The sequence below is a fragment of the Neovison vison genome, chromosome 4 (assembly GCF_020171115.1).
Source record: "Neovison vison isolate M4711 chromosome 4, ASM_NN_V1, whole genome shotgun sequence".
Taxonomy (NCBI): Eukaryota; Metazoa; Chordata; class Mammalia; order Carnivora; family Mustelidae; genus Neogale; species Neogale vison.
Window position 1 is genome coordinate 71,504,710 of NC_058094.1, and position 144,179 is coordinate 71,648,888.

At 38.2% G+C, this 144,179-nt stretch overlaps 1 long non-coding RNA gene across 1 annotated transcript; it reads right to left on the bottom strand.

Moving 5' to 3' along the window:
* Positions 1–23,008: 23,008 nt before the first annotated feature.
* On the bottom strand, positions 23,009–110,235 carry LOC122904562. Its single transcript, XR_006384228.1, has 4 exons — positions 110,168–110,235; positions 32,633–32,851; positions 30,839–30,996; positions 23,009–23,097 (listed from the first exon to the last, which is right to left on the bottom strand). It is a non-coding gene; the product is annotated as an uncharacterized LOC122904562 (long non-coding RNA).
* Between the last annotated feature and the right edge of the window lie 33,944 nt (positions 110,236–144,179).

Here is a 144,179-nt window from a genome sequence, read left to right on the forward strand (position 1 = left end):
AGAGAGGCAGGGAAGGGGAAGCAGGCTCCCTGCTGAGCAGAGAGCCCGATGCAGGGCTCCATCCCAGGACCCTGGGATCATGAACTGAGCCGAAGGCAGAGGCTTTAACCCACTGAGCCACCCAGGCACCCCATGAACTACCCGTTTTTAAAGAGGAAAAAAAAAAAAGCCAAAAACATATCTTGAAATTATCTTAAATACTATCATTTCAACATGGAACTGATACACAATTTGTTAATATTTTATGTTTTTCATATTAAATCTTGAAATCCATCATGTCAGCTATACTTGAGGCATGAGATTTTGACTCGGCGCATTTCAGGTGCTCCCCAGTCGCACGTGGTTAGTGGCTACTCTATTGGACAGTGCAGCCCTGGAAAGTCATAGAAGAATTCATCGAGGTTGATGGAGACTTAAGAGAATTTCTGAGCATCTGCTTGGTGGCGGTAGCCATCGATTCATTAAAATGGTCTCTCTTCTGACCCCCAACCCTGCCTCAGCATATTATCAACACTGCTCTTGTCTTTTGCTAGCCCACTCCCCCTCATTACCATGTCCCCCATCACCACTGTCACCTCCTCATTCCCTGTCTCTCCATATTAGTCTTCTGTCCTGGGTTAGACAAAGGAGAAATACTACTCTTGCTTTTTTCAGGTTGTTATCATAGAAATCACTGCTCCTGGGGAAGGGGCTGGGAGAGATCTTGGTGAGAGAGGATTGCTAGAAGAATGTCCTAAGCGGGGTTAAGGTGCCGAAAAATAAAAATAAAGGAAAGGTAACCATGGGACCTGTATTAGCTGCTGTAAAGACAAACAATGCTTACCCCACAAAAAACCTTCTTACTTGACGATTGGGATAGAAAGAAAATGGGGTGGGAGGGTTGCTTTTTTATTTAAATCTATATGTCAGTTATATGATTACAGTAGGAAAAAACTGAAAGATAACAATTTATATTATTTTAAAGGGTAAAAAATTTTAAAAGCAAACAAACAAGTAGCTTGCTAGTCTAAAAAAAACCGTAAGTTTATCATCGTGTCTGGTTTTTATTTTGTTGAGGTATTTTTGTTCATGATCATTTGAAAGTTTAATCAGCTCTCTTGGGAAAATCTAATACAAGTCAGGCAATTTTAATGCCCAAATCTGCAAGGTCCACATAGCATTTCCCAACCTAGACACCATATGACAAACTAAGTTCTCCTAGACAATATTCCCTTGATTCCAAGCTCACTCATCCTTGATCTCTATTTTTAAGGTGTAAATCTGGCACCCAGGAAAGTGAGAAATATGTAGCTTTGTCCTGAGCCAGGAATCCTGTGAATATGTCTCAGGCAAGATAATCCACAAAGCTTAGCACACGCCCTGCGACCTGAGACATGCTCCTGTCTTCGCCATTTCCTATAAATAGTGGTTGCCTACCGAACTTCACAGAAAATGGCAGCTTCAGTAACATTTTACGGGACTGACAATTTTGGTCTACCTTAATTTCTTCTTGAAGTTTCATCAAAGATTACTTAAAACAAGATTGCGTATGGTAATGAACCCTCTAACTTTGGCTAGCGTATGGCAACAGGAAAAAAAAAATTCTTGTCAACATTGTTATTTTCAACCAAGTTATTCCTCATGGACACCTCTGGCAAAATTCCCTGAAAGGATAGAATGAACTTGTATTTTAAATGATCCTGAAAAACACACCTTGCTGCTTCTTGTAAAGTATTAGCTGAAGTGCTCGTTGGTGATAGGACAATGCGAAACAAAAAAACTGGTGCTCAGTTCTCAGTCTCTGTTGCTCAATAATATAGAAGGACGGGATGTTTCCAAAGATTTCTCTGAAATGCTGCACATCCATGATTTCAAATAAAATTGCTAATTTGTCTTCAAAACACCAGTTTGCACTGATGGAATAGCTCTGTCTGATAAAGGCCACAAGCCAGTACAAGGTAATCATTAGGGAGACATTATTATTATTTTGCTAATTAGTCAAAAATCATTGGCTTTCCCGTGGCTTCTTCCTGCTGAGCAATCATTTGATCTTGCTTATGTTGACAAACACACACGTCACCAATTCTGCCTCATTTATCCTTTGACAGGGACGGTGTTTGCTTCTTCGTGTGTAAAGAGAGGAAAACTAAGTGTAAGCAAATAGGCAACAGGAACCACGCAGTGTAACTCAGACTCATTTTCTGGCATACAAACAAAGAAACAAACAAACAGTGCAACACCTTGTTTTCTAACAAAATGGCTTTTGCATACTCCGGCAAGTGACAACATGGATTTTGTATCCTTTAAGAACAAACCAAATCAGGGAGTGAGGAAAATTGGTGTACCGAACACAAGAGAGGAAGCAATTGATAACCTAGCTAAAGACTGAAAAATCTTATTAAATAGTCAGAGATGTAGAATGATCTTTTCACTATTTGAATTAATAATATTGAACATACGTTTGGCTAGAAAAAGATAAAAAGGACTTTCTTGCCTCTATTTGGTTAAAATATAAGAAAAATGTTACATTCTGAGTAAGACAGACTTTCAAATTCAGTGAGACAATCATTTGAAATTCCAATCAGGCTGCTTAGATTCTGTTGCTAAAAAAAAAAAAAAAAAAAAAAGGCAGAATCTAAAATAAAGTATCTAATAAAATACTTGAGGAAAAATGTATTTGCTTCTACGGAAGAGTGCATCAGATAGAGCTTAGCAAAAATTGCGTGGTTTGGGCAACCCTGGCCAGTTAATAGGATCAAATGCTTGGTTGACTGATTGATTGTTTATGCAGAAATCATCATTATGATAAGAAAAAAGAAGTCAACTCAAAGTTTCCAAGTAAGAGGGGCATCTGTATGTGGCTAAGAGGGGAGGTCAAGACAAGAGTGGGGGAGTGGGGGTAACTGTGTATATTCGGGTTAAAATAAACTGGGGAGGTCAGCTGAATTTTTCAAGTGAAGAGCTACAGTGGGAGCCTAGTGTTCCCAAACAGCTTCTCAGTTCGATATCATCTATAATCTCAGGGGGATTAAAAATGATTTTCTTTCCATGCAAAATGAAGTAACATTGCCATCCACCCAGATACTGTGACTTAGCTTTACGCAGACCCAAAACTTCTTAAAAATGCCAGGGCAGTGGCTCCTATGTGAACACTGAAAAAAATCCTAGACTGAGTAGCTGCTGAGATGCGAGAAACAGAAGCCAAGGAAAAGTCCTTCTGTGTCTTATGTTTGTTTTTAAAGTTTATAAGTTCACTGATATGGATGCAATACCTTCATGAAATTCTCTGGTATTTTAATTAGCACTGAAAACTCTACTTAGGAAATTCTTTTTAATTTTTCCTGAATTTTGCTCGTGATTTTGATTTGTGAATATCATCTGTATTAAGGAAACAGTACCAAATTGCATTTTTAAAGCACTTTCCTCCTATTTAAAAATAGTATTTTACAACTCACTGTACTTGTTAAGTAAGAAACATTCAAAATTCAATAGCTTAGCCTCTTTTTTGACTAGCATCCCAACATATATTCGATTTTTCATCAAATAAGAAAAACATTATAGAAGAAGAAAACAATAAATAGCCCACAGATAAGTGGGTTGGCAACTTTCAAGAGGTTAAATATTCTGCTGTCTTTTTATACAGGAATTGTAAAAGGTGAGACCATTGTCTAATTCATATGATGTTGACATTTGTGAAATCAAGTTGGGCCTGGATGTCATATTTTAAGTCAGAGAACAGTTATTACCTAAAAAGAAGAAAAAAAATATGGTGCTATAGGAACTTTATCTCAAGTGCTTTTCTGAGGCATTTTCATAAACAAAAACAAAGTAAGATAAGATTAAGCAAAAAACAAAAAAAAATTCCTCCTTTTGTTCACACAATTATATCTCCAGAAGATACTAAGGATAAGTTGTTTAGGTTTCATTTAAGTGTTATCTCAAATGTTCTTGATTTTTGTTAAGTAATCAAGGTTGGCTTACTATACAGTTTGTGTATATGTATTCATTTCCACCCCAAAATTTTGCCAGAAAAACGAGGTACCAAGGCCCTTATATCTTTAACTGACTCTGTAAGAAACATCTTTTTTTTTTTTACCCATGCTTTTAGAGATAAAATTAACTCCTCAAAAATAAAACGCTTTCATCAGAATGTTTGACAACTTTACAAAGAGAAAAACCAGTATTTTATTCATTGTTTGCAAATAAAATATTACAATAAAATGCCTGTCCTCATTTTAAATGGATGCACTATATTAACAAACAGAATATTCAAGGCTTAACTCAAATGATTAAAAACTGTAGCTGTCTCATTAATATAGGATTTTAAGGTAATGGCATACGGCTCATTGGTTCTTTGTGTGAATAATGCGATCAAATGAAGGGGGGAGGGGAGGAAGGCTAAAAGAGTATGGAATCATAAAAGCTTATTTCCACTGCCCATGAGGAAAATATATAGAATAGAATCCCCTCTACCATTTTCCCCACAAAATGATTTTTAAATGTTGAAATATACCTTTTTGGGCTAGTGTTTTCAATACTGATGGCTAGAACATACCTGGAGAAAAAACAAAAACAAAAACAATGTGCTTATTGATTTGTATTATTAACAACTGACTGCCTAAATTTCTCTTCTGCTCGAATTATAAAAGTTCTATTTTTATTTTGATTATAACTCTTGTATGAGTTTCCAGGTATGATGAGACAGAGAGTACACACAAACACACACACACACACACACACACACACACACATCTCTGACCTACTACCTTTAGTCTGTTACCTATTATCAGCATATCACATGTTTGCCCATTTGAACAGCATTTTTGTTCCAGATCCATGAAATAATTTCAGAGTAAGTCCTGTAAGTCATTATTTTATTAGGATACAGTCCACTTTCCAGATCCAAAATTTAAACCACAACGAAAAATGAATATTCCAAGCAAGAACTAAAAGAGATTTTAAAAAAATCTAACTCCTATCTCAAATTACATTTTTCTCAAGTGTTTAGACCATTTCTTATCTCTCTCAAAGGGGCTGAAAATCTACTAAACCATGTTACCTAAACACTGAATCTACTCTGTGAAAAAAAAATAGAAATCTCACACCGCATTCATTTATAGTAATAATTTCATGCTTTGTCAGCATGTCATCTATTATCAAAGTTGTGGACAAATATCCAGATTAATTTGTTCAACAATAGGGCCCCACTGCATTACAATAGGAGTTTTTTCTTTTCTTTCTATGTATTCCAAACCCTACAAGATAGGGCAAAAATAGACAAAAGAAATACACGATATATATACACACAGTGTGCAATCTAGATCTTTCATCACATAAAGGTAGCCAGTGTTTTCCCAGAAAACTTGACTCAAAGAAAACCCAAATCAATGTTCAGTAGACAATGGAACAATTAAAAGGAGTCATTTCTGGACGAGTCTCTTGCATTGCAGCTTAGGATGTATTTTTAGGGTTAAGTGAGTAGCAGGGGAGCCTCCTCTAATCTCTGCATTCTGGAAGGCAGTTTGCTCCAGGGCCTCCACTGGGCTCTTCCCTACGCTTGTTCTCTGCCACTGCTTCGCCCTGCCTCCCTGTGTCCAACGTCAAAATCACACACATGCAGTAGGAAGAAAGCCCTCTGCTTCTGCAGTCGCCGTGAGTGCTGGCAACGCACCAGCACGGTGGCGAGAAAGTGCCCGAGCCACAGGGCTGCCTCCAATCACTGGCAATTATCGGAGGCTCCCTGAATTCTTCCATTCCTCCCTCTGTCCCAGGCCCTGGGAGGGAGCTGCGGTGGGAGGGAAACAGAGGCATCCTCAGGAAACCGTTTCATCTTCAGATTTCTATACCGTGCATTTTGAGCCTCTTTCTTCCCGAGGATTAGAAAAATACCACCTCACGTCTATTCCCAGTGAATGTCACAAATCTGTTCTCAGACTAAAGAATATCCTTTTCAAGAGAAGATGCCGAAAATCCCAAAGCTGACAGCTAATATTTTTGTTCCATTTTAATTAAATGCCTAAGACCCTAAAGGCATCCACAGTATTCATTCGAAGAGTTATTTATCTAGATAAACTGCGTATTAGTGTAGGTGAGAGATTATCATTTTATCACATTTTATAAATGACACGTGGCTGCATGCCTGCATAGCTCAGTTTCTGCTTCCAGCAGATACTGTATTTCCTCAAGAAACCACAAACAATGCTTGATTTTTTTTTTCTGCTACAATTTTTAGACGTTTTATTTACAATATAGGTTAGGTAGATAATTCTGCCACAGAGATGCATAGCCAGATAATCGGGCTCCGGCTAACCTACATAAACAGTCCTCAAATGGCAAAAAGATGGACTTAGGCTTAAAGTTCTCGGTAAGAAACTAAATATATTTTCACAGACTCCGCACATTCCTCAAGGCAGACCCTGCCGTGGCCCCCTCTCTAAGCAATGCAGCAGGTGTTTCCCTATCTGCATAAAACGCTGCGGTGCAGCGGAGAGTTGAATCCTTTCCAGAACGAGGGCACATTTATGATTGGTCGAATTGATCACTGCAGTCACTTGATATTACATAAAAGCTTGGTGTTGAAGCCTATGGATTGGATAATAATCAGAGTTGTTCTGACATGGTCTATTTAATAATTCAAAAAGGAAAATTTGAAAATGATTCTCCACAAAGCTGCAGTGCCGGGTTGACACTTTATTTATCTCCAGTGCTCTTTGTGTAGTTTGTGAGCTGTGCAGATTGCCTGTTCGATGTAGTTCTTTCTCTAAAGCATCAATATTCCAAATCACCGTCAGCAAACAATCGCGCACGTCACCTGTCACTGTGGAAGGCCTGAGGTGTTCAGTTTCTCTGCACACTGAGGTAGCAGAAACCAGCCCCAAAGGGGGGGGGGGACCATTTGTGAATGTACCCAAAATGCAACCTAGGACTGGCTTAAAGACTCAGCGAACTTGATTAGACAGCCCGGAGAGAAAATACTCATTGGTAACCATCCACGAGTGGTCAGAGTGTTTTTATTTCATATATTCTTTCTATCGATTCTCTTGAGAAATGGAAAGGAGGAATGCAGCTAGATTAGTGACGCTAACCTCCTCTCAGGTGAACATGGACTGGAGTGTTTCAGGAGGGTGGGGAAAAAGAGCCAGATGTTCACGGTTCCAGAGGCTAAGCTGAAACCTTTAAAAAGGCTCTGAGCACGATGGGGGATGGGCAGACAGATTTTCACACTCCGGAGGTGTGGCTTCCTCCACAATCTTTTAAGAGTCCCATTGGCCAGTGCCCTTGCTGGTCATTCTTTTGGCCCCCAGGGCATATCTGCTCCCTCAGCATCTGTGGACATCATCTCCCACACCTGTGACATGGGAAGAGCCCTGTGACGTCTCACCGGCTTTCCTTCTGATGACTCTAACCAAAGATGCTTCAGATAGCCCTGTGGAATTTTTAACAAATCTGCTTTGTAAATACTAAATGGTAACAATTTAAGTTATGAAAAGCAAAGCGCATCGTTACTGAAGTTCAGGAAATATATTCCTGTCTTACACTATACTTACATTTTTGGTCTCCAAAGCTAATCACAGCATATAGCCCCTTTACATATATACAAGGTCATGGTACACAACAGCAACCCTGGCAAAGGTTTTGACACCATAAACAAGTACGGGTCCCATGTTGCAATAATCGCATGCTATTTTAAATGCTAGACTTGCCTCCTAATGTTTTTTCTCATTAAAAAATTATCAGAAAGATTTTAATCTTGAAGAAAAGCTGCAGTCTTTAGTACATCTCCTAATCTTTTGTATTTCATCCTAGTAGGAATCGATGCATGAAATGCTGACATATATCCAGCCTCAGAATGAACTAATTTCAAAGCCACAGCTCGCACTTCTTAGCAGCAAATCAAAATGCACTCCTAAGACACCCGGCTGTCAAAGGTAATGTTTTTCGATGTATAAAATAATTTTACAAACATTTTCTCTTTTTGGTAAAGGAATCAAAAAAAGACAGATGACAATCAACACGTAAGAGACTTCTAAACTGAAAATAAAACAAATTAGCTGATATAAGAAGACAGCAAAGTGTGGTCACACACACTCACAAAGTCCACCTGTCCTTGATTTCAATCCCCAAACTTCTTATAACTCATCACCACGGCTGTCTGCTGCAGTTAATATCTAAGATGAGATAAGATGAAGTGGGGTGCCATTTAACTTTCCCCAAAGTTATCATCATTGGAAATGAGTAAGTCTATCTGTAGCTTCAAGTCATCCTTCCAGGGAGAGGAGGGGAAATCTGTGCTATTTTTTTTTTAAGATTTTATTTATTTATTTAACAGAGAGAGATCACAAGTAGGCAGAGAGAGAGAGGAGGAAGCAGGCTCCCCACTGAGCAGAGAGCCTGATGTGGGGCTCCATTCCAGGACCCTGAGATCATGACCGGAGCCAAAGGCAGAGGCTTAACCCACTGAACCACCCAGGCGCCCCAAATCTGTGCTATTTAATAAAAACCTCCACTTTTTCTTGCAAGTATCTCTTACCACGATGAAGCAGTTACATTGTGCTTACATGCAAAGCTGCATTCATGGACTCTGATTTTCTGAAGAACACTCTGGGTGAATTTAACGGACAAGAAGGTTAAGGACACATGGCAGTAAGATAAATTAAGAAGGCCTCAGGCCTAAAATCATAGGTTCAACCTTTCATTTCTGATCAAAACTTTTAACTCCTGCTAAAGAGAATGTAATCAAGTGGCAGTGTGGAAGGTCACAGACAAGGAGACCAGGACATTCGTGTGCATGTGACTGTTATCCTGGGATCTGAGTCCAAATATCTAGATGCTGACTGAAGGAACTGATAGCATTCTTCCTTGGTCTACCCTCATCCATATTATTCCTTGGTCACTGATATCACCTCTGATCATCTCCCCTATAAATAAAACAAAGAGGCAGAAAGAAAAAAAAATCTGCATTACTTTATTTCATATTTGCAACCTAATATCATCCTGAAAAGTATTTTATTACATCACTAATCCCATTTTATTGATGATGAAGCTGAAGCCTAGAAAGTTTAAGAAACTTAAGTGGTGTCAGGCCCCTGATAAAGTGGTGAAGCTGGCTTTTTAGCTTTGAGTTTAGAGTCCAAGTTCAGTGACCTGTGCCCTAACTAAACTACAAATAACCAATGACAATAAATGAGCAATGCACATGTCATGAACTTGGATAACCAGCATCCTCTACTTATATAAATGGCAGTCCTCCACTGGATTATTTGTTATCTAATAATTGATTTAAATAATGATTAATAAGTACAATCATATTGATTGTGATTCATAGAATTGAGCCCCTGTCATAAAATATTAATCACAGAAATATGACGGAAGAGACAGAGGATTAGTCTTGGGCTTTCTAAACCACCCTCCCCCAAGCAAGAGTCAACAACATGATTATTTAATGACACCGTAGTATTTCTCTGTAGCAGCTTATCTCTGGGGCAGACTGTTGTCACTTTCCTCCATAATGCTGCTACTATTTTTAGCCTGGCTTCTAGAGGTGAAAATTTAGAGATTCCCGTGCCAATAAAGACCCATCCCATCACTTGCTCCTTCCTAGCCTATAAGAGGCATATGGGACAGCCCATCTGAAACTGGTTGCCATTCTCTAGCAGCACAGGGACAGTCTCTAGAATTAAATTGTGACGTATGCAATATATACATTCTTAGAAATTTTTTTAAAAAGGGTTGATTTCATTTAAAAAAAATTGAACACTTTTGTACATATTGGGATCAATGACAATTTAAAGAAAAACCTCTGTTGAATGCTTTTACGACTTCAAAGACTATATTACAAAATTAATGGAACACAGAGTTTACAGAGATGCGGATTCGAGTTCCGCCTTTGCCACTTACTACTTTTGCTACTTACTGTACTTATTTAGTGAGTCACTGTCTGAATGTCAGTGGTCTCATCCCTCCTTTTCCACAGGATTGCTTTATAGGTTTATTGAAACACTTTAAACTATGAATTTGCTATGCAATCTAAATTATCAATATTTCCTAATTTAATATCTCTGTAAATTCAGATATTTTGGCAATTATTTTCTCACACAGATATCCAACTCTTTTTTTTTTTAAGATTTTATTTATTTATTCAACAGACAGAGATCACAAGTAGGCAGAGAGGCAGGCAGAGAGAGAGAGGGGGAAGCAGGTTCCCCGTTGAGCAGAGAGCCCGATGCAGGGCTCAACCCCAAGACCTTGAGATCATGACCTGAGCCAAAGGCAGAGGCTTAACCCACTGAGCCAACCAGGCGCTCCAATCCAACTCTTTCAAAATGAAATCAAGTGTCCCCAAGTTCTGAAAAAACCAAGAGGTCTTATTTGGTCATCCCTCTCTGCTCCCATCTAAACTAAAACCCCCGTTGTACTCATTCATACTCTCCGAAATTTATCTTCACAGCACTTACTGAGGATGGTTTTTTAAAAAGAAAGAAAATTATTGACTATTGGCTTGAACCTCCACATTCCTAGCATGTGGGAATGCAGAGTGTCCCCATACTTGCTGCAAATCCCAGAACATTTAATAAGCCCCAGCCTTTCTTTTCTCCTGGGCCACTTTGATTCAATCTCTCACTGATCCGGGCACAAAGGAAAGCTCTTTTATCGTTTTCACACAGATAACCCACTTTATCGAGTTTTTTTTGAGTTTAAAGGATCTCAGAACACCTCACAGATTTCCTTCCCTTTTCTGGTCCTACCCCCACTAAGTGTCTTCTTCCTCCTGTATAGGACAACTGGTCAGTCCCTCCCTTGGTGTCCAGGGAATGTTCCATCCATGCCTAGCGCCTTCAGTATCCTCACTCCTCCCCGCCAAGCTCCTTTCAGTATTTTTCCAAGTAATTGGATCCCAGTCATTGAATAATTTCTAATGTCAGCTATTAACATAAACTGTTCCCTTCTTTTTATATTCAGCATTATTTGTATTATTTGTTGACTGTCTCCATTCGAACTGTCAGCTCCGTGAGGCACCTTATCTGTTTTTCTCATCACTGAATTTCTAGCACCTATACGTAAGTTTTCAGTAAATATTTGTTGATCAGAATTAATACAGAAGAATAAATAGGAACTAAAGGAGAGATAGGAAAGCAGAACACACTGCAAGTAATTATAGATTTACATCAGTTTCTAATGAAGTTTTCTTTAGGTGTCTATGCTTCAGAAGTAATTTCCTCCCTATTTGCCACCCTACTTGAAGGAGGGAGACAAAAAGGAGGAGAAAGGGGAGGGGGGAAGGGGAGGAGAAATAAAATAATGTAATGGTCAATATTTAAATTGCATTGGATTTTTTTTTCTGCATTGGATTTTTTAATGAAATATCTATGATTTTCCTCAGAATATTATTAAATGGCATTTCTATTTCATATATTTAAGTAGATAGTCAATGAATAAGCTTCATTATGGGTGTATGTTAGTAATAAAACCCTGGGGAAAAAACAATAATTTTTTAAAGCGCTGGAATTGCTGAAATAATATTCAGATACTTTCAGCATTTTTGTGTTAAACCTTAACAAACAGGAATGTTATTTATTGATCTGAATGTGGAAATCAATAAAATCCCTTTGACTCCTGTTATGATTTAAAGAATTTCTCTATTTCTGGTTGGAATTAAATCAAAATCTGGATTAGGTGATGTATGCCCCTTTTCGGTATATGATTAAAAAAAAAAAAAACTACCAAATGGCACAATAGACTTTAATATTATGGGGAAACGCATCTGCCATTTGGGCTACTTTCACTCTGATGAAATGGTCTGGGGTCAGCTCACAGCCGCAGCCCCTAGATGCAAATCACTGCGTGATCCTAGCACATGGAATTACATCAGCGCTTTTGATGAGAGGACAGAATCAATACAGAGGTCAAAAGTGCACAATTGGAAGGAGAGTCGCAATCAGGCACCGGGATTCCCCAAGATTACAATTCCCCTGATGAGAGAGCGCAGTTGCAAGAGAATCCTTAATGTAAGGAGGCTACCTCCCGACCATGCAGAGGACTCACTCGTGGGGGTTTATCTCTGCCCGCATTCATCTCTGCACTCACTTGATTGGATTATGTTGCAAAGTTTGCCAACAAAATGCTGACATATAAGACCAAACTTTCAGAAAATCAATACCAAATAATTGCCAGGCCATGTTTAAGATAAACTTATCCTGCACGTTATGTACCTTCAGTTCTAGAGTGTGGTAAGCCACGGAGCCAAGGGAGCTAAGCTGTTCTTATTGTGCATAATATACCTTTATACATCAGCAGGAAGCACAAATCATTTCCTTCCCCGCTGCTCAATACCCAGTGATTCCATCTCTTCTATATTCATTTTTTGTACCAGACTGATGCCCTTAAATGCTATGCTGCTGTCAGTTCTTGGATAACCCTTACCTGGCAGCCAAAGGGAATGCTAGGAATGAATCTCTTGTCCCCACCGTAAATGGCTTTCGGTAGTGGACTAGTTTGATAAGTTTAAGAAACAGACCACAATATCAACCATATTGTATTTTCCATAAATTCTGTCCTACAGAATACACTTCTCAATTTATTTCTATACTGAATGGATAAGGGATGAGGTGAAACAGATATGGAAGGCCTTTGTTACTGCAATGTTTCAGGGAAATGATTTCGGTCTCAAACAATATTAAAACTCAAGATATCAAACCAATTATAAATATAGCGTATATATTTGTTTATGCTTCAGTGGCCAGAGCCTCTCTGTTACATAGATTAGAGCAAGAACTATACGATCCCTCTCATTCCTAAACTGAATTTTCCTTTCCCCCAGTAAAAAGGAACAAAAAAAAAAAAAAAAAGAAAGAAAAGAAAGATTTATCTTTTGGGTTATAGCTATGAGTATCCCATATTATTGGTTCTAAAATGTGATTTCAAGCTTAGACAACAAAGCAGTGACCTGGGAAAAAGCAGCTCAGTTGCCAAAATGTATGAACTGATAATTCCTACTCCAGACACTGTCTTTTTTATTATTGTGTTAAGAAAAATAGATAGCTGAAAATATTTCAATAAAAATAACAGACATGCCTATTCAAAACTCCTCGGATGCTAAAATCCTGCCAACCTTGTTCATCTCAAAGATATCATATTCCCATTTATAGAAAAATCTACCACATAATATAATTTGGAGATGCAGGCATAGAACAGGAAGAAAAGCCTGGAATAAAAAGAAACTATGTCAAGGTATTTTAGCATGAAATTGGCTTGAACAGGAGGGGGGAAAAAAGAGGAGGGAGTTTATAATCACTGACACTGGGATTCATAGTCACCTCCTTAGAAATATATTAATTTTACATGATTGTTCCTTTGCACTTTATGACAGAAAGAAAGACCCTGTTAACATTAGTCCAGCTTCATCTTTAATCACATTAATTCAGTAACATGTTATAATTGGAAGATGAAAGAGAGTGCTTTATTTACATAAATATAAACGATAAATGAGCAATTTCTGAATTGAAACAAATCAATACACACTGCATTGTCCTGTTGACCTCACCAGCATTGAGGTCAACAAATGTGTGAATCCTCAGAATAATATCCCATCAAAACCAGAGGCAAATCTCCAAGTCTCCAGGGATGTTTCCATCACTCCTTTATCCTCTAGTCTGAGGCTAGCTGATGAATACGTGACCATGTTTAGATGGATGGAATGCAATATTTGAAGTGGGGGGCGGGGAGACCAGGCTTGGTGATCCACTGGCTGATATTGAGCATATATTTTTGACTGCAGCTGGGAAGGGATTGTTATCACGCTCTTACTCACCGAATGAGTGAACCACAGATGGAAGCTCTCACACTGACGTTTCAGCTGAGCGTCTTGACTTGAGGACCAACAAAGCAACTTACTGACAATGGGAAACCTGGCACAAAGAGGCCGTTATCTACAGCAACTCACTAGAACTGACTCTTTTGCCGCCATATTGTGCCTTTCTGCCAGGATATTACAACCCTGAGAAGAATAAGTGTTTCTTGTCCCTATTAGCAACTCATAGCACAATCAATTGCTTAACATTATCTAGAACTGCTTTAAGAAATTAGACCAGCCTAAGGTTATAAAGAGAAAAAAAAATTATAACATTCAAGCAGCTTGTTGGAAAAGAAAGGCAAGATTACTCTTCGACAACTAAATCAAAATTTCTCTTGTAGAGCAACTCATAAATGGCTATTGAAACCATGCTATCCACAATCGCCAGATATCAGAATAAAACAAAATCAACAAATATTTATTGACTATCTATAAATTCAGACTACTCATTAGAACAGAGTTTCAGGATCATTTACTCTTTGAAGGCAATTTATCATCTGATGGCAGATTAACAAAATGAGAAGATGGAGAAGGATAACAAGATTCATGAGAACCCCCCACCACCACCCCCAAATGATAATGCATAAGAAAAAACTGGCAATTTTATCTCTGAGGCAACTTGAAAAAAAGTTTACTTTTGAAAGCTAAAAAATTATCCAAGGAGAGGGGGAAAAAAAAGTAGTCTCTATTTCTGACTACATGGAACTTAAGAATTAAAGGTTAATTTTTTAAAAAACTGGGATGTGGGAGAGTATTCAAGAACAAGTGTTTTCTTTTTTTTTTTTTTTTTTTTTTTAAAGAGAGATCACAAGTAGGCAGAGAGGCAGGCAGAGAGAGAGAGAGAGGAGAAAGCAGGCTCCCCGCCAAGCAGAGAGCCCGATGCGGGGCTCGATCCCAGGACCCTAAGATCATGACCTGAGCAAAGGCAGAGGCTTAACCCACTGAGCCACCCAGGCCCCTCAAGAACAAGTGTTTTCGATGAAAAAAATTTTTATATACATTTTTGAAAACACCAGATATTTAAAATGTGAAGGAATTATTATTATTGTTTAAGGATTTTATTTATTTATTTATTTGACAGAGAGAGAGAGATCACAAGCAGGAAGGAGGCAGGCAGAGAGAGGGGGGGAAGCAGGCTCCCTGATGAGCAGAGAGCCCAATGCAGTGTTTGATCCTAGGGTCCTGAGGCCATGACCTGAGCCAAAGGCAGAGAGAGGCTAACCCACTGAGCCACCCAGGCTCCCCGAAGGAATTATTGCTAATTTTTAGTGCAATAATGGAATTATGTTTTTTAAATTTTTTGAGTACTCATTGAAATTATAGAAAAAAAAATAATGTCTGGAATTTGCTTTGAAATGATCCAGACAGAGAGAAAATTGAGAGGTTCTGTTTACGAAACAAGATTAATCATGAGTTCATAACTGTTAAAGGTAGTTGATTGACCCATGGAAGAGATATATTACAGTCTTCTCTCTACTTTGAATAGGTTTGAAATTTTTATTTAATATGTATAATGTATATATGTATAAATATGTATAAATTATAAATGCATATGTACATGTATACATTTATAAATTTATAAGTATGTATATGTAGTTATATAAACATTTATGTTTAGATAATGCATTTAAATTATTAAGATCTTGAAGTTAAGTCTTCTTCACTTAACACTGAATACTGGTCCTTCAATTTTTTTGATCAAGGGCTTCATGTCTGTCAGCAACATTTCTTGCTGAAATGTTCATGAGTAATTCACTCTACATTCACTAAAGGTCAGGCCCTCTGCTAGGTCTTAAAGGTACAACAATCATGAACAAGTTTTCTGCCTTCATGGAGCTTACATTCTAGGGAAGCAGTCAGGCATTTACCACGTGCACACATGAATAAGAAAGAAAACAAGGGACTGTGATCAGTGCTCTGAAGGAAATAAACACAACCAAGAGAGGGAGGCACTGGGCAAAGACACTTGAAGGAGGGTGGTTAGAGAATTTCTCTTTATGAATGTGACATTGGAGCCAAGTCTTGAAAGATGAGAAGAATCCAGCCATGGAGACATTGGAAAACATTCAGGGCAGAGGATTTGATTGGAATGTAGAACTGACCACACCTGGTCTTAGATTGTATGTTGGGGTATGAAGGAAATAGAGGCTCTGTCTTTTTTGCATGTATATATTTTTATATGATTTTTATCACACACACACACACACACACATCCTTATATATATATAAATATTATATATATGTTATATTTATATACCTTATATATATTTATAAAGCCCCAATAGAAATATATATCTTTTCCATCTTAAATACAAAATACATATAGTTTTAAATTTGTATATTTATATATATAAAACCTCACAATAGAAATATATCTTTTCTATCTGAAATACTATATATATATAATTATATATATATATTTATATGTATATAAATAAGTATATATATATATAAAGATTCTATTTATTTATTTGACAGAGAGAGAGAAAGAGTGCAGCAGAGGCAGAGGGAGAAGCAGACTCCCCATTGAGCAGGTAGCTCGATGTGGGACTTGATCTTAGGACAATGGAATCATGACCTGAGCCAAAGGCAAACCCTTAACTGACTGAGCTACCCAGGCACCCAAAATATATATAATTTTAAATTTAAAACACATTTTTATTATGACAAAGACAACACAATTTCATGGAGAAAAAAATTAGAAAATAAGCAAAAAAGGAGAAAATTAAAATAAAAGACCTATAATTTCCACATCCAGAGTGAGCCGCAATTACCATATTATTCTTTCAATCCTTTCCTTCCATATTTTTGGATGAAATAATGCAAAAAATAAAATGCACACAAATTTTAATCTGATTTATTTCACTTAACAACATAGTGTGAATAGCTTCCCATCTCAACTGTTCATTACACATTACATTGTGTGAATGATTTGTTTAACCCATTCTCCAACATTTGGCATGTTTTCTATTTTTTTTTTCATTGTTATCAGTAACACTGAGATGAGCACTTGCTGAAAACTCTGTAAATCTTTAATGATTTCCTTGTATTGCAATTCTAAAAGTATAATGGCCTACCCCAAAATCATGCACACTGTTTAAGGCAAAATACTTACTTTTGCTGGAAGAAGTGTGCATTTTAAAAAAAGACGATTGTCTTCACAGTTCTCCAAACTCCTTCCTGTTCTATTCCAATTCTAGATCTTCAAACTTCCAGTGTCTGTTGGCTTTAATCTTCACATGCAAATGATTCCTGCAGGATAGCATTTAGGTACAAACTCATATAGACAGACCTTGATAGTTCTTTTAATAAGGTGTTATTGAATCCATCCTTCACACAAAGAGATATAGTGGGGTAGGGGGAAGAGGTCTTTGTTTTCTTCTCCTTTACCTAGGGACTATATTTAACATATATGATAAATCCTAAATTAACTTAGATTCCAACAGTTAGAATTGGAAGGAAATTTAGGTTTTCCTTATTCTTAGCCTTCTCTTCTATTCGGTGGAATTTGTCAATGTCCCAGTTAAAAAATGGTGTTCAGAAATGAAAATTACTTTATTTCCCATGACCTAAATATTGTATTTCGATTAATGCTGCCTACAATTGGAATCTTGGTCTTCATTCTGCCCTCAAAAAATGAAAAACGATTTTCTTCTTCTTCTTTTTTTTTTTTTTTTTTTTTTTGGTGGTTATTCTTCAGTTTTTTCCCTAACAATTTCATCTTCTTGTGATTTCTACCTCTGGGTCTATAGTGCACACACACTAAGCTTACTGCCTTTTAACTACTTTGAAACATTCTGGATCTTTTTCTACAGTTAATCTTTTGTTCCTGTCTCCTTTTTCTCTCTTTCTTTATTTTTCCTTTTCTGCAGCTACTGTCTTGTTTTACTTGTGTCAGACAGACTGAGGGCCATGCTCTTCTGGAAAGGCAGCATTGACATAATACTGGGCAGGAGGAGAGGGAGCAATCCATTCCCAAGGTTTGTTCAGCACTCTTCTCTAGGACTTGTCCAGAGAAACTTGACCTTGTTCACCATGTGTGAAGTAGCCCTAGTATCTACTTAAAAGTAAGGTACCCAGAGTTTCAACAAAACTTGGAAATGGATGGTTCACTGTCTTCCTACCCAATTTCATATTGCCTGCCCATGCCTTTCCAGAAGAGTGTAGCCTTGAATAGCCTTGAAAAGAGAGAGAGAGAGAGAGAGAGAAGCAAAGGATTAACTGTAGAAAGATTACAAAATGTTTCAAAAATAGGGCGCCTGGGTGGCTCAGTGGGTTAAGCCGCTGCCTTCGGCTCAGGTCATGATCTCAGGGTCCTGGGATCGAGTCCCGCATCGGGCTCTCTGCTCAGCAGGGAACCTGCTTCCCTCTCTCTCTCTAAGCCTGCCTCTCCATCTACTTGTGATTTCTCTCTGTCAAATAAATAAATAAATAAAATTTAAAAAAAAATTTTAAAAAGTTTCAAAAATAGTTAAATGGTGGGAAATTTAGGACTTCTAAAATAAAACGTAACATTTTGTTGGGACCAGATTATCCTAATGTTTGTCATTTGAAACAAAGTTAATTGAACTCCTTGGGCATGAATGAAGGATTTAATTATGTATTTACATGTTCCCACTCTCAACAGACTGAGTTCCTCAAATCAGGAGCTGTATTTTGTTGATTCTTCTTTCCCTAGCACTCTGAAAAGTGCCTGGCACAAAGAGTTTACTAGAAATATTTGTTGAACAGATGATTAATAAGTAAATGGATGATACACTTTGTGACACAAGTTTTTTGTGGTATTTATAGGGTATGAAGAATGATTTTCAAATTTGCGATTTCAGATTCAATTAATATATGTAAAAACTGTCTAACTCCACTGTCTCAGTGAGCACATGACTCAGTGGTACAAAGACAACTCCTCCCCATGAAATTACCTTTATTTTAAACAGCTTAAATTCACAAACCTATGCTTATTGTTTTTACAACTCTCTAAAGTTCCCTATAAAATCATTAACCATTGTTATACAAAATTAACATGTTCACAGTTCTCGCCCTATTACTTCAACAATTCACTTTGAAATCCAGCAATATTTCCTCAGTATCCTTTGCTCTAAACCATTTGACCTATTAAGTATGAAATAATTCTGAGGTGCCTGGGTGACTCAGTGGGTTGAAGCCTCTGCCTCCGGCTCGGGTCATGATCTCAGGGTCCTGGGATCAAGCCCCACATTGGGCTCTCTGCTCAGCAGGTAGCCTGCTTCCCTTTCTCTCTCTCTGCCTGCTCTCTGCCTGCTTGTGATCTCTGTCTCTCTGTCAAATAAATAAGTAAAATCTTTTAAAAAAAAGGTATGAAATCTGATTTCTTTTTTCAAGTTGAAGTTTTTTGTAATGAATTAAGTAGGAGCATTCTCTCTTACTTTTTTTTTTCCCCTCAAAACTTTAGATCATACTCAAAATGGAAATGTAAACAGTCCACTTTGCTTTTGCAACTATTTGTATATACTTTTAAGCACATTCTAATAATTCCATTTTTTTCTGAGGTAAAAATTTCTATTTTGTTCATCGGGATGCCCTCTGCCCTTTGAAAAAGTTTTGTTTTGGTAGGTCCTTCTGCCCACCTTCTCATTTTTCTTTCCTGTGCACAAATTTAATCTCTTATAAATTTACAGCAAACTATTAATCCCTCTACCCTCTACCCTTCTCAGCTTATGAGCTGAGAAGAACATATCTGTCTAGAAGAACAAATCTGCCTAGACGGTGATACTGCCTTCTCTGTTTCCCAACCGTGAAAGCTTACCTAGGTTTGCTCTTCCAAAATCAGTGCATTTCTCCATACTCACCCTCTTCCAAAATCATAAAATCATCTCATTTTTAGTTCACACTGTCAACGTTTCACAACCCAGAGGTGAAGGATTCAAAAGGACATGTGGTATCACACTTTTGTAGTTACAGGTATGATGATTAATTATCAATGTGGTTCATTAGTTTATTATTATGTTTATACATATGGCTACAATTTGAAGTTTGGCCTTCTCTCTTTTCCATATTTAGCACAGGATGTTACGTTGATAGTTCACTTGTACCACCCTCACCAAGAGTGTTCACAATTCTAAATACTGTTGTATGAGCTTAGTGAAATCCTGCTCAACCTCTGTTGTCCAGCTCACCATGAAGGTTCCTTTGACTTCTAAGGAAACACTGGTTACTGATTCCTTGTGCTATTCAAGTGCTCATCTTTGTATCACTGCTTCTTCCTTATGAGGTCAGTGTCTTGGGTGAACACCCTGGTCCCCCTGCTCCCAGTCCATGTGGTTCTGCTGAACTCATGTTCCTGTAGTGGTTTGTGACCCTGGTCCAGCTGGTCGGTGTGTTGTCTCCCCATAACTTCAGACACTGTTTCAGAAAGGGGCACAAGATCTAAACCAGGCCAGTGTGAATTATTTCGGGAAATTTTATTAGAACTGGTGGGAGGGATGTGCATTTTCCAATGGGATTGCTAAATTGAGGATGAGAATACCCTGGAGCTGCCCAGAACTATGTTATAAAGAGTGCCAGCTGGATAAAGAAGCCAAGACATGGAGAAGATGAGAGACAGAGACAGAGAGAAATCGTGACACGGGAGCAGAGACAGAGATTCGACTTGCTCAGCAGCCCTGTTACACTTACCTATCACGTTGTTAACCTTATTGGTGAGCAGGTCCATATCACACGCAGCACTGGGAGCTCTTCAAGAGTATCACTGATGCTCATAGCGGCTCTGAATCTGGTTTTCCTTCCACACCCTTCTTAACTAGGGTTTTTTATATGAATCACAAAACCCACACACAAAATGAGTTGACTCTTTTTTCAGTTCACTGAAAGTTGGCGTGATGGTTAATTTTATACGTCAACTTGACTGGATTATGGGGTGCTCAGACATTTGGCTAAACGTCATTTCTGAGTGTTATCTGTGAGGAAGCTTTTGAATGAAATGAAATTAGCATTTGAATTGGTGGATGCAGTGAAGCAGTTTTCTCTTCCCAGTGTGGGTGGGTGTCATCCAACCCATTGAGGGATGGAAGGGAACAACAAGGCAAAGAAAATTCATCCCTTCCTGTCTGATTGTTTGCGTTGGGACATCAGTCTTCTCCTGAGAACATTTCTAGTTCTCAGGTCCTGGGACTCAGTTTAAGTTACATCACCGGCTTTCTTGGGTGTCCGCTGGCAGATGATCGATCAAGGACTTCTTTGACTCCATAATGATGTGAGCCAATTCCTTATAATAGATATCTTCCTGTAGATATCCTATTGGTTCTGTTTCTCTGAAGAACCTGACTAATACAGGTTTTATATAACTAATACCATTCTAGATGCAGAGGAAAAAAATTAATTCATTACATACAATGAATGCCTTGAGGGCATTCAGGCTTAATTACCTCACAGACCCTTCCCCCTTAAAAAGGTCTTAATTTTTTGCTATGGTTTCTAATGACTTCTATGTTTTCAGACATAAGAAAATGTTTGTTTTTCCCTATATTACCCATATCTTGTTTCTATAATGCAGAACCCCTGTAAATATGTCCAGTTGGCTTTCAGATCCTATATGTGCAGTGGGAAGTCATCAGACCTTTCCCCCGAAGGGCTCCTCCCTTGGGTTTTCTCTTCAGTCAATGTCGTCAGAAAATGAGCAGTCATTCTTGACTACTTCTTCATACCACAAACCTCAACAATACTTTTCCTATAGATTTTGACTCTGCAAATGTTTTTTTTTAATTTTTTTTAATATGTACTCCCAATTTAATTTCTACTGTCATTGCCTGAATTGAGTTCCTTATTTCATATCCAGATCATTTCAAAAGTCTCCTTAAGTTTTCCTTGCTTCCAGACTTTATTCCTTTAAACCCATCCTTCATAGCCCAAAAAGACCATCTTTCTAAAATATTACTCTGCATATACGTTTCTTATCTCGCCTTACTCTCTCAGAGCCAGAGTTAGGATTCGAACCAAGTTTACCTGTTCTGAAGCTTATCTTCCTTATCAGTCATACTATACTTCTGAAGTTCATCAGAACAGGGGGTTCTTTGCTTGTTTGTTTGGTGTTTCAGCTGTTGTGCCTTTGTTTTACAGAATAAATAACACAAAAAAAATTTTTTTAAAGATGAAATAAAAAATGTGTCACATGCAAGTCACAAATCGGAAAACACAAATTTATTCCAGTTAAAGCAGGGGAGTAAATACCAAGGAGCCATGCCACTCAGTCTCTTTATGACATCCCTACATTGCCAGAATGTTTTTTGCAAATCACTGACTCATTTTATAGATGAGGAAACTAAGTCCTTCTCTCTTCCTGCTCTATCAATCTGCCTCTTTCAAAGATAACATATAAACTGTTATTTTGAAGAACTCATATCATATGTTCATAAGCAGGGGGCACTAATTTTTCTGTTGAAACTGCTGAAAGCTCTTTAATAAAGTGCATCATTCTTTAGTAATGCCAAATAGTCAGTCATCCTTTTGATTCATCTGTTTGAGAAGTTTGGTTGGCACTTATCAAATTTTCCCATGTCCTAGATTTCATTAGCACTTGATCTACCTAGAGCTTGCTGATATATTACATCCCTCTGTGAAAGCCTGCTTATTTGCAATGAGCTTATTTGGCCTCTGTCTATATTATGTCTTATGGATAAGTACCTCTGAAAAAGCTGAGTTTGTTATTGGCCTTTACCTCTAAGTCTCCTCTGAATAATTGTGATATTTTTGTTGTTGTTGAGGAGGAACTGACATATAACATCACATTAGTTTCAGGTGTACAACATAATGATACAATACTCGTATATATTACAAAATAATCACCCTGCTAAATCTGTAATTATGATTATTCTCAGAGTTTTCCAGACCCTTAAGTAAAATCTAATTCTGCCTGATAGGTTGTATTCCATTGTATATGTCCTTTAGACCAAGAGTCTGATTCAAATATGGTTGTTGATAAGACTTGAGTGGATTATGTTTGTGTAGAAAGACAGATGTATTTCCCACCTTGTTCCTTCTGTCCCCAAATCCATTTAATATGCAGAGCTCTTTTTTTTTTTTTCTAAGATTTTATTTATTTGTTAGAGAGAGAGCACACAAGCAGGAGAGCATCACACAGAGGGAGAAGATGACTTCCCCACCGAGCAGGGAGCTGGATGTTGTACTTGATCCCAGACCCTGGGACTATAACCTGAGCCGAAGGCGGATGCTTAACTGGCTGAGCCACCGAAGTGTCCCATATGCAGAGTTCTTCTATGTTTAAAATTATTCTTGCACTGTAAAGATATAGAACACAAATGCCAGATAATCACGGTTTATTTGGAGGACTGAAGAATGGAAAACTAGCTCCTAGAACACAGGACTCAGTGGTAAGGCCAGAAGGTTAGGAGCAGACTGCCTGGGAGGCAGGGAAGGTGCCCAGGAAACGTCAATCCAAGAGCAGAGAGGAAGACTATGAAGTGTGGGGCCAGATTAGGCTAATGATGGGGAGAAGGACCTTGGCAATGAGGATGTGATTGCCGGCTATCTCTGCCATGTCGTAGTATTCCCTGGGTCAACTGCACAGGTTTTGCTCGGTGTGAATGGCTAAGCATTTGTGTCCTCATCTCCCTTACTTCTCCTGGGCCATCCTGAAGAAGCTCTGGGCTGAGTCAGGTAGGACAATTGCCGCAGACTTGGCTACAATTGTGGTCACAATATTCTTAGGTGAAATGATTACATTTCTAGATATTACACTAAAGCAGCCTCTCTTTAAAATGATGCTTCATTCCCATCCTGGGTTCTAAAGATATTTTGCAAGCCTCTTCCTGATCCAAAAAGAACAATTTGGGAAATATTTTTGTTCCCATCAAAAAAGTTATATGACATTATCATTTTTTCCTTCCAAAAATCACCCGTGGTGAACAATACCCATCTTCTTTTCATACCGTGAGGTAGACGACAATTATTATAACAGATTTTCCTCCATTACCCATATTAGTGGTAATACCCCTAAAGTTAAACAATAAAGAGGTGCTGAGATAAACAATTCAGGGAACAAAACAAAACAAAACAACAACAACAAAAAATAAATTAAAAGTGCAAAAAAAAAAAAACCCACAAAAAAACCAATTCACAATTTTTTTAGTTCTGTGCCTTCAGTGTTAGTAACTACCCAGCCATAATCCCAGAGAAATAACCTGTCATCTCTAGGGAGTGGGAAAGGAGTCAATAGAGAATGGGAGGAGAGGGGATTCACAATAACCCTTGATAATATACTGTCCCATATTTCCTATTCAAAGCTCTCACCCAGAATTAAACTAAAAACCCACTGAAGGAAAGATAAGTCTAACAGTGTTTGCATAGCACAGGAAATCAATACATACTTTTCATACCAAAATTTAAATTAATTCACCTCTTTTTAAAGGCCTACCAAAATCAGACGAGATCGGGCGCGTTCAGGGTGGTATGGCCGTAGATAAGGCCTACCAAAATCAAATAAGAGAGAAACCCAAGCTATAATTTAATCCAAGTGGAAGTATCCGACTTTTTTAAACCAACAAAAAGAGCATTTCAGAAGGAGGCTTGTTACTAATTATATTTTGCTGACATATGCCAATTATATTCAGCAATATTGTTCTCCCAGCCTGTTGGGTCAAGTAACAGCCTGAGAGAACAATGATGCTGAATTAACAATTGCAGTGAAAGCTTTCAAGAATCTCTTACTCAATTAGATGCTGACAAATTTACCTGTAAGTCATAAAAATTTTATGAAATTTAAGTAGTTTCATAAAGTGCATGTACTTCACACAGTTAACACAATAGCTCTGAGATATGGAGTCCATTTTTATATATTTATAATGTTCCTTTCTTACATTTAAGTGACTGAGTAATTATGTATTTTTTAGCCATTTTATCACATAATGTATATATTAAGTTGTCTCTGCAAGTCATTTGAAACTAATATAGAAAATGTATTTAGATGATTCAATGGTCTTCCAGTGATGTCCAACTGTTTTTATGGTTACGAACAAGTCACTTAACCTTTAACAGTCCAGTGCTAATAGATACCGAAGCAAAGATTAATCACAAATACCAAAATTAGGTCAAAAGATAGATGCTTTTAAACATTCACAACTCATGGAAATAAAAGTCTTATTGCGATATTAGAAATAAACACTACCATATGCATTACAGTCTCATTAAGAACACAGTTTGCCTAAATGTATGACAGAATTATTTTTCATTAAATTATTATTTCAGGAAAAAAGGAGAATGTTTCCAAAGCCATTGTACAGATAGAAAAATAGAGGTACAAAGCTAGGATAGCATGATGGAAATATCACACTGAAAGTCTCATACAGACTGAAATGGGCCCCAAGAATTTCTTTAGACTCTGTATTGATCACACCCTTTCAGTGAGAAGGTTAAAGATTACTCAAACTTTGAGAAACACTTAGTGACAAAAATCTTGAAGAATATACTACTGGGATTTTATTAGCTTTTACAACCTATTCTTTTGATTGATTTGAATAATCCAAGTATATATGTGTGCACACACACACTCAAACACACACACACAAACATATAAATGACAAACTCCTTGAAAAGAAGAACTGTATTTATCTTCCTTTAAGTTACAGATAGCAAAAAATATATCATCTCTAATTGAGCAAGCTTTACTAACTCTACGTGAAAATGATGCTGGCAAACTTACAGGTCTTCAGCCTATAGGCTGACTTGACTTAACATGGTAACTATTTTGAGCAGAAAAGAGTCTGACCTTCCTTAAATTTTATCTTGTAATTATTTTTGTTTAATTTATTTTGTCTTATTATCAAAATTGGCCCCCTTTCCAATAATTTTCACATAGTATAAGAGATTATGTTTCTGGAACTCCTGGGTGGCTCAGTGGGTTAAGCCTCTGCCTTCAGCTCAGGTCATGATCTCAGGGTCTTGGGATGGAGCCCCACATTGGGCTCTCTGCTCAGTGGGGAGCCTGTTTCCCCCTCTCTCTGCCTGCCTCTCTGCCTACTTGTGATCTCTTTCCCTCTGTCAAATAAATTTTAAAAATCTTTTTAAAAAAAGATATTATGTTCCCAACAAGAATTATTAGAATAATATTATATATAAAGTCTTCAGAGTAGCATGGGCTTCCTTTCTAAAGTGTTCTTGGGCTGTACCAGAAGGAACTGAATAATTTAAGAGGAAGTTTGGGTAAATCCAAGATAGCGATATTGTTTCCCTTTAAAATAAGCATATCTGTATACCCACCCCCCCAGCCAGTCTTATAAGCCCTTGTAAGTTTTACTTTCAGTTTTAAAAAATATTTATGTATATATATATACACACACATATGTGTGTGTGTGTGTGTGTGTGTGTGTGGTGTGTGTGTGTGTGTGTGTGTGTGAGTCAAGATCAACAGATTTTCTTTCTATAACTATTTCTCAAAACACAGATTCTGGTTCCTGGTTCAGAAGTCAATTAGAACATTTATGTGGGTTGTGGGCACCTTACACTTAGTCTCATTTACATGATCTCTTTGCACTCTGTGAGGTGGGAATGGCTTATGGAGACTTTACTTGATTTTGCATATTGACCTTGACCACTGAGGTTTTAGAAAAATGCTTCTTGTTTGTGCAAGGCAGCCATTGTTCCAGCAGTTCTTCCTTTCAGCCTGAGAAGGCTTAAGGTCATGAGATATGGCCCCTTCTTTGACCCAATATCTTTGTTTGGTTTTTTCTCTTGAAATGATCTTGTGCTGACGTCCATATTTGCACTATCATTCATTCTTTTTTTTTTTTGCTTTTTCTTCTCTCATTTCCTCCCTCTTCCCCTAACTTGCACATACACGCGCATGCATACGCACACAGAGGAAAATCTATATGTGTCAGACATTCAGCAAGGGAAAGACAAAGGCACTGAGTTAATTACCCATCATTTACTGCTGCTGAGAAGAGCAGATGGCAGCAGACGATATGTAAATGGCAAGGGGCAGTGAATTATTCGATTTTTTTAGATTAATCGTCGATGACAAAGGAAGTGATTACAGGCTGTGACATTTATACAAATGTATAAAGTACATCACACTAAAAAATAGAGCTTAATATTATTATGAGGATGTCAGGCATATGAACACTATTGTCACAATACAAAGCAACAAATTTTACAATAACCCAAGAATATGTTCTCCTTTTACCTTAAAACTTTAGGGAGTCCTAGACTTTGAAAAAAAAAGGAACTCAAGTCTGAGAATTATGAAATATTCAAACCCCCGCCCCCGGCCTACCCAAACTAAACAAGTACAAAATACAAGGAATGCACTACACAGTAGAATAATATTTATTGGAACATGAAACAAAACCGTATTGTTTGCTCACAACAGATCTGGTGCCATATCAGTGAGTAGACTGTAAAACAGAAAAGGTGCTAATAAAATACAAGCTAGAAATAGAAATTAAAATTAAAGGTGATGTTTGGCTGTGGCCCATTTATGTGGTGTGGAGGAAGAACAAATTAAAAAAGAAAAAAAAAAAAAGGGACTGTGTCCTGTTATATCAAAATACTACCCTATCAGACGCACAGAGAGAAAAATCTCCCAATAATTTTCAAGGTCAAAATGCAGAAATTTCTGGCCAAGTTTCTCTTCTAAGTAATATATACATATGTATAAACATGAGCCCAAGAAGGCGCGCGTGCGCCCGCGCGCGCGCACACACACACACTACTGCCTCTTTGCAAGAGGGAAGCGTACATAGTAGCCCGTACTTTCTGTTGCTTCAATAATTAATTGGTACACGAACAAATCAGATGCTCTCCTCTGCAGATCAGAGAAACTGCCCCATCATCGAAATGTTTTCAATCACCCTGTTATTAAATCTATACGGCGCTAATATCATTGAAAACGGAGGAAACCATCGAGCCACCCATTTGTTCCCTGAAAGCATTCGGGTCAATGTGGTGCTGAGGCTGCCCCTTTGGATGAGTGCTTGTTCCAAATCTCGACATGAGAAAGGGGGAGAGTTTGGGGCACATTTATTTATACTCTTCAGAAATACTTTCAAAACAGGCAAGGCAAAACATCACCAAAATTACCGCTGAGTACTTCACCATTATGCATTCTTTGTTGACAATAGGGCCACTGGTGCCTGTGAGTGTGTGTGTGTGCGTGTGAGAGAGAGAGAGAAAGAGGAAGAGAGAGAGAGGGAGAGAGAGCGGGGGGTGGGGGAGAGAGAGGGGGAGAGAGGGAAAATGAGGGGAAGGGAGAGAGAATCATCCGAGGATGATGGGGTGGGAGCCGGGTTGGGGGAGGGCGATTATTAGTCAGCAGCAGCCGCACTAGATAGACCATTTAAGTCTGCCAATCCATTCTGAATGAACGTGGGTTCAGGAATAAAGTGCAGGCAGAACCAATCTGCCCTGAAGAAAAGAAAAGCATAAAATATTGCACAAAGAAAGGAGAATTTTCAGGGTGGCTTTCATAGCAACCCAAACCGGCAGGTGTGCAAAGCAAACCATTAGTTGTGCGTTCAGGTTTTAGAAAAATTATTGTTTTCTGTTATTTTTTTTTTCACGTAACCATACAAAGCCATACTCGCAGATGCAGATAATGCGGATTTATGCCTTGCTGTAAACACAATGGGGTACACGGCTTTACTACTTCCTTATTTAGTTTTACCTGTATGTACATGTTACTGACATTATATAAAGTATGCTTAAATATAGGTGGTTGTTACCTTTAGTTGAAACTAAACTTATAATGTGGCCACCTTACCCTTCCTCAGCATTTCAAAAGTATTTTGAGATGATCATCTTTTAAATAAAGAGACTGAAATTGTAGTGAAAGTTATATACCACCTGGAAAAGTTATGTAAATACCTAGACCCCATGACAAAAAAGGACAATTATTTTGGCAAAAATTCTAGATGCGCTCACTCCATGCTCACTCTGTCCTCTCCACTTTCAAGGCAGAGTGCCTACGATGTTAAGTTGATTCTTGACAAGTAAAAATAAAAAAAACCAAATAATTCTCCTTACATGTGAACAGGAAAATATTCTGGAAGAATTTATATGTTAGAAAGAAATCTGAAAATACAGGTAAAACCTTAAATATTAAAATAGCACCCCTATGAAGCCAAACTTGTTTGCTGCTATTGAATCTTTATTAGGAAATCTCTTGAAAGTCGTCACTTATGCTCCTGACAGTCTCATTTTAAACAAAACAAAGCAAAAATTAGAAAACACATTTATCCATAGTGAAAACTGTATCAAAATGCTTGAAATGCTTTTAAAATGCTTGAAATAACAATAAGTAATTGGGGTTGAGTCTTCTTTGGATTTTATTAGAAGTCTCTCTTCCCCAATTCATAGGGGGGAAAAAATGGAAATATAATTGCTAACCAAACTCTTCTATATGAACAATTAGGTTGCAATTGTATTTATTCTGTTTTAATGAAATGTTTTATAAATAAAAAACATGAGAAATGTTTTTACAGACAATCAAACCAAATATTATTTGCTTGATAACAGATTGTTTTTCAAAATAAATAAGGTTTTTTTTAAATTAATGTTATCCAATCAAAGTATCATACATAACAAAATCTTAGCAGTTTCAAAGCCATTATAGTAAAAATAACTATATGCCTTTTGAAGAAATGTAGCTTATACACAAAGAATGTATTAATAGAGTATTATATAAGAACATATATATATAATAATTCATTATACATAGTTAATATACTAATGGTTTACCCAGAATATTAAATTATAATCTGCATGTATATTCAACTCTTAGAAAGAAATATTTTGGTAGTAAATATAGGCATTTCTTAAGATTCTAGTATTTCTAAATGACATTTAGAGAATATTTTAAAACAGCAATTTGGGAATTTGAGGTAAATATATTTTTTAAAATGTATCCAAACTTCAAAATTATTTACTTAAATTGAATATTAGTTCACCATCAAAGCACCCCTACACCGAATGAAATAAACATTATCAAAGACACGTAATAGGATGAGTTAAAATTTTTAAAAACTGTCTGCTCATAGAACATAATAAGCCTATGAGTTCTGAAGAACACTGAAGGAGATCAGACAAAAATAAAAAATTCTGTAAAATCAGAAGACAAAGATCTGCAGTCCAAAAGTAATTTGTTTTAGTTTATTCTTTGCTTTACTTTAACGCATATCTTATAAGCTTCTCCAGCCTGAAAATAGAATAAAAAGCTAGGCCTAACATGTAAAAGTAGACTGCATAGTATGCCTAAGTAAAGAAATATATTTCCCGAGAGCTTTTTTTTATGCCTTTGTTCTTCACCTTTCCAAACAGTATCACTTGTTTTTATAAAACATTTTAGTAACATTTTGCATTTTGTGCGCATACAAACACATATTTTGTGTATTAAATATTTACAATGCATTTTACGTACATAATACATCTCCTTACACCAACACTAAATTATTTGACAACAGCAAAGATAAAATATCTCCAAAGAGAGAATGAATGCAATAACTCCTTTTTTCTTTTAAAATGTAACCGAATGAGGTAATATTAATAGTATTTCAAGCATGGAATATCTCTAATTTGCCTACTTTCTTATTTAGAGATGGTAAAATGTATTTTGCCTTTTGAAAAGAACATCGATTCGAAGAATTATGAAATTCTGCCTTGTAAGAGTAGACCTTACATTTAATCTTTGGATGATTCTTCCAGTTCAACTCAACTGACTCCATTTTTATCAGTTCTATTTTTAAGGATAATACAGAATTTACTATAGCAACCTAAACCTAAGTAGTTTTCTCTTACTTTCTTTCTTGCTCTAAATCAAACCCATAGAGCCCTCTATTGGAAGGATTTCAGATTGCATGGTGTTGCTTTGCTTTGGAGCCCAGGAAATGTTTCGAAGGCTAACCTTTTTTTATTTTATGCTAACAATTTTTTATTTTAGGAGACATAGGACACGAGTTTACGTGGGGCTTCCCATCACAACAAAAGCGATTTTCTGCCAAAATAGTAAAATACATAAACACAAGATACCTTTACTCCGGAAACTCCAATCTGGGCTGCATTAGTTCGGGGAACGATGCTAAACTAGTGGATTCTACAGCACTGCAGTCATCACCCAGTAAAACACTTGGATGCTGTTTTCATCAAAAGGAATACAGGCATCCTTTGGTTTAGCCTGTAGGAACGATCTAGAGACAAAAGATACACCCATTTGACAAGTAATCATTTAAACAGGTTCTAGGAGCTTTTAAAGTATCGAAATATTTATGCATTCATTTTTAACAATATTTTCCTATATTTAAAAAGGATGCAATCTAGAGAGAAGATTCCTGAACTTTTAGGAATTATTATTATTTTGTTTAAATAGGAAGCTTTTTGTTCAGCACATTTTGATTATCAAATTGAGGAAGGGTGTTGGTATACCAGGCACCACCTGTCCTGGACAGCCCTGGGCTCCTCTGTGTGGCAAACCTCCCTCTGGGTCTCTTGTAGGTTTCTTCAACTTATCCGGACTCCCATTTGGTTTCAATAGTGGCCGCCGGTCTCTTATCACTTCCCACCATCCTTCTGATTGCTACCCTGAACTTCATCCTCATCTCCTGAGAACTATCCTTGCTAATCCAACACAGCCCTGCTTCCTCTATTGGGAGCACGACACATTTAACTTCATCTCTTATAAAAATCAGTGTTGCTTTACATGCTAATGGAATGACTTTCATGGATAACGTGGCTGACTTCTTGCCTGGGTCAAGAAGCATCCCAGTTGGTATCGAGTAACTAATTTTTTAATGCATTGTCTTCGTGATATTTCCCTCAATGCATGTGGCAGATGGCCAGAGTTGAAGACCCTAAGAACCTAAAAGGTTACCCAACAATTTATAGAATTCTCAATATTATGAAAATGCATATGTTAATCATATTTTTGGCAAATTTTGGTGACTCATCCATCTTAAGGGGAAAAAAAATTATATGCACAGCAGCCTGTCTTCTCCCAAAGACCCTTAGCTTATATAATATGGATTATTAAAAAAAAAAAAAGGCAAACTACTTCATCTCCAAAAAAGGCTTTTTGCTAGCTCCAGGCAAAGGGCACTAGGTCTATTTTTTGAAAGACTCAATTATCCCAAATTATTTAAGAAGGTATCAGAAAGTAGGCTTTAGAAACCTTCTCTACATGAAAGGAAATGCTGATCTTCTTACCCCTAAGCCAAACGGAAGCTTTTCTCTAATACTTATCTGAGCATACCTAGTCTGCAATAAAGCTAACTTAAAAGTTTATATAATACATATCTGTTTTATATATATATATATATATATATATATATATATATATATTAGGGTGTGAAAAAGAAACACAAGCCAGGGGCACAAAACCTAGGTGGTCATGAAAGTAAGCAATGGCCCGTAAGTTGAAATTTGGGAAGAATTCGGAATGAGCTAAGAAAAAATCAAGACCACTACTCTGCTTATCCTTCTTGCTTTAGCTTTCATGGGAATCTACATGGAGTAACTCTCGTGAGCATTTGCTACAGGCACTTACGTACATTATCTCATTCTGTAGAGGGAAAGAGAATAAGAGGATTCAACATCAGTAAATACGGGTAACACCAATCCACGGTTTTGAGACAATTAAATTGGGGTGAAGAAGGTCAAAAGTGTTGAACAGTGTTTCAAAAATACCTCCAAAACTAATCTACAGAATTAGAAATGGGATTTGGAGGGGAAGGCCGGTTTTCCAAACTCGAATTCATTTGCATGGTTCTCGAGAATTGTCTTTAGTGACTGCAAGATAAGGATTTGAGCTAGGCAGAGAACGGTACTCACAATTTCTAACCAAATGAAGGAGCAAAATCTTCAACCAAAATGAAACTCAAAGATTTGTTTATATCCGTCAGATGCTTCTGGCCACCTGGTCTCAAATTCCTGAGCTCCAAGCACAGCAACTGGGAAAGGTGTGTTTCCCTGGTGAGCAGATTCACCCCTGCCGTCTCCTGGGTGATGAGAAGCGCATGTCCATGGCCAGCATTCAGCACAGGCAAGCCCCTGCGGCAATGAGACCGGCATCAGCATCTTCCCACACGTGGCTATCACCGTGATCTAGAGCTCATATTCTGAACTGATGGACCTAGATTATTCCTGTAGGATGAGTCTCCACAAGATCTGCATGCATTTTTGACTGATTAGGTTTCCTTGGTTGACTTTTAGCTTAAGAATCAAATAGAGACGCATTTCTGTCATTTGCATCTTTGCACCTGAACGTCCTCCTTTCAAGAAACAACACTGCCTTTGGAAGATAAAGTAAGCAGTTAAAGAATAACGTCTTGTCTCTTCGGGGACACACATTAAGTGTTTCTATGTGAGAAAGCATCACATGCTAAAAACAATTTGCCTAAGGCCACCCCAAACTTCTGATACTGAGGAGCAAAGACTGCTTATTGATGGCTAAAATAAGAGTCACCAGGACTTATTTAAAAAAAAAAAAAAAAAAAAGGGTGATTGCCAAGCCTGCGTACCTAGTGTCCTTGCTAAAATGTTTTGAAAATAAAATCTCAATTGGCCATAGGGTCAGAACATCTGATGTTAATATTTACCTGTCTTTGCACCAGGGGATAAAGGTGAGCACTTGGATTATTATATCCAATGTATATCCAGGATTATGCAAATATATATTTTAATTTCTTACTTAATCAATGGAAAAAGAAAGACTTTCGCCCACATACGTATTTTCAGAATCTTCTAAAATCAGTTTCAAGATTAGAAGAGTTCCCTGAATCCCTTCTCTTTCAGTGAAAATATTTAGTAAAATTGCTTGAGCACATAACCAAACCATCAACAAGATGTATAATACTATTATTTTCAACAGGCTAAATTTTAGCAAATTAGATCAAATTTTATAAATTTGATAAAAAGCAAAAAACCAATTTTGCAAACTGTCTTAAAATCATAACTTTAGGAGCGCCTGCGTGGCTCAGTGGGTTAAGCCTCTGCGTTCGGCTCAGGTCATGGTCTCAGGGTCCTGGGACCGAGCCCCGCATCCAGCTCTCTGCTTAGCAGGGAGCCTGCTTCCCTTCCTCTCTCTCTCTCTGCCTGCCTCTCTGCCTACTTGTGATCTCTGTCTGTCAAATAAATAAATAAAATCTTTAAAAAAAAATCATAACTTTAGAATTTTCTTTATCCAAAACAAAAAAAAGCAAAACAAACAAACAAAAAACACCTAAAAATTTGTTTTCTTCTACTGAGAGAGTGAAAAGGCATTCAATATGGAAACCTAATTTTACATGGCAACCAGATAAATCTCTAAAAATGAATAAAAAATATGTGCTAGTATTTTCTAAGTTGGTCTATAGAAATATCCAAGAGAGCATTACAATTTAAACTACCTCCTTGTCTTCATGGACTCTTAAACAAAACAAAGCAGTAGTGTTCCAGGAAACATTCTCATCACTAACAGTCACAGAGAATTCTAGAAAGACCTGGGGATGATCCCCTTCACCAATGATATATGAGGGGCTGTTGATGCCAGCTCTCTGTGGGTTGTATTTAATAGTCCTTGGAGCCTGGATTGATGTTAATTAGAAATATCTCCATGTTAAGCACTAAACTTTGATCCAGCATCCTCACATTCCATCGTTTTCTAAATTTCAGGAAAAAAACCAAATACACCTTTGACTGTTAAGATATTAAGAGAACTAAATGTATGTACACGAAAGCAAGGGTTTAAGGTGGGGCAGAATACACAAGGTTCAATCTTCCTGCCTCTCTCCCCAAGCCATTCTGGCATTTTATCAGCTTTATCTCTGTTAAAATGCTTTATGTATCCATTCACTTCTCTCTTTAAAATCTTCAGTGATGTGAGGTCAAGGGCAGGATCCTTGGCTTGGCGTTTAACACTGGATTGCCAGATAAAATGTGGGATGCCTAGATAAATTTGAATTTCAGATAAATCACAAACTTTTTTTTTAAGTGTGTGGTATTTGGGACATAGACCAAAAAAAATATATTTGTTGTCTATCTGAAATTCACATTTAACTGGGCATCCTAAATTTGTATTTGCTAAATCTGGCACAGACCACGATCCCAACACTTCTTGTCAGCTGATTTTCCCACCGTTGCAGAACCAACTCTAAGCTCCAGCCAAAATAGGAACGCTCTGTTCCCCACATACCTGCACTTCCCCGTGCTGTTTGTTCCGTGTTGTTTCTGCCCATCATGCCCTCCTCCGTCCTATTAAAACTCAACTCATCTTGGAGACCCAGTTCAGACTGTATCATTCCCACAAAATCTGACTTGATTATTCAAGAGTGAATTCTTACAATGCACCGTCTTTCCCGTTAATTCAGCAGTTCTCTCTACCTTGTGGTTTTTCTCCCATTATTACATTTCAAACTTCACTTAAACCCTGGATTAGGTCTTAACTTTTCTCACACTTAGGCTCAAACACCCAAATAGTTCAGAAGCTCCATGAAGCGGGGCAGCTGTTTCTCTTGTATATTTGCATACTGACCCCGGAACGTTACCTTGAGCAGAGTATGATTTGAGGAAGAGAAACAGAGGTGAATACTGAGGCTGGGAGGGGCTTATTATGGACTAGAAGTTGCACATGTTATCATAATTCATCCTTAGGACAGACTGGTATCAACTTCCCTTTGAAGAAACCAAGGCTAGCGTAAGGGTTAAGCATCCTGCCTCAGGCAACGGTAAGAGGTAGCATTTGAACCCATGTCTGCCTCCTGAGTCAACGCCCGCACCATTGTTTACGTTGATGCTGTGTCATTTGCTGCTGCTGCTCCGGCTGCCAGCACTAAGTTTGCAGCGCTGGTTTGGAAGGCTCAGGAAATGAAAAATCTAAGCAGGCAAGCTGAGGTCAAGGAGGCGACTAAGGAACATTGTAGGAAGCACAGATTGCAGCTGGGGCAGACTCTGCCATCCTGGGAAAAGCCGGAACAGCTGGGGCAGCAGAAGAGAAAAGCCCACTGCATGGGGTGAAGAAAATTAAATGGAACAGAAGCAGAGCTGACTCCACATTTGCTGGTAACTGAATGTTTGCAAGCAAACAGCGGTACGGAGCCAGCCCGGGCAGAGAGGCTAGTCCCATGCTCTCTCCCTGTCGGCTGAAACCCTTGGGGTCTTGCTGCAGAACAGGGTTGCTTGCAGAAAGCAGGAAAGGAAAGAAGCAGCAGGCGAAAGCCCAAAGTTGAATTCCCAGCAGAAGTTAGGCATTTATGCGCAGTAATTGCCTGTAGGTCAGTAGATTCTTAAAAAGCATGAAAGCTCCCTAAAGGTCAGTGCACATTTTTTAAAAATTTCAGTGCACATTTGTGCACCATTGCATGCTTTGCTATTTTTTCAGCTCCAAGCTCAGCAAGGGAGAAATGTGGTGATTCTAGGGTCTGGGAGCCTCACCCTGCCCTCTGGAAAATACCATCTATGAGATATACCATCACCCTTATCTCGGAAGGCTTATCTAGTGATAAATTTCATTTCTGCCTCCCCACTGCTCAGAGGCCTCTTCAGTCGACCTGAGTGAGATAAGAACAGAGGAGCTGGATTCTCTCCCTCTTGCTTTTGTGAATTTCTGACAGGGAGCGCTAGCATTTTAACATATTTTGTGTAGTTAAATGTGAATCACTTGGAAGAAGAACATTCCAGAGAACATTCACCTGCCCACTTAATAGCCTCAGTAGCTAAAACTGAAAGCAAACTGTGGTTGTCAGGATAAGCAACGATTCCCCCACAATGCCAAAGACATTATTATAAACTCGGGATCAATAGACATTACAAAGCGGTGTTGCTTTTATTTTCAGCCTTAACCTTTGAGAAAACCAAGGCTTCAGAATATCGAGTTGGATCAGTGCATTGGTGATTGCAGACACAGATACAATTAAGGCATACAATTAGGGTGCAGCCAAACAATTATAAATCTTCTTTGTAAGGTGCCTTAGTTTCCTATCCTGTGTGGATTCTCTTCACAAATAAAGCATCTCGTCGTACAGACCTAATTTTTCTTAATGTTCACCAAAGGGCATTTGCAGTTCCAGTTACAGGATGCTCCATGTAACATATGGAAAAACTAAAGTCAGATAGTTTATAAACCCTAGATGTTGATTAACCTATCAGCGGGCTAGCCAAGATGAGTGGCCAAAATGGAGTTAAATGTATGGGGTATAATAGATGTCGAAAAATGTAAAATCGGTGAAATCTCAACTGAGTGGACAGCCCTCTGTGACTAACAGAAGCTTGAGGAGCTAGAGACCCCTGTTTCACTGTGATGTTGTAATATCCCCACTGAGGACCCCTGGATTTCTGAAACACCGAAGATCTGGAGCACTTTCCTTCTAAGGCTGTGTTTCTGCCCACTTGTCCCTATTCAGATGGCCCAAAGGTTCAGACGGGGGTGGGGGGTAGGGGGGATGGACACAGGGTATTTTGGAAGTAGGACAAACGGAATAGTAGTTACAGGAAGCTGAGCTTCTCCGATAAAGCTCCAGTTTGTTATCTGTTTTAGAAGCAAGACAAATCCCTCAGACATCTCAAGGGCATTCAGGTCTACTGAAATACGAAATCTTGCTAATAAGTGACAGCAACCAGCCGACCACACTGGCTGGCGAGCAGCCCCCAGAAGTGAAGTGATTCTCTTTGAGCTGAACTGTGAGTCAGGTGTTCTCTTGCTTTCTCATCCTCTCTCTCTCCTCTCTCTCCTTTTCTTTCTCCGCCCCCTTCCTCCCTCTCTTCACTGCTAGCACACACACCCCTACACACACACACACACACACACACACACACACATTCTCTCTTTCTCTCTCTCTCTCTCGGGTGTACACACTGCTACAGTCAGGTCTATGATAGAATCTAAGATCCAGAGAAATTCATTCTTTTGCTTCTTCGAGGTCAACGTATGCCCATGTATGATAAACATCTAATATATATATATATATATATATATATATAATATATATATATAATATATATATATATCTGCAAGACGAGGAGGCAAGAAGGCCTAGAGAAGCCCCTAGTGACTTCATATGCTATCTTCATAGACGTGAAGAGGGTAAAAGTAGGGCCTTTAAGTAAAGATGAAAGGCAGCAGCTCAGCTCATCTTAAAGAAGAGAAGGTTAAGAGGTGACCTGATTACTCATCCCAAGGACACAAAGGGCATTCTTATGAAAGCGATGGTGATTGATTGCTCTCCATATTGGCAGAGGACCTGGCAGGGCGAAATACGCCTAAAGATAGAGCCCAGTTAAACGTAAAGAAAAAACGTGTTCAACTTCACGTTGATCAAATGCAGAAATGGCTGGCAGTGGGTGTAGAGAGTGTGTTCCTGGAGCTCTGCAGAAAAAAAGAAGCCTTTATCTTCCCAGTGTCTAAAATTACACCTGCCTGAAAGAACCTGCCCAGTGACCCCCGATCACTAATTCTAGAGGAATGGTAAGGAGATGAGAATGGGCTGCGGAAATTAAATACTATGAGAAATTACATCGGAAGGCATGTGGCATTTAGCATATATGGGGTACTCATTTCACGAGAGCAAAACCAATCCTGGGAGTGAGATCCACTCTGTCACCCGCCTGCCTTATCCGCTGCATTGGACACAGCTTTTCACTCCCTCCTTGAAGTCTGTCCCTTTCTTGGCCCCAGAATACCGCCATCTTGGTCCTTCTTCTTACTGGTTCCTCCTTTTCAGCCCAGCCTCTTAGGCGGATAGACTCAGACTCAGTTCTTGGACACTTTCTCCTCTCTGACTGTACCCACCCCATAGCTGCTCTCATCCAGCTCTGTGTCTTTAAATACCACTTCCATTTTGAAGACTGCCAAATTTGTATCTCCAGCTAAACTTCTCCCTAACTCCTATAATCCAACTGCTTACTCTCTACTTCCACTTGGACCTATAATAGAGATCTAATAAAATCAAGCTCCCAGTTTCCATACCTATCACTAAATTTTACCCTCCTGGTTCTTGGCCATTCTTTATGGTGGTTGTTTTTGTTTCTTTGTTTCTTTCTTTTTCAAGTTTTTATTTAAATTCTAGTTGTGAACATAGAGTGCAATATTGGTTTCAGGAGTAGAATTCAGTGATTCATCACTTACATACAATACCTAGTGCTCATCACGACAAGTGCCCTCTTTAATCTCCATCAACCATCCAGGGCACCCGCTACCCACCTGCCTCCATCAACCCTCAGTTTGTTTTCTATTGTTAAAAGTCTCTTATGGTTTGCTTCCCTCTCCTTTTTTTTTTTTTTTCTCTTCCTTCCCATAGGTTCATCTGGGTTTTTTTTTTTCCTTAAATTCATATGACTGAAATCACGTGTTATTTGTCTTTCCCTTACTGACTTATTTTGTTAGCGTCGTACACTCTAGCTCCATCCAGATTGTTGCAAATGGCAAGATTTCATTATTTTTGATGGCTGGGTAATATTCCACATCTTCTTTATCCATTCATCAGCAGATGGAGGTTTGGGCTCTCTCCATAGTTTGGCTATGGTTGATAATGCTGCTAGAAACATCTGGGTGCACATATCCTTTTGAAGCAGTACTTTTGTAGCCTTTCTTCCATCTCTTTAAATGGCAACTCCCCATTCTTCCAGATGCTCAGGCCCAAGATCATGGAGTCTTTTTTATGTCTTCTCCCTTCTCCACCTACAACCAACCCATAGCAAATTCTGCCAGGCATATTCTCAAAAGATGTGCATATTTAACCCTTTCCACTGCTACCATCATGCTTCCAACAACAATCATCTCTTCCCTCAGGTATCGCCACATTGTCCCAATTCAGGTTTCTGCTTCCACTTTTGCCATCATACGCAGCACAGGTGACCCTTGAATGATGTGTTAGGTCATGTGGTTCTTCTGGTCAAATTTTGCATCGGCTTTCAATTCATTCAGGTGAAAGCCGAAGTCTTTATTATATTTGCTGTGGCTCCGAAGGACATAGTAGGTTGGGCCTCAATGACCTCACTCACCTTCAGCCTTGTCAGCCTCCTTACTAGTCCTCGATCCTGCCAAGCATGCTCTCATCTCAGAGTCTTTGTGCCTTCCTGGAAATTTCATATCTGCCCTTTGCACATGCTGCACTTCTTCCCTTTGTATCCCTGATCAAAGAACACCATAATTGTGAGACCCTCCCTGACCAACCATTAAAAAATGGTAACCAACCCCCCAGACCTGTACCAGCGTTTCCTCTTCCCCTTGCTCTACTTAGTTATTTATTCTGTTTGGAATGACCGTATCATTTTCCAGCCAAAGAGATATTTATGCTGCTGAAAGGAGGTACTATTTAAAATCTTTTTAAAATTGAAGTATAATTAACATATAACATTCAGGGTGTAGGATTCAGTGTATTATATACTGCAAAATGATTACCACAGTAAATCCAGTTACCACCCATCACTTACAGAGTTATATGACGTTATTTTTCTTAGGAGGAGAACTTTCAAGATCTACTCTCTTAGCAACTTTCCAGTAGGCAATACCGTATTATTGACTATAGTTTCCATGTTGTCCTTTACATCCTCATGACTTATTTATTTTATAAATGGGAGTTTGTACCTCTTGATCATTTGTACCCACTTACACATACCCCTCGCCCACCCTTCTGGCAACCACCAATCTTTACTCAGTGTCGATGAGTTTTGTTTTGTTTTGTTTGAAAGGAGGCACTATTAACGACTACTGCAGGTGACACACAAACCAGGAGTTGTCCAGGCAAACCAGAATATACGGCCCGTAGTATTTATGCATTCACCTGTTTGTTGTTTGACTCTCTGCTTTGGAGCATACCCTCTGAGAAGTCAGAAACTTTTTGTTCATGATTATGTCTAAAGTAGGTGCTGAATAATTTATTGATTGAATAGATGGCTATATGAATAAATATTTCCAATACTGAATTGAGCCTATCAAAACTGGTAGATATACCAATAATAACAACAATTTTAGCTAAAATTTTGGAATGCTTACCAAGTATGTGCCACCAACCATAATGACTACTGTCTGTGCATTCTCACTGAATACTCACAGCCATTCTTTGAACCCCACATCACACACTGAAGGAGGACACTCAGAGAGGTTAAGGGTCAGCCCCTGTTCACACAGAGAGGAAGTGCTAGGGTGCACTTGACACGCAGCTCTCTCCTTCTCTTGCATGACCTGGTGACCAATCTCTCTGCCTATAGTCTGTCTCAAATCCATACTTCCTTCTGTCCTTAGACATGTCTTCCCAACACACACACCCCTTCTGTATCTTTCCATTGCATTCCAAAAGAAGCCCATCCTCTTCCACCTGGCACTCAAAGCTCCCCCTGCCCCGTCTCCGCCAAGATAGAGTGAGCCCCACCTGCCTTGTGCACCTCATCTCATGCTACTCCACCTCCCAGCTCCTCCCACCCTGTCTGAGAACCCCCAGGTCCCCGTGGCAGCTGCAACTCTTGTCTTTCTCACTGTTCCCCGGACAGGGCTGGTTTCTCAGCCTCATTCTTCTGCTAAAGCTCCTCCCCATCTTTCCTGTAGCTGTCAAAGTCTGACCCCATTCCATCCTATTCGTCCCATAATATTTCCCAAATCCCCCTGGTTAATGTCAAGTTCTCTCTCTCCCAGATCTGAGAATGCTTAGTTAAACTCATTCATTGTTTATTCCAATATGCCTTATTGAAGCAATTCCGGTGTAGTTGTTAGAGATTCGCGAAGACAGGAGCCGTGCCTAATTCCTCACTGTATCCGAGCAGGGCCTAGCAGAGTGCTTGGCTCAGAGGAGGAGCTCAAACGGTATTGATTTTGCTGGATGTGCTGTGCGTGGATTGTTTAAGAAGCAGTTGGAAATGCAGAGCTGAAGCTCAAGATAGAAATTGCAAAACATTCACGTGTAAATGAAAAATACATGTGTAAGTGAAAATGAAAATTTTAAGAAAACAAGTGACGAGTGAGAAGCCCAAAGAAATGCCACATTTAAGGTAGACGTATATGAAGCAGGAGTAATTTTTAAGAGTGATGTGCTATTCATAATCTTATATAATATGTAAATATATACAATATTACAGAGAATTGAATGAATAAATTGCATAATGATAGAAATCTCTTCCCTTTTCCTGGTATACCTGCGACTGATTTCTTGGCCTTGATCATTTGGTTTCCCTGCAGAGTTAGATTTCAGAGCAGACCCCATGAGGCATCAGAATGCATATGTAAGAACTGTGTATGCTATTATATATATTTCTACACCAAAGACTTTCGGGGAGAAAGTACATACTTGCTGAAGGGAGATCATTGCTTTAAGCTACTGTTTCAGATTTGCTTGACCCACAGACTAATTTTGGACAGAGTAGAAAGGCTGGGTTGAAAATCAATTAAAAATGAAAATTTAAATACATTCAAAATGCAGCCCCACACCAAATAAATTGAGTTCTGTGGTATATTAGTGGTCACTGACACAACATGTCTCATTACATACAGGACTGGGATAAGTCCTAAAAATCTTGCAAGTGAACACATCGCGTTTGTCGCCTATTTGCAGATCACACCTCAGAATAACCTTCATATTTTGGAAAACAGGCCACACAAATCTCCATTACGCCAGGACACTAAGACAAAAATTTCAAGGATGATAAACCACTTTTAGCCTGACTTGCACCCATCCCGAAGCTATAAATTACTTCAAAGGGAATTATATCACTGAGTTCGTCTGTCCTCCTCCAAGGTTGCCGTGGAAGGTATTGTCCCACTGATCAAGCCTCGGTTTAGAGGGAGAAATGTGTGTGTGAGACCAGGTTGCTAAAAGGTATGTTCAGGTACAAGCGGCCTTCTCGCCATTATCATCACAAGCACAGCCGGTGGTTTTCTGGTGTTTCTATGAAGACCCCATAGCCTGCCTTTTGTTCTATGCGCTCTTTCATTAGGGAGCGTGTGGCAGCATTTCCCAGGTGTGTCGCCTGTACAAAGGGCATTCATTCCAGCGCTGCCCAGGCATTAAAGATAAAGGACCCAAATTACAGTCGGAGCTGTGTTCGTGGATAAATGAGGCAGGGAAAAGATGATTTTACTGTGCTTCTTGGGTAATCCTACCATTAATTCCTGAGATGCTCATACAGAAGTTTTCTCCAAGAGCGAAATAGATCATTGTGTTTCTATGCCTTGAGAGACAATGAGTAGCCCCATGAAAGTTCTGCCTCCTCTGTATATAGGAGAGCCCTTTAAGATGCTAATTTCCCAAGCTAATGCAGCAGTGATGCTTCTTAGAAATGTAACTATCTGGTGGGTGTTATGCGGTAGGATGATCTACACTTTCCCAGACTGAAACATTCACTATAGTTCTTCCATCCCACAGCCTGGAGAGTAAGAGAGGCAAATTAACAAAAGCCAGCCTGGAGTCAAAGCTTCCTTGGTTCATGCACTGTTTGGAATACTTTGTATTTATTAACACACTGAGATCTCATTCAGCTCTTATTTCCCATTTTACCATTTACCAGCTCTTATTTCCCATTTTCCCATTTTCTTCTTCTACCTTCTTAGAAGAAGATGAAACTGAGGTGCATCCCAACTATGTGAATGACTCAGGATTGCCTAGGGAATGGTAGCACTGAGATTTAAAATGCAGGTAGGAGCCCCTGGGTCAGTTGATTCAGCATCCAACTCTTGGTTTTGGCTCAGGTCTTCATCTCACAGTGGTGGGATCGATCCTTGCATGGGGTTCCACACTCAGTGTGGAATCTGCTTAAGATTCTCGCTCTGTGCCTCCCCATGCTCTGTCTGTCTGTCTCTCTTTCTCCCCAATAAATAAATAAATCTTTGAAAAAAGTACAAAGTAAAAGTAAAAAAGTAAAATTCTGCTCTGGAATCTACCTCCTTAGCAATTATACTCTGAAGATACTAGGTCTCCTTACTTAATAAAGTTTCAGTTAAGAACCAGTATATTAATCTATGATAATAGCTATCGTTCCTTCCTTTAATAACCCATTTTAGCCCTCCCCCTTCTTATGAGGTTATTTGAACTCTCACCTGGATCTATAGTGAGGTAGCCCGATAGTTCTAAAACCTATTTCACTTTCAAAAAGGTGAAAGGACGCAAAATTTGCCAGCAATTTTCCAGATTATAGGACAATGGGTGGTAAAGGTACAGGAACAGGAGAAAAAACAGATATTAATCTTTATTGAGTGACTCTACAGATTTCAGTAAGATGTTCAAGGCTGTATTAGTTCCAGAGGGCTGCCATAACAAAGTACCAGTCTGGGAGGCTTCCACAGCCGAAATGCACTGTCTCAGAGTTTTGGAAGCTATGAGTCTGAAATCCACGTGTCAGCAGAATTGGTTCCTCCACAGGGCTGAAACGGTAGGATCTGTTCCTGGCTTCTCTCCTTGACTTGAAGATGGCCAACTGTCCCTGTGTGCCTTCATATCCAAATTTTCCCTTTTATAAGGACACTAGTCCTACAGGATCAGGGCCCACCCCAATGGCCTCATTTTAGCTGCATTACCTCTGTAAAGATCCAATCTTCAAATAAGGTCATATTATGTGGTTCTGGAGGCTAGACTCCAATATACCAATGTGAAGTGGCACTATTCAGCCCACAGCGAAGTCCACAGAGCATTAGAGGTAAGGCTGGGTTTCTAATTCAGATTTATCTGATGCCAGGAGACGTTCTGTTCCTTGTCACACTACTCTGTATTCTCTGTATTTACAGATCCATCAAGTAACTTTCAGCACCAATTTCTGGGGCCCTCAGTAATTCACATGAAACTCTAAACTGGTAAAAATATCTCTGAAACTAGACATTTTTAATTTCTGTCTCTTCAGCATCCCTTCTCTCCCACTGGAAATAGCATCCTGGTACTTTCCATTGGAGAACTGATCTTCTTCCCTCGTGTGTCCTGGTTGGCTGCAAATCTTGCTCCTTCTCCCTCACCTAGACACAGGGTGGACTCAGGAGCTCGCAACAAACACCTCTTGATCCTTAATTTTCCAGAGTTAATATTTCTCTCCACCCCCTGCTTGCCCACAGCCGCCACAGAGATAAGCCTGAAATTTGATACTTAGAGCACCGTACACAAAAGCCAAGGGAAGAGACTGAAAGATGGAAAAGCAGAACGGACCAGCATATATAGACAGGCTGAGGTCAGAAGCTCCTTCTGGTTCTGGTTTATTTACCCTGAGACTAGATCCACTCCAGCTTGAGCATGGGTGGGTTATATACTTAAATTAATGATCCTTTCTTTCTTTTTTTTTTTTATTCTCAAGATAGTTTAAAGAATATTTCATTCACTTGCTACCAATAGTGGTTGGAAGTGAATAAATCCTGAGTCTCATGTTTGTACGTTCAATTGCAGCACAGAATTTATAATGTGTGGGGTACCGGGATAAGAAGAAACATTTCAGAAGTAGAATGCATATAGTCCTATTTCAGAAACTATTTTAAGTGTTTGAAAAGGTCATAAACTCTGTTTTCCATTTGCACCATAATCACTTTGACTTATAATTTCACACAGTAACCCCTAGAACAAACTATCAAGATGGTTAATTCATTTTAAGATGAAAAAGTGAAAATGAATAAAAGTAAATATGTGGCCTTCTATCAAACTGCTGTTACTAATGGATACGTTTTTCATCTTATCATTATAAATCATCTTTTAGACCAGAGATCCAAACCATTCTATATAACATTTTAAATTAAACTATATTGTATTCTCTGGAATAAAGAAAAAAATTTCAGAACACGTTGCTAAATACGATAAAACAACTGTTCATTACATAAGCATCTTTATTACCTAGTCATATTTTTCTACTTTAATCTTGACCTTATTTACCAGACCCAGGCTTTATAGATTAATTGTATAATCTATATCTTAGCAAGTAAAATCAACAATATTTTCTAGAGGAATACCATCTTCCTCGAAATGAAAAGAAAACCAATGGCTAACTTTCAAAAAATTGAAAAGATTTCAGGTAAGAAATTTTATCTCTTCAATACAAAAGACACTTCAAATCATATGAAATGTGATGCATCTTCTTCCAGGAGTATTCCTCCTGCCAATGTCATATAAAGAAAAAGTTATCAAATAATAGGTGCATACTACTTGCAAAATATTGTAAAAATATTTCACCTACTTTGAAGCAGCATATATTCTAATGGGTGAGAGAAGAATAAGACATAAAGGACAAAGATCATTTTACCTTTTTTTTTTTTATACTCCTACACCTGTGTCCACTGTTGGTGCTCAAAAACTACTTAGCCCCAGTGGCTACACTCACATAATGGATTGTCCTTAACAGAAACATATTTTAAAGGGCTATGGAATAAAAAACTCATAGACACATCAGTGAAGATACAGATAGAGATATAGTCTAAAGCTGTAGACACAGGCAGAAATACTGACATTCATAGAAATACATAGATGCAGATATTGGCGTAGATATAGACATAGAGACATACTTACAGATAAGTAGATACAGATATAGGTACAGACATAAAGATATGGACAAGAACATACAATGTACTAGGTATTTCTATTTTCTGCCCAGGGTGGACATCTGTTACTTCTGTCTCTCCAACCCTCCCTTCCTCCCACTGGAAATAGCACCTCATTACCTTCCATTGGGGAACTGATCCTCCCCCACTTCATGTTCTGGTTGGCTGCAAATCTCAGCACTTCCTCCCACATACCAACACAGTGTAGACTCATAAACTCTCTCCAGCACCTCCTTCCCTTGGGTCTTCTAGTTGTAAAGACGTGATCCCAGATTTCCCAAAGTTAATATCCCGCTGCACCCCCCAAAAGGGAAGCCTAAAGGCTGAGATTTTGAGCACAACCCACAAAAGCCATATGGAGAGACTGAGAGATGGACAAACAGGCAGACCGAGAGACAGAAATACTTGAGTATTTCTTAAGTGTGACTTGAGTTCCATGGCATTCGTTTGTTACACCTCCCACATTGTAGCAAAATATAGCAAAGGCAAGGGAGAGGTGATGTTTGCAATTGCCAAAAAGGAACCTAGGTCTTATATGAAAGAAAAGATTTTTTTTTCCCCAAAAACTTGGATTCTAGAGTCTGCTATGAAGCATGAAGGGTGTTAAACATTGAAACGGGAGACCATGGAATTTTTTACGAAGAAGTCTTTAAAAATACACTCTCTTTTGTCTCAATGATTTATGTCTTCGTTTTCTCATGATTTATCTTTCTTAATCAGACTTTAGATAAAATAAAACACAAGATGTGAAAACAAAACTTAAAACTGTAGTGATGGGATAGGAGGCTAGATATAGAGATCCCATGCACAACTTTTCCTTCAATGGGCTTGCTATGGGATTCCATATCCACACCTACCTCTCATGAATGTTGTTTCTCCTATAAGACATTGAGACACATGCACAACTAATTTAAAAACCAGATAAATGACCATGTGGATACCAACTTTTTAAAACACAGAAAGCAGAACTGCTTTTTTAAACAATCCTTTGCATTTGATGTTGGCTAGGTCTAAATAAAGAACAGGAAAAGAACCTAAATAATTCACACAAATTCTCTGGATTAACCCAAGTATTCAAATAATTCAGGATAGAACTCTCATCTGGAGTGGGGGGCACCAGACACTCTCTGAGCCTCTCCAAATAGCTCTCTTATGGGGACTGCGAGCTTTCATTTTAACATTTATAGGGAATTCAGTAATGATGCTTGTGCCTGTGGTTCTTTTACCTAATAATGCAACATTAAAAAAAATTTGTTGTTCAGAGTTAAATTAGTTTGTATAAGCTCATTTTCACCCCCAACTGTCTACACTAAGTAAATTGACCAAGAGGGCAATCAGAACACAAGTTAATTTCCCAGTCATTGCTGTGGTTTGCTGTAGCCTTAAAGAGTTGGACATATTAAGGAAAACTGGAGATATATATCTTCAAAATGTTTAATTATGAGGTATAATTATCATATTTACATCATGAGTAGTATTTTTTAAAAACATGTTTCTGGATGCTACATGGTTTTGAAAGGGAGCCATTTATTTATGTCCCTCTACAGTCATGTCTACTGATTTATTCCCAGTAGTCTAAAGAGAGGATCTTTAACCTACCAAAGGTGAGTGCCAGGGATAACCACTCCTTCAACCCCCAACTCTTCTTTCCAATCACAACATACAAGTTACTGGAAAGTATAGATTTACTTTGAGGGAGACACCAAAAGTATCCACATGTGTAAAATATCCATTTCTACCAGAAACCAATAACACTATTTTCATATGATAAATTGTATCACCAAAAATTGAGACATTCTCCATAACCAAGATTATTTAGGGTAGAATTTTAAGAACCTTATCTGTATATGAGAAACACACACAAATTCAAGAAGGAGTATTGTACCCTTCAAAATACAGATGCCACGTAAACATCATTTTTTTCCCCAATTTATTTATTTTCAGAAAAACATTATTCATTATTTTTTCACCACACCCAGTGCTCCATGCAAGCTGTGCCCTCTATAATACCCACCACCTGGTACCCCAACCTCCCACACCCCCGCCACTTCAAACCCCTCAGACTGTTTTTCAGAGTCCATAGTCTCTCATGGTTCACCTCCCCTTCCAATTTACCCAAATTCCCTACTACTCTCTAACGCCCCTTGTCCTCCATGCTATTGGTTATGCTCCACAAATGAGTGAAACCATATGATAATTGACTCTCTCTGCTTGACTGATTTCACTCAGCATAATCTCTTCCAGTCCCGTCCATGTTGCTACAAAAGTTGGATATTCGTCCTTTCTGATGGAGGCATAATACTCCATAGTGTATATGGACCACATCTTCCTTATCCATTCATCCGTTGAAGGGCATCTTGGTTCTTTCCATAGTTTGGCGACTGTGGCCATTGCTGCTATAAACATTGGGGTACAGATGGCCCTTCTTTTCACGACATCTGTATCTTTGGGGTAAATACCCAGGAGTGCAATTGCAGGGTCGTAGGGAAGCTCTATTTTTAATTTCTTGAGGAATCTCCACACTGTTCTCCAAAGTGGCTGCACCAACTTGCATTCCCACCAACAGTGTAAGAGGGTTCCCCTTTCTCCACATCCTCTCCAACACATGTTGTTTCCTGTTTTGTTAATTTTTTAATGCCACTATATATTTTATAGTCTGATATGACACACAATGGTCCAGTCCCACTAATATTTTAGTATTAACAGAATATTAATATAGTATTATAATATATTACATATACATGTATTATAGTATTAGCAGTATTATTTATATTTTAGTATAAGTAAGTATTTGCTTACTTATCTCACTATATTCTTTAAGATAAAATATATGGAAAGATAAAACAAAATGAAATAACCTGTTAGATTTAAAGAAGTAGTTGAAAATAGTCCCATCAAAGAGAAAACCGAAGCCCCTTAAGAAATTGTCATAAAGTTGTTCCACCATGTTAATAAGCTTTCTTTCTAAACAATTTTTAAATCCTCTTCTAAAAGTCATGCCATCAGAATCATTTTCAAGTCTCTACTGAATTTTAATAAGACGCTTAAGTGTTTAAGAACACTTGGATGTTCTTAGGTAATTATTAGGATTTGAGGGAAGGTTTATCTTTGCTTTTGGGTCAACTGGAGACATATTTAAGCTCAAAATATGAATATCACATGTTGATGGCTAGAAATCTGGGAGTAACTTCTCCCTTGAAACAACCTCACTATCCCTGCCGGAGACATCAGAAGTAGCCTGCTCAGTTTGCCAATAGACAACATACCCAAGAAGAGCAACTGACAACACCAAAATACTTCTGAAATGACACAACAGGATTCACAGACCTCACACAAGTCCCAGGGTACAGGTCCCAGCCACCCACAAATCCATCTCCAAGTCTTCCGCATGGACAAAGCATTTCACAATACAACTCAGAACAACTGTGAAAGTCTCATTAAATCCAGCCTAGCTCTTTATATAGTTTAAGATGAGGCTTAACTAATGACCTAAGATATAGGATCATAGGGCTTAAGCAAGACAAAAGTGCATTACTATCTGAGGCAAACAAAGTCCAGTGGAGGGTGGTTCAAAGCTGGTAGGATGCCCCTTCAATCTTATTGCCCTCTGCTATTTTTCATCAGCACATGACCTCGTCTCATTGTCTGAAAGGGCTATTGAGTATCCACCCCCTTTTTCTGTATTGCTTGGGAGAAGCAAGAAAGTTAAAAAAAAAAAAATTTGATCCTTACCAACAAGATACTTTATGGACTCCACATATGATACTTCCGCTTATATCTCACTGGCCAACAGGTAGTCATTGGCCACACCAAATGGAATCCTTTAACACACACATTCAAGGACTCCTTGGAAGTGTATTCTTTGCAGAGGATAGCTAACAAAAACTCAGGGGATCCCATTGCTAAATAGAAAGAAAGGAACTAACATTAAGGGATGATTAGCAGTCTCCATCTCCTTCTTCTCTTAAAACCCTTTGGAATTAAAAAGAAATTAAAGGGTATTATTACGGGGCGCCTGGGTGGCTCAGTGGGTTAAAGCCTCTGCCTTCGGCTCAGGTCATGATCCCGGGGTCCTGGGATCGAGCCCCGCATCAGGCTCTCTGCTCAGCAGGGAGCCTGCTTCCTCCTCACTCTCTGCCTGCCTCTCTGCCTACTTGTAATCTCTGTCAAATAAAATAAATAAAATCTTTAAAAAAAAAAAAAAGGGTATTATTACAAAGTCAGAAAACCAGAGCCAACTAGAAAATAGAAGGATGGAGAAAGACCTTAATTAAGTACAACCATTTCAACTTGCTCACTTGGCTATCACACTACACTATAATATTATCTTTAACTAAACAAACAGTACGTATAAAATTCTATTATGAGTGATACTTTAAAAAACAAAGAATTCTTTATTAAAAAAAAACACTCCACTGGGACTATGTGAGTAGGATATATTTCTAAAAACTATACACCTAGAAAATTACAAGTTACATACCATTAGAAAAAAAACCATAAGCACAACTAATTCTATAACTGAGAACAAGAAATTTCTACAGACTCTTTATTGAATTACTGCTTAATGTTAGAAATTACATTTCTGTGAAAATAAGTACATTTGAATTTTATCTGTTTGGAGATCAATTTAAGATCTGAAACAGACAGCAGCATTGTGTTTAAACAGTGGCTGAAAACTGCAATTTTTCCAGCCTTACAGTTTGGCTTTTGTAAGGAAAAAAAAAAAAAAAAAAGACTCTTCAAAAGTAAATCACTTGAACAGAAATCTTCAAGGCTTATGATGTAGTGAAATGGAACACAGTGTTGATGGCCTCACAAAAATTAATTTGTCAATCCAGGTACTCCTCTAATTCAGAGTTTAGAAGTCAAAAATTAAAATACACATAAACCAAAGCAAATAAATATTAAGATGTTAGTATGGCTGAAATGTTAATAGCATGTAAAGTTAGGATCTTTCAAGATAAAACTTTCACTGAGTATTCCCTAATTTGATTTATTTCTGGTAGATGTTCTAGTGAAATATGGCCTTTCACATCCTCCCTTCTATATCCCCAGTCCTCAATGTGACAAACAAATGCTCTTAGAATTATGAATAGAAACAACCCATAGAGGGAGTTAATCTAGAAATTTTGATCAATAAGAGAAAATGTAGGGTGGCTTATTTGGTTAAGCATCTGCCTTTAGCTCAGGTCATGATCCCAGCATCCCGTCAAGCTCCTTGCTCAGTGGGGAGTGTGTTTCTCCTCTCCATCTGCCTGATGCTCCCCCTACTGGTGTGCACGCAGGGTCTCTCTCTCTCTCTCTCTCCCTCCCTCTGTCAACTAAATAAATAAATAAATAAGTAAATCTTAAAAAATAAAAAAGAGAGAAAAAAATGTGTGTGTTTGTGTGTGTATGTGTGCGATCACTTTTAATTTCTAAACTTTCCTTCTTCTACAAAAAAAAAAAAAAAAAATCAAAATCCATGGCAGCACCAGAAATATCTAACCTCAAACCAGATCCAGGTCAGAGCAGGTCAAGGTCCTGCAAAAAACCCTCAAAAGAAGAGCTAACAAGCAAGAATCTGAAACCACAGTAACTACTCTATGAGCCTTTCTAAATGAAAGAAGAAAATGTGTAGGGACTCTGCTGTTCCTATCAGTCCTTCAAGCGGGAGGATAACTGTGTTGAGGAGACTTTAATAACTGTCTGTCTAGCTAAGGCGATGCATTTTGTTTCTACATTCCTATTCATCAATGAGCATGTCTGGGTGACTGCTGCTAACGTTGATTCACTCACTCATTTATTCCTTCAACAAATGTCTACCATTTGAACATTTGCAATTCAACTCCCCAGAGAAACGATATGAATGAAACACACCATCTTAGCCTCCATGGAAATTTAAGAGTGTGTGTGTGTGTGTGTGTGTGTGTGTGGCGCACACGTGCGCATGCTCCACTGTCTTAGCAAACGGACAGGAGTAGTACAAATACTAGGTAAGAAGAAAATGTGAAAACTTTGCAGTCCTGCAAAGGAGTCCTAGTCTAGTCTTGGTGTTGGTAGTGGGGCAGGGCAGGGAAATAGGAGAGACTTCTCAAAGCAAGTGACATTTAAGCTGGTATCAGGCAGGTGAATAGGAATAGTTAAAGAAGAGTGTTTCAGTTTGAGTACGGACGAGGAGTTGGAAATAAATGTTTGGTCTGATGTTCCAGCCAGTCGATAGGGTTATTTTCCACAGCTACTGGTAATCGAATACCAGAGGCATTATTTTCATTCATTCGACAGATATTTTCCTGGACCTTCATTTGTACTGGGCACTGTTCTGGGCAGCGGCTGTGCGTAGGAGGGGGAGGAGGGAGTGAGATCCGAGAGGTGGTGGATTCTGTCTCTGAAACGTTTTTGTTGATTTTGAAAGTCTTAAATTAAAAACATTAAACATTTATTTAAGGATGAAAGCATTCCATTACTATTCATTAGAGTCACTGCCTCATATTGGCACCACATTCCCCAAGAGGCAGTCAACTATGGTGGTTATGAATATGGACCTGGGAGCCAGATTGCCTCAGTTTAAATCTTCGCTCTGTCATTTATCAGTTATGTGAGCAAGACCAGGATAATTAACCTCTCTGGAATTCAGTTTCCCCATCTGTAAAATGAGGGTAATAATAATCGGTCCTACCGCATGCCGTGGTTTGAGGATTAAATGAGTTAATACATGTAAAGCACTTAGAACAGTGTCTGCTCCATTGTAAGCAGTCAGTAAGGGTTGCATATTATTAGAGGAAAAAAAATTCCAGTATAATCATCCCGGAGTTCAATTCACTCTACGTTACTCTGAATAAATAGCGTTCTGTCAGTCTTGGTGCTTTTATATAACCTTAGACAAGTCACTTAAACATCATTAGCCTGAGTTTCCTCCTCTGCAAAGTGGGGGCAATAACACCAGCCTCACAAGATTGTCTTGAGGGTTAAATGAGATAGCAGATTGAAGGGCTCGCAGGCTGCAAATTGCTATGCGATTGTTGCTTGTTGTTATTATCTTGCTCTTTTTAACCCTCGTCCCCAAATTGGTAAGTGCTTCTCTCCTTACGAGGGAGACAAAAATGAACACACGCGCGCATGACTTTGACATAATGCTTCCTGCTCTCCAGATAGTATAGAGTGGATAAAAACGAATGCCTCCAAATTGAGACTGGAAACCAACTTGACATCAATTTGTAAATTCAAAAGCTGATACAACATCAGGGAGGAAGGACACTTGAAGCAATCCCTTCTTAGTTTCTGCTTTTTGGCAAATGCTGCGTTCCAGTCATCCATGAATTGATTTCTACATCGTTCTTCCTTCGAACAGCATTTGGACAACAGACAAATCGATGCCCGGGGCAGACCATGACCCCGGGGCTTCACGTGAGTCCCACCTCCTTCCCCAGTCTGAGTGCCTCCTGTATACTGGTATCCTACAAGGCAGCCTCCCCTGCCTTTCTTTGGACACCCCATTCCGGACAGAGATGCTTGGAGGAAAGGAGAGGGCTGGCCTGGCCAGCCAGGAACTGACTCGTGTTCACTCGACTGGCCCACATATTTCTCGAACACTGACTGTGTGACCCGCAACATATTAGCCTCTGTGAAGTTTGCAGAAATGAGGTCGGCAGAACTCCAAGGCCCAAGGGACTCTCAGGCGTAATGGGAAAGATGGACAAAAACACAAATGACACAAGTCAGAATATGGAATAGATGCTAAAAGTAAAAGTATCTATGATGAAGTCTAGAGGCTCAGAGAGAGTAATAATTAAATCTGAGCAGATCAGAATGAAAACGTGTTTCTGGCTTCCCAGAAGCAGCGGTGTCTCAGCAGGGACTTGAAGGATGAAGAGGTTTCACAAAAGGAGAAAGAGATCAGGGACAATGCCAGGTTGAGGAGAAAGATCAGTGGTGATCTAGAAACATGCTAGGAAGACTGTTGCCTTAAAACAGGGCATAGAACAGAGCCTGGGCCAGGGCGTCTGCAAAGAGCGAGAGAAGGAAGAAGCATATTAAGGTGAGGAAATGTTAGATCAAAGGAGGTAGAGAAGCAGGTACACTGTTTTCTGGGCAAAGTTGGGGCTGCCGAATAGATCACACCCCCGTACACACGGGTCTGCATTTTAAAAACTAAGTCCCGGGGCTCTTGGGTGGCTCAGTGGGTTAAGCATCTACCTTTGGCTCAGGTCGTGATCCCAGGGTCCTGGCAAGGAGCCCACATCTGGGCTCCCTGCTCAGCGGGGAGCCTGTTTCCCCCATGGACTCTTCCCTCAGCTCATGATCTCTCTCTCTCACACACACATTCTCTCTTTCAAATAAGTAAATAAAGCCTTAAAAAAAAAAATTAAAACTAAGTCCATCTACTCTGAACAAGAAGCACCCGAGATTCTTTCCTTTTAGAGAAGAGTCACCAACAGCAAAAGAGACACTTAAGCCTGCAGGCTCGCCGGTCACCTGCAGGCAGGGTGCACACAAATGCTCCAGTATTCCATATACGGTAGGGACTCTGCAGGACTGGGGAGCTGGGGCAGACACCAAATCATTCCACTCACTCCCCCGGGACAGAGCCACTTTCTAGAAAACTCCTGGCATGCAGACACCTGATCATTGGACTCAACGTTAATATTGCTTGATTTCTCTGGTATGTACGTAGACGTGTGTACACTCACATTCATATTTATAAGGAGGCCTGTGGTTGCATTAGAGTATTTCATTCCTTTCATTTCAGATGAACTATTTGTATGAAATGGAAACAATTAATTTCAAATGCCTCAGTCCCCAAGGAGGAAGGCCAGCTTCCTCCAGTCATCCCCGAGGGAGAAGCTGACTCCACTATTGCATTTTATAGTTTATATTGTGCTTTCCCGGCCTGTTTCCACCCCCTAAGAAGTTCTAGAATTTGCCTGTGATTTCCTGCCATCTATTCCCCAGGATTCCTTCCCAGAGGAACGCACAGAGAGTGAGGCAAGATGATAGGCAAGAAACAGATTGCTGAACTGGCTCATTCCACAGCTGTCCTATTTTTTTTAAGTAGTTTAGACAAGGGAAAAGGAAGGCAGTTACAAACTAAACCACCACACAGCTTTTTATAATCCTCTGTCACACTCTCTTCAAAAGCAGGCGAAAATTAGGGTCCCCGTGATTTTCAGTTGAGCCCGAGTTAGAGAGGCAGATGTTGCGATCAATGTGTTTTAAGGATTCTGCTTTGAATTTAGAGCCTCTGAATGAGGGCTGCCTCTCTCAATAATCGATGTTTTCAAGTTTATCCTATTCATTTTTGAAATTTGGGGAGTAGAAATTGCTTTAATGTCTGTTTTCTAGACCAAAAAATTGTGGTCCTAGAGGATAGAGCCAGTCAGAAGAACTATGACAACTGGTATTCCTTCCACCTTTCTTAATTTCATCCAAGAAATTGTCACAGATCCAGAGAAATAAAGACATTGGCCTGGTCGTAATCTACTATGAGATCAATAAATATTTATTGAGCAGCTATTATTAGGAATTCAGGAAGACACAAACCAGCATTTTTAAAAGCCACTGTATTTCATGAACTTTTATTCTAGATTAAGAAACAAAACATAAACTTATGAAAACTTAAATGTTAAATAGCATGTGACCGGAAAATGCCCATAGGGCCTTCATTCAGTCTCTTCTTCTAGTCACTCATATGGAATATTTTAGAAGTTTCCAGAGTGGTTCCTCCATTCTCAGTATGCCTCCCATACATCTAGTATTACAGAGGGGTGGTCCCATAAAAGAAACTGGACCATCCCACTCCCATGTTTTAAAATACTTGTCCTTCCCCTACTTCCTAAAGTATGGAGGCCAGACTGCTGAGTTTCGTGATAGAGCTCTTCTGTCTGATTTCAATTTACGCCATGACTTCATTTCTCTATTAGTTTCCTACTGCCACTGTAATACATTACTATAAACAGTGACTTAAAACAACACAAATTTGTGATCTCAGCATTCTTTCTGGAGGTCAGAAGTCTGAAATGGGTCTCCCTGGGATAAAATCAAGGTGACAGCAGGATTTCATTCCTTTCTGGAAGCTCTAGGAGAGAATATATTTTCTTGAAGTTTCCAGCTTCTAGAAGCTGCCTGCATTCCTTGGTTCATGGCCCCCTCCGTGGTCAAAGTCAGCAACAATGGCCACATCTTCCTCACACCACATCACTCTGACACTGACCCTTCCACCTCCTTCTTCCATCCTCAGAGACCCTTGAAATTCCATTCAATTCACCTGAAAGTCCAGGATGAATATTTCACCCAATTTTATCAGGCAAGTCCTCTTTGAACTGTAATTCATTCTTACCACTCTTCATTCAGTCAACAAATATTTATTGTGCTCCTGCCATGTGGCAATAAATCTATTGTGTGTTGAATAGACAGGGAGGAACAAAACAAAAGATTTCTTTTTTCATGGAGTCATGTGGAAGATATAGAAATTAAGCAAGGAATTACACATGTAAACTAGATTGTAAGTTGTGATGATGCTCTTAGGAGCAAGAACCAGCATATGCACTAAGAGAAGCTGAGGGGGACAGTTTAGCTGGAGAGTTCAGGGGACCCCTCTGAGAAAGTGGCATCTGACCTGAGACAGGAAGGAGGGTGAGCGAGGAAAAGGGAAAGCAGCAAGTATGGCAGCCAGCAGCAGCAGACCTGACCAGAGAGGGGCTAAGACTTTAGAAACATAGCTAGCCATGTACACTGGAGCCAGACCACACTGATGAGTCTGCACTTTGCTCCAGTACAATGAAACACCAGTTTCATGTCTCAGTCAGAACAAATGGGGGTCCATCAGGCATTTTTTTAAAAACTTACCCCGAATGCTGTGTAAGCAGTGAATTGGAAAATCCAGACAGGAAACGGGAATACTGGACAAGAAACTGTCAGGGGAAAGAGCTGGAGACAAGACTGAAGAAAGGGGAGGAAGTGGGAGTGGCCTCTTAAGGCAAGCTTACTAGACTAACTTAGATTTCTGGACCATGTTAAGGACTCCTTTGAAAGAGTATCAATACATTTGAAGGAAAATCTGTCTTCCTAGTTTATAATTTTCACCAGTGACAATCAACTGCTCAGATGTAGCCATGGGGGAGACAGATGGTTGGATTTATCCTGGTTTGGGATTTTGCCAAGAAATATTGTGGATGGAAAATACGGTGGATGAAAACAGGGACAAAGCAGTTGAGGGCTTTTGCAAGGAAGTGATTACAATGATTTACCACTGAATTCTCACTGGAGAAGGCAAGTGGAGCTGGGAGAAAATGAGAGGAAAATAGATAGTAGAAATCCATGGAATGATGCTTCCAGGTAGACTTCAACAAGTGAATTGGGAGTAAGTTGATGGGGCTGGGGGAGTGCGAGGGCAGGGGGAACGGGCCATTTTGTTGTGTGATTTTCAGTGTAGTGTGAGTCCTGATATGTCAACATCCAGAACATAACTACGGGAGAAGATGGCTGAGATGGAAAGCAGGAGAGAGTTGCTAAAGATAAATGAAGAAGGAATGGCGAGGTCATCTCTGCGGCTGTCCGTGGGATCCGGAACTCGTGACAAACAAGGAGCTGGTTACCAGGAGATTATTGGCAGACGGCACAATGAGGAGAGACAGGTGGTTTTGCCAGATGGTATAAGGTTCAGAGGAGTAAGATGGAGTTGGATTTTTGATAAGGTGGAGCATAAATAATAACCAGAATTGGCAATGAAGACGGAGAAGGACACTGATCCAAACCTCTGTGATGAGTTATCATCATTTGAGAAAATAAGCATGAACACTTCCTAAGAAGATCATGTCCGTATGGACCAGCTGGGTGCCAAAGATGGATTCAGAAGGTGGAGGCAGCTTTCAGAGGAGAGTTTGGGAATATAAGGAAGGTGGCTGAGTGTGGACAAGAACTCCCAAGGACAGCTGGTAAGACTTGGGGATAAAAGCAGAGAGGACGGGATCAGATGAGAGAAGTCCAGGGGAGACAAGGTTTCTCTGTTTATATTACTTCCTTTCCCACAAGATAATGACTGCTTACAGACCAAAGATTTTGTCTTATGTCTTTCTGCATTTTAGAATAATACTTGCAGTGTTGGGTGTTCAGTAAACATATGATAAGAGAGTAAGGAACAATTCCTAAATACCAAATACAGAGTATATCTTAGATGATATTCAAAGGACATCAACCTATGGCTTAAGAAAGCTAGAAAGGTCACCCGTAGGTACTGCATGATTTCAAGCAAGGATGCAACTAACTGAAACACTATGAGAAAAACTTTTGGAGGGGGAGTATCTAGAATCAAAGAGAACAGAAGTATTCTCTGGTCATCTAGATCTAATTTCAGAAACAAAGTTATTCAACAGTTATGCTAAAATTTCTGCATATTTGATGAGGTGGAGGGGAAGACACTCAGCAAATGCGAAATCTAAAATCAAGTGAAATCATCTCTTCCTCTGAAGAGACTGGATGGGAAAGGCCTGGGGATTTATTTCCTTTTCTATCCTGGATTTATTTCCTTTTCTATCCTGGTGCAATTCCCTCTCATTTATGTCAGCATCACTTCTCAGATGGCCACAAGGTTTAGGTGGAGGTGGGTATTCGGTTCCCCCAGGGGAATACAATGCAGCCAATGCCTCCCTGTCCTAAGCTCTAGGTTTCTCTGTCCCATGAGACATAACATAACATTTTGCTCCTGACAATTGCTTCACAGTGACTTGTTGGCATAAGGGATGGGTCATGTAAAAGAAGAAAAGGAAAATGTCACTTGTTGGTTAGGACCAAGAATTCGGTGCCAAGTGGATTATTTGGCAAAGTGATACATGTCGTGGAGATTACAGAAGGGAGTGGTTCCAACACCACAAGCTGCCGCCAGCCATCCCCATGCCCACAGACCTGTGCAGAGCTGAAAAGCAAAGAGGCCCTGTGCTGCCTCTCCCCTCAAGGAGGTTGTGCTTCATTGTGGAATTAAACAAAGGGCAACAACAAGCTCTTCCATTCCTACGCTAGAGTGGGGAAAAAGAAAAAAAAAAAAAACCAGTATCAAAAGACCTGGGTGCTGGTCTTATTACCATATAAGCTCTTGAACGTGGCTTTGACCCATGCAGACTTGACTGTTTCCTCTTGAAAGTGACATGATGGCATAGAATACTGCCTAAGTTCTCATATGGGTCTAAAAATTCTGTTATTTTGAATGTATGTTAAGGAAATTCCTTTTTTATCAGAAATATTTAGAGAAGCAGGGATTATCAGAGCTACATGGAGGTCTCCAAATGATCATTTTCAAGACTAGAAACTGATTAGAAGGGGTATTAGAGAATTTCATGTGGGGGGTAAGGCATGAGCAAAGACATGAAGCCAAAAAAAATTCAGGTATAGAAAGTAAGTAGATAGTTTGGTGTCTGAAGGGGTATATGCAGCCCCCAAAATTATGGGCACAGAATAGTAAAGGGAAAAGAGTGACTTGCCTAGCAAGTAATTCCACTGACGTGGTGGAGAGTTGAAGCTGATTTCTGAAGCCATTGGGAGCCACCAGTCATTTCTGAGAAAGGGAGTGACATCATGTGAAAAAAAACCCACTGAGGATGAGAAATACGGGCTCATGAGCTATGTCCCTGGGGCTGGACAGAGAATCCTTCATGTGTCCGGCTTCATGTATGTCTCTCACCTCCTACAGCCAGGCCACCTTCCTGGACGAGTAAGCAGAAGAAGGAGCAGTGACTTTGCAGAAGGTCACAGGCTGGAGTCCTAGTTTGCTGCCACCTGGACTCTAGCTCTTTCCAGGAAACCCTGCCCCCTGCCACTTTCCTCACTGAGGCTTTTTCCCCTTTGTTTCCATGTCTCCGAGAATAGAATGTGTCTAAATTTCATGGGTGCTGCATCCTAAGTGATCCAAATAAAGGGTTTGGAAACGGGTGCATATCACAGCTGAAAAGTGTTGTGTGTCGCCGGAAATAATAAAGGAGAGAGGCAAGAAAGGTCCTATCTTCCCTTTTTCCCCCCGGAGCCTAACAGAAAACGAACAGGGATTTGGGGGAGGAGGGAGGGTGAAGTCTGCAGTCGTCTTGCTGTGCTCAATTAGTATTCTAGCCACACACTGTCCCATCAGGGGAAAATGCTTCCCGCACACACACGTGTTCAGGATATCAGTGTGATGGATCTGAGCGAGGGCCCCTCCAAACACAGTGACCATCTGCTAGGCAAAACATAGGGGTCTGACAAGCAGAAGCCATTCAGACCCGTTGTTGGGCCACATTATTACATATTTGACAAGGGTAATGAGGGGCTGTCATTAACCTTACATGACAGTTGCTACAATGACACACTAAAGCAAGGACAAAGAGCCGAACTCAGTAAAAAGGCACCTACTTCTCATTTAACCCTGGAATTATGTGACGCCATTATTCCTGACGGAGGCTGGCAGGCCTGGGGTTAATTTCCATTTCTGTATCTGCTTGTTCTCTTTTTAAAATGTACCCCTCGTATGGCTAAGGCAACTGTTGGGAAGGCATTGCATTATTTATCACAACACACTGAGTTAGATGCAAGAACAGAAAGGGTCTCGTGGAGAAATGAACAAACAGACAGATTTCATGAACCCCAGCGATGCCCTGGGATAAACCTTCTGAACTCTGGGATATTTAAGGTAACTCCTACCTAAGTGCGACATTGCTTAGGATTTTTTTTTTTTTTTTTTTTTTTTTTAGCTAAGCATTTATCAGATTTAAAGGAAAAAAATGGTTTCAGGATATGAATACATAGTTACTACACCTTTTTTAGGCCATGGACAAGCCAAGGCTAAGTTAGGATCACAATTTTGGCAGTTAACCACTTAATTTGGGGATCTAATTTCACAGAACTTATTGTTGTAAGTCTTTGAAGGAGTGTCCTGTGCTTTTGTTTTATTTTACAGAAGGGGCAACCAAAATCATGAGATGGTCAGGTACTTCTACTCACCCCCAAGCCCCGGGGCTAAAATGTAATAACCGCATAGTCCCCTCATGCTATCTCACTTTCCATAGCCATGCTTTCCCCAGCTTCTTGAGGATTCAATTTTGATTATTAAAAGGAAAGTTTATTTTTTCTTTTAACTATTTAAAGCCGGTACTTCTCTGAAAGCACGCCTTCGTAAGTGCAAGTCTGCAGCATTACCATTCATGATATTTCTGCTTCATCATTTTGAAAACTGGTTTGGCATCGTTTGGCCACCAAAAATGTGTCCCCTTGGTGTGTCCTGTCTGCCTGACATCACAGAGCCATCACAGGGATGACAGCCAATCAGGATGCTTTAAGTTAAGAAATTATAGTCAAGGAAGCCTGGGTGGCTCAGTTGGTTAAGCCACTGCCTTCAGCTCAGGTCATGATCCTGGAGTACTGGGATCGAGTCCTGCATCAGGCTCCCTGCTTAGCAGGGAGTCTGCTTCCCCCTCAGACCCTCTCCCATCTCATGTTCTTTCTCTCTCTCTCTCATTCTATCTCAAATAAATAAATAAAAATCTTAAAAAACAAAATAAAAACAAAAAACAAAACAAAACAAAAAACACCTATAATCAAGACAGCCCAAGCCATGAAGAAGAAAATATTTAGCAGAAAACAAAAAGATCTAGTTTGGGGAAAAGGACTTATAGACCACATCTATTTGCACTTAGGTACCTTCTGCCTGAATGACACCAACCTGTAACTGTCTCAAAGTCTGTGACTCTCCAGAGAGACCAAATATCTAATTATTTTGATCTAAGTTTCAATTTCTTCCCTCTGTCACATGTACAAAGTAAAAAGATTGATGATCTACTTTATATGCAAGGTGCCTGACTTTTATCTGGCTCAAACCTGAGGCAATGCAATTGTTTGGGCCTATGACTGTGACCAAGGGGTCTGGGGCCTTGCTCTGTCCCTAAATAGCATAAAGGATACCAGAAAAGCATTGAATTTCTCTTGACCTAATTTCCTCAGCTATGGAGTAAGGAGATTAGATCTGATACTATCAAAGATCACCAATTCTGTTTTGACCAAAAACTTCCAAGTACACAGCAAAGAAAAGGTGCTTGTTGATTTTCCAGAATGTACTATCAACTCCTTCTGAATATAATGAATTCAACACATAAATGAGTTTAGGTGATTTGGGACTTAGGAACAAAAGAAAATGGAAGCAAAAGATGCCCAACACCTCTGTGATTTATGTGTATCTGACATAAAAGCATAAAAGCTCTTGAAAAGTCAGAGGTGCCTGGGTGGCTCAGTCAGTGAAGTGTCTGCCTTCGGCTCATGTAATGATCGAGGGTCCTGAGATCGAGCCCCCGTCAAGTATCCTGCTCAGTGGGGAGTCTGCTTCTCCCTTTCCCTATGCCTCTCCCCCATGCTCCTCCTCATGCTCTCTCTTTCTCAAATAAACAAAATCTTAAAAAAAAAAAAAAAAACCTCCTGAAAACTCATAAACAGGCCAAGTTAGTCAAATGCATGGGTGATGGGAGTGAATGGTTGTATAAGTGTCACATCCTGGCTGGAGTGGGAGTGAGAGGAAGAAATCGATGCAGTGCTAATGTGAAGGATATTCCTACAAAAGCCATCTCACGAGCTTCGTTATCTGCCACGTAGGACTCAATAAATGAGTGAGTGAATATATGACCATGTTAGCATAAAAAATACCAGGCCATATAAAACACAAACTTTCTATTTTTGATAGAGCATCATCACTTCTTTAAAAATTATTATTTAAAAGCAGGAAGATATTTGAAAAAAAAAAAAAAGCAAGAGAAAGGAAAAATCCCAAATGAGCCAGTCTTTACATCAACAAAATAAAATATTTAGACTTGAACTGAAAAGTCTGCTGCTCTGTTAATGTCTTCTGAAGGTAAGTTGGTGGGGTTGTCTTGGTAAGAACATTGGCTCAGTTAATTAACACGGTTACTGGCTTGCCACACAACCCATATGTGAATTCCTAACATACAACCACAATTTAAAAATCAAAGGGAAAAAATCTGAGAACACTGTGAATCTAAAATCAGAACACTTTGAACATGTACTAGTTACAGTATAAAAAAAATTAATATTTACTACAAAGAAGACTTGTTTTTACTTCTGAGTCACAATTTCATAGAGCCAAAATAAAGAGGCAGCAGCTTTAGAATGAACAGAGATAAAATCCCACATAGGAAAACAAACCAGCTAAGCATAAGTTTTTTGTCCTTTATACAGGTATTTAAATGTCCACAATTTAATATTTTCCAGAATGAAACTGTCAATTTCAAAGTATTACCTGACATCCCATAAAACTGAGTAACAACAGTTTCTCAAGTAGCAGATTTATAAAGAAAATTGTAATACCCTAGAACAACATTTTAATAAAGTTTAGCTAGCACATTTAAAATATGTCTATATATATACAGCACAATTATACTCACCTATTTCAATTATATGTGTGTTACCTATGGTATAGAAACAATTCATATATCAAATACCTTTTCACTGTATTTCCCATGTTAAATGGGATAAATGTGATTCTCAGACTTCAAAAGTGTCAAATAAAGACAAATCTAAACTTAGGGAAGGGGATAATATTCTATTGCAAGAGGTATTGAGAGGAGGCTGGGAAACTATTACAATAGAAAAAGCATTCCAAACTTAGGGTCCATAAGCTTCTCAAAGCTAAAGCAGAAAGGATTTTTCTTATATAAGGAGGAATGAACAAGGCTAGAAGGAACTGGATGCGGAGAAGTGGGATAAGGTGGCATGACTGGAGAGCTGAGCAGGAAATATCTTTGTGGTCAGTCAATTTGGGGGAAGGGTCATTAAGGAGGCACTGCTCCCTATTTCCAATGCTTGTTTAAGTTCAAGGGTGGATCATCGTCAGGGACCTGTGGAGAAGGGAGAAGCCTGGCTAGAGATTAGCTAAGTTAGGTATTTTGTCCAAATTGATGAATGGGGACAAATAGTTCACTAACCAATTATGAAGCAAAGAATGAAAATTTGAAAGGTCTATGTCTGGCCTCATCACTGGTAAACAAGAGTGTCATCCCTTAGCTTATCTAAGTCATATGGGAAAGGAGGGGGTTCTTTAAAGTGACACAGGAACACAAAAGGATAGAGGTGTTTCTTTTTTTTTTTTTTCCTTTTTAAAAAATTTTTCATTGTGGTAAAATACATATAACATAAAACTTACCATCTTAACCAATTTTATGTGTACAGTTCAGCAGTGTCATTCACCTCATTTTAGAACCAATCTCCAGAACATTTTCATCTAGCAAAATTAAAACTTTATACCCATTAAACAATTTTCATTATTCCATTTCCCCAAGCCCCCAGCAGTCATCATTCTACTTTCTACCTCTATGAATTTGACTACTCTAAGTATTTTAATAAGTGGGCTAAGTATAGCATTTGTTTGTTTGTAATTGGCTTATTGTACTTAGCATAATATCCTCAAGATTTATGCATATTGTAGCATGTGTCAGAAATTCCTTACTATGTAAAGCCAAATAATTTTCCATTGCATGTATATACCACTTTTGTTTCAATGGACTCTTGGGTTGCAACCACCTGTCAACATTGTGAATAACCCTGCTATGAACCTAGGTCTACAAACGTCTGAGACCCTATATGCAGAAGTGAAATTCCTGGATCATATAGTAATTCTATTTTTAATATTTTGAGAAACTACCATATGTTTTCCATAATGGCTGCACCATCGTACATTCCCACCAACAGTGTGCACAAGGGTTCTGTTAGAGAGAACCGGAGCCTGATGGTAGTTAAAGTGGTAAGAACAGATTATATTTGGGAACTATTGTAATACGGAAAAGAGACCTCAGTATAGAAAGGGGCTCAATTCCAAATGTTTCATGAACAAACAGGTATTGATAGCCAAGAGGCAGTGTAGTGGTCAGTGAATGGAAGATTTCTAAGAGAAAACATCAGGGCAAGGGAGATTCTGACTAAACACACTTGACAAGTTTCTTGCTGAGATCCAGACAGGGTGATCAGACATCACCTGCAGGGAGGTGAGGGGTTTGAGAAACTCGATCTGATATTGACAATGATCAGATACCAAGGGTGGGGGATTCTAAACTGATTGGACAGGATTCTTGCTAAAACTAAGCAATGAAAAGACAAACACAAAAGCTCAAAAGTCAAAGCTCAGTTGAGTAGAGGATTCAGAAAATCCAATTAAATCTTACCAGTCAAGGAAAGAGTCTATCAGTTACAATTTCTCCACATCTTCACCGACACTTATTCTGTTTTTGATAGTAGCCATCCTAATGGGTGTGATGTGGAATCTCACTGTGATTTGGATTTCCATTTTACTAATGTTTAATAATGTTGAGCATCTTTTCATGTGCTTACTGGCCATTTGAATAACTTCTTTGGAGAAGTATCTACTCAAGTTTTTAGTCCATTCCTAAATGGGATTGAATTTTTATTGTTGTTGAATTGTAGTTCTTTATATATTCTAGATATTAACCTCATATCGCATATATGATTTGTAAATAATTTCTCCCATTCTGTAGGTTTCCCTTTCAAGTGTGGCCTGTATCCTCTGATACCTGAAGTTTTTAATTTTGACAGTCCGGTCTACTGACTTTTACTTTCGTTGCTTGTGCTTTCGGTGTCATAAGGGATAGGGGATTTCTTAACTATCACTGTTTTCTAGGAGCATGCGATGGAGGTAAAATTCAACATTATCAAAAATTATCATCAATTTTAACTGCTATCATTTACCATGGAAAAAGATGTAGCAGAGAATCTGCAATCTCTTACTATAATCATAATGTTCAGAGAGCAGTGTACCATGGTCCATCATAGTCCAACATGAAGAATCCAAGAGCTCATGAAGGACAGTTCCACTCATACCCTGTTCAAGCACCTACTGCAAATCAAGAAGAGGACAGAATCCCTGCATCTTCTCCCTGTTGCTCCTTCTGAGAGGAAGTAGCCTTTCTTTCTCAACTCTGTAGTGTCCATAGGTCACCTTCAGTTTATCCTTCTCAGGAAACCTCTTTTCTCCAGAGATTCCTTGTCCTGCTTTCCTCACCCACCTCCCACCCCAATAATCCATCCATCTTCTCTACTCTTTCCCAGGTTTTTAAGCATTCTGTCCCACATGCCCCTGTCTTTTTCACACCCATGAGACACTAGTGTACTTTCTGTCCTTTCTGCAAAGGTCGGGGAAGAATGAAGAAAAGCCCCCCTAACCAACTGGTCCTGAGGTCAAGGAAGACAGACTGTTATACTCTAAAGACTGACCCCCTTTCCCTCCACTCTCTATTACCTGCTAAAAGTTTCTTTTCTTTATACAGTACTTCTTTTTATTCAAATCCTGGGTTCAACCTTAGGAGAAAGAACGCTCAGTCTAGGAATAAGATGAGAGATTATGAGAATGAGAGAGCCAGAAAGAAACCACAAGCAAGCACTCTACCATAAATCCACTGAAGAAGAAAAAATAAGTGGTTAAGAACCACACAAGAAGGAGAGAGACAAGATCTAGGTAAGAAGCCAGGAGGTCACAAGAATTAGAGAGCTAAGGAAGGCAGATAATGTGAGACATTGTTCTATGGGTGGAATCAAAATGAATAAAACAAAAGAGAGCTTCCCAAATCTCAACAAGTAAGTTCATGTTTGAAGGAGAGACCTGAGAAGCCCAGGGAGCTATATACCCATACAGTCATCTCTAGAGTTCCATCATCAGATCCCCAAAAATATTTTTCCTTTTTATTTTCCTACAATATCCCTCAAAGTATTTAATTCTTCATCTAGAAAATTAAGTAATACAATAAAAAGGTAAATCACTTTTTCATCTTCAGTCCAATTTCTTCTACTGCTGATTCAATCACTAGTAATAGAGTCTTGTGAATGCTCTCAGAAAAATCTGAATGCATATATCAGTATTTATATAAAGGACATATTTGATGTGTTATCTTACATCTTATTTTGCTCATTTAATAATATTTCTTGGAGAATTTTTCTTTATCATCATATTTATTTATTTATTTGTTTATTTTAATATTTTATTTATTTATTTGACAGAGAGAGAGAGATCATAAGCAAGCAGAGAAGCAGGCAGAGAGAGGGGGAAGCAGGCTCCCTTTCGAGCAGAGAGCCCGATGTGGGGCTCGATCCCAGGACCCTGAGATCATAACCTGAGCCGAAGATAGGGGCCCAACCCACTGAGCCACCCAAGCGCCCCCTTTATCATCATATTTAAATCTACCTCGTTCTTTGAACAGTCTCTCTGCATTTCATTGCATTTATCTTATTTGTTCACCAGTCACTTATGGGATTTTCTTGTCAAAAATACATGCATCTAAAATTTGGATAATACCAAATATCTCTCAAAAAACCTTACATCAGGAGCACATGAATGGTTCAGTTGGTTGAATGTCTGACTTCAGCTCAGGCCATGAACCAAGGGCCCTGGATCAACCCCATGGCTCCTGGCTCAGTGGGGATCCTGCTTCTCCCTCTCCCTCTGCTCCTCCCCATGCTTGCAGTCTCTCTTGTTCCCTCTCTCTTTCAAATAAACAAAATTAAGAACAAAACTAAACAAAACAATAACCTTACATCAGTTTGTAGCTCCACTAAAACTGTATGAGAGTGATTAGGGCCCCACCTTTTGTCTACACAGTATAGTACCAACAAATTTGATCTTTGCATCAAAAAACAAAAATGCAGGGATGCCTAGGTGGCTGAGTAGGTTAAGTTCTACCTTCAGCTCAGGTCATGATCTCAGGGTCCTGGGATAGAGCCCCACAGCGGGCTCCCAGGAAAGAGCCTGTTTCACCCTCTCCTTCTGCCACTCTCCCTGCTCGTGTTCTCTCCCTCAAATAAATAAATAAAACCTTAAAAAAAAAAAAAGCAAAAATGCTTTTCACAAAAAGCATCTCCTAGATTTGTTTTATTATCAGTGGGGTATTTTCTGCCCATTTTAAAATTAGTTTTTTTTATTATTGATTTGCAGGAAATTTTACATATTAAGAAAGTTAAGCTTCAGTATCATATATATACTACAAATATATTTTCGAATCTGACTTTGTTTATAGTATTTGTTCAACAAATTTGTTTTTAATTTTATATACTTCTTATATTATTTATTAGACTAATGCTTTTTAAATTATTCCTCTTGTTTAGAAAGAGAAAGCTTTCCGTTCCATTATTAAAACGTCCCTCTATTTTCTTCTAGTATTTTTACAGAATTGCTTTAGGGGATGCAGAGAGGAAAATGGGTTTAATTTTAACATTTGAATTGTTGACAAATCCCAAATTCATTTTAAGAATAAGACTGAAGCAAACATTCAGATTCTTTCCCCTCAATGGCAACTGATTGAAATTTCAGTTGTATCAGACTAACTCACCTTGTATATTTTTATCTATTCTGGATTTCAATTCTAGGGGCCTAAGTATTCTGCACACCAATAGAAAAGATACTATATTTGGCAGATGTAGTATAGCCCCATAAATTTTGAATTTCTATTTTAAAACCTTATTTTTTCTTTCTTTAATGGAGTTTAAAACTAGCTTTGCTAACTCCTAAAATAATCCAAAATTAATGTTTTATTAATGTGATTCTACTAAATTTATAAATTAATCTAGGGAAAATTTATATCTTTATAATACTGAATCTTCTTATTCAAGAAACAGTTACAGCTTTTTGCTTATTCAAGTTTTCATTTATATGCCTAAATAGAGTTTTTTTAAAATTTATATAGGTCCTGTGTATTTCTTATTAAGCTTATGACTAGGTATTTATCTTTGCGCATTGTATTATAAGTGCAATATTTTCTTTATTTGTCTCACTTGGTGGCTTGGTTCTGGAAAGCTATTGGTTTTTATGTTAAAGAGGTAGCTAGTCACATTAGTAATTTCTTTTATTTTTTTCCTAATTGAATTTTAGATGATTAACCCAGGCTGTCCAGAAAAACAGTAGCATCATCTGTAGATAATTTCTCCTCCTTATTTATAATTTTTGTGCCTCTGATTCTTTAACCTCTTCAAATTGTGTTGGTTGGTACTTCATGAAAAATTATAAATAAAAGCAGTAATAGTGGGCACTGACCTATTAATGTGCTGCTGAGTTCTATTTGCTAACATTTTATATTAGACTTTAATATCAATATTTATAAGTGAGATTGGTGTGTTTTCCTTTACTTCTCTATTTCTGCCAGTTTTCTTTATGGTGACTTAGTAAACAGTCTTATATTTTAATGTAATTAGCCTACTAATTATTTTCTTTTGAAGTTAGTACTATTTGTGTCTATTTCTGAAATATTTCTTTGCCCCCCCAACATAAAAATAGTCTCCAATGCTTTTTCCTAAAAGTTTTAGTTTCATCTTTCAGATCACATTTTTATTCTACCTCGGTTTGATTTTAATGTATAGTGTGAGCCAACTACCCAAGTTCGTTGTTTTCCACATGAATTACTAATCATCTTACACTCTTTATTAAATGGTCTATCTTGTCCTAATTTCTGCTTTTGTCACATGTCCAAGATCCATTATGTGCCCATCTTACTCTTCTAATATAGTATTGTGTAGAATCAGTGAGAGTGGGCATCTTTGTCTCATTCCTGATTTTAAAGGGAATGTGTTTAGTATCGAACCATCAGAAATGATGTCTGTCAACAGAATTTTTAAAAATAGAATATTTGAGTAAATATTTCACCAAAGAAAATATATGAATGACAAATAATCACGTGATAAGATTATCAACATCACAGGTCATCAAGGAAATACAAATTAATGCAAAATAAGATATTACTCTGTGTGTACACTAGAATGACAAATTTCTGCCATTCAAATTTGTTGCATGATTGTATGGAACACTTAGGTTCTGTTATTATTTGTATTATTCTGAAAACAAGAGGGATCCAATAGAGGCTTCAGCTGAGATGTAATATGACCATAATTGTTTGTTGTTGTTTTTTTTTCCAAAGATAATCCTGACACAAACGTGAACATTTCTGGAGTAAGCCTGTCTTAGGGTTACAGAAGCTCCAGGGAAGGAAGCTATTATAAACACTGCAAAGAGGAGAAAGGAAATCTTGAACCATGGCATTAAGAAGTGTGGGGAGAGATTAAAAAGTCATTAGTGTAAGAAAAATTAATAGTGTCTGGTGTATAATTAGATGCATGGCATCCACATTCTAGAATCAACCCATTGGTAGCATTGTTTTAAAATATCAGATATTGAAATATATATTTCAAAATGGCAAAAATTTATATATCACATCACTCTCATATTAGGAAAAAATATTAATGAGCTCCAATCAATTTGGAAAATCCTTAAGAGATAATCTTGAAGATGTTTTGTTTTGTTTTATCAAATGTTCAGATTAACATAATTACATCTATCAATATTTTTTTTTCCATTTGTGGTACGGACACAATACACTTATAATCAAAATTGACATGTTGGCTCAGAATAAAAAACATGAAGAAAAAGAAATTACAAGAAGCAATTTTTCAGTTCAAACAGATATGTCAGCTGTGTGCAGATACCCTAAAAATGGAATAGAAATTTCATACATTTTGAGCAGGAGGACTGGGTTTGTTTAATGTGTTTAGCATATCTTGGCAAGTTGAAAAAATATATATAAAACGTCTCTCCTTAAATTTAGTCTAAAAGACTAAGCATGTGTTTTCATGATGGGTAGTGGGGAATCATTTTTTTTTTCCTTTATCTTGGTCTTCATCTCTGGTTCAAAATGTTTGTTTCTGCTATTAGGGAAAATCTTATAAACAGAAACAAACCTCCCCCAATCATTGATTTTTGCTTTTTCTTAATGTCTTCTTTGGTTCTGTATAGACAAATATCGCAGTGAAGAAAAAAGAGCTAATACAGCTTAGGTCATCTTATACATGTTTACTTATACATCCCAACTTGAAATACCTTGGCCCTGATTTATACTCAGAGGGAAAAACATTTTGAATTACGACTAGGACTGCTCATCAAACCGCACCTCCGACAAGCTTACTTGAAGGGTAGCTGTCCCAACACCATTACACAGAGATCATCAGCAAATTTGTCCCCAGTCTGTGTTTTTATTACTAAATAATACCAGAGTCCTTTGGACCACTGTGCTTCTTCCACCAGAGTTGGTAAGAATAATGGAACACACAACATCCTAGGTCAGCTTCGGAAACCAGACTTCCATCTTCCTGCAGGGCTCAAACTGAGAACCAAATCCCCATAAAAGTACTTTCTAAGTGAGGCTCCTGGGTGGCTCAGTCAGTGAAGCATCTGCCTTGGGCTCAGGTCATGATCCAAGGGTCCTGGGATGGAGCCACGAGCCTGCTTATTCCTCTCCCTTTGCTCCTCCCTTTCATTATCTCTCTCTCTCTCTCTCTCTCTCCATCTCAAATAAATAAACAACACCAAAAATTCTTTAAAAAGAAATACTTTCTACGTATGGATGCTTTTATCAGGACCCAAAGTCAGCTATTACAGTGAGTGGTACATCACACATAAATACTTTGGCTATGCTATGACCCACTTCTTATTCTTTGAAGCATAGAGTTGTCACATTCTCATACTTCCTGTTTTTCAGTTACTGGCTTTCTAAGTGGCCATTTAAAACTACCCCAGCTCAGAGTGGGACCACGTAATTTGGAGGGAAGGGAAGATGTCAGTATCTAAAGAAAATAGGCCTAAAGGGCTAAGAGCTGCATTTGCAATACCAAGACCTGAATTTCAGCTGATTTTGACCTTGAGTCTGATAGTTATCTTTTCTGAGTCAAGCTTTTCCTCTTTTAAATGAGGATTACCTCCCCCCTTCCAACACACAGAGGATTCTTGTGAAAAACGAACAAATTAAAAATTGTGAAAGCATGTTGAAAGTTGTGAAGCATTTATAAAAGCAAGAAATGGTATCGGGAGCACTTCTCCAAAGCAGCGGGGCCTCTTGTCCTTACAGACTTCATATGAAAAACTAGACTGGTTTTTGGCATTTGATTCAAATGGATCTCTCTGCTTTAGAAGGAGAACTGTCAAGGGTGGTTCAATCTTATTTCCTAAGGGCTTTTTGTTTTCTGATTTCATTCTGCAAAATCATGTGACAGGATGGAATCATTTCACAAATAAAAAGTCTGTACGTGTACTGTATGTGTACTTCTTTAAACATGGCTTAAGGGCGCCTGGTGGCTCAGTCGCTAAGTGTCTCCCTTGGACTCAGATCATGATCCCAGGGTCTCGGGATTGAATGCCACATCAGGGTCCCTGCTCAGCAGGGAGTCTGCTTCTCTCTCTCCCTCTGCCTGCTGCTTCCCTGCTCCTGCTTTCTCTCTCTATCAAACAAATAAAATCTTTAAAAAAGACAGAGAGAGAGAGAGAAAATTAAAAAAAATAAGTAAATATGGCTTAAATTCATACCTAAATGATTCTAGATGATCATATTAGAATGAGAAAAATCCTTGTTGAGAAAATATAGTCTAGATCATTTCCATGGAGTGTACTACTTAGAAGTCCAAAGGCTTTTTTTGTGTGTGTGCTTGTGTCAAATGTTCTTAGGAATTGATGCTGTTGACCATCGTCTCTAGCTGAACATTAATTCCTTCTGCAAAACTTTCAGGTAAAATATTACGCTGCCCCATATGTACCACCCAGTGTACAGCCCATACCAGGTGAATGGAGTTCTCTATCCAAAGGTCATGAGATCCAAAGAAAGTGCTGTCCAGTATTGATTTTATTTTCTAAGGAATTAACTTTGTCCATTTGAAAATTGCCACTATAGGAATGCTGGCTTTGGAATTTGGCCAGGATAACGGTTTCTGTAATTCATCATCCCCCTCTTATGAAATTTGACACCTACTCTGCTAATGAATGATATAGGTCAGAACCTGGGCGTTAGCCTAGATCAAAATGCCAGAGCTTCCAGGAATTCAGCCTATTCTACATATTATTACTCAGGACTCTGCTTCTGGAATTCTCACCATCAGGACATGGATGTTGGAATTCTCATCAAATCAGTACATGCCACTTTAGCTGGAATAATTTGAGAAAGTAAAATCTCCAGGGATCACAGTCCCATGCCAAAACAGCAAAACCTATGAAGACTATAATACCAAGGTGCCCAGGAAATCAGGGCAGATGAATTGCTTGAAGATTTGAGTCCCAGTCTTAGTTATATAACTTACTTACTGTGTGACCTTTGAAAACCCACTGACACCTTAGTCTCCAGATTTGTAAAATGGAGATAACATTAGCTGACCACTCCACAGACGGGGGAATGTATCCGACAGCCCTTCGTAAACAGTAGAGCCCTTATATATGAGGTGTTTTTTGGGCCTGTTGGCATCTATTCGTGATTGTTGTGGTGTTGTTGCTTTGTAAAAAGCACATCAGGACATGGCTTTTGTCTGCAAATTTGAAGATGTGATAATTAATCCATATTCTCATTCTTCACACTCTGTATGAACATTGCTCAATGTTTCTTCTCATGCTTTGCAAGACAAACTTTGTGCTGTGAATGTGAAAAGGAGTCCACATTGGGGACGTGGAGCATGGTCCTGACTAGCTTCCTTTGCTATAGGGGTATCAAAACACTGAATGCATAACCACAAGTTCCACATTTTGTCCACTAGTTATGTCTCCAGCATCTAGAACACTTCCTGGTACAGAGAAGGCCATAAAACATTCCCAAATCAATTAATCAATCCCAAATCAATTAATGAATATCCCTTTCCGTGGTGCCATCAATACACCCACTTCTAAAAGTCAACTATTTTTTGCAAGCGCCATTATGCAACATGGTAACAATTGCAACAGGCACCAAAACGTCTCTTACCATGATCTTCCATTAATCATAGGGCTGACCTTGCAGAGAGATAGGGCTGTCCTGTTTCCGAAGGGCGCTGGGGTACATTCCTCATTACGTAGAGCCAACAGAAGATGTTATCTCCATTTTGCAAATCTGGAGACTGAGGCTTCAGTGAGTGGATTTCAAAGGTCACCTAGTAGGTAAGTTGTATAAGTAAGACTTCTCAAGGGTGTGGAATATGTAATATCTCAAGGCTCTGAAAATCGGGCTCTCCAAACAAGTGCATTGAGCACGAATTGGTTTGATAAATGTTACATATGATATGTCCACATTTTTCTATAATCACATGTATTTTGTGGATTGTCACATTATCACTTGGAACTCAGTGGTACTTAGAAATAAAAATGCTTCTATTAACTGAAATGTTCATCGCATAGAATGTTGCAGTACCTGGAAGTTCTTTCTAACAATTACTAGACAGAAAGAACTGTTAATTTCAAGCTTTATTGAGATCCTCCTGATTTGAATTTTAGTTTATGTCTTCCATCTCTTTAAGGAAATTATACTATAAATATAATGAGATCTTTTGTGTTTGAAAATCTTACACTGCCTGAATATTGTCATCTTGAATATTGCCTTTTATTGTGCAGCAGAATAAATAAGAATTTAGGTTGATTTTGTTTTGATCCCAGAATGTACACTACACTTGCTTTTGAGAATAAATCCCTTTTACTAGCTAGTTTCATGGTATTCTGATCTGGTTTTAATATTAAAACTGTATGGTACAGAAAAAAAAAGAAAAACAGAAAACAAACAAAAAAACCCTTCCTCATTAAAGAGACTTCACTGAAATGATTTTGAGTATACATTTTATTCATTGCATTTTTTATAACCCTGTAACAATTTTTGTTTTCTCTCTGTACTCCATCTCTTCAGATTACAAACTATAGGGTAAAAAGATGGACCTTGAATCTCCCATCCTGTGTCACCACCAAACTGTTTAGAAGCTTCAGGTCTCCCTTACCCAATTAGTATTGTTATAGCATATTCACTAAACTGGAAAAATAAGGACTCTTTAGGAACTTTCAGAAAAGGCAATATGGTATGGTTTATCAATAGAATAAAAATTTAGAATTTTACTATGCTATGGAGTATTATGCCTCCATCAGAAAGGATGAATACCCAACTTTTGTAGCAACATGGACGGGACTGGAAGAGATTATGCTGAGTGAAATAAGTCAAGCAGAGAGAGTCAATTATCATATGGTTTCACTTATTTGTGGAGCCTAAGAAATAACACAGAGGACATGGGGAGATAGAGAGGAGAAGGGAGTTGAGGGAAATTGGAAGGGGAGGTGAACCATGAGAGACTATGGACTCTGAAAAACAATCTGAGGGGTTTGAAGTGGCGGGGGGTGGGAGGTTGGGGGAACCAGGTGGCGAGTATTAGAGAGGGCATGGATTGCATGGAGCACTGGGTGTGGTGCAAAAATAATGAATACTGTTATGCTGTTATGCTGTTATTTTATTATAAATAAAAAGTAAATTTTAAAAAAATTAGAATTTTAGCTGATGTGTTGCTGCATTTGAAGTAAAGGAGAACAGAACATGCCACCCAAAAATATGCTGCTTTGGCATATTGAGTATTTTGAATTAAAGTAACATAAGAAATACCACAAGATGGATACTCTGACTCTCCTTTGTCCCCTAATAGCAGGAACTACATCCTCCATGTGAGGCTACCTTCCTGTACCAGAAAGATGGAAGGTACCCTTGTCACCAGAGATGAGAATTTAAGACTCTAGATCATCTATACTGTTAACCCTGTGAAGTCTCTAACGAGGGTAAGCGACCATAGGGATGCTCACCATGATCATCAGACACAGTTAACCATCCACTAGAGGGGAATACCTCTGTTCACCTGGATGGAATACCAAAAAAATACCCAAGTATTTTTTTTTTAACTTTATATTGAAGTGAGAGAAGGTAGAAAGGGAATTCAAGAAGGATACAAAATGAGCCAAAGTATTAAGGCAGGAAAGATGAGCCATGTTTGTAAACAGTGTGGCCATTAGGGCTTACACCATCTCCAGGGACAAAGAAACCTTGCTTCTATCTGAGAACACACAGGCTTGCCTACACAGTGACAAGAAAATCTTTCATAAAAAGAACCCAGAGCACTTGCTCAAAGCTGAGTCATAATTATCGAAATGCTTAGAACTACTTGATGTCATCTATAATACTGTTTTTTTAATAAAATAAAGCTGGAATTACCCAGATGGGAGGTGCGGAGTGTCTTCCACCTGCCCTGTGAAGCCTCTCCTTGGGACACATGGGGAGCTTTGTTTGCTGGGAAAAAAAGGAATAGCTCTGCACTGGGATCCCAGCTTGGTCATGATTCTAGGGCTCCCCAGTCTTCTTGCACTCTCTTTTATATAAAACATCCCATTTTGTGGTGATTTTTTGGAATTGTACTAATGGCCTTGCCACAAACAGTGAGTCGTCCAGATCAACCATGTTTCTTCCCGTCCACCTTCTATCCAAGAAAAATTAATAACTGTTTCCTTTTCCTTTAACAATTTGGTTAAGGCTTAACAACCAAGTTTATCAATTTGTTCTTGAGTCTCTTGCCCTCTGATAAACTGTGAGTACCTCAGGACCAGGAGCCATGTATCTCATATCTTTATCCCCAGAGAAAAGCACCTACCCCATGCACAAAAGTTATAAAGTGTAACTACTGTGTGGAACACATATTGGAAGTTGGGGGTGGAGATGAGAGATTGTGCTCCACAAGAAATCAGATCCTGCACGACCCCACAGGCTGTGCTGAGGCATTTGTGGACCCAAGGAAAGTGATCTCCACTGCCTTTACACACATCACCTTATTTCATGTTCCAGTAACACTTTCAGGAAGGTATCATTATTATTCCTTTCTTATAGATGAAGAAGCTGAGATTCATCAAAATTAACTTTCCCAAGTTCTCAAATAAAGTAAATAGAGAGTCAGGGCTGGAATGCAATTCTTTGAGGCCCCAAGTCCATGCACTTAACTATTACTTTATACTTCACCTCCAAGAATTTTAATGCACGCTGTGATGATGGCAAGCGGGTGAGTTAACTATCCTCACACGTCAACGTGGACATCATTTTAGGTCACACCAAGAACCAGAATTAAGGGCTCCAGTTATAAATCAGTAAGTTTTAGTTGCGCCCTTGTTTCCAGTTGGATCCTGAAAGCAAGATCATTAGACAAATTCTAAATGCCTCTTTGTACAAATTGATCCCAGGGAAGCAGAGAAAGCTCAATTTGTTCCTGCCTCCTTGTGCATTTCCCACTAAAAACAGTACGTCTGACAGAGCCCATCAGTTGCATTATATGTCTGTGAGGAGCCATAGCATCTTGCCTGACAGGAGCAAGGATATAAAAGCACAAGCTTAGGGCGCCTGGGTGGCTCAGTGGGTTAAAGCTTCTGCCTTCGGCTCAGGTCATGGTCTCAGGGTCCTGGGATCAAGCCCCACAGAGGGCTCTCTGCTCAGCGGAGAACCTGCTTCCTCCTCTCTCTCTGCCTGCCTCTCTGACTACTTGTAATCTCTGTCTAACAAATAAATAAATAAAATCTTTAAAAAACAAAATTAAATAAAATAAAAGCACAAGATTTCCCCTTATCCACCTTCTAAAGAAGATCCTGTTTATACGGCTGTGCTGGTAAGTATAATAGATTGGGAGAAGGAAAAAAAAAATGAGAGGAATTTGATTCACTAAAGAAGGGGCCTGATGTAGGAGAGGAAAGCAAAAGGAGGGGAGGTTTAGGAAGTAACCAAGAGCTTTAAGGGAGAGATGGAGAAGAAAGATTTAGGAGTAACAATTACCACAGTGAGTTTTTTAACAGTCTAAAAAGAATATTGGTAAAATGTTGGTATTGTTAAGAAGTGTAATCCAGGGGCGCCTGGGTGGCTCAGTGGGTTAAGCCGCTGCCTTCGGCTCAGGTCATGATCTCAGGGTCCTGAGATCGAGTCCCGAATCGGGCTCTCTGCTCAGCAGGGAGCCTGCTTCCTCCACTCTCTCTCTCTGACTGCCTCTCTGCCTACTTGTGATCTCTCTCTCTGTCAAATGAATAAATAAAAAATCTTAAAAAAAAAAAGTGTAATCCATCTTATAGCCCCTCAAGGAGAAATTTACCATGTTCTTCAATATTTTGCGGGTGGAATACGTGTCCTTTTCATGTGTCACCACAGCAATGTGGGGACTTAAGGTAGTTGTAAGAATCCATGGTCTCCCTGGACCTCACTTTATCTGGCAGGAACTTAGGAATGTCTCATATTTTACATTTAAGGAAGCGGTGTGGATAGGTGGAAAAAAAAAAAAAAAACCTAGTCCAAGTTGTGCATATGGGCTGTTGTATTAGATAGAAATGTATGCATAAACAACCTCATTTCAAAAGGAAAGTAAGAAAACTCACAAAATAATATAGAAGTTCCAATATAAAAGATAAGCCCATTTTCATTTCAACATGGTAGATTAAGGATACTCCATAATTCCTCTCTACCCAGACAAATCCTTAAGAGTGGTAGAAGAGATTTTAAAACAAAAGTTAATTATGGGCAACAAAATTTAAATGTATACATATTTATCTAAATTATAAGTAAAAGAAATATATGTGTGTTTGAAACAAGAAGAGGAACTCATAATGACTAAGAAATTGAGAGGAATTCTGAAAAACAGGAAGATATAAAGCTGCAAAAAGACACAACCATATGGGAAAGCTGCCATCCAGGATATGCCACAAAACAAAACAAAACAAAAACGTCTACTGCAAAAGGGATAGAAGCAGTCCTAAGAGTATTCTTTACTCAGGAGAGAAAAAAGCTCGAAGCAGGAAGGGTACCAGATGGGGGATTGGTTGGATTACTCTAGAGAAAACAGTCATGTGAGTCAACTTCAGAACACACATCACAACAAGAATGGTTGCCTCTGAGAAGAAACGGTGAGTGTTGTAGCATGCTTTCAAGAGTCAGGGCAAAGTCTGAATGGCATGGCCACATAAGAGAGAAACAGCGGAACGCATGACCAGAAGATCATCACAAGCCTAGAGTCACAACCCAGGACTCTTTCCAGGTCCTGGGATGAGGACAAGAGTTCCAGCCCATTTTTCCAAGCCAGATGTACAAAAAGCCATAAAAATACTAAGCATAATATGGTCTGAATAAGGTTGGTAGCAGCATGAGAGATGACAAGAAGTAAATAAGAAAATAAGTAAAGAGCAAAAAAGAAAAGGAAAAAGTAGATAAAGTCCAAAGTAAGGGTAACACATAAAAAGAATGATATTCAGCCTGCATTTGCTAGATGTGGTTCATGAATGTAGCCTTGCAACAGTCAGTACAAAATGTACTGATTTGCTAGGGCTACCATAACAAAGTACCACAGATTGGGTGGTTTAAGCAACAGACATGTATTGCTTCATAATTCTAGTAGCTAGAAGTCTCAATCAAGTTGTTGGCAATGTTGGTTTCTTCTGAGCTCTTTTTTTGGCTTGTAAATGGCTGACTTCTCCCTGTGTCTTCATGTAGTATACCCTCTGTGCTCTTCTATGTCCTAATTTCCTCTTCTTATAAGGACGCTAATCATAATGGATTAAGGCCCATACTAATTATCTCATTTTAACCTAATAATCTCTTTAAAGACCCTATCTCCAAATATAATCACATCCTGAGGTACTGGGAGTTAAGATTTCAACATGGTTCTTGGTGGGGTTGTGGGGGACAGAGCTGAGCCCATAACACAAAGGCAGAAGTATGATTATATGGTTCTTTATGGCCACAAGACAAGAATAAATCCGATGCTCCGGAAAAACAAGCTTATTCCTGCTACCAATGACTGGGGAAAAAAAAAAAAAAAAACTCATTCAGATTCTCAAAAAGAGGTTACAGAGTACCAGGGTGAGAAATTTCTTTAGCAATATTCTTACAGTAAATACAGTGCATTTCATAACACTGTCTCTTGTAACATTCCTCAATGTAGGTCAATGGCATAATGCTAAAATGCAGTTTATAGAAGTATATCTACAAGCATGCAAATTCACATGATGCTCTGGCTTAATCCCAGAATAGATTTGAGAGTATCTAACAGAATGAATAAATGGCTTTCTTTATGGAAAACCTCCATAAATGTGTTTCTCATCCAACTTTTCAGAAGTCCTAAGAGAAAGGAGTTTTAAAGTTTTTTTTACTTCCGAAAAAGAACTGGTGGTCTCTGTTGCTATTTCAGTGTAGGCCCAAATACAGCCAGGTCACCAGAGCTGTGGTGACTCACACTTCTAAGAAGACAGTTTTGCTTAGTGCCTGCGATCTGCTATTTACTAGAACGGTAATAGGGAGCAGATATCCACACTGCCTCATCTGGGTTGTTCTATGCTGTGAAATGGGAACGATAGCACATGAAGGCTAAATGAGTTATTGTATGTAAACCACTTGGAACAGTTTCTGCCCCATTGAAGCACTCTATTCAGTGTGAATTTCCCTCATCAAGAAAGCTAATGATCTTTCAACAATGGACAGCTCCCCAAAACACAGGCTTTATACAACTGCAGTGCCTTTCTATGTATAATTAATGCCAAAGCAAAGATCAGAATTCAGTTTTCTGCCACTGTATTGCTTTATGGTGGTTCTCAAAGGTGAGCGTTGTTAGTAGCATCACGAGAGAGGCTTGTTAAACTCACATTGTAGAGTCCCCGCACAGAGTTTCTGGGACAGTATGTCTGGGATGGACTCAAGACTGTACATTTCTTTTTTTTTTCTAATTAACATATATTATTTGCTCCAGAAGTACAGGCCTATGATTCATCAGTCTTACATAATTCATAACACCCACCATAGCACATACTCTCCCCCGTGTCCATCAAAGATTGTACATTTCTAAAAGTTCACACTCTCTACTCATGTCGTGGTTCTGAACCCAGTCCCACTCAACAGAAGCTGGACCCTGCGGAAGTTATGCTATTTCTTTTAGCTTCGTTTTCTTGTCTGTAAGATAGGGATAAAGACAGTCTGTACCTAACAGCACACCTGGGAGAGTTACAGAGCACAGAACCCAGCATGACCACTTCTAGATCATTTCAGACAGCTCCAGTGCACCAAACTGCTGACCTCAGAGTTTGTGTGCAACCGAGTATTTTTAATAGGATATTCTTTCTGTTTGGATTAAACTCTAGCAAACTGAGCACAGAGAGATAGATACTAAGAACCCCCCTTCCCCCCACACACACACTCATTACAAAAGGGGATGCTGGGTTAACTACTTAGAACTCCTGAAAGAGATAATCAAGCCCTCTTTCTAGGGTGACTCTGCACATCAATCCCCTTAAGGGTGTTAATAGCTTTGAGTTGAAAGACTCAAAAAGTACCTATGACTGCAGGGATATTTCTGAGGATCCCACAAATCAATCTATATGAGAAGGTAGGCACATCCATACTTCTCACACTTAAGTTTTTATTCGCCAAGCTTAGAGAATGTCAACTCCAGATCACAGCACTACAAGTCAAGGAAGGCCTTTTGGGGCCCCGTCTCTGCTGTCTCTGACCCTGGAAGAACCAGAGTCAGTCCCAAGAGGGGCTGGTTGCCATGGAGAAGAGGAGTGCCAGACAGAGAAATTGAGGAGACGCCAGCACAACCCGCACATCCTCACTATAGCTTCTTCCCACCTCGAACAGGAGGAGGAAACAGCTTTAATCTCCAGGCAAGCTCTGAGTTGTCATTATTACAATAGACGAGGTAATTTTGCTACTAAAATAAGACTTCTTTTATAATTAGAAGTACCAGTGCTATTATTTTAAAGAATCCAGAAACACTAACAGACCTTCATTGGGTTTCATCCAGGGGCAGGAAAGGCATGTTGGACTGGGCAATGGGAATGAAAAACAAGCCACTTTGGAGTTGCACCCCTAATATTTCTGGCTTTTAATGCACCCCATACATGCATACTCCCATACATCCCAAGTCACCAAAGCATATTTCTTAGTTCTGAGATTTTGCTCCCTCTCAACATATACCAGCTGAGGGAATATCTTTATTTAATGCCATTTTCAAAGAAAAGAGACTCGATCATTTGGAGCAGCTCTCAGAAACCCAAATATAGCATCTTTAAAAATACATGTTCTTCAGTGGCTATTTGAAATATTATGCAGACATAAGGAAATAAGCAAAATATGTTCTGTTTATAGTCAATAAATATAAAAAGCCCTTTTTTTTTGAAGCTGTAAGAAACTTAGCATAGTCCAGATCAATCAACTAATGTTTTCAAGAAAAATGCTTTGCTGCCATTGGCTTGTTTCCCAGCCCAAATCATTACTTGTTTCTATTCGCAATTCTAGGAGATGCACATCTGCCAGAAAACATCTGAACTTTTCAATATAAGGAACAAGATTTATATTCTCCTTATGCTTTACAATCACTTTTCCTGCCCATGTGTGACACAGTGTAGGTAGTATCATGAAGGATTAAGCTATGAGAAGCAAGAATTTAGGCAGTGAGGATGTTCTTGGGAACTGATAGCTACCACATTTTTTTCCTGCTTAAGAGAATTCTGCATTTTTTCCTTTGCTTCTCAGACAATTTTGATTAAAAATAAAATGTTATTTGTTATTCTTAACAAAAGGCATCTAATTCACCTTCAAACTAAGACACACTTATATGAAACATAGTATATGTTTGTCTAATTTCATAATTAAAATTACTGCTTTTCCAATGAAAAACAGTTCACTTGGACTTTCAAAAGTAGTCCAATTAAATTTAAAATATGAAAGGAAACAGTTATTCCTAAACTCAGTGTGCGTTTGGGCAAATAGATTTAATAAATAGTTTATCACCTCATGGAACCCACCCCAACTCTATATCAGGGGTTATCTGGTTATGAAAAATATTCAAGGAATTTCTACTGCCTCAATATAAGTAAGAACTACTTTTTAAAGACTCTCTTCATCCTTTTCCTTTCTTTTTAATGCAATGCTCTCCATCTACTGAAGAGAGATGGAGAAGCTCAATAAATATCAAGCCTCTTATTTTACAAATAGCTAGAATATGGGTTATAGGGTAGAGATAAAAGTAGGAGAATTAAAATTAGAGTTCCGGTCATTGACAATGAATTTCAATTGCGTAAATGCACTCCCGTAATTATTGACTAGCATGAAAAGATACATAAATATTCCATAACTATATCTAGATGGGGTTGCAAAACTGCACGAGAAGGTAATATGGTATGTCAGGGCAGGTTCTAATCCTGACCCTATTATCATCCTCTTGTAACACCTAGGATAGATGGCTTATCTCTGCTGAGCTTTAGGGGTAAAAACAATAGTTTACCCACTGAACAAAACCATTGGGAGAATCCAGCCAGTTGAAGTGTAGGGTGGTTGAGAAACAAAAGAAAATCTGTCCTCTGAAAGAATCAGACTTAGACTGAGTTCCAAACCAAGCTGTGGTACTTTCAGGTCGAGACCTTGGGCACATCTTTTGACTATTCTGTGTTTTTTATCTCCTCATCTAAAAAACGGAGCTGGTGGTAACTTAAAGTTCAGAGGGTTCTTAAAGTGATTAAATGTCACAATATATGTTAAAGATAGAATACATGATAGGCGCTCAATAAATGGCAGTTGAATTTTTTACTCATCTATGTGAAAATGTTTGGGAAATAGGAAGGGTTTTTATATGCAAGCCATCATATAAAATATACATACATATCACATAGTATATTCATGTAATTAGACAAAGAAGGACTCCACTCAGGGTAGCTGCACTCATACGTGTCCTTCTACTCATCTTTTCCCATAAACTCTTCCCAGAAGGTCCATTCCTTACAACTGGTAAAAATCTGTGATTCCACTTGGTGTTGATTACTAAAACAATAATGCCTGCCAGGAGCTTAACACCTCCTCTTACAAACAAAAACGACTATTAATTTAATACAGTGTGTCACTATAAACAAACGTTTCCTCTCTCTAGCTGTTTCCTCATGTGTTTCCAATTCGGGGAAACCTCATTTTCAAGCCACAGTGTTGCTCATACTGAACTTTGTCTCCATCTATATAGTGGCTGACAGTTTCACAATCAAATGCTTAGTTATAAATGAATCACGTGGGCTTCTAGCATCTAAACCAATCCTAAGTAAGAGGATGAGTGATATTAACTCCCCAAAACATGTAAGAATTAGATGCTGCAAAGAATGTTTAGTGGGGACTGGAAAACACAACTCAAGCCAGTGCCCTTCCCTGCCCTGCCTGTTACAGTAGAGAGCATTTGCAGGTTTCCCTGTGCCGGTAAAACGTTGGAAGGAGGCAGCTTTTGTAATAGGATCATTGGCTAAAATGAAATGAGTCAATCTGATCAATAGAAATTGCACATGCAGCAAAGAGCTCTTAATGGATCTTAATCTCCATTAGGCTGAGTTGGAGGAAGTTGCTGGGGAAGCTGCATCACATTTCAGCCATTGATAGTATCATCGTGGTCCATGAGCAGCTTTCAGGGAATGGGAATATTCATCCTGGGGTGCCCTGGGACAACCATCAATAGGATGGTAAACTCTTGCATCATCGCTGTCCAGGAAATGCTCTGGGGGATACTCTGGAGAATAGTCTCCAAGGCTTATGAAAATTTTAGCAGGAATTCATGGTGGGTCAACCAGAAGACCATTAGCACATGAAGCTTTTCTGTCATGTGTAATTAAATGTGGTTTAGAATCCCTTAGACATGATTTATAAAACCAAAATGAACAGTTCCAAGTTTGTTACCAGAGGCCCGTAAAGTCTGTGCTGTGGGGAGAACAACAAGGCTCAAGTTTTTCAGGAGGAGGCATACTTTGCACACGACACATACAAATGTAAAAAACCTAATGTTTGGATGCCCGGAATGTGAAACTAACTGCCTCTCAATTTAATATATAATAGGGAAAGCTCCATGTGGAAATTCGAAAGAAAAGGAAAATTGCACACAATTTAGAAGACTACCCATTGTACATGCACTTGGAAATTACAGCACAATATCTCCTAATTAATGCTGATTGAGTACTTTGATTTCAAAAATTGAAAAGCATAATACATGGACACTGCATTACACATTCACACATTCTCCTCACAAAGTCCTTGATGTCAGAGACCAAAATAGAAAAGCCAATAGCAGATTGCTTCATGCTTTTTTTTCTTTCTCTAAGTAAAACTTGATGATTATAAATTCAAAAGTCCAGAATTAATAAAAATGAAACTGCCTTGTGCTATGGCACAAATAATTTATCCCAAATGTTTGGGCTACTTAATTGGAAAAGTGAGGGTTGTTTTCCATACCATATCAATAATTTCAAATGTAGATGCTCTCTTCCTCTATGCTTCTGTGACATGTCACTATTTATTCTATTATTATAGCACTTCATCACTGCAGACCACACTCATTTTCATGTCTGACTCTCAACTTGATTGTGCCTAGATGAATTGTGAATCCCTTGAAAATCAGAATGTATCTTTTTATCATGTTATGCTCTCTAAAACAATGCTAATATAAAAGGAACATGTGGTATTTTGTATTGAATAAATGCAAAAACAGTGAGATATTTTATATGCCATAATCTTTCTGTGAGGCATTTCAAAAATACTATGTATTTTATAAAAGTCTGAGAGACCTTTGAAAATGTGTCAAAAGATCATCTTGACAAAATAGGGGGAAAAAAACCTAGATTTTTGTATTTATCTGGGTACTTTCACAATAGAGAATATAATGACATCTACGAACTTTTCAAGTATGATCTTTCATTGTCTTCAGTTAAGAATTTTAAAAAACTGTGTCACAAAGTTTTAATGTTGTGGATTTTCCCATTGTTAAGTATGCTGAGAATGATTTAAAAAAAAAAAAAAACACTAAGTAGCCAAATGTGTTTTATTCTCTTTTTGATTGAACACAGATAGGAAAGAAAATACATTATGTAAATCAAATATTGATGTCATAAAGATGACCTAATAATTTACATTCTTAATTGTCTTATCATTATTACCTGTTAATCACTTCTACCCATGGCACTTTTGAAACAGACTATCTTGTATGAAGTGTCTAGCATACACAGTAGGGACTAAATATACATTGTTGAAATAATAATGAATGAATTTTGTTCCAAGAAAATAATGGAAGGAAGCATTCAACTTCCTTATGGCACTACATCATAGTCTCTGGCCCCCAACACTTGAGACAACTTTCCTTTCTGTTTCAAAAATATCACTCTGACCTCCTTGGACTATCAGGATGCCTTTACCTGGCTCCAGCAACTTGCAAACATGTTTAATCATCTGGGGGTTGAGGGAAGACAGGAGAGAATGTACTTTTGATAATGACATTATTGATGGCATAATACATTTCTAATAATTTTCATTTTAAATTATCTTATTATTTATTACAAAAATATGAAGGCTGAGTCAAGTGAGAATTTTCCAACTCTTTAATTAATCTACTCTCCTTGATTTGATAGTACTTAACTCATCCTGTCTTTTGGGAGAGGTTTCTTCTCTGTATATAATCTCCATCATTGATAGGCTTAAATCAGCTTTATTATACCATTACTTGGAAGAGGGGAAAAGAGAATTTGCCAATGCATGTCTTAGTTTAATAACTATTGATTGTCTAAAACCTAGCAAATGTAGATTCTATTTGGTATATCCAAAAGATCCTTTAAGCAACAAATTCTTTCAGTTAAAAAAAAAAAAAAAAAAGTCCTAGAGTGCAATAATTACAATAGACCCCAGTGGGAGGTTTTGGGCTCAGCTGTAAGGAGCAATTAAGTGCAGGTTCTGAGACATTGCGTGACTTTTGTGAAAGGAGTATGGAAATGCCTGTCTCTGTCAATGACTGGTCCAGTCACTTCACTCAGCCATCATGGTCTCTGCCTTTTGTAGGTTCCAGGAACTGACCCAGCTGGGAGCCCGGAACTCCATCTAGTCTAAAATATCTGATCAATCACTTAACTATTAGAAAAGATGACCCCACGAGAAGGTCTCTTATCAAGGAATCTCTTAAGAATTCATCCCAAGTAAACCCAATTTTAAAAAATTATGTACTCTAATTAGCTCTGGGGGCATAATCCCCTTAGGAAGAGTACGAAATCAAGTTTGCCTTGTTTTCCAAAAGAAAAATGCTTTATCTGTTCTAAACAATAGGCTTATTGGGCTACTAGACACTCTTTTCAAATAACATGACAGATTGATTCTAAACAAACTTTAGGACCACATTTTTTTTTCCCCAGGATAATGACTTTATGAGGAGTAAGAGAATTTTAGCCATAATTTTCTCACCATGATCAATTTTATAGAGTGCTTTATCTCCATGAAATATCAGATGAAAGCAATCTAAGACCATTTATGAAATTCACCAATCTATGACTGCAGCAATATTATCTAGTGGTTATGAGCAGAGATTCAGAAGTCAGAGTGCCCTGGTTTGAATTTAGGATTCTTCGGTTGCTAGCTATGTTAATACCTCTGTTCTTCAGTTTCCCACCTGTAAAATGAGGATAATAATAAAATACATACCTCCCAGGTTTAGGGTATGTTAGATCAAATAAATTCATATGTGCAAACCCCTCAACATGGTACCCGGAAAATTATAAGTACTATTCAGAATTAATTGTTGTCATTGTCAACAATAATGCCAATGATACAAAATCTAGGATAGTCATGATACTGGACTCTATCTTGGTATTACAGCTATAATCAGAATCAACAAAAATATTTTCATGTATGCGTAAATGTCCATGTAAATGATGTTAACCAAGATTATGTCCTAATTCCCTCCTTGTCTTATTGATTTACATCAAACAACTTGCTATAGCTAACAGATACACCCAATATATGGCCTTCCCCTTCCCTGCCACACACATATGCTAAAGGAGAATATACTTCTTTTTTAAAAAATACAGGTGATATGTTTTAATTATCATGTAAAATCAATTCACTTCCTAGTTTCTTTCAGGAAATGCAAATCACTATCAAACATCAAGCATAAAAGCAAACTCACTGAATTGAAAGGCATTTCCCAACATTAATTACATTTCAATTAACTCCACCAATTTTAAGTAACTCCACACAATTCATCAATTCTTTCAACTAAAGGAAATGCCTTTTACAATTAATTTCACTCTGTCTAGTTTATCAGGATGTAGTTACTTCTCAGACAAGATGGTCTGTTGGTAACAAATGTCTTTAAAATTGTTTCATACTAAAATGAATTCCTTCATGTATATCATTCAGAACTCTAGAACCTCTGCCAGCTCAGGGTGCAAGTGCTTGAGAAGATTTTAAAGCTCTTCTTTGAGAAAATAACTGCCTTTACTACAGGTAGCCCTGGAGTCCCTGCCCATGTCCAAGTTGGTAGGCCTTCTGCCTAGGAGAAAATGAGAATTGGGTTTTTAACCAAATGAGATTATCTACTTTGCTGCCAACATATTTGGTGCATAAAAGATATGGCCCTAGGTCAATCATAGAAACACAGAACAGCTGCTTTATATTTAAAGACATTGATCATGATCTAACTATAAGTTACAAACTCACAGTGGCTTACCCAAGCCATCTGATATTAAAGAGAATGTTCAAATGGGCAGTCCAATTCTCCACTCCATGCTCCCTTAACTCAATCCCTGTATTAATGCAAATTATCAGAAAAGAAAATTACTCAGCCCCTCATGATGAATTCAGTATTCTGTTAAGTTACAATTTTAGGTCACTACTTAAGCTTTCATAGGTCAAAGCAAGAAGCCCTCTTTTGAAAAGTGTTGGTGGCTTTTGCAAAACCATAATTGAAAAAAAGTTTTCTGCATGTTATCAAAGTGCTTCAGAAAAGTACAACATAATAAAACCATCCCTTTAATTTAGCTCAGGAAAATGCTTTCTACAAATCAATGTATATATTTTCTTTGATCAGACAATCAATGAGAGTTATGTGCCTCAAGTGTTTCTCTGTGTGCCCTGTTGGGAAACAATGACATAATCCATGGAAAGTGCCACTGCTGGGCATTGTAAGCACTCCATTACAGTCAACTCCTATTATTAGCTGTTATTAATAATTCTAATCTTATTTGAAATGCCAAGTGACATCTCCTTTGTCTGTTGCTGTAGATGGTCTCTGTTCTAATTTTATACTTAATGGTCCTGTTTTATATCATTTCATTGTATACACTACCTTAAAATAGAAAAAGTATAAGTTCAAATTAAAAATTTTAAACAAGTAGGACTTTACGGCATTCATGTTTGCAATAATGACAGAGGGGTTAGTTTAAACTTACAAATTAAGGCTGATGATAGAAGTATAAATAAGACTGTGATCAAGAAGTATGTCAATTTTTCCACCACGAAGAGAAGATTTGCCCAAGTTCAGAATGTACCTATAATTTTTGATGTATAGCTAGGCACAGTAAAGCCTCAGTAGGTCAAATTAATTGAGACTTGTGTAGAAAGGCTAAAGAAATGAGTGAGAAGTTTAAACCATAGAATATATAAATAATGTAGTTCTATTATTTTAGGAAACATGAAAGCAGAAGCCGAACAGGTCCACGCAGGAAGTGATGGCAGACTGAACCAAGGTCGTGACAGTGGGAGAAAGAGCCGAGTGCGCAGGAGAGTTCCAATAAATAGGGTGGAGTGCATGGGATATAGGAGGCTGAGTGTCCTTGCTTTGAACTCTAGGAGATTGCAGAAAGATGCACGAGCACAGGCTGCTTGCAACAGAGATGGAAGCATTTCCAGGTTTCTAGTCTGGGCAAGCTGAAATACAACCTTTTGTTTATTTTTTTTTCCAATTTATTTATTTTCAGAAAAACAGTATTCATTATTTTTTCACCACACCCAGTGCTCCATGCAAGCTGTGCCCTCTATAATACCCACCACCTGGTACCCCAACCTCCCACCCCCCGCCCCTTCAAACCCCTCAGATGGTTTTTCAGAGTCCATAGTCTCTCATGGTTCATCTCCCCTTCCAATTTACCCAAAAGCACATACCCTCCCCAATGTCCATAACCCTACCCCCCTTCACCCAACCCCCCTCCCCCCAGCAACCCACAGTTTGTTTTGTGAGATTAAGAGTCACTTATGGTTTGTCTCCCTCCCTATCCCATCTTGTTTCATGGATTCTTCTCCTACCCACTTAAGCCCCCATGTTGCATCACCACTTCCTCATATCAGGGAGATCATATGATATTTGTCTTTCTCCGCTTGACTTATTTCGCTAAGCATGATACGCTCTAGTTCCATCCATGTTGTCGCAAATGGCAAGATTTCGTTTCTTTTGATGGCTGCATAGTATTCCATTGTGTATATATACCAAATCTTCTTGATCCATTCATCTGTTGATGGACATCTAGGTTCTTTCCATAGTTTGGCTATTGTGGACATTGCTGCTATAAACATTCGGGTGCACGTGCCCCTTTGGATCACTACGTTTGTATCTTTAGGGTAAATTCCCAGTAGTGCAATTGCTGGGTCATAGGGCAGTTCTATTTTCAACATTTTGAGGAACCTCCATGCTGTTTTCCAGAGTGGTTGCACCAGCTTGCATTCCCACCAACAGTGTAGGAGGGTTCCCCTTTCTCCGCATCCTCGCCAGCGTCTGTCATTTCCTGACTTGTTGATTTTAGCCATTCTGACTGGTGTGAGGTGATATCTCATTGTGGTTTTGATTTGTATTTCCCTGATGCCGAGTGATATGGAGCACTTTTTCATGTGTCTGTTGGCCATCTGGATGTCTTCTTTGCAGAAACGTCTGTTCATGTCCTCTGCTCATTTCTTGATTGGATTATTTGTTCTTTGGTTGTTGAGTTTGTCAAGTTCTTTATAGATTTTGGACACTAGTCCTTTATCTGATATGTCGTTTGCAAATATCTTCTCCCATTCTGTCAGTTGTCTTTTGGTTTTGTTAACTGTTTCCTTTGCTGTGCAAAAGCTTTTGATTTTGATGAAATCCCAAAAGTTCATTTTTGCCTTTGCTTCCCTTGCCTTTGGCGATGTTCCTAGGAAGATGTTGCTGCGGCTGAGGTCAAAGAGGTTGCTGCCTGTGTTCTCCTCAAGGATTTTGATGGATTCCTTTCTCACATTGAGGTCCTTAATCCATTTTGAATCTATTTTTGTGTGTGGTGTAAGGAAATGGTCCAATTTCATTTTTCTGCACGTGGCTGTCCAATTTTCCCAACACCATTTATTGAAGAGAGCTATAAAAAAGAGAGCTATAGACCAATATCCTTGATGAACACAGATGCAAAAATTCTCACCAAAATACTAGCCAATAGGATTCAACAGTACATTAAAAGGATTATTCACCACGACCAAGTGGGATTTATCCCAGGGCTGAAAGGTTGGTTCAACATCCACAAATTAGTCAATGTGATACAACACATCAATAAAAGAAAGAACAAGAACCATATGATACTCTCAATAGATGCTGAAAAAGCATTTGACAAAGTACAGCATCCCTTCCTGATCAAAACCCTTCAAAGTGTAGGGATAGAGGGCACATACCTCAATATCATCAAAGCCATCTATGAAAAACCCACCGCAAATATCATTCTCAATGGAGAAAAACTGAAAGCTTTTCCACTAAGGTCAGGAACACGGCAGGGATGTCCATTATCACCACTGCTATTCAACATAGTACTAGAAGTCCTAGCCTCAGCAATCAGACAACAAAAGGAAATTAAAGGCATCCAAATCGGCAAAGAAGAAGTCAAATTATCACTCTTCGCAGATGATATGATACTCTATGTGGAAAACCCAAAAGACTCCACTCCAAAACTGCTAGAACTTATACAGGAATTCAGTAAAGTGTCAGGATATAAGATCAATGCACAGAAATCAGTTGCATTTCTCTACACCAACAACAAGACAGAAGAAAGAGAAATTAAGGAGTCAATCCCATTTACAATTGCACCCCAAACCATAAGATACCTAGGAATAAACCTAACCAAAGAGGCACAGAATCTATACTCAGAAAACTATAAAGTACTCATGAAAGAAATTGAGGAAGACACAAAGAAATGGAAAAATGTTCCATGCTCCTGGATTGGAAGAATAAATATTGTGAAAAATGTCTATGCTACCTAAAGCAATCTACACATTTAATGCAATTCCTATCAAAGTACCATCCATCTTTTTCAAAGAAATGGAACAAATAATTTTAAAATTTATATGGAACCAGAAAGACCTCGAATAGCCAAAGGGATATTGAAAAACAAAGCCAAAGTTGGTGGCATCACAATTCCGGACTTCAAGCTTTATTACAAAGCTGTCATCATCAAGACAGCATGGTACTGGCACAAAAACAGACACATATACCAATGGAACAGAATAGAGAGCCCAGAAATAGACCCTCAACTCTATGGTCAACTAATCTTCGACAAAGCAGGAAAGAATGTCCAATGGAATGAAATACAACCTTTTAAAGACATTATAGGAACTGGTTTGTTTTGTTTTGCATTGTTTTTTGCTTCCATTCCAGTCACTGTCAAGTCTTGGAATCATGGGCCATGGAAGCAAAAAGGAACCCCATCGACCATCCAGCCAGAGCTTTCCTTTTGCAGCTGAGGAAACTGCCCTAGAGAAATGGCTCAGCTAGTCAGTTAAACAGCCCAATCTTAATATCAGGACTTCTGCTTCTAATCTTAATATCAGGTCTTCTGTTTCTCAATTCAGCTCTCCACTCTGCTATCTTTCTGTGATAGGATATTTGTGTGGTATTATTGTGGTTTTTTGTTTTGATTTTTTAAGATTTTATTTATTTACTTGAGAGAGAGAGAGTGTGTGTGTGAATGTTGGGAGGGATGGAGGAAGAGGGAGAGAGAGAACCTGAAGCAGATTCCATGCTGAGCATGGAGACTCACATGGGGCTCAAACTTACAGCCCTGAGATCATGAGCTGGGCTGAAATCAAGAATCAGAAGCTCAACCAACTGAGCTTCTCAGACACCCCTGGTGTTATTGTGGTTTTAAAATAAAAAATCTCACATTCCAGGAAACCCCTCAGCCCCAAGCAAACCAGGATGGTCAGTCACCCTAATGGAGATAGAAATTGTTATTTATATTCCCATAATCTTCAAGAGTAGTTTTCATAGCTCATCATGGCAAAAATTCACCATGTAGGGGTGGCCAAAACCACTCCAGAACTTAACATAGAGGAGTGTTGACTTTATGTCAACAGAATAGAAGGGATGAGTAAGAAACTCTTCCTTTTCCATTCTCACTTGTGACAAGAATAACACCAGCAGATCCAAGTCATGTGATCAAGACTCCATCTCCATTCCCTTATCCAACCATATTAGGGCTAGCAGATCACTGGTTAAAAATCTGTAGAGGGTCTCTTTTTCTGAACACCAATTATAATCTAGAAAAATATTCCAAAATTTAAAGACAAACTGGGGTTTGATACCGGACAATCTTGCTCCCCATCATCACTCCAGGAAAACACGGATTGACCTCAAGGACATTAAGCAGAAAAAAAGACTAGAGAAATCAGTCTATCTGCTTCCCTCTAAAGTCCCCAGTAGCAAACAGCAAGCCCTCTTGCTTGCACAGGCAACATCTACAAGATGAAACAGCACAGACAACATCTACAAGAGAAGACAGGTGTCACCCAGCAGACAGAGTCCTTTAAGCAAAGGACTGTGATTTCTACCCTGAAGGTCTTCCCAAGCTGTTCTGCCTCAACAGGCCCCTGCCCTTCCTCATGAGTCATGCTGGTGGGCACTGTCCCAGGGTAGCCCAGCCTCTTCTTAATCGAAGTCACTGCATTCATCAGAGGCACAGTCCCAGCAGCCACATCCCAGGCAACTTCAAGGACTTGAACATCCATTTCCAACCTTCCTACAGAAGGTATTGAGGATTTTAATTTCAGATTATGCTACCCTGACTATATGAAAAGAAATGCCTACTGAGAAGATAGAAAATAAGAGAAATAGCATGTTGTCCTTGCTCCCATACTCATCATCTAATATGAATGCCTTCTTCCTTTGGGAAAATGGATAGGTTGTTTTTCCTTTGCCCCTGTATCCTCTTCGATTTCATTTCAAGGGAGCTTTGTGGGGGGAGAAAGAGTGTTTTTGGAATCCGTTCCATTCACACTAAAAAAAAACACATAATATCCTACTTTTTACTTCATTTAAAAAATAAAACTCCTTTACTTTAGCTAATCATATTCCAAAATGTTCCCCATACTCATTCATGAAGCTAAAGGGTATGCAACTGAGCCTTTTATATAAAAGTTGCTTTTCTTGGGAAAAATTTGTCATTCCCAGCCATGTGTCAGTCAAGGTGCAGCACGTGCTCTGTAGATGCCTTTAAATTTCCTTTTCTGAAAGTCAGTGGGAGCCTGCAAAATACCAAAGGTGTGGATGAGCCTGGCTCAAAGTAACATAAAATATAGCTAATGCATTTTCTGCAGATTGGAAAGATGAAATTATAATTTCAACTGGAAGCAGCCTCTGGCTCCATACCTCCAGATCATAGTAAATCTCCCATTTGAACACTCACATCTCTGAGGCTTCCTGATTGAATCAGAGCTCCAGGGGCTGCCTGCCTTCCCCTGCATTTGCAGACTGACTTTTCCACTGGGCACATATTGTGATACACCAACATATTCTCACCTCTCTTGGTTTAGTGTTATGTAGTTGTTGGGTTTTTTTGTTTGTTTGTTTGTTTCCCTCTGTTTTGTTTAAGGAAGTCTCTCTGGAAACCATGCTTGACTTAAAATTTGAATTTGAACCCAGCATACTAGAAATTGCCTTGAACTTGAGCAATCTTCTGAGCCTTTTCTGCATGTTAGTTTCCTATCTAGACAAATGGCAATGATGATACAATTATATAGGTTTCTTAGAAAAATGGCAATGATGATACAATTACACAGGTTTCTGGAAGAATTACTGCAGCACAGGCGAACGTGCCTATACACAGGACCTCAGATATTCCTGCAATGCTACAGAGGAACTGTCACCTGCATGGCAAATAGTCTGTGTGCCTTTCACCATAATAGATCAGTAGAGCAGGGCTCAAAAACAAGACTTTGACTTCAAATAGGTCACAATCTCCGATTAATTACCATCTATCGAGCACCTATTACGTGCTATGTGTTGCGCTAGGTATTTTTTTTTAAGATTTTTATTTATTTATTGGACAGAGAGATCACAAGTAGGCAGAGAGGCAGTCAGAGAGAGAGAGAGAGAAGGGAGCAGGCTCCCCGCTGAACAGAGAGCCCGATGCGGGACTCGATCCCAGGACCCTGAGATCATGACCTGAGCCGAAGGCAGAGGCCCAACCCACTGAGCCACCCCGGCGCCCCGCGCTAGGTATTTTAATATGCATTGTCTTACTTCTCATAACAACACTACGAGGCAAATATTATCATAGCCATTTTGCAGATGAGACAATGAAGCTTGGATAAGTTAAATCAATTTCCCAAAGTCACAAGATTAATACATGGCAATGCTGGGACTAGAATACAGGCCTGTCTTCAAACAGCCCTCCGATGCAAGCTGAGAGTGCATTAGATACATGCACATATACGCACAGAGCTCATCATATTCCAGAATGTTCCCCATTCTCGTTCAGGACTCAGAGGGTTAAAGAGAAGATGACAAAATAGCATAAACAGCTGGTTCCAAGGTGCTAGTTGCTCTTCTGTGATACCATTTTGTTTGTGCTTCTGCAGCTGTACCAGAAAGTTTTTGTTCTCTGAAGAAAATACTGAACTGAAAAGATAATTGGTATTCAAGACACACATGTTTTCTACCAGCAAATAAGAAGAAAGCACAACAGTATTCTTGAAGGATGCTGATTTTTTTGTGTTTTGCAATTCTGCATTTTCAAAAATGACATCTGTTTTGTGAGTGACTAAAAACTCTGGAGGAAGAATTTGTAAAAGGAAATAAAATTGTGTTTCTGAGCATTTTCCTCCTTACTGCCTTCAAATGATGTTTAGTTGGCCCATTTTCCCAAAAACATTGTCAAGGCAGAAGTTTTCTATTTCCTGCCCACATTTCTGACAGGTTTGAAATGATGTTCCAGTGGCAAATGTTTTAAAAGTTTCTTTTAGCACTTTTTCCCCATGTATCAAATCATTCTTCCTTTTGAGCACTCAAAAAAAAATTGTGCCTTCTAGGAGCATAAATGAATATAATGCATCCCATTTATATCATGCATTTCTAGAAGGAACTCGAAAGTATTTTACTGTCTTCACTTTTCCAGGCTGTTTATTTTTTGCTGGTGCATCAACAAATACAAGTATAAGACAGCCATTTCTTATTCATTCCCATCTCTTTGATTTATCACTTCCTATTCCATAAATTTCCAGCCTCTACTTCACACAAATAAAAAGATGCAGTAACTCATGCAGTTTGTCAGCCAAATCCCGGGTTGAGAGAAGAATGAATATTAACTAAGGTCATCTGAGGAAGTCCCCACTGTAAACGGCACAGTGTCAGTTTGAACCCCTGTTCTCCCAAATCTGTACATGGCCACTCTGCTAGAATCACCTTTCTCTTCCGAAAACACATGACAGCTTCCAAGTTATAACTGACAGAATCAGCACCCCTCAAAGTGGGCAGGACCTCCTGGAACGCAGGTGCAAGTCTTTCTCCTTCTGCCTTTGCCCAGAATTTATGGAGCCACACATCACAGAGAAATGAAATCTAAATGAATCGTTGGGAACTCTCACGAGGAAGAAATTTCCCAAGTTGTCCTGACGATTGAGCTCACATTTATCTGGCCCCATAATTCACAAACTGGAAACCCTGTTGGTACAATGCTTCTTTCTCAAAGCTTATATATGTCATTTTTGCTGTGATAGCTCAGTCATACACACTTCAACTTTCTCTGGATTTTAGGCATTTACCAGCCAAGCACACCTGCCTCAGTGTTTGCTTCCTGACACAATCCCTCTGACCCTTTGCTATAAATTGACTTCATGTTTCTTCTTTGAAAGTACTTAAGCAGAAAGTCCCAGACTGCTTCACATATAGGATGGCTCTCTTGTTATCAGAGAGACCAAAGCTACGGATGAATTGGCCAAGGGAAATATCATATACCTTATCGTTGGTGTCAGAGCTTTCATTGGCAAAACCCAAACAGAATGCTACTAAGAGGCAGAGAAATTTCTATACAAATAATAGAAGGAGCATATGGGTCAGGAAACTCAGGTGGAACAAGAGTTCCACCATGTCTGGTGATTTGTGATTGAGACTTAGATTAGGCACCATTCTCTACCTTTTGAATAGCTTCTGGTGTCACCAATGAGACCCTTCACATTATAAGATGGACTCTGCCAGTTCCCCATCACAAAGACATGTCTCCTCCAGAGTTGCTGTGCTGGAGGAACTCCTGACACTGGAGGCTCTGGTACAACATGACAGACAGTCCCCTACATATCCTGCGTGAGACAAGGTGGTAGGTCCCACATTCATTTTTAAGTCGCAGTGAAGAATGGGAAATGTTGAAATGGGCAATGTGGCTTCACTCGTTGTGCACATACATCACATCATGCATTGCTTCCTTCTTTAGACAAGATCCTCTCAGGCCATGTAGACAAATTCATGATTGTGAAAATTTCCATTTGCTTTCTGTGGTTCCCACTGTTTACATCCCGTTTTTTCCATTTTGTAGAACAAAATCCTTTTCTTAGATGTTGCCAGGGGTTTCATTTATTTTCCTCCAAGAATTCCCTATCTATTCTCCACACTTACAGACTGCCACTCTTTTCAGGGTACTCTCTCTGGTTTCTTTTGCCCTCAATTCTTACTGTGAACTTGGCTTCTTCCATATACATGTCTACTTGAAAACTGCCTGCGAATGACATGGTCTCTCCTTACCTTCCTAAACTTTACTGGACCCTCAAGGTCTGTTTCAAATACCAAATTCTTCACCTAGTTGTGTGAGGTACTAAGCAATGCTGATCTCTTCCACAGCATTGCAGCTTCAACCACACCACCTGAGTTTCAACTAGATGTGTTACATTGCCCCAACTAGAAACCTATGACCTCCCACCAGCAGGAAACACAGAGTTAGGCACAAAACAAGCATTCAAAAAACACTTAGACACAAATGGCTATGGAAAAATTAGAAATGAGGATACACTCAAGAAACTTTTATGCATTTGCATATTAACCCAACAATGTTTATGAAGCCCCTAAACTTCTATGGTACGCAGAGGGGAAACAGAGACACATATGTCATGATCACTGGTCTGTAAAGATTGAGTGGGAAAAACACAAGTATGAACAAAGAAGTGATTTAATGTGTCATGATAGTCTGTGTAGAAATAATTAAAGGGAGGGTGCCTGGGTGGCTTAGTCTGTTATGTGTCTGCCTTCAGTACTGTCCTTGATCCTGGAGAGCTGGGATCGAGTCCCGCATCAGTCTCCTTGCTCAGTGGAGAAGCTCCTGCTTCTCCCTCTGTCTGCTGCTCCCACTGCTTGTGCTCTCTATGCTTTCTCTCTCACACAAATAAATAAAATCTTAAAAAAAAAATAAAAAGAAAAAATAAAGGTAACAGTAGGAGCACAATGGAGAGAGTGGTCAGTTCTGTCCTGACTCAGAATTGAAGCAATGATTTTTCAGGATCTTTAAAAAAAGACTGAGACAGAAAAAGAAAAATTGAGAGTGTTCAGGATAAAGCAAGCAGTTTGAACAAAGTCAGGATGCGTGGACCCAGAGGAAAACTGTCCACATTCTAGTTCTTGACAAACTTGCTAAGAAATATTTGATGGTGGGTAAAACACCTTACTTGGCTTGGTGAGAGAAAAGATTCACCGGGGTGTGGAGAGGTCTTTCTTCCAAACCCCTGCTTCAGTGCAACATGCGAGATATGAACCTGGGTATTACCTCCCAGTTTATAATATTTCAGTGACATCCCACTGACCAAAGAATGCTCAAGGTTTTAGTGGAACATCCCTGCCCCCACCTCCAGTCTCATTGAATCGGCCCTCTTCCCGGACCTGGCTTCTAGTCTCACTGCTCAAACCCTACCTTGCAATTACATCAAACAGTCATGCTTTCTGCCACTGCTTATTATTGCTATGAAGTTATTAAAATTTAAGGCACATATAGAAGGCTTTCTACTGAGGATATCCAACTAAATAAGGTAATTGTTCTTATAGAAACATAGGATCGAGTTGAGTGTTAAGGGTGAAATCCCAGAGCACTTTCCTTTCATCTGTGGAATGTTAAATTGTTTGGTAAATATAGTGAAACCAAAGGAGTTCAAAATTCTGAGAGAATGTTAAAAGATAGGAGAACAGAGAAGCCAAAAGTATCCTAATTTCTCACTTCTAATAAGTGTATGTACACACACATACATATATGAGCACACATGCGCGTGCACACACACACACACACACACACACACAGATGTCTCATACCACTGGAGGGCATCCTGGAATCTGTGCATCACCAAAATATTCAGTGATAAAGACATTTTCTTCCTGGCACGTTAGAGAGAGAAACTGAGACCAGACAGCTAGTAAGATAAGACACACTCTCCCTTCAGGAGCACATGCTGCTTTGGCAAACACAAATATCACTCACTCACACACACATGTACTCAAGCCTGTGCATAATTCTCTTGACAACTCCAACTTATAACATTAGCATATGAATGCTGAGGCGTACAGTGATATTCACCCACCAAATGGAATTTATAATATAAATGCAATAAAAAGTATCTGAAAGATTACTCTTTGCTCTGAATTGAGTCTGTCAGAGCTTGTATGTAAAATATATGTAATAGCTGTATAGAACCCCAGTGTAAATATATTCTTCCTGCGTGTTCCCATGGAGAAAAGCTGAGATGGTTAGGACAATACTAAATTCATACCTCCTTCCCAAATAATGCATAAAATCAGCAGCTCCAATTCCCCCAGCTTTATGCACGTGTCTCTCCATTTCCAATATTTCACATGTATTAGGCCAAACGTGAGTTTTTTTCAAGGTCTCTGTCTTCATTTTATTTTTGTTAGATGTCCTTTTCCCCGCTGCCAAGAATTATTCACAACTCCAGTAGGAAGATTTTACAGTTGTATCCATAATCTACTCAAACAAGAACCAGAAATTATTAGTACATGTGACATGTTTTTCCCAGTAGATTATAAGTGCCTTAAAGGGAATGACATTGACTTGCTTATTTTTAAAGTCATGTCATCTTTAAAGTCATGGGCCTGCAAAAACAACAATTTATCATCTCATGTGATTCTGTACATTGGCTGGTGGTTCCTGTCATGCCTTTACCTGGGCTCAACTCAAGTGGCCTCGTTCATCTGGAAAGACTGGCAGACCTGGAAGTTTCTAGCCTCACTCACATGTCTGGCAATAGATGCCACCTGTCAGCTGGGCTTCCTTCGTCCTTTTCCATGTGGCCTCTTCCTCCAGTTGGCTAGACTTGCTCCCTTACATACTGCCTCAAAACAACTCTGCAAGGCCTCTTACAGCCTTCCCACAGAGAACACACAGCATCATTTCCACCAAGCTTGATTGGTCAAACAAGTCAGAAGGTAGCCCAGGTAGAGATGGAGGGAAATAGACACCATCTTGTGGTAGGAGGACTGGCAAAGTCACCTGGCAAAGGGGTAGGCATCCAGGGCTAAGAGATGTTTTGTAGGGTGCCTGGGTGGCTCAGTGGGTTAAGCCGCTGCCTTCGGCTCAGGTCATGATCTCGGGGTCCTGGGATCGAGTCCCACATCGGGCTCTCTGCTTAGCAGGGAGCCTGCTTCCTCCTCTCTCTCTCTCTCTCTCTCTGCCTGCCTCTCTGCCTACTGCCTACTTGTGATCTCTTAGTGTCAAATAAATAATAAAATCTTTAAAAAAAAAAAAAAGAGATGTTTTATAGCCATTCTTATAAACAATTTTCCCACAAGATCCAACTCCTTCTTATACTGTACTCTGTTTTGTGTAGCGGTATCATGACCAACTCATGATTTATGGAGAACTCCATACTGTTAGGCTTCTGGTTTGAGCTGACAAGTGAGGGGCAGGCAGGGGAGAACAGTTTCGATTAACTGCGATGTCTGTGTTTTGGAATTGCTCTTCTGGCAATGGATTCTCCCATGGCTCTACCTCCTGCTGAGAGTACACTCTCCTCGCCTCCAGCTCTCATCTGATTTTGGTAAAAGTATTTTAAAAAGTTTTTTTTTTTTATTTTTTAAAATCTTTTTTAAAAGATGTTATTTATTTATTTGACGGACAAAGAACACACGTAGGCAGAGAGCCAGGCAGAGAGAGAAAGGGAAGCAAATGCAGAGAGCCTGATGCGGACTCCATCCCAAGACCCTAAAATCATGACCCAAGCTGAACACAGAGGCTTAACCCACTGAGCCACCCAGCAACCCCAGTAAATTTTTCTTTAAAGTGAAGTTAAGGCCAACCATTTTCTAACCATGTTTCTTTAAGTAAATGTATATTTAGTATTACTACCTACTGAGCTAAGCTAAGATACAGAGAGATACAGAGATACTAAGCAAAGATACAGAGATTAATTTTTCAAAAATGTACTTTGATTTCACTATGCTCGCCATCTCCCGGGAGAAACAAAGGTACATATATGAACTTAACACAGAAGAAGTCAAAATTAAATCTAAGATATACAAATTTTAAAATTCTGGCAGTTGACACAAATGTGCAAGATGTGGAATTTCTTCAGATTCTGCTAGTGCAAATATCTGCAAGATATTCTTGAAGTGGTAAACTGAACTGCATCTACCCAAAAAACAAACAAACAAATAACCACCATCAACAACAACAACAAAAACACCCCCAAATCAAACTATTTCTTTTCCTTTCTGTTGCTAAAGGGCTAGGTAATATCTTTTGTCTCATTACCAGTACTTGGATATCTAAGGCTCCCCTGTTTCTTTTAACTTTTTCCCTATGGCTATATATAGCTTCTTTGTTAATTCTCTGCAAATTCCCTCTGAGCTTCCTTTCTGTTTTCTACCAGACCGATCAGTGGGCTTGGAGTATTTCACATTGAAAACCAAGCAGGTCCCACTGGCGCTTGTAACCTGTCCTGCCTTCAAAAGAAATTTGCTGCTCCAAACCCAACCCTTTGGGGACAATGAGGTAAGTTAGAAGAGAATCAGAGAAGAGTGAAATCTGGAAATTTGAGGGAAAAAAAAGTATTTCAAGATGTTAATCACCAAAGTCAAACATGACTGATTAACCAGAAAAGAAATTTCTGAATTTGGTAATTAGAAAGTCTTTCGTGGGGCACCTGGGTGGCTCAGTGGGTTAAGCCTCTGCCTTCCGCTCAGCTCATGGTCTCAGGGTCCTGGGATCTGAGCCCCACATAGGGCTCTCTCCTCGGCAGGGAGTCTGCTTCCCCCTCTCTCTCTGCCTGCCTCTCTGCCTCTTTGTGATCTCTCTCTCTCTGTTTCAAATAAGTAAATAAATAAATAAATAAATAATCTTTAAAAAAGAAAGTCTTTGGTGATCTGCACACATACAAAAATGATGTCCTCCAAAAGGATATCTGCAGTTGGTATAATTGAACTAAATAAAAGTTTAGATTTGTGTTCATTTTATCTGTAGATGACCCCATGCTGAACAGAATTACTAATAACTTAAATTATAGCTCAGAAAGTGAAAGTAAACAGTGGGTCTTAAAATGGCCAGCTTAAGGGACACCTGAGTGGCTTAGTCAGATAAGGGTGTGACTTCACTTAGGTAATTATCTCCAGGCCCTGGAATCGAGCTTCACGTGGGGTTCCACACTAAGTGGAGAATTTGCTGGTCCCTCCCCTTGCTCCTCCCCTTGCTCATTCTTTCTCTGTCTCTCTCAAACAAATAAATAAAATCTTCCAATAAAATAAAATAAAATGGTCAGTTTAAAAATACATGCATGCATATATATATGAGACGGGTGCAAGAAATAGACATAGGTACCAAACATAAATATATATCTGTGGGAAATAAACATAAGCAAGTAAGAAAACTACTTGGATAATGTATCATTTCATATCAATAAGAACATTATGATCATAGATATTGTTATCATATTTTATGCTATACAGAATGATTTACTAGTATACCAATATATGACCCCTAAAAAACCAATTCTACTATTTTAGTAATCAATGAATAATGCATATAAGGAAAAATAAAGTGGGTTAACATCAGTAAACTGCTATTATTGTCTATGCAGATTTCTGAATATGTAGAATACAAGGACATTTCAGATAGGTCCCTACCTCCAGCTGTATATAATCTATTTTTCCAGATTTTCCAAAAATTTCAAGTTTAGTTCTCTGCCTTCTTTGAATGTCCCTCAAAATAACTTGATCTTTACAAACTTCGAGAGTCTGGAGGGTTTTGTTCCTACATTTTGAAGACTTTGATAAAAAGGACAAAGAGAATGGAGAAATGGGAAAGAAAAGAGGATATGCAACAGAAATGTACTGGAAGTGTCAGATGGAGCCCTTTGCCCCTTGAAGACTGAGGTTTACTTGGCCAGAACCATAACTTACTCCTCAGCTGCTCAAAGTCTGACGATTGTCCCATAATTCCAAACTCATCGCCAGGGATCATAGTAGCATCATGCTCATAGTCCATTTTGTTGCTTTTCCTAGATTCCTCTGGGCATGCGACTCAGGCATTGCACCAGTTTCCACTGACATCTACTCCTTCCCAAACACTTCATCAGTTTTGGAAGAGTTCATTCAAGTTACATATGGTTGTCCGGATGATCCCACCACCCTTTCCCTACATGTTGCTCTCTACCTTCTCACGCAGAAGCATTTGCTGTACCCCAACCCTCACCCTCTACATTCCTCCAGACAGAGTTAGCTCTCCTTTTCTTCTGAAATCTTAACACTAAAAGAGGGGTGGTGCTCAGCTTTTCTCAAACTTACACAGACTCACTGAAGCTCCCAGCAGAAGCCAGGCCTGAACACTAACAGGGCCAATTATCTGTCAGAAGCTGAGAAGGTAGAAATAAAATGTCGGTCACATGCAGCTTTCTGCCATTACAGTGCATCACAGCTGTGTGGTTCCGCAGCTCGCTCCAGATCAAACTCTGTCCCCTCAGACTGAACAAACTCTCAGAGTGAAAATCTAGCAAAAAAGAAGTTAGCCTTTGTAAAAGGCTTTAGCCATATTCTCCACAAGCAACTTATATAAACATTCCAATGCAATTTCTCCAAGAAAGTATACCTAGTTAAACTACTCAAAAATGTTGGAAATCTGGGAAGGGAAATTTAAAAAGCCATGTGTTTCTTAAATTTATTTCCCAAACCTTCAAGTATGTTAATGAGGTACGAAGTGAAAACAGCAGGTCAGGTTCCCACTTCTTCTATTGAAATGTTATCACAATTTAACATCCTAGAAAAGGGGCATGCCTGTGATATGCTAATGACTTCAAACTGGGAAACCTGCAAGTTTCTAGACTTTGGGAGAAACTCATTAAGCCTCTAGCCTAAGAAAAAAGTTCCTTTTGGTCTCTCTCCAGAAAACTAGACCTTTCCTTCCTTGCCCATGTCCTGATCTTCTATGCTTCAGGAATTCTCCCTGCAGTTCGTTATTTTCTCCTGTAAGCCAAGCTTGGTTTTCTTTCCGTGCTGGGCTTTTTTTTTTTTTTTAACGTTTATCTTTTTCAAAGAGAGAGAATTGACCTCCAAGTTCACCTTGAATTTTTTATGCTCTAACACTCTACCTATTAGGATTTCGGGGGACCTATGATACACGATACGATTTTGTAAAGGCTTCTATAAGGGAGAAATTGCTGCTTCAGCCACATTCTTAAACATCCCACTATTATGGGGAAGAGTGAAATTATAACAGTTAATAAGTATCTATTGGCACAAAGGCCTGTACTGTTTTTTGAAGCCCTAATCTCTTAGCTTTCTGGAAATAAAAAGTTATTTCTTCTGATCTTTTACTGTGTTCTTAGTGGGATCATGTTCTCCCTCCCAAACATTGGTATTCCTCAGAATGCAACCATGGGTAAATGGGCTTCTCACAACACACTTTAGTCCTCTATAATCTTACCTAAAAGTGAGTGTATGTATGAGACAGGAAGAGAGGAAATCTAAAACTCTAGGGAAGTGAAGGGCTTGAGAAGTAAATTTTAAAAGCATCAAGTTAAAGAACTAAAGCTACATGAAGTACCTTTCCTCTAACAACAGAAGAATTATATTAGAATCAGTAACAAAATATAATTTAAAAGTTCTCAAAATTAAAAAAAAAATTAAAACCATGAATCGAAGAAAAAATAGATATAGTCCTGAAAAATACAACTTACTAAGATTTTCAGCAAAAGGGGGAATGCGAAAATCTGAATTGTACTGCTCTTATTTTAAAAAAATCAAATCTGTAGTTTGAAACCTTTCTACAAAGAAAACTTCAAACCTAGTTGGACGAACTGGTACATTCCTCAACATTTAAGGTAGGAAACCACCAAACAAACATTGATCCAGAAAATAAAAAAATAAGGAAACACTATCCACTACACTTTACAAGGCCAGAATAAGTTTAATACCATAATCTTCCAAAGGCATTTTTAAAAAGGAATGTGTAAAATCATGTCTAAAAATCACTTATATTAGCAAATAAACTACAGCTATATGTTAAAAAAAAGATGATATATCATGACAAAGTGGTGTTTATACCAAGAATGCAAGGTTATTTTAACACTAAAATCAATCAATTAGTAAAAATCACCATCTTGACAGAATAAAGAAAAATTACAGTTAACTCAATTAAAAACATTTGGCAAAATTAAAATTCTCAATAATCATATTAAATTTAAAAATTGAATTGAATTAAACCAAAAATGTCTTAGAAGCTAATGACGATATAATGGTATAATAGAAGCTAGTGATAACATAATATATATAATAGAAGAGAAAACTAGTGATAATATAGTAATATAATATGGAAAGGACATTTCTAAACCCCCCAAATCATCATAATAATAAAATACAGAAAGCATTTTCTATGCAATCAAGAATGAGACAATGATAACTTCTATCACTTCAGTTCAATCATTTGCTGAAAAAATTAACTAATATAACTATATGTATAGTGCATATATTTTCAAATAATGATTTTATTTTTTATACAAATAATTATTTTAGGAGGAATAATAAAGCACTAATTATTTAATGACGAATTATTATATATGTGGAATAGCCAAAAGAATATACAGAAAAACTGTAAGAATTAATAAGTAAATTTAACAAGGTCACTGGATAGAAGTCCAGTAAAAAAAAAAAATTGTATTTCTAAATATTAATAATAGAAAATTAAATTTTAAAAGTGGTATTACTTTTATAAGCACCAAAAACAATCAGATACTTAGCAATAGTCTTAATAAAAGGTGTGTAAAACACCCTCCCAGGAAACTAAATTTTACTGAGATAAATTAAAGAAGACCTAATTAATGGCAGAACATACATAGATTAAAGGTTCACTTTGGTAGAAATATCATATTTCTCAAGTTGATCCATAGGTCTCATGCAATCCACCAAAATTCTGAAAGAATTTTTGTGTGGAATTGACAAGGTGATCGTAAATCTACATGAAAATCTAAATGGCTAACAGTAACAGAAATAATCTTGACTAAGAACAAGTTGAAAGACTTGCCATGTATTACGACTCATTACAGAGCTTTAGTAACTAAAATATTTGTGGTAATGGCACAAAGGTAGACAAATTGACCAATAGAAAACATAGAGTCATATCCATATATGGTCACTTGATTAATAAGAAGGCAGGCCAATAAGTAAGTCTAAATAAATTTAAAAGGATTGAAATCAAACAAAATATGTCTCTGAGCACAATGAAATGAAATTTAAAATTTAAAAAGTTTTAGGAAATTAACAAATATATGAAAATTAAGCAGCACTCCCTTTTTTAAAACATTTATTTATTCATTTCAGAAAGCCAGAGACAGAGAAAGCGAGCAGAGGGAGAGAGGGAGACAAAAAAACAAACAACAACAAAAAAAAAAACAAAAATAAAAAAAAACAACTCCTCATTAAGCAGGGACACCGACAAGGAGCTGGATCCCAGGACCATGAGATCATGGCCTGAGCCAAACTCAAGAGTTGGATGCTTAACTGACTCTGCCACCCAGGTGCCCCTAAACAGCACACTCCTAAATAATCAATGGATCAAAGAAGAAATCACAAGTAATATTAGAAAATACTTCGAAATGATGATATCAATAAAACAACCTGCCAAAACTTATGGGATGTGGGTGAAGTAGGGTTAGAGGAAATTTATAGCTGTAAATGCCTATATTTTATAAAAATAAAAAGTAAAAAAGGTCTTGGAGCATGTAGGTAGCTCAGCCAATTAAGCCTCCAATTCTTGATTTCTGCTCAGTTCATGATCTCAGGGTCAGTAGATCAAGCCCCGGGTCAAGCCCCAAGTGGAGCCCTACATCGGATTTTGTACTGGGCATGGAGCCTGCTTAAGAGACTCTCTCTCTCTACTTTTTCTTTACCCCTCTCTTCCCCTCTCTCTAAAAAAAAAAAAAAAAAAAATCTCAAATCAATAACCTAATTTTCATCTAGAGAAACTAGAAAAAGAAAAGGAAATTAAATCAAAACCAAACAAAAGAAATACATAATAAAAATAAAAACTAATGTAATAAATAATGCAAAAACAACTGAGATGGTTAGAAAAGGCAAAAGTTGATTCTTTAAAAAAAATCAACAAAATTGACAAAATATTTAATAAGCTAATCAAGATAAACAAAAGAAAATGAAAATAACTAAAATCAGGAATTATAGAAGGGACATTACTACAAATCAGAGAAATAATAAGGACCATATGGGACTATTATAAAAAATTGTATGTCATCAAATTTGTTAATCTAGATGAAATGTAAGTAATCTTAGAAAGATGCAAACTACTGAAAGTGAAAATTGGATAGAAAATCTGCATAGACCCATAACAAGTAAAGACATTAAATCAGTAATTTTTTTAAAATCCACAAAGAAAAACCCAAACCAAGAAGTGTTTGCAGGTGAATTCCACCAAATATGTAAAGCATTAGTAACATTCTTTAACAAACCTCCAAAATATAGAGAAGGAGTGAACAGTTCCTAACTCAACTTGGAAAGCCAGTATGACTCTGACCACTCAAACCAAAGACATCACAAGAAAAGAGAACTACAGAATATCTTTTCATCAATATAGACATAAAAATCCTCTATAAAATCTAAATCCAACAACTTATAAATAGGATTATACACCATGACTACGTGGGATTTATCCCAGGAATGCAAAGTTGGTTGAACATTTGAAAATCAATCAATGTATTATATTAATAGAACAACAGGCCAAAACTACATAAACATCTCAACAGATACATGAATGTGTGTGTGTGTGTGTGTGTGTGTGTGTGTGTTTGTAACCTAAGGAATCTGCAGGAAAAAAAACCCAGCAGAAGTAGTAAATGAGTTCAACAAAGTTTCAGGATACAAGATCAATATATAAAAATGTATTGTATTTCTATACATTAGCACTGAACAATTAAAATTATATTAAGAACACAATTTCATTTATAATTGCATCAAAAGTATAACATACTTATGAATAAATTTAACAAAAGACGTATAAAGTTTACTCAGTGAAAACTACAAAACATTGAAAGAAATAGTTATTTTGAGGAAGAAAATGAATGACATAATGCATTAGGGCAGCTTCTGGGTTGCTTGTAAGTTTTTATACCTTGTTATTAATGGTTGTTACACTGGTATATTTAATTTGTAAAATTTCATTGAACTGTACACTTAGGATACGGGTATTTTATCGTATATGTGTTATATTCAATTTTTAAAGGATGCCAAAAAATTAATCAAATCATACAATACTATGTTTCTATTCTCATTATTAAGCATAATGCATGCAATACAAGAAAGACAGAAAACTACATCATAATGAAGATATTGAACTTCAAAAAGAAGCTGATAATGAGTATCCAACAATGGAAAAAGAGTCCAGGTCACTGGATCTAAGTGAAATACATCTTAGAGTCATAAAGGATCCTTAATAAATCTCTAAGAGAGTGACAGCGATTAGGAAGAAGTTGTAACAGACCTGAATACGGGAGATATTCTTGTTTCCAAAGGAAAAAAGGTAGATTCCAGGAATAATTCATTTACAAAAGTGATATTGATCTCTATTAAAAATCAATAACAACTTGGTCTCATACCATTCTGTATCAAATAAAAACAGCTCTATTTAGAGAAATGGCTGACCAGGTCTATAGCATAGAGAAAACAAAATGAACCTAAGATATCCTAATAAGTAAATAAGTAAATGTTAAAACAACTAGCAGCAACGACAAATCAGTTGGTATTTGTCACAAACATATGAATTTAAATATCAAAATAATTAAGGACAGGAATTAACTACAGACATTGCAAAAATAGGAACTCATGAGTCCATTTTGATAATTATTTTGATATTTAAATTGTCCCTGTTTTGGTCAGTGAGAGCTCCTTCATATCTTTGTGACAATTTCTCTGAGGCTGTCTGGCCTCCATACTTTGGTCTTTTTGGAGACTGATTCTTGACTCTGAATTTGAACTCCTCTACTGGAGTTGCCTTCGCCGCCGCCTTTTTCTCCTTCTTTTTCTTTCCGCTTCTTTTTAAGATTTTATTTATTTGTCAGAGAGAGCACAAGCAGGGGGAGCAGCAGGCAGAGGGAGAAGCAGGCTCCCCACTGAGCAAGGAGCCACATGCAAGACTCAATCCCAGGATCCTGGGATCATGACCTGAGCCGAAGGCAAACGCTTAACTGACTGAGCCATGCAGGTGTATATGGAGCCTTCTTGAGTAGTATTAAAAATCACCTTACTAATGACCATCAGCCTAGCCTCCCGCTTATGAACAGCTCACCTAGCCCTTGGGGAACCTTCTAGACCTCTTTGACACCAGCAGCCTCTAGATCTTGTCTACCTGAAACTATACTCCTGGATATGTCCCTGGAAACCCAATGGATTACATAAGCTCCAGGTCCCAATGCCCTCCATACCAACCTTTTCTGCTTGAAACTTGCTTTTCTCTGGCAAAAAAGACAGGCAGTAATACAAATAATGCAAGACAGTCAGAAAGAAAGAAAATGAGACACATTTTAATAATGGCTTTAAGGTGTTAAATCACTGTACAATTCTAAGGTAGCTCTTACCTGATTAGGGATTCAGGAAATAGTTTATAAAGGAAGTGACATTTGATCTTAGTTTTGAGTGATGAATAATTTTTATTACCAGGATTGCTGAAAGCAACGGTGGATTCAGATATTGTGTGGCCTAAAACCTGTAGAAATGATAGAAGGAAGGATTCATATAGAATGCAAAGTGACAGCACAAAATTAAGTATTCACCATTCATTTAATAATAATAATTATTCATTAAGCAATCATTTAATGAGAATGAAAAAAGAAATATCAGTGTACTTTAAAAAACTGATAAGTACCAAAAACATCACAACAACCAGAAAAATAACATAATATTTATATTAGCTTAATACCTGACATTTTTTCAGCTACCTACTCTTTAAATCACTTTTTCATATGACACTAACTTTGTAATGAATTTCTAGGAAGAATAGAAGGATATTCCAATCTTTTATTGGTTTGGTTGACCAAAATTTGTTTTTTATTATTTATAGTATAAAAGTGTTCCTTTGATTTCATAACTCATTATTCTTACTGTCACATAAATTTTTAGTAGTTTGGTCAAATGTGGGGAAATACCTGCCAAGCTATTTTCTTATAAAAGACCTATTTACTGTAGTACTGCTATAAGTTTACACCCTAAAATCACAATTCTGGTAAATTCTATTTTGTGTAAGTCCATCAAAAAAGAAAAAATATATACAGTGATAACCTTATATACAATACTACCACATATATATCTGCCAAGAGAGAGCTGCTGTTTTAACTATGTCAATAAGGACAATTTTGTTCTTATTTACTACAATTGTACATAGATTATTAAAAAAACTTCTCATAGACTAGCTTCTAGAGGATATACTAAGATCTATAGGATATAGTTACATTGATACACAAACTCTGACCCTCCCATTGTATTTTGTTGCTGGTAAGTGGCCTAGCAGAAAGGAGGAGGATTTCTACAACCCATTCCTACACTGGGTCAGCTTGAAATACCTACACATAAATGTGTCCAGTTGTAATAACTCTACATTAAATGACTGCAAATTCCATCTTTATCCCACTGTACCAATTTAAACTAAATGTATTCCCAATTCAGCTCCTCCTTAGCTTGATTCCAAAAATGCTCACAGCCATTCCAAACACGAAGAAGAAAGCAAGGTTAGGTCGAAGTGTTAAGAGATAGCATGATATGTTACTTTGTAAAATTTACCCAAAAAATCATATGACCATCTGAATGTATGGGTAAGGCCCTCCCAGAGCCTTGATGGGGACCAAGCAAGAGCAAGAGAAGGCCTTGTAGCTAAAGCTTCATTATTTCACAGTAAACACACTCCTGACATCAATGCATTTTCAGACAGAAGAAATTGACAGTTTCACCCTGAACTCTTTAACTGAGTCTACTGTTCTATCTAGAAAACTATCAGTTTTATCTAATATTTTGTTGCACTAATAGAGGCATAAATTCAAAATTAGTAGGGGTAATGTCCATCATGCTCATAAGACCAGGTTTGAGAATCAAACTTTAGAAAGCCAATTGCTAAAACTGGAAGATGACCAGAGGATAGGGATCAATAAGGTGTGAAGACTCAAAAGGAGAAGAGTTATTAGAACTTGAATATTTAGAATGTCAAAGAGATGACTTAGGGAGGAAATAAGACCTTTTGCAAAATGTAAAAGGAGTTGTGCGATGGATGAGGAATTTGACTTGCCCTACATTCTTTGTGGCAGAAGGGAAAGGAGTGGTTTAAAGACTTAGCACAAAAAATATATAAAATATATTAGTAATAATGTTTATATTGATTACAAGTTGAAATGATAATATTTGGGGGTTATGATAATAAGTTGGGGTTAAGTAACATGAATTAATTTCACACTTTTTTTACTGCTTTAATTTGGCCACTAGAAATTTCTTAAAGTATAGATATAGCTTGCATCTGTGGCTCACATTATATTACAGTTGGGTAGCACAATCTGTTTCAGCCCACTGAAATACTAAGCCCTTAAAGCTTTTGCAATAGAACCAAGAGCTGAGGCATCCAAGCCATTATATATTTAGGTAGCTTTTACTTGAAATTCTTTTTTTTTTTCCTTTTTAAAATTTTATTTAAATTCAGTTAGCCAACTTACAGTACATCATTGGTTTCAGATACTTCTTTTTAATTTAATATATTTACCTGTTTTATTGGCTTTTTAAATATTTTACTGAAGTATAACTGACATGCAACATTATAGTGGTCTCAGATATTCAACATAATGGCTTGATATTTATATATATTATATATATTATGAAACGATCACCCCAATAAGTCTAGTTGATATCCATCACCACACGTAGTTATAGAATTTTCTCCACATCCTTGCCAACACTTGTTATTTCTTGCCATTTTAATAAAAGCCAGTGTAACAGGAACAAGGTCATATCTTACTGGTTTGTCTGGTTTCGTTTGCTGTTTATTTGTTTGTTTTTAAAAAGATTGTATTCATTTATTTGAGAGACCATGAGCAGGAGGAGGGGCAAAGGGGGAGGGAGAAGCAGGGTCCCTCCTGAGCAGGGAGCCCAATGTGGGGCTCCATCGCAGGACCCTAGGATCACGACCTGAGCTGAAAGCAGACACTTAACTGACTGAGCCACGCAGGTGCCCCAATATCTTACCATTTTGATAGGCATTTCCCTTATGATTAGTGATGCCAAGCATCTTTTCATATTCCTGTTGACCATCTGTATGTTATTTTTTTAAAAAATCATCTATTCAGAGCTCTGGCATTTTTTAATTAGATTTTTTTCTATTTAGTTGCATGAGTTCTTCATGCATATTGGATACTAACTCCTTATTAGACATACGATTTGCAAATATTTTCTTCCATTCAGTAGGTTGCCTTTTCATTTTGTTGATGGTTTCCTAGAAACTAAAGCTGTGAAGTTTTTTAGTTGGTTGTCGTTCCACTTGCTTATTGTTGCTTTTATTGTCTTCACTTTTGGTATCCAATCCAAAAGATCATCTCCAAGACCTACATCAAAGAGGTTATTGCCTATGTTTTCTCCTAGGAGTTTTATGGTTTCAGGTCTTACTTCAAGTCTTTAATTCATTTTGAGTTAATTTTGGTATACAGTTTAAGATACTGCTCTGGTTTCTTTCTTTGGCATGTGGCTGTCCAGTTTCTCCAATATCAATTATTAAACAGATTCTTTCCCCTCTGCATATTCTTGGCTGCTTTGTCATAAACCAACCAGGCATATATACATGGGCCTAGAGACCCTAAAGCTCTCTATTCTATCCCATTGATCTTTGTGTCTGTTTTCATGTTAATGCCACATTGTTTTGATTACTATAGCTTTTGCAATTAGGGAGCAGGATATCTCCAGCTTTGTCTTTCTTTCTCAAAATTTCCTTGGCTCTTCAGGGTCTTTTGTGATTTAGGATTCTTTGTTAGGTTTCTGTGAAAAATTTCTGTGAAAATTACCCTACTTTTGGTAGGGTTTGCATTGAACCTCGAGATTACTTTGATAATAAGGATTTTCAATAATATTAGTTCTTCCAATCCACACAGAATATGTTTTCATTTATTTGTATCTTCTTCAATGTCTTTCATCAATGTTTATAGTTTACAGAGTACAGATCTTTCACCTCCTTGGTTAAATTTATTCCTAGGCATTCTATTCTTTTCAAAGCAATTCTAAATGGGATTATTTTTTAAATTTTTTTGATAGTTGATTATTAGGGTATAGAAACATGACAGATTTCTATATATTGAGTTTGTATCCCTCAACTTTACTGAATTTATTAGTTCTAAGAGTTTTTTGGTGGAGTCTTTGGAGTTTTCACATCATCTGCAAAAAGTGACAATTTTACTTCTCTCTTTCCAATTGGATGTCTTTTATTTCTTTTTCTAGCCTACTTGTTCCGGCTAGAACTTCCAGTACTATGTTGAATAAAAGTGGTAAAGTGGGCATCCTTGTTTTAGAGGAAAAGATTTCAGTTTTTCATCATTGAGTATGTGAGCTATGACTTTGTCATTTATGGCTTTTATCATGATGCCACAGATTCCCTTTATACCCACTTTGTTTACCGTAAATCGGTGTTGAATTTTGTCATATGCTTTTTTTGCATCCATTGAGGTGATCATATGATTATTATTCTTCATTTTGTTAATGTAATATATCACATTGCTTATTTTCAGATGTTGAACTACCTTTGCAACCCTGGAATAAATTTCACTGGATCATGGTATATGAGCCTTTGAATGTGTTATTGAATTTGTTTTGCTAGTATTTTCTTGAAGATTTTTGCATCTGTGTTCATCAGGGACAATGGTCTATAAATTTCTTTTCTTGTCTGGTCTGGGTATCAAGGTAATACTGGCTTCATAAAATGAGTTTGGAAGTACTCCTGCCTCTTTACTTTTTGGAAGAGTTTGAGAAAGATTGGTATTAATTCTTATTTGAATGTTTGGTAGAATTCACTAGTGAAGTTGACTAGTTCTGGATTTTTGTTTGTAGGGAGTATTTTACTTACTGGCTCAATCTTCTTACCGATCACCAGTTTGTTCAGATTTTCTATTTCTTCATGATTCAATCTTGGAAGGTTGTATAGGGATTCATCTATTTCTTCTGGGTTGTCCAGTTTGTTGGTGTGTAATTCCAGTAGTCTCTTATGATCCTTTGTATTTCTGTAATATCAGTTGCAATGTCTCCTCTTTCATTTCTGATATTACTTAATTGAGCCCTGTCTCCTTTTTTCTTAATGAGTTGAATTGAGCTAAAGGTTGATCAATTTTGTTTATTTTTTCCAAGAACCAGCTCTCAGTGTTATTGGTCTTTTTAATCTCTATTTTACTTATTTCCACTCCAATCTTTACTATTTCCTTCCTTGATTTGTTCTTCTTTTCTAGTCCCTTGAAGTATAAAGTTAGGTCATTTTAAATTTTTGTTTCTTGAGGTAACCATTTATCACTATAAACTTCCCTCATAAAACTTTTTTCTGTATCCCATAAATTCTGGAATGTTGTATTACCATTTTTGTCCCAAGGAATTTTTGCTTTCACTTTCAATTTCTTCATTGACTCATTGGTTGTTCAATAGCATGTTGGTTATTCTCTACATAATTTGTATACCTTTTCCAGTTTCTTTTTGCAATTGATTTCTAGTTTCATACCATTGTGGTAGGAAAAGATGTTTGGTATACTTTCAATTATCTTAAATTTGTTAAGACTTGTTTTGTGACCTAACATATGATCTACCCTGGAGAATACCACATGTACACTTGAGAAGAATGTGTATTCTGTTGCATTTGGATAGAATGTTCTGTATATATCTGTTAAGATAGTGCCTGCTCTTTGAGGCCTCAGGACAGGTTTCCAGTCAGCCTTTAGATGTGTGTTTAATTGGAAACCTTCCCCTCAGGCTGTAGCTATGATGATAAGCTAATAGGCTTTTTTTCAGAAAGACTGTGCTCCTAAGTCTATTGTTTCTTGCTCCCTGGCTGGGCCAAGGGAGCGGGGAGGGGCTTGCTGTTTAAGAACTATTTTTTCATTGCTTGCTTCCCTGAGGGACCCACAAGCATAAGTCTCTCGAGCCACCAAAACCTGGTGATATAGAAGTGTCCTCTGACAGCAGCCACAAAAACCAGGGCACCAGCGAAAAGCATAGGCTCCTTTTGTAAGATACAGGTGAGTTAGGGGGGAGGCAGAGAGGAGTACAAAGATGAGTTACCAGCTTCCAGGTATGGAGAGCCCCTCCATAGGCCCCTATAAGTGTGCCAAACTGGAAGTCTGTCCCTCAGAAAAACTGGGAATGTGTTCGTCCTCTGCCTTTGCAGTACACTGGGACGGCAGTCTGCCAAAAACTGTCTCTCCAACTCTCTCTTCAATTGTCTGGTTCCTATAGGACCCAGGAACACAAAACCTTCTGGCCTCCAGAGCCAGGTGATTGAGGGGCATTCCTAGGTGGAGGCCTCAAAAACTGGGTCACTGGATACACAAACTGGGGCCCCAAGTGTGTGTAAAGGATTCCCTCTGGGAGATAATAGCAATCAAGAACAACAAGAGGGACATAGCCTGAAGATGTCACCCACTGGCTTGAGGGAAGGAGGGGGGTAGTACAAAGATGGTGGTTGTCACAAAAAGGGAATAAGAAGAAAAGAAAGGAAAAAAAAGAGGGAAGTGAGGGGAAAAGAAAAAGAAAAAGAAGAGAATAAAAAGAAAAAAAAGGTGGTGTCTACTAAATTTAGCAAGACAGAGAAGAGTGGAAAGATTGTGCTCCCCACCTTCCATCCAGGGAGAGTCTCCCAGCAGGCCCCCCCCCTTAGACAAACACTTTAACATTAGGAAATGAGTCTATTCCACAGGAAGTCTGGGCACTTTTCAAAAAGCTGCTTCTGTGCTGGGCCCTGGGGCCGATGAGTCACCACATAGGCCCTTTAGGGGACCTTCTTCAGTTTGCCACAACCCTGTAGGTCTCTCCGGTGTGAGCCCTGTTGGTCTTCGCACTTGACTTTTTGTTAAAAAAGGAAAATGAGCTCCTATAGTGTTCAAAGAATAGTCCAATAAAGATATTTTACTATCCCTTTATTCAGTAAGAATTGATGGGTCATAGCAGTATGTCTGACACTGGTAGGTTTATACAGTAATTCTTTTTCTTATCAGCTACTTAATGAAATGAATTTCTATCATAGCATCTTTTAAATGTTAATACTCTTACAGCTGTCTTCAAAGACCTATTTTGAACTAAATATGTTATCAATCAAAATACTCATTAAAATTCAATGCAAGCGTATGTGGAGGAGAGATTAAATCATTGAGGCATCTGGGCCTCTTATTCCACTAATGTGACCTCATTATATCGTAATTTGTTATTACAGAAATTTAATATTCTGATGCCATAGAATTACTAAGGGTCTTCACATTTCCCTGGTTTTCATCTACCCTAATTGCAAACTTTTTGATCATTTACTGGTTGGGTTCTTGGATATTCCCAAGGTTTGTATTACTGGCTAACTACAATGTATAACCTAAGCAAACAGTACCCTCTGACACTGTAGATAGATGATGGCTCCAGTCCCTAAGGAACTTGGAGACAGTGTTCTCTCTGATGAGATGAAGAAATATTTTGAATCAGTGTTTCCCACCAGCCACCATTAATACATGTGGGTCCTAACTTTACTCTTTCACATGCTGTACCTTATCACTGAATTGCATTGCTTTCCCTAGATGTGTGATGGAGTCAGAGCATAGAGGGTACTACTACTTAGAGCATTAAGCAGATTGTCTATCCACCTGAGAGAGAGAGTACTGAGGACCAAAGAAGATAATGTGCAAAGCCCTAGTAAGTACCAAAGAAATTCTCTCCTCCACCCACCACTTTAATCTAGCCATTCAACCAAACTTGTTACTTGGCTTTCTTTTATCATTTGAGTAGAAACCAAGAAAAGCCAATGGAAGATACAGAACATTCTGAGTGTCAGGAATCAGGAATATAGCATTTAAAATTTTAGTCCATTTTCATATGCAGGTAATTATCAAAATATCATAATTTAGAAGCAAACTCAGAATTAAGTCTGAAAACCTTGTCATCTCTAACTCATATACCTGTATCCAACACTGTTCTAATTTAAAACAAAATGGTCATTCCTCCCATCCCTCATATTTTTTTCTCCCTGTTAACCTATCTCTTAAATTTAAAAAAAGAAGAAGCTAACATTTGTGGGCCTTGTTGACATGGGTGGGAATAAATTCTGACCAGACCGCAGAACCCAGAGATGTAGGATTAGTCCCATTTAGACTGTGATAGCCAGAGACACTTGGGTGGCTCAGTAGATTAAGCATCTGCCTCTGCTCAGGTCATGTCCCCACAGTCCTGAGATTGAAGCCTGTATCGGGCTCCCTGCTCAGTGGGGAGCCTGTTTCTCCCTCTGCCTGCCACTCTCCCTGCTTGTCCTCTCTTTCTCTTTCTCTCTCTCACTCTTACTCGATAAATAAATAAATAAATAAAATCTTTTTAAAAAATAGATTGTGATAGCCAGTAATTAAGTAGCTTTGCTCCTAGTTATCACAGAGGAAAAATCTGTAAGAAAGACATGAATAGCACAACAGATCAACAACCTCCTAACTTCAAGTTATTATAACACATCTCTTATGACAGATGTGAGCTGTCAGGAAGTAGGTATTTTCAATAAAAAAGTCCCCAATTAGATTTGCTGTCTCTTCTACTATTATCCTCCCCTTGCGCTTTATGCCAGCTACACTGGCTTCCTTTTCCTTCTTCCACAACCACCCACCACAGTAGGGCTTTTGCACAGTCTGTTCCCAGATGCTAAAATGCTACTCCTCCAGATTTCCATATGGCTAACATCCTCACATTCTTCAAGGCTTTGCCCGGTGATCACCTTTTCAATGTGGATTTTCTTGTGATCTAATTGCAAACAGAAACTCTTTCTCTGCCCAGCCCTCCCATCTACTCCTCTGATTTTCCTGGATGGTGTCTACCACCAACTGACACACTCCATATTTCAAATGTTTGTCCACCACTGCCAGTCTCCCTGGCTCACGTGTGAGATCCACAGGTAAAGACTTTGAATGGCTTCTTGTTGTCACATCTCAGGCAACTACAAGAGTATTTGGTACAAAGGATAATGAGGGAGTAAATGAAGAGAGCACAGAGTAATGGATTTTTGTCATTTTCTTGGAGGGCTTCGACTAAGAGTTAGTTGCACAAAGAACATTCCTTTACAATCCATGCAGTGCATAATTTTGGTTACTTGATTTATATGTACACGTCTATTTGTAAATATGAATACACTGCAGTCTAAATTGTTGGGATTGTTGCTGTGTGCATTCTTTAGTCACTGGGAAAACAAATGGCTGTGAATTCACATAACCTTCAGCATGATTCTGAGTAACAGATGACAGACTACTTTCCCATTGTTTTATGTGAAATAATGAAAGAGAAATATGTAGGAGAAAAAGCCATTTTAGCGTGAAAAGAAATGCCCACGTTGGCTTGGCACAACCACCATTCGCAGCAGCAGGACCCCAGGAAAACAGAAACTTTAGATTGCTGTGTGATGAACAGCTCCAAGTGCATTCCAAGCAGCAATGTCTGGCTCTGGTTCCCTGAAACTTCAGTTTGGGGAGATGCTACAGCCAACGGGAATCCAGCTTCAGAACTACGTAAAGAAAATTAAATCTCATGAAGCAAAAGCATGACATTTCTTCTCCACACCCTCTGGTTTGTCCTCTATTATTATTTGAGAGTAAGCTTTTTGCAAAATGGAAAAAAATAATAATAAAAAAATAGAGAATTCTTTGCAGACAACTTGCAGTTCAGTTCAATAACCTGATAATTATTCATTTCAGCTTAAAGCATGCTTGTAAATATCATTTCAAATGAAGCACTGACTTGATTTTTAATCAATGAAAACTGACATTTGTTGAAAAGCCTTTCTGAATAATTACCTTGCATTCTTATTACTAAAGCGGATTTAACGGAAAATCAAAACAAACGATATTAATTACATCGTATCCTCATTATATATTAATAGGTTCAGAAACCAAACATTGAGTGTCTTATAGAGCTGGGTGTAATATTTATATGAAGCTTTTTTTTGGAAACCAGCTTAATTCTAATGCATCCATTTTAGTGCTCTGACCTGTTCTCTGGATCCATGTGTTTGGTCTCAGCTAGGAGCACACATATCTGGAACCCATGCTTTGGTCTCATGCCTGAGAACCCAGAATGTCACTGGACATTGACCTTCTCATGCCAAGGGACATGAGTTGACTGACCAGACACCATCTACTTTTAATTCAGAGTCATTATTAAAATACTTCTCTGGGTGATAGATTTAGAACATCACACGAAGGGATCTCATTGTGTGACTGTACACCTGTACATCTGCCATCATCTGTATGCCCAACAAGCAACTGGGCAGGTACAAGCAGGAGTGTGGAAATGAGAAGTGTATCACAGGAGGAGGGATTTCCTTAGATCTTCCTCTTCCGAACTTGCCCCTGGACCATCAGGCCTTTTGCACTCACGTTCAGCCCTAGCACTGGTTCCTTAGCTGTCATTAGAACCCAGCAGGTGGTTTCCTAGCTATGGAAACTTTGTGAGTTGTACAACTCTTCTGAGCATCTGGTTTCTTATTTGTAAATTAAAAATAAAAATGATATTTGGTTGCTGAAAGATTAAATTAAAAGTTGTTATGAAGATTAAATGAGTAATCCATATGAAGTACCAAGCATAGTTTCTAATGCATGCTAGACTCTTGATAGATACTAGTTACTAAAATCATTATTAAAGGCCCCTTCTGGTCCTGACATTCTATGATTATTCAAATGCAATATGGAAGCCCCACTGTGAATATCTGATGAGATGTCTTACTTCTTTAACCTTTTTCTCTGGCACACTCCTCACTACTGAACTTGCTGCAAAACATCAGTGTAAGCAGAATGGGCAAATACAGAGAATTACTTAAACTTTGGACAAAGAAGTCCTCCATACTAGAATATAGACCACTTAGAAAGCAGTGAAATTCCCCCAAAGCAGGCAGTGTCCAGACAATATCATCATCCTCAGAGAAGACATCTGCAAAATCGGAATAATTCATTCAGCAAAAATCGTGCCAAGAAGTGTTTTAGGTATGAAGACTCAGCAGTGAACAAAAAGACAAGTACATCTCGGGGAGCACATGTTCTAGTTGGGAGCAGAAAGAGTGGAGTGGAAGGAAAGAGGGGGTGATGCAGTGCCCTCCATCCTTCATGCAGGCTCCTGAGAGCCTTCCCTGGCTTCTCCTTGCCTCCACTGTGAATATTAGCCAGCATTAAACTGCTATTGATTTCATGGCCTCTTATAAATCCTCAATCACCCCCCTCTTCTGCAATCCCACTGACCCTTCCCTTCCCAGTCTTTATTTTCTTCTGCTTTGGTTACAACTGTATTCCATATATTCAAAAAGCTAGAGGAATGGAGGGGAGGATGAAATAAAAGAGACCCAAATCAAATTTCTAAAGATGAAAATGACAATGACTGAGCTGAAGAATATAATTGATGGGATTAACAGCAGATTTGAAAATGCCAGGAAAAGTGAATTTTAAGACATAGCGATAGAAACAACTCAGAGTGAATCAGAAAAAAGACTGACAAAAATATGAACAGAGCACCAGTGAGTGTGGAACACCTTCAGATGACTTAATATATGTGTGATTGGAGTTTTCAAGGGACAGGAAAGAGAACAGGGGACATAAAAAAGTATCTTGGAGGAGATAATGTTTAAAATTGTTCTACACTTGATGAAAATTATATACCCACTTTTGCAAGAAACTTAATGGAACCCAAGCATAAGAAGCATGAAGAATACTAATGGTAAGGAAACTAAAGCTCAGAGCATTTACCTAATTTTCTCTTTGTTATATAACAAGCTCTGGGTCCATTCACAAAGGGTGGACTTTATACATATCTTAAAGAAGTCACAGATGTAGATAGGTAGGGACCAGATAAGAGGTGAAAGCAAGAAGAAAAATATTATCGAGGCGTGAAGGCAGAGATGCTGCCAAAGAATTTGTAATAGGATATATTAACATTTCACGCACTAAGCCAAGGTCAATAAGACCATGTCTCTGCCGGCAATGAGCTCTACCAACCACACTGAGCATGAAGCCAGTACCAAGGGCCACTTTCCTATTCTGTTGCCTGATTTCTTCAGTCTGCCTTCTTCCTCTCAGGCCTTAATATTCCATTTCATGGGAATATTGCCTGTTTCTGTGTGGATTTTTATGTTTGTTTGTTTATCTGTGTCACTGGATTGTTTCCTACTCAAATTAAAAAAAAAAAAAATGTTTGAGAAATGGGAGGTGTATCATTTCCAAAGCTTGTAAGACAAAGAGGTTAATTAGTTATCTTTCCTTTTGTTCTTATTGTGCTTAAAAAGTAGAAATTCCAGGTATTACTTCAGCACTTACCATTCATACCCTTGAAAACGCTGATTTTCTTTTTTTCATTATTTGCTTGGTGAGTAGTCTTATTCATTTATTTCTCTTCAGCGGCCTTTTAATTTCCTAGCTAGATTTTGACTATTTTTATGATTTCATATATTCTCTTTTCTAGATTATAATAAATAACTGAACTACTGGTAAAAATCTGAAATTAAATTTCTAATTGAGCTAAGCATGTTTTTAGTCTTCCTTCCTGTCTTTGCTCCCCACTCCACAACTTCTAAATATGGTTTTTACTGGAGTTGAAATACTTAAAATATGCTTTAGATTGTATTCAACTAACAATCATTCCACCCTATCGTGTACACATACCGATCTAGGCCTACTGGGGACGGGGGAGAGCGTGTAAAGATGACTGACATCGGCACTTCCCACAGGAGGTCTGTAGCATAGGGACACTGAGATAAGATTAAACTAAACAAAATCCAAGCCAAACAATGACAAGTGCTTTCATTATCGATGGGTATTCTTCTGAGTAGTTTGCTCAGATATAGAACACACGCACTGCAACTTAAAAAATCCTTGCTCCAAAGCAACCCAGCAATAGTTGGAGCAGAATTCAGGCCTGGCCTCATGAAATCATGCACGTTTGTACGTGTTTTCAAATAGCGTTTCTGAAGATTTAGCCTTACCTACCACCGTTGCATGTCACCTCTGTGACCATATACCAAAAGCATAGCACACCAAACACAAATCACAAACCTTCCATTAGCACTGCATTAAACCTACAAACCTCAGAAAATGGGTCTAAGTCAACAAGCCAAGAAAAATGAACAACTCAGACCCAAGAAGATTCTAATTCTGAAAATAAACCCGATTTTTAAGCACTCTAGTTAACATGTGTGTGTTTCCATTTCTGAAATAATCTGAAAGAACGGTGGTCTTTAAAAAGGCTCTAAGACCTGCTCCTAAAAATGTGAACATAATTTGTGGTATTGAGATAGATGTCGTTCTGAAGCAGACCATCCAGGGAAAGGTAGGACAGCTTGCCTTAAAACCCTTTCGTGACCCCCTCACGTTCCAGAAAACTGTAGACCAAAGAAATACCCAGTATAGATAAAGAGGAAGGTGCCAAGCAGGACTACTAAATTTATTTCACGACCATGCATCCTTTCCATTTTTCTAGACAGTTCACAGGCAGATTGATAAGGCAGCAATCAGAACCCTGGGCCAAGATGGCTGAACAATCAGGGTGGCAAGGGCCGCCCTTCCATTTGTCAGAAGGAGCCAGAACAGGACGGAGCCTGAAGGAGCAGGGCAGAAGAGGGTGTGGGGGTGATGTTCTCTGGCCTTGGAAAAGGAGACATAATATCAAGGGGCAAATGGATGTCTGGGAGCAAAAAGAGGAGAGAAGCAGCCTGAGCCTGAGAAAAAGCCAGAAACAATGGGGGTAACTAGGAGGTGTCTGGGGAAATGTTTTAGTTCTGTCCTGAAGTAAAGGGAACATGAGGTGCAGGAGAATAGCCTTATTTCAGCTCCCGCATTGTTGTAGTAGTGATTTCCCTAGAAAGATTCTTCCTTGCCTCTGAACAGGTCAGCATACACACTCCCCCAGGATTTTCTCCTTGTTAGCCTCACAGGAGTGTTGGGATCCTAACACTTCATCACTTAAAAGCTCTCTGCTCTCTGCTCCAGCATCTCGGTCGACTGTCTTTCCTTTGTTACAAATGCTCCGCCGGCAAGAGAAAGGATTCTTTCTAGAAAGAGCAAAATAGCAAAGGGACGGAAATGGAGGGAGGGAGAGGTGGGAGAGAACAGAGAGACAGAGACAGGAGACAGACAGAAGGAGAGCTCAGCCAGTGCAGGAAGCCCCAGCCTGCAGTCGAAGCCCCAGCCTATTGTCGCCCGCCCGTCTTCTCGCCTGGCCTTCCTGGGAGCCGCAGCTCAGGTGACAGCCTGCTGCTGGGGCCGCTGGCTATTGCTCTTTCTGCCCTTCAGACTCCCTTCAGCATTGTGATGCAGTAATGAAGCAGAGCTGCCCTGTCAGACCTCATCAGCAGTCCTGTGAAGGCAGAATGAAATCACTCCTATTGACCCCCTGGCATATTTATAGGCTCTCTCTTTCTGCTGAGGCTGCTGGTTATCACCTTCCCGTCCCGCGATGTGTTTATTCAGCCGCACGCTAAATCACGCCCGGGTGCAAGGGAAGCATTCATCAGGAACCACAAACCCCTCTTTCAGGCTGCCAAACCTATCCAATTACTGAAGCTGGGAGGGCCTGCAAAAACCCCTTCGGCCAGGCAAGTTCTCTTGTTTGTACCTTCTGAGCTCTGCACGCTTCCTCTGTCCAATCTGCACGTTGACTTTGAACTAGCAGAGCACTCATTTATCCTTCATTGGCTGTGTCTCCAAGTTCCCCCTTTTCTTCTTAAACAATGAGCAAGAGGCGCAGCATTGCTTTCTGGAGAGGTGGGGGAGAGGGTTCGGGGTATGCCTGCTACTTCTCTCTCTGTCTTGGCTACCTCTTCCAATGTGCAACTTATGCAGTCCTGTTCTCCGAAAGGGCAGCTAGCACGCTGGTCCCATGCTGCCCTCTATCTGTTTCTTGCTAAACAAGTAATTTGGAAGAAACCATTAAAACAGCAAGGGAAATTATATCATTTTGGTTTAAAGTCATGAGAACTGGATTTAGACGTGCCTTTAAAAGGTGGACAGATAAAGATGGTAAATGGCTTAAAGTATGTGTCTCAACACAAATTAATTTAGCTCAAACTTTGGGTTTTTTTCTTTGTTTTGTTTTTTTGTTTTACCAATACTTGTACATTTTCTATTTCTTTTAATGTACCTTATTTTCCAGGTAAGAAAAAGAAGCAAAGATTAATATTATTAAAACTAGCATTTTACTCTGTAGCCTGCAATGTTTTCTGAGGCTAATTACAATGGAACATTTATGATTGAGGATTTTTTAAATTATGGGAGGCAGAGTTGAAGAATAGCAACAAAACCTACCTGGACTTAGAAAACCTGAATTCTTGTCCCAGTTTTGCTTCTAACTAGAATTGTAACCTTGTAAGTCATTAATCACTCTGGGCTTTCGCTCCCTTATCTATGGTTCTGTCTAGAGCTAACATTTCCACACTTGCAAGCATGGCATTGAACAAAGGGAATGAAGCTAAATGACCACTTGATTAATAACCAAGCCATTTGTGAAACCTGGGGCAAAGGTTGATTGCTTCCCTTATCCCCAGAGGCTAAGGCATAATAGCGGTTGAGGGTGCAGCAGGAACGTACAAAGCGTAATAAGAAAGACACCTAAACCAAGCATCAACCTTACAGGGTGTGCTGGTACATACTTAACAACTAGTTCTAAAAAAAAAAAAAAACAAAACACTGTTCTGTAGCCCTTGCCAGTTTCAGTAGTGTAAGTAACTCCCACCATGGTCAATTTCAAGCTACCTACTTGATTTCACTGACAAAAGAGTCAGGAGGAAGTGCTAAAAATCGGCTCTCTAGAGCCCTTCTCATGTTCTCCAGTTCAGCACAGGTTCCACACCAGCAAACCACTGTGTGTTCTACCCATCTACCCCCACCGACCACCACTCCCATGGCTCTCCAGAGATTGGCTGGGCTTTGAGGAGAGAATGGTGGGATTCTACCAAGAATCTGAGATACACAAACTGAAGGTGGTAAGATCCTAAAGAAAAGTTTGCATTAATAGAGAGGTTTTGAATGCTTCTCAAAGATAGCACAGAAGGGGCACCTGAGTGGTTCAGTTGGTTATGCATCTGACTCTTGATTATGCTCAGATCATGATTTTGGGATTGCGGCATCGATCAAGGAGCCTGCTTAAGATTCTCTCTCTTCCTCTGTCCCTCCCCCTGCTTTCTCTCTCTCTCTCTCAAAAAAAAAAAAAAAAAAAAAAAAAAAGAAAGAAAGAAAGAAGAAAAAAAGTCACAGAAATATCCCTAAAGACAGAAAAGTAAAAGGAAGGGAGGGAGATCTTGTGCTTCTAGTCTTTCTGGATATACCGTCCAAAGATACCTTAGAAGAAAATTTCTTTAAAGTTTCAGGTGAATTTTGCATTCTGTTTTGGACCTATCTAGAACAATTTTAATATGAAAATGAAAATAATATAAAAATAGGGAAATAATATGAACATTTTAAACCCCCCCCAAATTTTTTTTACATAACTCTTAACACATCAAAATGTAAATCAGTAAAATATTCTAAAATGAAATCACAACCTGAAGCATTTTGAATGGTTTTCTCCATGAAGGAGAGAAAGAGAAGAGAAAGGAAAAGGAAGAGAAGAAGAGAAAAAGAAGGGAGGGAGGGAGGCATGTAAGAGGAGCTATACCAAAGCACTAGGACATGGAAGAAGAGTTGTTTTGAAAAGAGATACCACAGTTGTGACATCCTTCTCATGAATCAGCTCATCACCACTCTTCACAATAAAAAGGCTCCAAATTTCTGTGCTCTTTAGCTCGCTAGAAAAACAAACACTTTCTTATTTAGATGAATGCCTTTTTAAGCAAAATGGGAATCAGTGGAGGCCATGTTATAAAGACCACCAAGACCTGGTGTGTCAAATTGGAGTAAGTAGAGAGAGACCACAATGATAGTGATAATCAAGGACAGACACACGAAATCAGTAGGAAGTAACAGCCTTGGTCTTCATACTCTTAGAAGCAAGAAGCGAGACGTTATCTAGAGGCTTCACTACCTCAAGTGGGAAAAGGAATATTTTGAAGAATTTGTAGTAATGGGTCAAAAAACTCCCAAATTGGTATCAGACCATCCAATTTAATCTCATAAATATTCATGGTGCACCTGTGAGCACAAGATCCCAAGTGGAGCGGAAATTGGCTCAGGAGAAGGGGCAGGGCATAGGAAGAGTGTTCAAAGATAAATAAAGATGTGATAAGCACCCTAAAGAAGCTAAGAATGTAACAGAGGTGGATAAACTGCCATCTAAAGTACGAGGAAGGATGACAGGTATTACAAGAAAGGTAAACACACAGTGTTTGAGTAATAACTCCCAGTGGGAAATAAGAAAATAAAATATAAATAAATAAAATAACCTGCTCCTATGTCTATTTGTAAATTCAGTTTTTCCCCTATAAGTGGTATATGATGCTTATGCAGAAATAAGCAAGTCATTTGTATTTCAAGTAGATATACCCAGATTTACCACGCGTTTTCCTTTCTCAAGTATCATTTAGCCATGGGAAAAGGACTTTTTGCATATTGCCAGCTAAGACAAAAGAAGTTTACAAACAGCCTGCCCTTCTAAAAACCTTGCAGACCAATTCTTGGTGATGAGCTTCTAGAGCTGTGTGCTCTAAACACTTTCATGTATCTCCCTGTGCTGAAGTGGAGGCTTTGTTTTCGGGTTCAAGCCAAGAGTCTAGAAGTATTTATAGAAGAGTTATTATTTCTTTTTTACTAAGGGACATAATTCTGAACTTAACTTTAAAAGATGTGTTAATGTCCTATTAAAATTATCTGTCATTTTAAAATGTATTAATGCCACTTCCGTGTTTATTATGCAAGGACCAAGGAGCATATGGAGATTGTTAAACAGAACACCCACTGGTCCACACACTGGTCCACCTGGGAATTTTACACCCTCTTTATAGAACCATCTATGGCATTCAAAGCCCAACACCTCATAAAAATCTAATAAATCTGGTCAGTCACATGTGCAGCAAGAAACTAGATATTTTGGAATTTCAGATACCTGAATTTTAATTCTCTTCATTTGTAATATTTGAAAGGGAACAGCCACTAAGGCCCAAATTCCAACCATCCATAGCAGATGAGTTAACAAATTCATTAATTGTGTATGAAAATATGTTTTGAACCAGCCTAGAAGAGTATTATAATGAAGATCATAGACTCCAGAGTCAGACTTCTTGGATTCAAATTCTTCTTTCCCTCTTCTTGGGCTAGCAAGCCATGGACTTATATGTTATTACATGGAGAGGTTGTGGTGATTAATAAGGAGATAACTGTATTATACAGAAACCATCTTTCAGCACTACATAAACATGAACTGTTAGTATTGCCATATCTTTTTATTGCCCTAAACACAGACCCTGCTATAGTTTGGGTATTAATGAAATATTTGTTTATCTTTGCAAGCCTTGCAAAATTCCAAAAAGAAAAAACCCACAAAATTCAGCCAATATTGAGAATGATATCTGTTGACACTTAAGAAGTTTTCCATGTTGACCCTTGGAGCCCAGGAAAAGGTGACAGAAGAGGGTCACTGAAGAACTTTAGGGAATCAGTCACCACATCAAAAAATGTTTATGCAAAAAGAAATAAGTCTCAGTGGACATTTTTTGGAGGACATTGCCATGGCTTTCCTCAGATTGGAGAAGAGATGCAAAAGTTGACTAAAACCTGCATTTAAACCAAAATACCACTGACCCTACAATTCATATAGAACCTAACTCGGGCATTGTGTAATTTTTCTTCTTTCTCCTCAGACTTAATGGATGATCTTTATGTGCTTGCCAACATTTTCTGTTACATGGCAATTATTATGTTTATATCATCTGTTTTCTTTAACTTTCTGTTAAAACATAGATAAGTAAACTATTATCAAGCCCCACTGTAAAATTCAGGTTTACTTTAACTATTTTGAACTTAACAGTTACTTTCACTTAGAATTCTTATTACTCCCCTTTCTCCATCAAATATTTTTAGAAAAGCATCCCATAAAGGCATAGAGGGATAGTAGGATAAGTGGGTTTTGGTATCAAACAGGTGCCTGGATTCCAGTTTTCCCTCAAAGGGAAGATGGGAAACTTGCCCAAGAATGGCTCTGAGGAAGGTTACAGAGGATGAAGCATGTGAAGTGCATGGCCTTCAGACACAGCAGAAAGGCAAAGATGGTTTTCTTCACCTCTCCTTCCTCTTCTAACCCTCTATCTCTTAAGAAGAAGTACTGCAGCTTTGTAAATGGTACACACTTACTAATCTTGACAGATGTCAAAATTAGCATAATTAGCATAATCACCTCTGGTTTTATTCATTATATTCAGAAGCATATTTTCCATGAAAGAAGGAGAACTGGTAAAATAAATAAATAAATAAATAGCTTTAATGTAAGTGCAGCAACTTGTTCTATAATGAATTCATATTAATAAAAAATTTAAAAATGTAAAGTGTACATGGAGTAGTAAGTTAGAAATATTACACTAATAGTGTAATATTACTGAAAATGATCACATCCTCAGCCCATTATTTTGTATGCCCTTAGTGAAAAGTTTTTACATTTATTTTCAAATTCTCTCTACATAAATTTCATATCTTTCCCATTGACGCCATTTTTTTTAGAAATAGACCTTTATTACACAAATATTTTTTAAAATATTTCTAATACTCCAGTGTTGGAAAAGATACATGGAAAGAAATGCCAGTGACTCAAAGACTTATTTCTTGCATGAAACACAACTCTTGTCTCCTTATTAACAGAATTTTAAAGTTGCCTCAAAACTTAACTCTAAAAGGAAAAGCAAATTAAGATTTATAAACTATTAACAGAATTTACTGTAATAAGACAAAGCATACAAACCACATTCTGATTATCGCAGTGACAACAATTTTGAGTTAGCCAAAAAGTAGGGTTCAGATTTCTGGTTCTTGAACTACATAGACATTAGATTTACTGCCTTTAAGAAATAGCTTTTCTGGGGCGCCTGGGTGGCTCAGTGGGTTGGGCCTCTGCCTTCGGCTCGGGTCGTGATCTCAGGGTCCTGGGATCGAGCCCCATGTCGGGCTCTCTGCTCAGCGGGGAGCCTGCTTCCCCCTCTCTCTGTGCCTGCCTCTCTGCCTACCTGTGATCTCTCTCTCTCTATGTCAAATAAATCTTTAAAAAAAAAAAGAAATAGCTTTTCTATGTCATTTATATTCAGGGATCAGCAGTAATAGCATTTTATGACCACCTAAAACAAAACCTGCACATGCATGATTTTCTCATCTCACAATAAATAAGGTCCGGAGTTAAGGCACCTGGGGAGCAAAGGAAATGATAATAATGAGTCTTATGGGGGTCCTCAAGGGACTAATAACTCCAGGTGGTCTTAGAAATCATGGAGAATATCCCATCAGGAGCTCTTGGGAGGAAGCCAGGGATATGCAGCTGGTATAGCGTTCAAGTCCTCTTCACAAACTACTTCAATATGGGCCCTTGTCACTCTTCAGAGTTGCCCTTCGCGAGCAATAATTACATCACATTCTGTAGATTATCACCCTACAAGTGATTTCTCAAATATTCTAAAAATATTCTAACCAAGTGTTACCTTGAAAGCCACAGCTACCAGGTAGGAAGAGCCAGTGCGAGGGGTGACTGGTATCAGCAGAGGGCACTGTGGGTCCCTCACTTGGCTTTTCCCATCTGCCCTTCCCTCCCCTTTCCCTGCCCTCCAAGGGGGAAAAAAAAGCCCATGGCTGCCCTTAAAAACTCAGGTATAGCATGGGAGACATTAGGAGAAGGAAGGGGAAAATGTAAGGGGGAAATCAGAGAGGGAGATGAAGCATGAGAGACTATGAACTCCAGAAAACAAACTGAGGGTTTTAGAAAGGAAGAAAGGAGGGGAGTGGGAAGGATGGGTGATCCCGGTGATGGGTATTAAGGAGGGCACAGATTACCTGGACCACTGGGTGTTATACAGCAAAATGAATCATGGAACACTACATGAAAAACGAATGATGTACTGTATGGTGACTGACATAACATAAATATAAATCAATCAATGAATCAATCCTCAAGTGCAGGAGTAATGCCAAGCAAGAGTTTTCCTTTCCACATCTTTGAATTGTTTCTGCTCCATAATAACTATATGGCCTTTAGATGTTATTCCTTAGGTCCCAGTTTTACCCTCTGTGAATCAGGGAGAGGAAGACCTACTTCCTAAGGTTGTTGACCCGACTAAAGTCACTAATGTATATAAGATACCCGGGGCCAAATGTCTGTTCATGCACCATACTGTTCATCTACCAGGAATGGTAGAAATGTAAATATTTAAAATTGATTGAATAGCTTCTCCAGACTGGGCATTTTTTTTAACTTTCTCAGCCAATCCACAGGGAATGTGGAGGACCTTGTAGCTAATGGCAGTATCCAACATTCAGACTTGAGATTAAAAAAATAAATTAAAAAAATATATATATATATATGCCAGGCCAGGCTTTCACTTATTCTTGAACAGATAATTAGTGAGAACTAGCTATATGATGGGATGTATGTTAGGTAATGGGGATACAAAATTAAAAAAGAAATTCTTATTTCATAGTTCATAATCTGATGAGGGAGAGGAATCTACATACTCATTGCCAAGAGGGATCATATGAATAGGAGACGAAATTATTAAATAGGAATCTCATCAAAATTATCTTACATGTGACTATGCTTTTCCTTTCTAAATGGATTTCTTCTCCTGTTTATTACACTGTTATTTAACACACCACTCTATAAGCGGCTGCATTCTGCCAGCTCCATAAATGGCATGAGTCTTAGAACAAAGTAAAAAAAAAAATGCCAGATCCATGTAGTTCTGACCAGTCCCAGACACTGCGATGCATCCATTTCCGGCATTTCAGAAGAATGATAAGTTTCCTCAGTTTTTATGGTGGACTAAGGATATGGGACCTGTAACGGGGAACAAGAAGAAAAAGCTCCCCACTACACAGACAAACTGGCTGTGGGAGATGCACTGCTGAGGGCCCACAGAACTGACCCAGATATCAGAGGGAACAGAACTAGGAAGGGAAGAATTGGGAGAGGCTTAGCTGTGTTCATACAGGAGAGGATTGGGAAAGAGACCCCTGCAGCTACACCGCAGTTGGAAGTCACTCACCCCATGACTGAAGAACAGTCTAAGGAGCCCACCTGAGAGTTCACCTACAGCTTCCCCAGCTCTGCACCAACCAGATTCAGGGCTTAGCTCAGAAGTTCTACTGCAACCTCAACTCTGTGCTTCTCTGAATGGGTTTGTAATGAGATACAGATCTAATGATTGGCCATCTTTTAAAATCAAAAACCTCTTCAGCCTCATTAAATGCTTACAATTGTGTGTTATAAATGTTTACTTGGCACACAACACTGGGTTGATCTTTGAGACAAGGCAATGACCTGCCAGGAATGACATGATTTAAACTGTTTCTTAGGCCTAAGTACTGTTTGCAAAATGTTTTAGAGACTTCCTTATAAATATAAGCTGGAAAGCCAAGATAAGCCCTTGTTTATAGCATCCAAAATCTTAGCAAATATTCCAGGCTGTGAATTATGAATTAGCAAGATTTCATTATTTTTCTGCAAGAAAATGAGAGGCATCATCAGGTCCTACAGAAAACCCAAACATGTCCTCAGAACTGTGGCATTAAAAAGCCTCTGGGTATTTATAGGGCTATATATGGGGAATGGTCACCCCTCGAGGAAGCACCCCATTTGAAAAACAAAGTATAGAGAACATCAGCAATTTTCTCTGAAAAATCAGATACTTGTTCTACACTTTGTCCTCCAGTAAGGAACAATTTTCTCCATCACATACAAAGTAGCAGTGTCCTACCTGCCCTTCTAAATAGAGGAGGGAAATGCTGAAATATGAGGTTTATCTTCAGCATCCTTTCCCTGCCCCATTTTGCACCTTTCTGCCATCTTGTGGAGCCCGGTGAGTCTCTAGAACTATGTTGGTGCCCAATGATCCAATCTTTGTTTCTCAACCTCCTCATGTCCATGTTTTCTTCTGTCACATTCAGCTGAAGCATCTTATGATATAGAGGAAGAGGAGAAGCTCTGGACTTAAAATCAGAGGTGCTGAGTTAGAGTGGTTTAATCAAAGATGGGGTCTAAGCATCAATATTTTTGAACACTTTCCATGCACCTTGAGATACATGTTGACAATTAGCCTATTGTTAACTGATGGTGATAATACTCAGCTAGGAGTTCTGCTAGAAAACAAGTACATAAACTCCTGCTTTCCATCAATGTGAGCCAACTATGCTACCCAGTCCAAGGAATAAGTGTCCAAGGATGATGTTAGTGCTATCAGATTGTTGGGAAAACTACCTACACGTTATTGAGTCTTGTGAACATTCTTGTGAACATTCCCAAATCTGCTACTCCATCTACCCAGCAACTGGTCCTAATTCAGAAAACACTTGTACTACTCCTATCACCCATAGAAAGCTCAAAGAATCATTTGAGGGGTAAGTCACTATTTATATTTACATAAATAGTAAGTGACTATTTATATAGTCACTATATAAATTTGCTGGTATTATTTCTTATCAATAAGAACCAATCAGCAAATATATTACTGAGCCTCTTCTGGGGAATAGCTGCTTTCTCCAAATAAAGGGTAGGCTTCCAACAAATCATTTGAATCCCATTCATTAAGAAAAAAAATTATCTCCCCTTCACTTGCAGACTGAGCCTCCTTGTTATGATTTACAAATATGGCTTCATATCCAAATGGCCTGAGACTTTTTTTGGTGCCTCACCAAAATACACTTAATAATATTAATACTAATATCTGAGTGTGGCTTCTGGGAGTTCTTTGTGTAAAAATGTATCATTCAATAAATAGAATTTGGATAATTGAGAAACTCTGAGGGGAAAAAAGTAAGTTGAATCGGTATCCCCCAGACTGAAACAGGGTGAAGTCAAATGGATCACAAACTAAAAAGTAAATAAATAAAACCACAAATGAACAAGAAATAAATTATGTGAAAATTCTTTTACTATCTTAGAATTGAAATAGCTATAATTCTAAGGAAGAGATTAATTCAGTGATATAAAATATTTAAACATTATTATAAGAGCTGTTGAGATAGATGATAGGTAATGATAGATGATAGGTAGATAGATAGACTAACCATAAGAAGAGTCAAAGGATAACAAATTGGGGGGAAAAGTTAATTTATATGACATTTAAAAATCTAATCCCTAATGTAAAGTGTTCCAACAAATTTTTAAGAGAAAGGCCAACAACCCAATAGAAAAATAAGCAAAAGATTAGAATAGGTAGTTTATAGGACAAGAATAGTAAATGGTTCATACATAAAACATATGACCATATTTTTATTTTTCATAACAAAACCATAAATTAAAACTCTACTGAACTGTCTTTTCACAGTCCAGACTGGAAAAATTCCGGTTTGATAGCACATTCTTATTGAACAAGGTGTCGCGAACTACCTTGTTCACTCATGTAGAGTGTAAATTATATATCTGTGGAGGACAGAGGACCAATGCTATCAAAATTGCAAGCAGTCATGTCATTTGACCTAACCACTCTCTTCTTCTCTATAGACAGACCTTCATGCGTACATTGTTTGTTATAGTAAAATATTTTAAAATAATCCAAATGTCTATCAAAAGGGGTCTGTTTTATTAAATGAGGACTTACCTGCTCAGTGGAATGCTGGACGGTCATGAAATAAGACCTAGGAAGTTCCTTTCAGTACTGACACTTATGATGTCTAAGGAAACAAATGAAAGTACAACACAGTCTGTATATTATTGTGCTATTTGACTTTTTCTTAAGCCTGGGGCAGGAGTGCTGATTTTTTCTTTCTATCTGATCTCTTTGTTTCATAAGAGTCACTAAATGACTGCCAAAAATTTTTATCCAATACTCCCTGTGATGAATCCATATGAAAACATGAATAAACATGGTGCCTGATTCCTGGCAAGACCAGAGCATCTATCATTTCTCAGGTGTTCTCTAGATAAAACTGAGCCTCTGCTGATGTTGTCCAACCAAGCTCTGCATTGTTATCATCGTCTTATCCATACCATAAGTAAATATATCTCCTAAAATTAGAGAAGAAGAAAATAGGTGAGCCTGAGGTAGGGAAATGCCTATACATAAGAAGAAAGCTTGAAAGATAAAACTAATTGAGAGAAGGTATCTCGGCAAAAGTCAGATTCTGATTGACTAGTTTGGGGTTTGGGTATGAGATTGGGCATTTTTAACAAACTCTCAGACAATGCTGATGCTGCGAGTTCATGGATCACATTTTGAATAAATGTTATGACTGCATATTGTACAGAAATAGGGTCATTAATGTGTTCATTACATGTTAAACATTAAGGTTCTTTGTATTTTATTGTGCAGATACCTCTGGTGATTTACTATATAACAACTGAAGAAATAAATTGGGAGTTTCTGATTGCCTGGGAACATACTGTTTTGTGGGGTTTTTTTCCCCTTTTAAAAGTTTAATATATTATAAACTCCAACTATTCAAAAACTTTTAATCCAGCAGATTTTCAGAAATTTCTATGTGTACTTATGCATGTGTATTAGCTCCTATGTGCATAAAATAATTCTGGATGCCTCTGGAAGAATAAGAATTTTAACATTGAGTAGATGCAGAGCATAAATAATGATCATCAGTTCAATAGTGCTCAGACTTCATTATATTTCCTTTGTGCCCTTTGCATTTGAATCAGATAAATACATAATTTATTATTAAATAATTTTTTTAATTCCCCTCCTAAAACTGATGACCTCTTGAAGTTGAATGGAAATAAAAGAGAATTTATGCAGCTAAATACACAGAAAGCTTTTCCAGGAAAGACATGGTGCTGAACTCATTCTGACCAGCTTGGAATAGCTTAAATCTATACATAGAAGCAAATAAATGGGAATGGTTGTATCATCAGCAAATGAGAGCTTTCCATTCTTCTGATAGCTTTAAAAAAATACTTATAAAAATTATACATAAACATAATTTTAAAATCACTTCATATAGTAAGACATTTAAAAAAAAAAAAGCCCTGATTCACTATCTATCCATCTAAGAGGGATCCACAGAGAAATCATTTTTTATATTTTCCCATGATTATGCTCATGCTGACAAATGGTGTGTTTATACACCTATTTATAAATTCAGGAATTTTATTCATTAATAGTCCACTCTCTGCTGTAATGGAAAAAGTCTAGCTCACCGTCACCCCCTATCTTCATCTGCCATCCACTTAAAATCGTTTTACCACCTTTTTTAGGCTTTTCATAACTGTAAATAATGCTTCTTATTTATTTCTCATCCTATCAACTAATAGGTGTCTCTTGACTCATCACTCTGTATTATGAGAACATCCCTGTCCTTTCTTTTCCCTTTAATTATCTCTCCACTTTTGTCCTTTCAAACACTGTCAGCTGCCAAGGTGATAACGTTTACATTCTGTTTTCAATCACGAACCTATAGGCCATATTTTGGCCTAAGAGGCTTATCCTACATGTTGAAAATCTAAGGCAGTGTATATGTAATTATGACCACAAAACTATTGTTCACCCTACTCAAATAGTATAATATGATTCTTTTATTTCTTAAATAGCTTTTTAGTTTTCTCAGAGGTCCTAACTGGTTTCTTTTTTTTTTTTTTTCATTATTTAGCTTTTTCAAAATTTTAAGAACTCAAGATTTTTCCCTAATGTATTTATTTTTCCTCTGTCATATCAAGTCATATTCTTCTAGTGTCTCTTCCTTCCCAGAGCATTCCATTTTCTGCTGCCATGTGTACGACAGCCTGGGCTTGCTAACACAATTATCTTCCTAATCTTCCCTTCTCTGCTGGCCTGGGTTGTATCCCTGCCACCTTAGTGGTCCTTTGACTTGAACAGAAGCTCTTGGCCAACATATCCTTGCAGCAACGATAATTAGACACACTTCAGCTCAACAAGGGAACCTAGATGAAAAGAACTAATAGCAAAAGTCAAAATACCATATTCTACACTCCTCTTTTGCTTGCCTCCAGAATAGCAATCCACCTTTTCAAGAAGTTCCCTAAGCTGATGAATCAAATACAGCAATTTGGAAGTTGATTTTAATTTAGTTTTTTAATTCATGTCAGTTATGATTCACTCTGTTTCATACTGCAATATTGTACTTTATTTTTCTTTCAAGAACGATTTGACAGACACTAAATAGAAATTCTTCTTTATAACAAAGAATGCTTAATTGTCAAAGGAGTTAAAATATCATACATGGACTAATGACTAAAATTTTACTATATTTTACTAAGATGCTCTGATTCTGTTTCCTTAATAATGACCTATTCTTTCAGAGTCTACTTCTAGTGAGCCTTAAGAAGGGGTAGACAAGAAGGTCTGTGATTACTCACCAAACTGATTAACTTTTTTTCTCTTTTTGACAAAGTATTGTGTCATGGTTATGTACAGCTCCGATTCCATTTAAATATCTGTGTGACAAATATTCTGCAGAGGAAAAAGAATAGGACTTGAGTAATGTGACTAATTCAGCATTCATAATTTGTTAATACAGTTAGTGCTGATTCAGAACTATAAAATTCTTAGTGGAAGGCATAAAAGATGGACAGTCCATAACTTTTACTTCTCTTATGAAAGTTCAATTTACACCAAATTCTAACCTTTGATACAAAGTTCGGTATCTTGGAGACTTTTAATGCACAAATGGCTTATTTTATTCACTTCCTTTCTTAAAATCTGATCATTTGTTTATCAAGCTTACTGTCCTATCTTGTACTTTTGCTCAATGAATATTTAATAAACGTTTAGTATTTGTAGTTTCCTCCTATTTACCTGGCCCAGTGCTAGGTTCTTGAAGGAGTCATAATAATTAAAATACCAATATCTCACTTTAAGTATATGGTAACATAGAGACATAGAAATGTAAATATGAAAAAAAAAGTATTCCAAACAGTTAATCAAGAGCTACATTGTGCAGCACAAAGAAATAGGTAGCATTTAGAGACTTCTGAAAAAAAGAGAAATAAGGATTAGAGCACCCGTGGAAGGCTAAATGAACAGAGATAGGATTATACAGTTATCTATGGGTTATTTTGATGCAAACATTTCAAGCCAATTTGTTGACTGTGAAACAGAAAATTTTCTGCTGCATCTGGAGCATTATTTAACTTCTTGGGTATGTTTTCTTTCTCTCTGTATGATGGGAATAAGATAAAAAGATTAATGCTTGCTTTTGAAAGTTGACTCTAAATGTCAACATTTGGTTGTGTTTGACTTTGAATAGAGTCTGCCGTTCTAACTAAAATTCATGCAAGTAAAATTCTTTATTCTTTGCAAGTAAGTTGAACTCAGAAGGCATTATCATTTTGGAAGATGTGTTAATACTATCTTATGACCAACCTTACTGCAATGCCAAAAACGTCACTCAACTCAGTCTGGGCATGTTTATTTTAAACACTAATCCTGTGGCCAAAAATGTATGATACAGGAATATTTCACTTAAGAGATTTCCTTAAAACCTGAAAACCATAAAGCAGAAGTACTAGGTTAAGCCATATGAAACTGCCAGTTCTGTAGGTCAAAATAACAGTAGTTATATATGGTTCATTGTAGAGCATGAGACTCTTTTCCATCTTGTTCTTCTGATAGCCTCTACCTATAGCCACTACCTGTAGACTTGCTCCTTCACCCTCAAATTAAGCTTCTAAAGGAAAGACTACTTTTATTTCTAAAAATCCTAATTTTTGAAGTTGGAGGTACACAAATCATCTCCAGGACAGTCAAAAGAGATAACTGATGTTTTCTAAATTCCAGGAAGTTTCTCTGAAGATTCCTTGGTGGATCTCTTACCTCAGCTAAGAATGACTAGCATAACGATATGCATATTTGGTGTTCAATAAATTGAATGGTGATGTTTTACCTAGAATGTTTTTGGACTTTCATATAAAAAATAAGGAAAAGAAGACAGGGAGATATGCTTTTTAGCCTTGACCCAGAGCTCTTAAGACAAAGAGAAATAATACACTAAGGTCTATTCAAACTTTGGCCTCTCCACAGATCATTACAACCAAGATGCCAATTAACACCAAATTTGACAGTGGCTTTTGTGATGTGGACAGCTGGCCACTCAAAGATACACAAGGACCACCTGTTCATGTAACACAGGCCACCAAACAGGCACCAGATGGTGACAACATTTGAATGTTATTACTATAGTCACTTTCACCTCCGATCTATTTGAACTGGACATTAGGAGGCAGGGCTGTAAATTTCACATTTGATTTTTAGAACAATATGGTTCTCTGTAAATCTCACCTGTATGACTTATTTGAGGCCAAAGAATCATTCCTGGGCATTGGTGACTCAGCAGAAGTTCAGCATCCTGTGGCAACTAGAAGCAATTGGCTTAACCAACGTATAGTATACCCACTGAGATGCCCTTATGGAAAGTGTGGAGATAAAAAATCAGCTACAGGAAAAGACTCGAGTAAGGTGATGGAGTTGGGGGTTGGTAAAAAAGTAAAAAAAATGGCTGTCAGAAGAAGCAAGGGCCAAAGCAACAAGAGGAGCCAAGACATGCACATTTTGGGCTACATATCCCAAGCCCCTGAAAATTGTTTCTGGCTGTACAGATTTTTAAGAAAAAGCCTTCTAAAAATTTTAGATAGGTTTATTGCCCACAAAAAAGGTAGAAATACAAATTTTTCAATAAATGTGCAGGAGGTTGAGAGAACATTCAAGAGTTTAAAATCACTTCCTAAAATAGAGGGAAATGTTCTGTTAAATTGGCTGGAGCGCCAAGCATGGCAGAACAGTTATAAAATAGCTTCATTAACAATTCTGAAGACATAGTTTGTAGTTTGGACAAAGAGCCATCCATGGCTGTGTTTCATGGGGGGTTTGGGGGGGAGGGGCAGGAATGGAACTGTGGTAACACCTCCAAATCCTTAGTAAAGAAAATACATTGTCTAAGGAACTAGGGATCGTATGTAAATTGCCTAGCAAATTACACAATAATCAAAAGACCATACAGATTTCACTAATGTTATTTATTTTGCATTATAGACTGAGGTAGTCTACTTATCTATGAAAAAAAAATCCAATTTCCATTTCCCTAACAACTTCGATGAACCTTATTGAAACAGCAGCCAGATGTCCAATATGATTTCTTGAATTTCAAAATGCAACTAACTTAGCAGGTGGTCCTAAGTCTCTAAATCAAACTGTTAGGGCTTTTGGGGGGGCTCCTAGCTTAGGAAAATGGTGTCAGTATGAAAAGATTCTGGGGAGAGGCAAAAGCTAGAAAAAGCAAAGAGGAAGAGCAAAGAAAAAATATTAATAAAATTTGACAAAAGTATTTCTCAGTATTATGTCAAACATGTTTACTGAGCTGTACAATTAATAAAAAATATTCCGTTCTAGAGTCCCTAATTATTATTCCACACAGGACAGAACACCTCTTCATTATCCCTTTTTGAATTGATTGTGTACATCAAACAGTCGAGATATAAATAAAATATGCCTGCATGCATAATACCCTCACATTAAAGCTGGAGGCAATTAACCTATGATTTCTCATTAATTAAATTAAAATAACCTTCTAAAAAATGTCTAAAATCAAAACAGATTTCTCTTAGTGTAGATTTACCTCACAATGATGCAGAGAGCTTGTTTACTAAATTTATCACACCAATAAAAAAAAAAATGTGATTTCTGTTTTTATCCCAGGCTGGTCTTTGGTTTTCTCCTGAGGTTCCAGTCTCATTTAGCTAAATCCAATTACAGTGCCAGGGTTTTTTTGTTTTTATTTTTGTTATTTTCTCTGTCTTTAAAAATACCTGTCCTCATCAAGACTTCTTTTCCATTAAATTGTCCAAGGACTTTCTTTCTCCCCGAGTTGGGTCACTATCATATAGTGGAAAGCTGGAAATTATTTGGTGAATTTGCTGAATTTAGACAGTTGAAGTACATAAATGAGATAGCAGAGGGCACGATGGGTCTGAATATGGGGCTGCCCTCAGCATCTATGGAAAATCCTCATAACCTCCTGTTCAGGCTCTTCCCAATTTTTGCTCTCCTTCCCTGACTGTCCATTACTCCAAGTTGTTAGTTATTTCAGATTTCCATAGACTCCCCCTCTATAGAGTATTTTCATTTTAAACTGGCATAAAAGGATACATATCACCAGAGTATGTCCTTTATAATAGAAATTTTTGTTTTGTTTATCTCTGAAGTCCTTTGCAGATCCCCTAAAATCTCACTATACTAAGAGACCACATAGCCACAGATTGTCCCCCAAAACCTGTCCACCTTAGTACATGATCACATGCTAAAATTTTTCTTAAACATCATTCATTGATTGCTCAATCTCTTCTCCAATGAAAAAAATCATACACATTCACCCTTTTTTTAATATCCTGAACATTTCTTTTTTTTTTTAAAGATTTTTTATTTATTTACTTGACAGAGAGAGATCACACGTAGGCAGAGAGGCAGGCAGAGAGAGAGAGAGAGGAGGAAGCAGGCTCCCCACTGAGCAGAGAGCCCGACGTGGGGCTCGATCCCAGGACCCTGAGATCATGACCCAAGCTGAAGGCAGCAGCTTAACCCACTGAGCCACCCAGGCACCCCAATATCCTGAAAATTTGACACACTGCTTTCACATGCTAAGTCCTCAATAAATTAGGTCATGTTGAATTGAGTGTTAAGCCTGGATCCATTCCTTTCCCCCAAATCAGCTCCCCATCTCAACTACCACAGGCTGTTAGTGACAGCACAATTGGATAAGAACTTTGCGACATCTTTTACTCCTTTGGCACCTTTTTTAATCCTCTTACTTATTTTCTCATGAGGTGTTATTTCTTCCTTCAAAAGATCAGATTACTTACTTTTTCTTGATTCTGACCACCACAGCTAATAGAAATACTTATTACTTTGCCCTTATAAATCCAAGCTTACCCTAATTCGACTCATTGCCTCTAAAAATTATCCCTCTACAGTGTTCAGACCAATACTCTTTAACAACAAATCTTACCTAAGCTTAGTTTTGCTCTTGACCAACTCCTCACATGCCTATGCCGGTTGCACAGCGCACACTGTCTATTGCCTATCCAAAAAATATCATCACATTTCCCATCTCTCCCCTACTAATAGAGCCCTGGATTTTGTCCCCGCCTCTGCCCTAGGATTGGTCTATACCAGCCAATGGTCTAAGGATAGGTGTTTGTCCTCGTTCTGACCAATGAGGTCTAAGAGAAAGTCAGGGCAAGGGGATGACAGGGTGGGATGGTAGGAGATCTCCATTACTGAATAAAATGGCAAAGCTTCATAAGGACAAAACATTATACTTCTGTTGCTTCCTTACTGCTTGGAATATTTATACAAGGCTGTGATGCTTAAAGCTATACCATCAGTTAATAACAGTAGATCAAAAGAAGAGAAAAACATCAGGTCTTTGATGGCATCACTGAGCTGCTGAACCAACACTTTAGGACTTTTTGTTAAAGAATAAGAAATTTAGTATATTGAATTGAATTGAAAAAGAGCAAAAGACATTATTCTACTTAGACAGGATGAATCTTCAAATGCACTATGTAAAGCACTGTTACTCAGTGCCCCAATTTGGGAACCCACTGTCACAGAAGACCAAGAATAGCCCGAATACCATGTAACTTCATGATAAATTCTTGTAGGAGATTGATAACATATTACACAGGATTTAATGTCAGGGTACGCACAATCTCGATCCAACAAAGGCATCTGAGAAATTCACTAAGCACGTATTTAAACAATTGAATCTGTCATGTGCATTCAGAGAAGTCCCTGAAGAAGAATTTGCTTGACAGGATACAATGGCATTGGAGAAGCTATTATAGTCAATTCTATGAATCAGGTAGCCTGATTCCCCAAGGCGATTTTTACAAGAGCAGGTCAATGGCTTATGTTTAAAGCTTTGTTTTAAAACAATAAGAGGGGTTTGAGAAAGGGTTTCCTTTTAGTTACAATACCTTTTAATACTGCATTAAAATAAGATAGGTGCTACTTATACAAAGGTATCCTTTAACCAAAGAGGATTTTATGACAAATAAATCTTAAAATGATGTATTAATCTAATTTTTACTGCAGACCATAAGTAGAATGCAGCATACTATGTACAAAGAAATGATAAAGCATAAAAAAGATATAAAGTATTAAAAGTATGACTGAATTTTGCAAACCATATATATGATTTTTAGCCACTTAAAAGGAGTCACCTTGTAAAGCTATGCCCTTATTGTAATAATGCTCAAAATGTACTCTACTTATATGTCCTTGATGATGACAAATCCTTAACTCTGAAAATGGAATTGTGCTTTGGAAACAAGACAAAGTCATTAAGTTGAATGAAATTAAACTCCACTTGCCAAAAGCCTTGTGCTCCTCAAAGACCAATGGAACTCAAGTCCATCTTTTGTCCTGGGTCATGTAAACCAGGTCTCACCAATGTCCTACAGGTAGACGGATGCAGAACCCCTCTCATGGCTCTTGCACATCAAAGGCCTCATTCCTCCAAAACAGACTCCCAGAAATCCAAGGACCCAGTTCCCCCAAAGGCTAAATTACAGATCATTCTTACTATGTCATTTATGTCATGGTCCTAAATTCCCCTCAAATTTACAAGAAAAACTCATTCCTCTTCCCTTCATTCCTCAAAGGCTCATCTAATCCTAATTCTTTCTAGTACCTCAGACCACTCATGACCACTTCAGTGCTTTTACCTCATGATCTGCAGGGTTCATGGCTAATTTCACCAGTGTCCTTAAGGATTCAGGTCTAGTATCCTTAATTCACGATTCTCACATAATCTTTTCTTTCACATACCATCTCACCAGAGGGCATCAACTCAGACCCTTTGAGCACCTACTTTAAAGGACCCATGGCAAAAAAAAAAAAAAAAAAAAAAGTATGTCCCATATGGTGCCAGCCCTAGGAGTCATTCAACCCTCTTCATCTCAAAGCTCCATAGCTTTCTCTACCAATGACCCTCAGAATTTAATCACACCATTAACAACTGAACATCAACGAACTTCAACTGAAGCTTCTATCAATACTACTTAACAGTCTAAGAGCTTGAAAATAAGGGAATTATAGTCATTCTTTGATGTTAAACTGAAAGGTGAACATGCCAGCTCTCTCTTTTTAAACATGTACTATCTTGAAAACACCAGATAAAATTTTTTTTTCTCAATTTATTTATTTTCAGAAAAACAGTATTCATTATTTTTTCACCACACCCAGTGCTCCATGCAAGCTGTGCCCTCTATAATACCCACCACCTGGTACCCCAACCTCCCACCCCCCGCCAC